A 116476-nucleotide genomic window follows, 5' to 3' on the forward strand; every position below is an offset into this window, starting at 1 on the left:
TTGCCCGCTGTCCTCTCAGGGTAGTGACAGGGGCTGGTTATTAGCTTCATCAATATTTTGCATTAATTAGTAGTATATTAGTGTTTATTATCATCTCCTGCAGTATTGGCATTAGCTATTAGTACAATTATCAATAAATTCTACTGTTAAATTCTATTGACAATATTATCTTGTAAGATCCAGTGGTGTAATCACCTATTACTACCTAAAACTAGGATTATTTATTAGAATAAATAGATTTATTAGCATTGGTAGTAATTAGTGTAGTATTAGCAGCCATAGGGGCTGCTGCTAATAATAATATTATTATTTTTATTATTAATAATGATTATTAATTATTATATATTTTTAATTTATATATAATATTATATCTATTATATAATTTAATTATATAATTAATACATAACAACAACAACAACAATAATAATAATAATAATAATAATAATAATAATAATAATAATAAATGTGTCCTGTTGGAACCTCCGTGGGATTATGGAATGCCCTTCCCACCCTTCTGCCTGTGGGAACAAACTCCAGCACTCAGCTTTGAATCCGTACTTTATTTTCACATATATAAAAAAAACCTTGCAAGTATCGGACAAAAAAAAAAATAAACCAAACCAAACAAAACTCCTGGAAATGTACACACAATCCAACAAAAATATATATAAACCAAAGCTTTTGCTTGGACACCACGTGTAGCAGGTGGGGACGGTTCCCCTCTGGTCAGGGCTGTGCTGGGGACAGCGCTGGGGCACCCAGAGGACAAAGGCTTGTGGCCAGCAGAGCTCAGAGGCCGTGGTTGAGAGGCTGGAGGGGCTGAGCCCTCTGGGGTGAGGCAGGGGAGGGCTGGGACAGAAGCTCAAGGCAGGTTCTTGCCCGTGGCCCCACCCCAGCGTGGGGCCAGAGGTGCCACCGAAGCACAGAGGGGAGTTGGACCTGGGGCTGGCAATGGCTGAGCACAAAAAAACCCCTGAGACGTCACTGACTGGCTCTGGCTACTGTTGATTTGAAATCTGTGGGAGCTCTGGGACCTGCTGGTGCAGCAGCTGTGCAGCGTCCCTAAAATAAACCCAGTTCAGAGGGGAGAGGGGAGCCCTGCCCCTCGGGTCAGCACAGCTCCGAACCAGACACCCTAAAGCCTTTCTGGAGACTGGCACCCCTTCCTTGCTCTGCCAGGTCCTCTCCTCCCACGGGATCACAGCCCCGCCGGGATACACGGGGCTAAACTGACTCAGAACAGTTCAAAGGCAAAGCAAAGCACCAAAAACCTCTCAGCAACTCACCAGCTCTCTAACAACCCCCCTCTTCCACTCCTCTCTCCTCCAACCTGCACTCCACTACAGCTAAGGTGCCTCGGACATCCCAAAAGCCAATTTCACCAGCCTCTCTGAGCAAGGTCGGGGTAAAAAAAAAACACATCAAAACCTTCCCACACCTGTACAGAACAGATTACCTGAAAGAGCCTCAAATCCTTCCACCAAGTAGGGATTAATGGGATACTTCTTCCTAATATTGCTGTGGCTTCTCTGGAGTAGTAAAGCGAGTCCAGCTTTGCTGCTAAGGCAACACCTGCAAGCCCAGGGCTGAGGTAATGGCCAGGTGAGTCAGGGAGGTGGCCCCTGCACGCCCAGCACGGTGACACACGGGTGGGCTCTGGCCGTGCTCCCCAGGGGCTGGAGCAGGGGTGGGAGAAGGCAATCCAAGAGCAGGAAAGGTTCGAAGGAAGAAAGCACTTAGTAGGTTTCCTCTCTAGTTTCTCAGATCGATGTATTTCTCGCTCTTCAGTTCCGCCAAAACAGAGAGAGGGGGAGGGAAAACACACGGTTAGGGATGAACACGAACCAAATCCTCTGCTGCAGGTGGGGCAGTGGCACACACGGTGGGGTGGAGGACAGCTGGGGCACCCCAGGGTGGCTGAGCCAGGCAGGGGCTCTCTCCCGGCCCAAGGCAAATATAACCTCAGTGGGCTCAGGGGCTGCATCCTGTGGCTGGCACGGACAGTGGTGACCCAGCAGTGACACTGTGAAAAGCTGCTCCATCCCAGGTGAGGGGAAAGCACATGGCCCAAAAGACTCATCCCAAGAACTCTGGCTGAGAGCACCCATTCCTGCAGCCGCTGCCCTGACTTCTGGCCAGAGATCTTTATATTTCACTTCCTACTCCCAAAGGCCCCTGGGGAGCCCGGCTTCTGCTCCACAGAAGGAGGCAGAGCCCAAGTAGGGCAGGCAGTGGGCACTGCCACGGGGCAGAGCTTTGTCCCCTCCCGGCTTTGTCCCCTCCCCTCCCTCCCACAGCTCCCCCGAGCGCTGCTGATGGATGATGGAGGCCCGTGCAGGGTGGGCAGTGCCGGAGGAGGGGAGCAAAGCATTACCTGGGTGCAGCCCCGGCCCTGAGCTGCGCTCCCGGCCCCGGCCCGGCGCTCTGTCCTACCTGGTCAGCTGCGGCTCTCTTCTCGCCGTTGGCGCCCTGCAGGAGCCCCGCCTCTTCGGATAGTTTATCTGACTTAACTTCAACTACAATCTTGTCTTTACGGGCCTCTGGCTTTGTGCTAGGGGAGGGAGGTGACAATTTTTGAGACACGTTTGCGATACCCGGGAGGGCACGTGGCCGGCCAAGCCCTGGGGCTCCATCTCAGGGGATGCTCTGCAGTGGGGCCAGGGCTCAGAGCGCTGGGGTCAAAGAGACTCCAGCTCACAGAAAGCTTTGGGCTGCGCAGCCGCTGCCCAGGGAGAGCCCCCCTGGCTGCTCTACCACTCTGCTGTCTCCTCCCTGCACGGCAGTGCCCTGTGGGAAGCTGGAAAAGCCGCCGAGCCCCTGGCGCGGTGCCCCCGAGGCCGCGCTCCCGCCTCGCTCTGCGCTGGGCAGGGAGCAGCTGGAGCGATGGGATGGGATGGGATGGGAAGCACGAGCGATGGCAAGCACCCCCAGCCCCACGGCAGTGCTTACATGTCCTGCTTCCCAGCGCGGCCACACGGGATCTTGCCTTTCTTGTGCAGGAAGTAGATGACAGCGCCCAGCACGGCCACCACGAGGATGGCCACGATGATGGCCACGATGATCACCCCTTGGCTCTCTGCTGTTGACTTTTGATCTAAACACAACAAGGAGAGGAAGAAATTAATGCCTGTCCCACCATGATCCTCTCCAGCTTCCCCTGTGTGTTAGGAAAGGGCCCCTTCTCCCAAAAAAGCTCCAGTGCTTCCCCAGCTGCCTGCAGGATGCAGATTTCAGCACAGAAATGCTCTGTTGGGGCAGTTTCTGTAGGAACACGGAAATTCTGCTCCAGGCTGCCATGCCCCCAGTGCCACAGCAGGGTGGATATCAGGAATTCCTGCAAGGCACCAGCCATCTCTCTGCTTCCTTGCCCAGCAGGTCTGGGCTGAAAGAAGCTGCCCTTGGTGGCCGCGCTGGGGACAAGCAGGCAGCTTTCCCCCCGCTGGAGCCAGAGCCTCCGCCTCCCTCCTGGCTTGGCATGGAGAGGAGCAGGGAGAGCAGCAGTGTAGAGCCAGCAGCCAAGCTCCCTCCCCAGGCTGGAGGTGAGCATAACTCGTGTCCTGACGGACACCATCAGCAGACTGACCTTTCCTGATGGAATCATCTGGAAGAGCAGGAAGGCAGGGAAAGAAAAGCACCGAGCTCAGCCGCCCCACGGCAGCACGGCACAGCCGGCACCGGGGCCACGGCCGGGACTGACACTGCTGGGGGGTCCTGGGACAGCGCCTGACACTCACCCACCAGCTGGATGTGCTTCTCACTGACGCCCAGCGTGTTGGACACCCGGCACTTGGCTCCCGCCTGCAGCAGGTCGTGGCTCACCCGCACCGTCAGGTTGCTGGCGATGTGCTGGTTGTCCATGTACTCGTGAGCCTGGGCAGGGCAGGCAGAGCAGGATTCAGTGCCTGGGCAGCCCCTGGGACATCCCAGCCTGGCCCCTTCCAGCTCTCACCGTGCCGTTGATGCTCCACTGGACGGTGGGACGGGGGAAGGCGATGGCCTTGCAAGTCAGGTTGACCACCTCGTCCTGCCGCACATACAGCGGGGAGCTGATGGCCACGATCCGCGGCTTCCCTGCGGGCAGGGGACATCAGCACCCACAGCTCCTGGGGCAATGGGTGCTGGGCAGGCAGGGGTCACTCTGCACCCACAGCTCCCAGGGAATGGGTGCTGGGCAGGCAGGGGTCACTCTGCACCCACAGCTCCCAGGGAATGGGTGCTGGGCAGGCAGGGGTCACTCTGCACCCACAGCTCCAGGGGGATGGGTGCTGGGCAGGCAGGGGTCACTCTGCACCCACAGCTCCAGGGGGATGGGTGCTGGGCAGGCAGGGGTCACTCTGCACCCACAGCTCCCAGGGAATGGGTGCTGGGCAGGCAGGGGTCACTCTGCACCCACAGCTCCCAGGGAATGGGTGCTGGGCAGGCAGGGGTCACTCTGCACCCACACCAGGTCTTACCCTCAACAGTCACGAACACCTGCTTGCTCTGCTCCAGCCCTGGCACGCTCAGGGCCATCACCTTGCAGCTGAAGGTTTTGGAGGTTTCAAAGGTGAGGTTCCTCAGGACGAGCTGGTTCCCTTCCCCCACCTTCTCGCCCTGTTGGGAAGGGATGTCCCCAGCAATGAGCCCTCTGTGCCCACATCCCAAAGGGGTTCAGATGCACAGGGAGGGAGGCTGCAAGCACAGGACTTCCCTGCAGTACTGGCCAGGAAGTGACAACATTGGGGTGGACAATGCAGGCCCATGGGAGAGGGAATCCTCCCCCTGGCCTCTCAGGGGAGATGGAGCAAGCTCCTGACTCTGCCCAATTTGCTGCAAAGCCCAGGCTGAGCCTGAACACGACAGAACTGGGATGCCTGCTCACCTTCCCATCACTCCACTGGTAATTCAGGGCCACGGGGCTGTGGGCATCACAGCTCAGCTTCACGTCATCCCCTTCGCGAAGGTTTGAGGATGGCTCCATCTTCACACGGACCCCTTCAATGTCTAGGAGAGGGATGGAGACCAGAGCAGGGTGAGCAGGAGGAACAAAGCACCCACCGTGAGATCCACAGGGTCCATTCCCCCCCGTCTTACAGTTCACAACAAGATCCACATCCTCCTCTTTCTGTGACAAATCATCCAGGTCCAGTGACTGGCACCTGTACGTGCCACTGCTGCTCTTGTTCACGTCGTGCAGGTTCAGGACCCCGCCGTCGGACTCTGGCGACGACAGATCCTGCCACTCATCCAGCTGCAGACAGTGGGCACAAAGCAGAGTCCTTAGCCCCACACAGGCCCCCTGCCACCCAGCCACTGCATCCCCCTCCTCAGAACCCTCCGGGCAGGGGACAAGGAGCAACCAGGAGATGTTTGCCAAGGGAAGGGTGCCCCGGCCCCCTCTGGCCTCACGTTTTTCTTAAAGAAGCTGAAGACAGGCGGTGGGTTCCCATCAGCCTCGCAGACCAGCGTCACATTGTCCCCTTCCTTCACCAGCGCCGAGGACGACACCACCTGCATCTTCAAGTGCTTGGTGGAGTCTGGGGGCAGGGATGGGCAGGGTCAGTGCCCAGCCCTGCTGCAGGGCACCAGCACGGCTCCCCCAGCCCCAGACTCACAGAAGATGTTGAGCTTGACCTCCTGTGACTCCAGGGCGTGCTGCTGTCCCCGCAGCCAGTAGTGCACGGTGCAGTGGTAGCGGGAGTGGCGGTCCTCGCGCGTGACGGGCGCGTACAGCACGCTGCTCACCGTGTACAGCCCGCTCGACTCGCGCGTCAGCGTCGACTGCATCATCACCTCTGCAGGGGACACCGCCACTGTTCCAGCCACCCTTGGGTTCTTTGGGTGCCAGCCCCTCTCTTGAGCCGGTTCTCCATCCCCATCCAACTCACCGTTCTCCTTTGGGTGCAGCTGCTCCCCGTTCTTGTGCCATGTGATGTTAGGAGGTGGGAAGCTGTTTCTGCTCAAGCACTTGGCAATCTGTGGTGGCAGAGACAGTTGTGAGCATGGGTTAGGGTCAGCAGGGAGCCTCCCTGTCACCTGTGTACAGCCTCTCCTCACCTCTGGGACCTCATTGCTCCTCACGGAGATGCCTCCTGAGCTGGGCTCAATCTCAGGGGTTTTGGGGACCTCTGGAAAGAGAAGCCACCCCACACGTGTTAGAAGGGACCGGATGGGATCCCTGCCAGCCCCACAGAGCAGCTGCCCAGCCATGCTGCCCTCCCGCCCTGTCACTCACTGTAGACTCTGAGCTCGGTGCTGCTCTCGCCCATGCCGTAGCTGCCAGCTCCCACCTGGCACATGAAGGTCCTGGCGTCCTGCACCGTCACTGAGCTGATAGACAGGGCCTTGCCCTCCTCCAGTGACAGCCGCCCCTTGTAGTCCGTGTCATCCTCCAGGACGCCGCTGGCCGTGACGTGGTACAGCCTCACCTGCCTGTTGCTGCGGTCCATCTGCAAGGTGAGGGGCGAGGCTGGGCTGGGCAGCCCGGCAGGAAGCCCTGGGCTGGTTGCCACCCCAGCCCACCAGCCAGAGCTGCTCTCCCAGGCCAGCACTCACGTAGAACCAGTCGATGTAGGTGTAGGAAGCATTTTCAGGGATGTAGAAGTTGCACTCGATCCTGGCTGTGCCCCCGATCTCCACTTCCACCACAGCTGGCATGGAGATCTCCAGCTTGCTGGCTGCAGCTGTGGGGCAGAATTTGCTGTTAGGGGCAGGATGAATGGGGAAGAATGGGCTGTCCGAGCACGGCCTGTCCCCATCTCCATCCCTCAAAAGCTGTGGGGCAGAGCTGTGCCAGCATCCCCTAGACACTGTGTCCCAGCCCAGCAGGAGTGACAGCCAGGACCCCACTGCCTTCAGCATCCACAGAGAGCCCATGGGCTCAGGCCAGCGATCCTGTTCCCAAAGAGGGGACAAGACAGGTCGTGCCCCCACCAGGGGGGTGTCCCCTGGAAGTTGTGTCCCCAGGACACCGTTGGGAGGCAGCACGTCCCCAGCCACCACGGCCCTGGCACAGCTCTGACCCTGCTGCCCCAGCAGGAGCCCGGCAGTCAAACATCCATCCCTGCAGCATTCCCAAGGTGTCCCCTCGCTGCTGCTCTGCTCCCTGCCCAGCTCTGCCCAGCCACAGCACCCCTGTGAGCAGAGCTTGCCCATCCCTGCACCCCACCTTCCTCCCAGCCCAGCCGCCCGCAGCAGTAATGGAGCTGCTGGCCCTGCTCCAGAGCGGATGGGAAAGGTAATGGCTATTGATCCAGGACAGGGAACGGAGCAGCTTCCCAAGGGATTGGGAGCAGAGCAGCCCCAGCCGGGCAGAGCAGAGATAAGGGCACCATCACAGCAAGGCTGGGAATGTCACTGCCACCATCCCTGCCAAAGCAAAGGGGGGTCTGCACGCCCTGGGCTGGCACACGGCCCTGCAGAGGGGACAATAGTCTGTCCCCAAGCAACAGAGCCAGCCCAGGTATGGGAGCTGGGGACAAGAGGCTTGGAGGAAGCAGCTGTGTCAACATCTCCCTTGATAGCGCCCGCTCTGTAACAGCCACCACCGAGGCGACTTCAAAGGGCAGCGCCGTGCCCACAGAACGCTCTTTGTTTGGAGTGGGTATGGGGTGGCACATTGCCAGAACGCAGCCAGGGGCCCTTCTGCCACAGCAAAGGCCCCAGCGTGCAGGACCAGCCACCTCAGAACTCCCCAAAACACAGGTTTTGGCCCTCGCCCATCCCATCAGTGCATTACAGTTGGCACTAGGCAAAGAGGGATGAGCAAAGCACGGCACGGCAAAGAAGGTGCTGGAAAAACAGGTGAAAGTCCCAGAGATAAGCACGCACTGGGGACAGGAAACTGGCTGAGAGTACAAAGCAGCTGCCCACCTGTACGGCCACGACTTGGCTGCCTGCTGCAGGAGGACACCTGCACAACTGGGCGAGCCTGGGGCTTGGGTGTGTCCCTGCTGCCCCTCCGCTGAGCCCTGGCACCCTGGACTGCAGGCAACCAGGCCAGACTTGGCCTCTCTATCATTTTCAGACCTTTAGCAAGGGCCTCAGGCAGACCCAGCCCCTGGGAGAGCAGCTGGTCCTCCCCCTGACCCGCTCGGCATGAGAGCCCTCAACCAGCCAGCGGAGCAACCGAAACCATGAGCTCAGAGCTGGAGAATGGCTGGCATCTGGTGCTGGCATGAGGAACACAACCCTCCCAGCCATCCACTGCCCTTGAGGAGGCCGACACGGTCGCTGCAGCCCCCACACTGCCTGGAACAAGGGCTCGCTGCTGCCCATCTCCTCCAGGACAGGCTGGAAGAGGGACACAAGGGGACACTCACAAGGTCCCCCACAACCCTGGGGACACAAGGCTCGCTTCTACAGCTCCCAGACCTTTTGCTATGTGCGTGGGCACGCTAAAGAGGCACTGGGCACAGCCGGCCTGGCACAGCAGACTCTGGGAACTTGGCGATCCTCCTTTGTGCCCAGCGCAGCTGCAGGTTTGGTGATGGAACCTGGGAGATCCATCGGCCACGCGTGGAGCAGCCCAGCTGCAGCACCGAGCTCCATCCACCCCAAGTGCCTGGCACAGCTCCAGCGGAGACCTCGAGATCTGGAGAGGGCGTCTGCAGGGAGCGAGCGGGGAAGGAAGGAGAGCCCCCGCGCCTTTTCCATCTGGCTGGCGGACAGCCGGCCGGCAGCCAGAGCTCCGCAAGAACAAAGATTTGCTTTTAGAGCTGGGGAAGGGGGTGGGGAGCAGCTCAGTCCCTCGCCAGCCTCCTGCAGAGCCGAGGTGTGCGGGGAGACGGCGAGAAGTGCGGCTGCGTTGGCGGCGCAGAGCCCCCGGCGCTGAGCCCCCGGCCCGGAGCACAGGAGTGGCACCACAGGGGTCTGGAGCCGCACGTGGGATGCCTGAGGTTTCCGTGGGTTTGTGTTCCCCTCTCAGGGAAACCAGCTGCGGCCAGATCCCGCCTGCTGCCGCACAGCCACACATGCTGCCCTCCTATTCCCCGGGAAAGCTGCACGGATCCCCGAGCCGGGGCGCCCCACCTCCCACGGAACAGCATCACCCGCACCCCGGCTTCTTCACAGAGAGAAGAAAGAGGGTGCAGAGCCCCAGCCCTGCACGAAGCAGCACGGCCAGCAGCGCCCAGCACCTCCACACACCAACCACCGCCGCCCAGCCCTCGTCGTGCCGGGGATGGGGACGGGGCCAGGGCTCTGCTGCAGCCAGACCAGCACACTGCACCCCAAAACAACCCCACCAGCCCGCCAGGACCCCGCCATGTGCACCTGGAGAGGCAAAGTTCTCAACCCCACCCCGCAGCTCGGTGACAACATCCAGACACCTCTCTAACAGCCAGACTGCGGTGCACAAAGGGCTGGGGTGGCTCAGGCAGCCCCGGGGTGGGCTCAGCCTCCCGTTCCAGCAGCGCTGGCTGGCCTGGGAATGTCTTGGCCGTGGCTCCTTGTGCTTCTGGGAAGCATCAAGCCTTTCACGTCGCTAGGCTTCCAAATACACCGACGCCGCCAACCATTGAGAGACTCCTGGCTCAGCACATGTGCTGTGGGAAGGGGATCCCGGCACGGGACGGGGGTGGGAGCAGCCTGCTCTAGACTCCGGTCTGAGCCTGACTTTGGCTCCAACACCTCGGCCTGGGCAGGTTCCCAGCGCCGAGGCCACCTCCGCAGCTCGGCGGGGCAGGGAGCAGCCAGCGCACCGGGACCGCTCCCGGGCCCCCGGCGAGGGGAGAGCGGGATGCGGGGAGCGGGGCAGGGCAGGAAGCGCAGCCACCCCCCGAGGGTGAAAATGGACTGGAAAGTGGATAAAAAAAGAAGGCACGAAAAAAGCCAAGAGAAACACAGCGCTCAGGGGAAAACTCCTTAGAAGGAAAGGGGTGGATGCTTCCTAACAACAACCAGTTCACCCCGGTGCGCGCTGAACGCACGTGGGTCACCCCTCAACCTGCCCTGCCCTGGGGGGCTGCAGAGGGGCCCCGAGAGCGGGACGGGGCACCCAGACCCGCCCCGCCGCGGATCGCCGGGCCGTCCGGGCGGGGACACACGCTGGGAAGGGCCGATCCCACCTGGGCTGCCCCGACCCCGCGATCCGAGCATTCCCGGCGCCGCGCCAGGCACCGCCCGAGGGGCGCAGCGCTCCCGGCTGCCGGCGCTGGCCCCGCCGCGGCTCTGCGGGGACACCCCTCCGGCTGCCACCCCGGGGAGCTGCACAGGGGCAAAACCCAGCCCCGCAACCCCCGCTGCAGCCCGATGTCCCCGGGGCGAAGGACATCCCTGCCAGGGCTCCGCGGGATCCCGCGCCGCGCCCCGGAGCGCTCCGCAGGTGCGCGCGTCCGTCCGCCCCGCACCGCCCGGCCCCGCACCGCCCGGCGCCGCCCTTCCCGCAGCCACTCACCGCAGCAGAGCAGGAGGCAGCAGCCCCAGCCCAGGGCGAGCCCCGCCGGCCACCGCCCCCCAGCCATGCCCGCCGCCGGCTGCCCGAGACTGAGCGGGGCCGTGGGCTGACGTCAGGCGGAGGAGGAGGAGGAGAGGAGGAGGTGGAGGAGGAGGAGGAGGAAGGCGCGGTGCCTGCCCACCGCCCGCAGCTGCTTATCACCCCCAGCAGCAGCCGGGCGGGTGCCGCCGTCGCCGCCCAGCCCCGCAGCGCCCTGTCCGGCCCCGCACGGCAGCGGGCAGCGCTCGGCCCGGCCCCCAGCCCAGCCCCCGCCGCGCTCGGGCCGTTCCCAGCTGCGCCGGAGGGGCTCGCAGACCTGCGAGCTCCTGCCTGTCCGGGCGTGCACGGGCTGAGCCGGGCAGACAGCCGGGCGCTGGAGGTGGGATCGCTCACAGACCCAGGGAAGGGGCCAGAGGCGTGGGATGTGTTTTTCAGAGTGTTTGGGGAACGCCGGCGACGGCGACAGTCCCTGAGAGTCCAATGTGCGGGTAGCGGTGGCGATAATCAGAAGTGACCTGTTGCCCTGCTCAGCCCCAGCCCCGCACTGCCCTAAAGCTCAGCCACAGCTGCTGGGTCACCTTTGAACCCTCGCCAAACAAGGACAGACACAAAATAAGGAGGCAGAACACTCTTTGTCATTGCCTGGGCTCCGAGAGACACCTGGGGGCAGTTTGGACTGCGGGGCGGAGCGGGGTTTTGTCCCAAGCAGATCATCAGGGTCTGCAGGGTCGGCACCCCAGCCTCGCTGAGCCTCGGTGTCCCCCAGCCCCGCCGGGAGCCCCGTCCTGTCCCCGAGGCGGGGCCCCAGGGCTGCACAGCGATCGGCGGCCCGAGCCCAGCGCAGCTGCTGCTGAATGGGGTGGCTGTGAGAAGCCGTCCCCCGCGGTGGCCGGGGCAGCAGCCTGGCCGGGGGCCGGCCCGGGGGCGGGGGGGCTGGCGGGGCTGCACAAGGCTCCCATTATCCAGGGGTAATCACCCAGCCCAACACTGCCCGGCCCCTCCGGCGGCCCGGGGCAGAGCTGCGAGGAGCACAACAAACCCCGCCAGGTGCTGCGAGTTGGCCACAGCCAGCCACGAAGGACAGCCGGCCCCAGTGTCCCTGCCCTGTCACAGCCTGGCTCCGTGCCTCAGTTTCCCCCAGGTCAGTCAGAGCCAGAGGGGCTGTGTTGGAGGACAAAGGTTTTCTCCCCCTTCAAAGCCGTTTTGCTTCCCCATTCCCAGGACTCCCCAAACTCACTGTTTCAGGTTCATCCCACATGAGGAAAGACCCAGGGCCTGCCCCAAACTCCCAGGAACTGTGACAGTGCTCTCCTCCCGCTCTCAGCCCAGAGGCTCTGAACTTTTGCACATCCTTTTCTCTCCTCCACTTGCCTTCCCTGCAGTGTGAGCCGTATTCCTGTCCCCTGGCAGCAGGGGTTGCATCCCTCCCACCCTCCCTGAGCCACTCAAGGGCTGGGCTGCAGGTTCCCCTGAGCCACAGCATTCCTCCTGGGAATCCCCAGGCACCTCTCCCACCGCCGGCCCCTGTGCTGGCCCCCGGCCCCAGCCCTGCTCCCCGGCTGGTGCCATGCAGCGGCCCTTCCCATGCCCTCCTCCTCCACCTCCTCCTCCTCCTCCTCTGCATGCCTGACCAGCACCCCCCCCCCCCCCCACCAAGGCTTTCCCAGCCAAACACACTCAGTGATTCATCGGAAATGATTAAGTTTTTCCCCAGGAGATCAGTTGCTTAAAATGGCAATGCTGGGCAGAGATAAGGCTCAGAGCCCTCGTGCTGCTGCTGGAGAGGGGAGGCCTCCTCCCTTTGCTGGGAAGAACAAGTGCAAGGGAGCTGTGCCATCATCCACGGGATGCTCAGGAGCTGCTCTCCAGCTTCACAGCCCCAGTTTTGGGATGCTCTCACACCTCATCGCAGGAGCTCCCTGTCTGTTGTGGGGAATCCACCTCCTGAGTGGGTGCCCTGGGCTCAGGGACTCCCCAACAATGTTCTTGCTCTTCCCCTCCCTCCAAAGGGCAGGATGCTGCACTGGAGCAGCCTCAGGCTCTGCACTCCCTGGAGCCTGGAGCAGGGAAAGGGATGTTCCACTTCGCACAAAACACCACAGTTTAAACCCCTCAAATGCCACCCCGAGAGGGAAGTGGGCCCACGGGAAAGCATCCACCAAAGTAAAACAAACAAAGCCGGAGAACTCAGCTGACACACCCCTGGTGCATTTTGTTCTGGGGCTAACTTTTATTCCGCATTAAAAATAAAGCAGAACGTTGCTAAGAAAACCTCTGCAGAAAATTCCCAGCAGTTGGAAAGGGCAATGCCACTCCCTGGGGAAAACAGGCTGGCCAGCCCCTGTGGCAGGGAGCGTGCCACCTTCAGACAGCCCCCTGCTCTCACTGCACGGCTCTGCCTCCAGTTGGTTGGGCTTCAGCCTGCTTAACTTTGAAGAAAATTCACTTTTTTTCCCCCCCCCCCAACAAACGAACGGTTCTGGGGAAGAGGGGAAGGATTTGAAAGCAAGGCATGAACAGATGGCATGAAATCGCCCCGCCGCGCTGTGTGTGGCACCCGGCGGGCTCGGGGACTCTGCGTGGGGAGTGTGGCGGGCTGGCCACCTTCATCTTCCCTCCCTGCTGCCTGATCTCACGCCTCCTTGTTTATCTGCTTGCTTAATGGATTTGGCTTCAGTCCCCACTCACAGCGATGCACACAAACTGTGGATGAGGCTCCGGTGTCGCAGTCCCACGCACACAGCTGGGGTGGGAAAGTCAGGGAGCAGAGGTCTGGCTCCACCTGAGGCACAGAGCAGCTCCCACAGCTCCCACTCCCTCGCAGTGGAGGGAATGCTGGTGCCTGGGCCCCCCCAGCACTCTCCTGCTCCATCGCTCCTGCCACCTCTCAGATGAGGCTGCGCCTGAGCAGGCAGTTCCGCCCCTGGCAGTGGTGGGGCTTTGCCAGTCCCTGGCACAGCTGCTGGAAACCTGGGATCCGCAGGACCCTGCCCAGGGCAGGGCTCATTTTCCAGCGTTATCTGAGCATCGCAGATTGCAGGAATGATCTGGAAGTGTGTAATTGCATTTGCCTCCCTCCTCTGGCTCCCGCTGGGCCTGGCTCTCCGCAGCCGGAGGGCAGCGATGGCCAGCACAGAGCCAGGCCTGGGGCTCTGCATCCCAGCACACACCACAGCCCCTTCCACCTTTTCCTGTGCTCCCAGCAAGATCCTGGCTGATACAGGGCCTTGGGATGCTGCCAGAGGGAGCTGGCCCAGCGCGGGCTGTGCCTGTGCCTGTCCTGACACATGGCTCGGCATGTCCCAGGTGGGGACGGGGGGCCCGGTGCTTCCCCAAGCCCTGCAGCCCGCAGCCGTGCCCGTGGGGCCCAGAGCAGCTGGGGTGGGTCTGGGGCGCTCTGTGCCGGCTGCCCCAGTGAACCCCTGCCAGTGCCGATGGGCGGGGGGCTGGCCTGGCTCCCTGCAGGTCTCCGGGGGTGGATGGAGGGCAGCCGTCCAGGGCGGAAGCCTCTGGCTGTGTCCACCCAGGCCTGCACCTCTTCACACAGCACCGTCAGGGCCGAGAGGGCCCCGCTCCCCGGGGAAGGGACGGGATGCAGGCCAGCGCCGAGCTTTCCCACACGGCCCGCAAGCGGCCGGCTGCTCCCCTGCCACTGCTCCCCTCACCCTCGGGGCACCTTCTGCCAGTCCCTGCTGCTGCATTTTGGGGGGGCTCTAGGGCTCACACGAGGCTTTGCACTCTGGGCTAAGTACAGGAACCCTCCTGGGCTGTCCAGCCTTTGGGTCTCTGCTCCCTGGGTGCCATGAGGTCACTTTGGGGTACCCACGCCCCATCTCTGTTCACCTCTGGGAGCCCTCTTCGAGGCCCGTGTCCTCCAGCTCAGGAAAACGCCTCCTTCCAACCCCCTTCCTCGGCTTGGCTCCCAGAGGCTCCTTTGTGTCTCCCCGAGGCTCCTTTGTGTCTCCCCTCTCCTTCCTCTCCTCTTGTGCAGGGCCTTTCTGTGGGGATTATTAACCATGGCTACGGGGCCTTTGTTCAGGAGGGGCCAGGAGCGGGGTGAGGAGCTGGGAGGGTGGAGGAAGGAAGGACAGGAGCGGAAGAGGGGAAGGAAGGTGGGGGGGGGAAAGGAAGGTGACATCTGGATTTCTGTCACGGGGGACTGCGATCCCTGGAGCAGCTGTGTGGGGATGGCTGGGGGATCAGCGGATGCAGAGCAGTGGAAAAGCCCCAAAAAGGAGCTGAGCTGGCAAGGGTCACCCAGCCCAATGCAGAGAGCTCAACATCCTGCCCTGGTGATGGTGGTGCTGACAGAGGACAGAACCAGCACTCCAGGGCTCCAGGACTGCTTTGTGGTGCACAGGGGTGGCAGGGAAGGCTGTGGAGCCGTGCAGCCCTTCCCTTGCTCCCTGCTTAGGAGCCCAACCCTGGTGGTGTGTGGGGCAGATGGACAAGGACAGCTGGAGCACGCCTGGAAGAACCTTACCCAGCTGAGAGCCACTGCCAAGGCACAGGGGGAAGGAGCCCTCTGCCCAGGGCTGGGCTGACACTCGACATCCTGGGGTACAGGAGCCCCGTGGCCCGAGCAGGTGCAGCCCTGGGACAGGGTGTGACAGCCACGTCCTGCCCTCCCTCGCACACGTCCCGCTGGGCTGCTCACGTCCGTGTCCCAGGCTCCTCTCCCAGCCTGGGAGCGCAGCGGGCATGGAGCAAGGGGCAGGATTTGGGGATAGGCGCTGATGGGGCAGCCAAGGGAAGCCAGGAACTATTTATAAACCGGCCTTTTCCTTGGGAGCACTTCCGAGTCCATCTCCCCCCAGCGCCGGCCGGAAAAAGACCGCATTGTGCTGGCGCCGGACGGGACAGGGCCGGGCACTCGCCCACACAATGGGGCAGATAATAGGTCTGGCTATGGGGTCTGGTGGGGGCTGCCCAGGGGATAGTGAGGGGTCCTGGCCATGCTCATCCAGCACAAGCCAATGCCACAGCTCCCCATAGGAGCGGGCAGGAGGAACGGCCCTGCCCTGTGCTCCCCGTCACCTGGCTTTTCCGGCTCCCTGCCAAGGAAGGGAGAAGCCAGGATGGGGACAAAGCATCACTTCACGCACTTGCCTGCAGGGATCTCTTCCTCCCAGCTCTGCCTGGCTTGGGGCTCCCCCAGGACAGCTCATTAGGATCATCTGTGAGAAAGCCTAATGAGAGATTAGCCCCAGGCAGGCCCAGCTTTGGGGGAGCCCCTTTTGCAGGGGATCCCTTTGGAGGCCTTTGGGGAAGGTTCCTCCTGGAGGGGGGTGAGGGCAGCTGAGGGCTGGCTGGGATGAGGCAGCAAGCAGAGCACAGTCCCTGTGTCACATCCCCACACCACTGGCCCCACAGCACTGGGGACACCATGGAGCACCAGGGCCCAGGGGAATGGTGGGGCTGGCCTGGCCAAAGAGGAATTTCTTCTTTCAGGACTTTCCCATGGAAGACTTGCCTTTCCCAGGGCTGTCTGGCCAGGCTCCAGGAGGAGACAGATATCCCAGCTCCCATCGTGGGGAGACACAGAGCCCTCCGGAAACACGGCGAGCAGCCCTTGTGCTCCTGCTCTTGCCCAGGGCTGCAGGGTGAGCAGAGGCAGGGAAGGTTCCGGCTGCTGGGGACACAGGGCTGGGCTCCCTGCAGCTCCCGGTCCCTCCCGAGGGCTCTCCCCAGCAGCCTCGCTGCGGGGTACGAGTCGTGGGGGGATTCCATCACCTGCCCCTGCAAGGCCAGAGGAAGAGTGAGCCACAGCATCCTGGAGCGGAGCCTGAGTGGGGCCGGGGGGTTTTCCGGAGCGGATGCAGCCAAATGAGCCATTGTTCCCGCCTGGGCTGCGAGCACTGGGCAGGGGCGTCCTGAGGGGACCCGAGGTAAGGCTGCTGGCAGTGCCCAGCAGGACTGTGCTGCCCGCCTTGCCCCGGCTGTCGGGGCTGCCCCACGGCCCTGGATCTGCAGGGGAGGGCACCCTGGGGATGGGCCCCGCTGCTCAGGCAGCTGGGAGCACACTGGGAGCGCTGGAGGGAGTGATGCCAGCAGGACCCACACTCCAGAAATTCCCTCAGGGTGTGCCCAAGGAGCAAGGGAGGCAGGGGAACGTGCTGGGGCTGGGGAAGCCCCCCTGGCACGCTGGGCTCCAGAGAACCCCTCAAGCACTGGGACACCCAGCCCGGGAGTTACTCCCTCTCTCCCGGTGCTTCCAGATAAATCCAGAAGGACTCAGCACCTGCGAGGCAGTGCTGGAGCTGGCGTCCTCTGGCTGCTGTTTTTCTGGGATGCGCGGTGAGCTCAGCAGCGGGAAGGCAGCTCGGAGCCGTGATGCAGCAGCCCCGTGGTCGGGCTCGGTGCCAGCAGCCGGTGCTGCACAGCCCTGGGTCTCCGTGCAGGGCAGAGCTGCAGGAGTCACACACCTCACGGGCTCTGTGCCCTCAGGGTGGGCTCTGGTGGTCCCAGGTAGCAGCAGAGCTTTGTGTGCCCTGTGCTCAGTGAGGCTGATGAGGGGAGGGGGCTCACAAGCGGGGTACCCCCTGTCCTGAGCTGCCACGGGCACAGCTGGGAGCGCAGTGGCATCATCCCAGACCTCCATCAAGTGCATGAACAGCTGGGGGGACTGTCCTTGAGAGGAGGGGTCCCACCCACAGCCCAGCTGCCAGGCACCTTGGCAGGGGCCTCCATGCCCCTGCAGAGCCCCGGGAAGGGTTTCCATCCAAAGCCCCACTCTACTCCAGCCAAATCACTGTCCCGACCTGAACTGCTACCAGGTGTTCCCAGCCCCCTGCACCCCTCCTCGCCCTGTGCTGGGGTGCCTGAGCCCTGTGCCTCTCTCCTGCAGGCCTGGACGCCCTGCAGCTGGACATCCTACCGGAATGGGAGCGGGCACAGCTCCCCTGCATCCCACGGAGCACAGAGAAACTCTGCTACGGAGCCACGACCTCTGAACGCTGCACCCCCAGCCCAGCACGGAGGAGCCCACCGGGGTGCCCCGGGCATGGCAGGGGCTTGGCAGGCACCGGGAGCGGGGAGGGTGAGGCAGGTGCACAGCTGGAGGCAGGGAACGAGTGGAGCACGCCCAGCCCTTGGCTCGGCTCTCTTTTCAATCTCCTGTTTGGTAAAGCAATGAGAAATCCAAACATTACCATAAATGCTGAAAGCATCCTGACTCCGTCACTGGCGTGCACTCCCTGGGGATCCAGGCGCCGGCTGCCACAGGGCTGGCGGGGGCCAGACAGCAGGACAGAGCCCAGGCAAGGACAGACAGACACGGTGCACGGATGTGCCACCCCGGCTCCTGCCCCGCTCAGGGTGTTACAGGGAGGCAGCTGCAGGAAGGTGACCCCAGCTCCCTTTGGAGCCTCGCTGCCCGGGGTGTGGTGCTTCCCTCCTTGGCCCCACACTGGCCGGAGCCTCCTGGGCTGCACACGGTTTTCCCATGGGTCATCACCCACTGCACTTGCCCTCTCCTTCCTTAAAAAGCCTCGGGCTTCAGGGCTGGATTTTCCTGAACTTGCCATCACCATCAAGGCGGCAGGGCTGGACCATCCCCTGGGGCACGGCGGAGCAAAGGCCAGAGGTTTTGACAGCCCCACGCCCTGGCTGGGAGCCAGCAGGGAGGGCAGGACCTGTTCCAGGGCTGTAACCTTGGTCTGAGCCACGGCCATGGCTTTATTTTTGAACCTCCTGCAGGAAACTGCTTGGCCGGGTGACCCTGGGCTGATCCTGAACCAAACAGGCCCTGGGGATCCTGCTGGCAAGTGCACACCTTCCCTGTGCCAGGGCTGAGGCTGGCACAAACTCATCTCATGCACGGACGCTGAAGGTGGTGGGTGCCTCCTGCACCGTTTGGAACCAGGATGAGGGGGCTGATATCAAACCCTGTCCATCCCGTGCACTGTGCCTGCCGTGTCCTGGCTCCTGAACCCAATCCCATCACTCCATCCCTTGTCCCAAGTCCCTCTCCAGCTCTCCTGGAGCCCCTTTAGGTACTGGAAGGGGCTCCAAAGTCTCCTCCTTCTTCTCTTTTCCAAGCTGGACACTCCCAGCTCTCCCAGCCTGTCTCCAGAGCAGAGCTGCTGCATCCCCCTGAGCATCCCTGTGCCCTCCTCTGGGAGCGATGGGACAAGGGGGAATGGCTTCCCACTAACAGGGGCAGGGTTAGATGGGACATTGGGAAGAAATTCTTCCCTGTGAGGGTGGTGAGACCCCGGCACAGGTTGCCCAGAGAAGCTGTGGCTGCCCCATCCCTGCAAGCGTCAGAGGCCAGGTTGGACAGGGCTTGGAGCAACGTGGGATAGTGGAAAGTGTCCCTGCACCCTGAGCTTTTCGTCTTACCGTAGTGGTCAGGCAGATCCACTTCCACAAAGAGACAGGGAATTACCTCGACATTCTTCGTTCCGCAATTAAAAAACTGCGAAAACCGACGTCGCGCGTGGGGAAGCGGAGCGCTCCGGACTAACGGGAGCTGCTGGCCCTTTAAATGAACGGCAGTGGGCGCGGCCAAGCTCGCGCCGCTGCTGGAAGCCACGCCCCCTCCGCGTCCTGCGAACCGACCAATGGGAAGCGAGTTCAGGCGGAGCCCCCGCCGCTGATTGGCCCCGCGCCGCACGGCGGCGGGTGCCAAGATGGCTGCGCCCAGCGCGGAGGGGCCCCGCGGCTGAGCCGCCGTACGGGCCCCGCGGGGACCATGGACGTGCTGTTCGCGCTGCTCCGCGGGCTGCGCCTGCTCGTCGACCTGCTGCTGCTGGTGCTCGACCTCAACTTCTTCCTGGTGTCCTCGCTGGTGTCCGCGCTGCTGTGGCTGCTGGCCGCGGCCTCCAGCTTGCCCGCGGCCGCGGCCGCCGCGGCGCTGGCGTGCTGGGATGCGCTGGTGCTGGTGCGGGGGTGCTGCGGGCCATGGAGGGCATGCGGGCGGCCGGGCACCTGGTGTCGCACCTGGCGCTGCGGGGCCGCGAGCTGGCGCAGCGCGGGCTGGGCGCCGTGCTGGGCTGCGGGCAGGCGCTGGGCCGGCAGCTGTGCGAGGCGCTGGCCATCGGCACCAGCCTGCTGATGTACCTGGTCAACAGCCTGGTCAACGTGTGTCTCATCGGCACCCAGAACCTCTTCACGCTGCTCGCCGCCCTCTGGGACTCGCTGGCCGGGCCCGTCCTTAGGGTCACGGACCTGCTGGCCGCGTTCCTGGCGCACGTGTCCAGCGGCGCCATCGCCGTGTCCATCCTGCTGTGGTCGCCGTGCCAGATGGCCTTCGAGCTGCTCTGCTCCGCCACCAACCTCTTCATCAGCGTCTTCTTTGTCAATGTCTACGGCCTGGGCTTGCTGCTGCTCATCGTGGTGGTCAGCGCCTTCGTGTTCAACCCCGGGCTGCTGTGGACGCTGACGGGATACCTGCTGGGCTACTTCCACACGCTGCCCTCCTTCCGCCGCCTGCAGCGGGACGTGTGGCGGCTCTACCAGGTGGCCGTGCTGACCCTGGGCGTGGCCATGACCTCCCAGCCCTGGCGCAGGCTGGTGGACTGGATCCTGCAGGTGACCGACTGGAGCCTGCAGGTGACCAACTGGAGCTGGGGAGGAGGCAGGATGGTGAACCAGGGGAGTGACCAGCGACGGGCTGTGGCTGCCCCCAGAGCCCCGGCCCCCGGCAGGGTGACCCCGGGCCAGCTGCCGGCCGAGCAGGAGGAGCAGCTGGGTGCAGAGCAGGGGCCGCAGCCACGGCCTGCTCTGAGCCGTGCTGGGGCAGGACAACGTCACCAGACATCCAGGGAGGAACCAGGCACATCCTGGTGGAAAGCTCCGAGGAAGCAGCAGCTGAACGCGACAGCCGGGAATGCTGAGGGAACCCCCGACAACGACCCCTGGGTGCTGCTGAAAGAACAAGAGGAGCGTAAGAAATGTGTCATCTGCCAGGACCAGACCAAGACAGTCCTGCTGCTGCCCTGCAGGCACCTGTGCCTGTGCCAGGAGTGCACAGAAGTGCTCCTGCAGCAGGACATCTACCAGCGCAACTGCCCCCTGTGCCGCCAGATGATCCTGCAGACCCTCAACGTGTACCTGTGAGCCCACGGGGGGCTTGGGCTGTTTTCCCAGGAGGTCAAGGGCACCCCTGTCTGCACTTCCCAGGGCTGCCAGGAGCAGTTTCCAAAGAACTGTGGATGGTGCTGGAAGGGCAGAACACTGTGGGGTGTCTGCTGGTCACATTTGCTGCGTAACTAATTGTAGCTCTTGCTAGCAAGCACAATACTGATCTCTGCAGCAGGCTGGAAGAGTTACCTGTTGTTTTCTTTGACAACTTTTGCTGTTTCAAGGCCTCTTGGTTGCGTTGAGCCTGCAGCAGCCTGAGATCCAAAGCAGAGCACAGAAAACTGCTCTGCTCCCTCCTAGCCAAAGCTGATGGAAAGGTTAAAGGCTGTGTCCTCCTGGGAGTCACAGGGGCTGGTGCAAGGCAAGGGAGGTTTTTCCCCCAAGATTTCACTATGAAACTGCCTGGCAGGCTGCATCCAGGCTTCTGTTTCCTCCTCCCACCATCAAAGGGGAGGAGCTCCCTGGGAAAAGGGAAGAGTGCCCTGTTTGCAAGGCCTGGGGAGAGCAAGGAGCACACTCGAGTTTTTTAGTCTTTGCTGAACCTGGCTCTCAGCTAGACAACAGGGTTGCTGGGGTACTTCATCACCCCAGTGGCTTTGCTTTTTGAGGGCTCTCCCTTGCCAGGCCAGCGTGGAGCTGTGATGAACTCGGGCTCCCTGCAGAGCTCAGCGTTGCTGCTGCTTCCACGCATCACCTATGCAAGCCTAGCGAGCACACGTCAGGTTACCTGCACGGGGAGGCTGGGGGGAGTCACTCCTTCTGCAGGGCTGGTGGTGCTGCTTGGGGATCCCCAGAAGTGGCCACCCAGCCAGTGCTCCCAGCCCTGGCAGCAGCAGCAGCCCAGGTCTGAGCCAAGGCTGGAGAATCCAAGCCCCACACATGGCTCAGAGTGCCATGGAACAGGGAGGGTCACTCCAGAGCTTGCTGGCTCCTTCCCAGGCTGGGCTGGCTAGAGGGAAGAACTCTTTGGGAGGAGAGGGAGCACCCCAAAGCTCCTGGGAGCTCGCAGACATTCCAGCTCCAGGCACAGTTTCTGCACATCCATGCTGTGGATCTGCAGTTGTGTGCGTGGAGCAGTACCAGGACCACGGATCTCTTGGATTAGGGCAGGGCTGGACTGTTGTTTTGTCTTCTTATCTGTCACCAATGTAGCTACTTACATTCACAGGTGTCCCCTGAAGTCTGACGAGGGCATCCCATCCTGGCTGGGGGAGGCCTGAAGTGGCTCATCCCAGCTTGGGGAACCAGCACCATTCCAAGAAATTGCTGGGCTACAGGAGGGTCTTGCACTAAAAAGCTTTTCCTTTTCCAGCTGCTTGCCTGAGGTCAGCCACACGCCACAGCCAATTTTGGCTGGAGCCAGACTGGAGAGAGTCTTGACTCTGGACTGCAAGCCAAGAGCTTGAGGGCAGCTGGCATGGTTTTCCTTCTATTTTCCTTCTTGATTAGCAATTTAAGCCAAAACAGAGGCAGCAGAGAGGCCAGGCCGTGCTGGAAGATGCCTCTGAGCTGTAAAGCTGAGCTGTGGCAAGGAACTATCTTCCTGTTGAGAGGCTTTGCTCGGAAAAGCACTGCCAGGGCTGGTTGTTCCCACATTTCCTGGGAGCTGGAAGGTTTCCCTGGGTCCAGCCAGGCTCCTGAGCACTAATGGGTGGTGGAAGGGCTGTCAGCTGCTTCCACTTCACTTCAAAGAGATGCAAAGCTCCCCATGGCTCAGCCTCTTGTCCCTGTGCCTCCCCACACACCTCCCTTGTTACTGTTGGCTCTCTCCAGCCACCAACACTTGGGAGTAGCCAAACCCTCGCCAGAGCAGTGAGTGTGACCCCAGGCTCTGGCTTGTCCCAGGCACTTGCAGAGGAGTCAGGGACCTGCACCTGGAGTCACTCAGGAGTGGGATTGTGGCCGTGCTTCTGGCCACAGGCAGCAGCATTCCCTCGGGACCAGCTCGTGGATCAGGGGGTGCAACGTTCCCTCCATGAGTTACAGGGTGGGGGGGGAAAGGAGACCTCCCCAAAACTGCAGTTTGTTCCCTCAACCCCTTTTTTTATTACTATTATTATTATTATTATTATAGCAGTCACGCTTGTTTGTTTAGGGCCTGTTTGCTGTTTATAAGAGAAGGCTTTGCCTTAAGTTTAACTCTTTGCACTATGGACTAGATACTGAGCAGATTAAAATCTCCTTTACCAAAAGCTGGGTGCTGCCTCGTTCTTGGGAAGGTTTTTAGGGGGGAAAATGTGTGTTTGTGTCTCCTCTATCCACCCCTGGACTCCAGGGGAAGCCCACAAAGGGTCAACACCACCTGCAAATCCCGGGGTGTTTGCTCCCAGAAAAGCAGTGCTGTGGGATACCCTGCAGCCAGGCTGCTGCACAGGGAAAATCCAGCACCCAGGAGATGAATTTACACCCAAACCCACTCTGGGTGGGCTTTTCAGAGCTGGCAGCCCCCAACTCCTGCTCTGCCAACCCATGGTGAGAGGAGATGGTTGTGGATATGCCACACCAGGGGACAGGGAGGAGGGGCTGGGGTTTCCCAGCATGTTCCAGGCTGGCAGGAACATGCTGGGACATGTTCATTCCTGTTCCTGCACGTATCTGATGCCTCAGTGTCCTGTGTCAGACTGTCCCCAGCACCGGGCTGGGTCCTGCCTTGCAGAAAGGCTGTGGCAGGCTCAGGGTTGCCGTGAGCAGATGCATTTGCTGCACAAGGAGCTGCTCCCTGGCTCGGATCTGAGCTCCTGGCAGGTTGCTTTGTGCTTTTAAGCACTCTCTGCTTCCCCAGCATCCTTGTAAATTGTTTGGAAAAATGTCTCAGGACCCTGATGGGCAGAGACTCCAGGAGTCCTGGCTTGCCCTGCCCTGGCAGGGCCGTGCCAGCAAAGTGGCTCATTTTAATCAGGATGGAGACCAAGAGAGGGGAGATGGGAGCTGCTGGGAGGCCAGAAAGGGGCCAGATCTGCTCAGGCACGGGGAGGAGGGCAGTGCTGGCAGCCCTGTGGGGACCTGGCTGCACATGGGTGACAACTGGGCAAACTGAGGCACTTCTCTTGTTCCCAGGGTGTGACCTGAGGCTGGCTGGGCACCTGGGGAGGCTGCCGAGGGGGCAGGAGGGTGGGATCAACAGGGGAACGTCTGCCATGCCCTGCACAGGCAGGATGCTCCCAGCCCAGCCCCTCCAGCAGGGGATGGGAAGGGTGTTTGGCCACCTCAGGCCACTGCGGCCGAGCTTTCCCAGAGAGGACAGGATGTGCAGGACACAGCCCTCCCCCGGGAGCCATCCTGCACACACTTGGCTCCATCTCTGCTCAAGCAGCCAGCAATTGCAGGAGGAAAATGCAACCACCCCCTGCTAATGGACAAGGTCCGTGAGCCCTGCCTGCCCTGGCAGCGGGTGCTTGGTGCAGGGCTGCGCTGCCTGGGCAGCAGCATCGCTCGCAGACCACTCCAGGGCACGGGATCTGCAGCCCTCGGGGTATCCCCTGCTCCAGAACGTGCTTGGGAGCCTCCCACACGAGCCAAGCGGGCTGCTCTCAGCTCAGCAAAGCGCCAAGACCCTTCCCCAAGGAGGGAGGAGCGCGATGCTGCCGGGTGACCCCAGTTTAGGAGCACTGCGGTGGTCGGCACTGGCAGCCCGCTGAAAGCAGGAGCCCTCAGGCGCTGGGAAAATCCCTTTGTCAGCCCAGCTGCAACTCCCCCGCCCTAATGAGCGGCTCGTCGCAGCCTGGGGACAAGAGGCACGGTCTGCCTGACAGCACGGAGCGGGCGGGACAGGCGGGAGCGCAGATGTGGCACAGCAGGAGCGGGGAATGATACCCGGCCGGGAGGGAGGGAGCAGGTGAGGATCAGCAGCGGAACCACGGGGGGCCTTTGGGCTGCTCCCGGCACCAGCTTGGCTCTCTCATTAGTGACCCAGCACTCATCAGCTGCCTGGATGCAGCAGCGATCCCGGTGCCTCGCAGCCTCAGGGACACGGAGGGGCTGAGGCTGGCGGGGACATCGAGGTCAGGCAGCCTAGAGCAGCTTGCCCAGTCCTGGGGACAGTGGGGCTCCCAATATCCCCGTGGAGGGAAACTCTGCTGCCCCTGGGAGCAGCCCGTGCCGGGCTTTGATCAGCACAGAGAAGCTGCCACCTCCCATCCCTGCTCCTTGGGATGGACTCGAGTTTGGAGGAACAGATCCTTCATCCTCTTGGACACCTCTCCAGCACATGGGATTCTCCCAAGGACATCGCTGAAGGAGCCAGTGTCTGCTCTCCTAAAATCCAGGCTTGTGGTCCTTTTCTTGCTCACTCCACCCCCACATGAGCAAGGACTTTCCCCTCTCCTGCCCATTCCCAGGTTAAAGGGCTCCTTACCAGGTCAGCAGTCCTGAAGATGTCTGGGAGTGTTCCCTGCACCTCGTCAGCGATGAGGCCTCTGAACCTGGGCCATAACCAAACTTTGGGCAGAGCAGGAGCCATCCTGCTGCTGCCAGGAGTCACCAGGACACCCTTCACCTCTGGGGGCATTTCCACGCTCTGGCACCATAAGCACTGTGCAGCTGTAGGGTCTCAGAGATGATCCAGCTGATCTCTTTAATGCCCTCTCTGGTGCCTGCTGACCTCAGATGCCAAGGACACGAGTGCTGCTCTGGAAAGAGGTGCTGACATTTATTTTTGTTTCTAAAAACTCACAAACCAACCACAAAAACCTCAAAAGAAACAACAAAACAACCCAAATGCTGCCTCTGTCAGCTGTATCACGGCACCTGTGGCCTCAGCCTGGCTCTTATATAGGCTTCTCACTTGCCCTGGCTGAGGGATGCTGGCCCCTCCCTAACCTGGCCTCAGCTGGAACAGGGCCTCCAAGCTCTCCTTGCTCAGGGGGAAGCTGGCAGAGCTCATCAAAAGCAGCTGGAGCCCACTGGAAACCTGTCAAAGTCTCCTGTGGCTCTCCTTCCCTTTCCCTTATCCTTTCCTTTCCCTCTTCCTCATCCTCCCTAGGCAGCAGCAGGCACCCCCACGTTCTCACAGAGCTCCCCCGATCCCAGACAAAGTGTCCACACGACCAAGAGCATCCCATAAGAAGCAGAGCCCAGAAAATGCTGTGCCAAGTGCTGCGGCTGCCTCTGCTGTCCGTGCTCCCCCACATCGTGACAGCGACCAGGGAATGCTCCCAGCCCCCACACACTTCATGCAGAAAATTCCCTTTCCTCCTCCCAGAACAGCCATCGATCTGCTCTGCGGCGTTGTTTGCCCCCTGGGCAGCTCTGCTTACAGAAAAAGCCATCTCCAACCCAAACAGAGGCTTCCGCTGCAACCCAACCCCGGGGCTGGCTGAGGGGCCTGCAGGGTGGCTCCAGCACAGCCCCTTGCACCCCAAAGGGGCCCGAGGTGTCACCCCTGCTCCCAGCACCTCCACAGGCCCCCACGAGTTGGGGGTGGCCCAGGCAGGTTGCGCTGATGTGCCCATGGTCCCCGGTCCCGGAGTGGGGGTTTCCCTTGGGGGTGCCGCTGGCCCTGTACAGGGGTGCCCAGGTGTGCCCACGGCTGCCGCAGCTCCCAGGTGAGCAGGGACACGGGGTTTGGGCACAGCCGTAGTCCTGGGGGTCCATCCGGCACGGATGGGGGGCAGGGGGGGATCCGGGGCAGAGGAGGGGTGGCTGCCCAGCTGTGTACGGGGGTCCTGGGCTGGGGAGCGCTGCGAGGTCCCGCTGGCACGGCCAGGAGAAGAGCCGGGCCCAGCTGGCACCCTACGGCCGGGCAGGGCTGCGTCCCAAGCCCTTTAAGGGGGTTCGGCCACTGGCCAAGAGCCCCCTCCCCGGCTGGTCTCCGCAGGGACCTATTTTGGGCAAGGAATGAGGAAGCTCTTCATTCCCCCGCTAAAAATAGAGACCTTTCCCAGCGGCGGGTCACGGCGTTCACACTGGGGCGGGGGGCGGGCACGGGGGGGCTCCGCAAGCCCCGTTCGGGGACGGACGGGCCACCCCCGGGACTCGTGGCTCTGCTCGCCCCGGGCAATCCGCTCCCCGCGGGGTGGCCCTGACAGCATCGGGACCCTCCCATCCAGCGAGAGTCGGTCCTCGGGGGAACCCCGAGGGTGCTCCCGCCGCGCTCCTCGCTCCCGAGCCTTGGGGAGGTGCCGGGGGCTGTCGCAGAGCTGCGCTCGTGGCCCAAGGACGCCAATGCCACCATCTAGCGGCTCCCGCTGGTCCTGCGGGCACATCCCGACGCGGTGGCCCCGGGCCGGTGTCCTCCCCGGCAGGGCTGCGCAGCCCCCGCAGCCCTCGGGGCTCCCGCACCGCCGAGGGTCCCACGGGGGCACAGGCAGGCGGCACACGCGTGGCTGAGCAGCCCTTTATTGAGGGGAGGGATGGGGCAGGACCCGCGGTTCGGGCTCCTGGCCCCGCAGCCCGGCTTGCCCTGCCCCGGGCAGCAGCGGGGAGCGCGCACCGTGGTGCGAAAGAACAGCGAGCTGCTCAGCAGCGCTGCTCCAGGGTTGCTCCCACGGCACGGGGGACGTTTCTCCGCCCTGAGCAGGGCGGGGGTCCCGGTGCCCCGGCTCCCACCACGCTGGTGGCTGGGAAGGGGCACATGCCCGGCCCCACCCGCAGCCGAGGGCGAGCTCAGGCGAACACGGCGGAGTTCTGCCAGTAGGAGTAGACGAGGAAGCCGGTGAAGGTGCTGTCCGTCTTGACGCTGGCGTAGAAGCCGATGTAGTCCCCCACGCCCACCTGCACCCACACCTCGTCCTCGGGCTCCAGGCGGACCAGGGTGCCCCCCGAGAGCGAGGTGGGCTTGGGCCAGTTGCCGTAGTACTGGAAGAAGGAGGCGATGGAGTGGCCGTTCTTCATGATGTCGAACTGCAGGCTGGTGCGGTACACGGTGGCGTGCACGGCGAAGTAGTACAGGCCGGGCACCTCGCAGGTGAACTTGCCCGTGGTGGGGTCGTAGTGGCCCTGCTCGTTGATGAGCACCACGTCGAAGAGGATAGGCTGGTCAGCCAGGGGAGGGCTGCGGGACTCGGAGCGCTTGGCGCTGAAGGCCGAGCGAGGGGCCACGGCACACTCACCCTGAGCCCCCTTCTCACCGTGCAGCCCGTCCACACCGGGGCTGCCCATCTCCCCGCGGGGACCGGGCACTCCTGGGGCAGGCAGGAGGGGACAGGGTTACCTCTAAGTCGCCGACACAGCTCCTCCACCCCTCCTGCCCAATCCCAGTCCCACCAGGGATTCCCTGCCAGGGCATTGCATGGGGAAGCAACACAAATGGGGAGGGCTGGGTGCACGAGGTAATTTAGCTCAGCATCAACAAATCGTTGGAGAAAACTTCAAAGGCTGGGAGAAAGCCCAGCTCAGGAGCCATCGCAGGGATGATGAAACCCTATTCCTGGTGATCTCTCCTAAAGCAGGGCTAGAAGAGAGGGGTGGCATCAGGGATGGGGGCAAATGCAACTCTGCCAGTGACAGGGAGCTGCTGCCCTTTACAGGAACACAGGGGCACCACAGGCAGGGCCAGAGGGGTGGTGGTGGCATGGGAGGGGCACTTCTGCAGGACCCACTCTCAGTTTGGCAATCTGTGCCAGCATGCAGGACTCCCCCCCCTGGCACGAGGGCGTTCCCCATGGGCAGGGAATGGCAGATCCCCCTCCCCAGCTGGGATCTCTCCTTGCTTACCAGGAGGGCCCATCTCGCCCTTCTCCCCTGGCATCCCCGTGGCCCCATCCCGGCCATCTCGTCCGTCTCTGCCTGGCAAACCCTGGCCCCCGTGCAAGCCTGGGGTCCCCGGGATGCCTGGCTGCCCTGAGCACAGCCCAGGGATCTTGTTGTCTTCAATCTGCAAGGACCTGGTGATGAGCCCGAGGAGGAAGAGGAGGAAGAGCTGCTTCATCTTGTCCTGGAGGGGCTGGAAGGGGGCAGAGAAGGATCACAGCTCTGGGGACCGCAGTGAAGAGGGTTGGGAGTGCTTGGCAGGGAGTGCCAGGGGGTCAGCAGGGGACATTCCCCTCTTCTCTTCCCTTTACAATTTGGGCTGCTCCCCTCAGCGAGGCCCCAGTGCTGTCTGCACCTGCCACAGCATCCCCGTGGCCCGGGTGCCATCGCACCACCCTGCAGCCCCCGGGACAGCTCCGGATGTGTGTGGGGTGAGGCTGTAGGGCCAGGGACTGTGCCAGTGGCTTTGTTTGTGGCTGGGGGCTCTTTGGGGTGGGCACTGCCCTATCGTGCCCAGCGATGGGGGAACGGGCAGGGGGATTTAGGGCTGTCAGCTGCTGAGCTGTGAGCGTGCCTGGGGTGGGGTTGTTGCCTCTGGGGGGTGCGTGGTGGGGCGGCAGCTCGGGGAACGCGGGGCTGTGCCGTGGCCCTGCCCTTGGCAGCATCCCGGCTGCCGGCGGCTCCGCTCCAGCCCCGGCCGGCTCCCCGGGGCACGGCTGCCCGCGGCTGCAGCATCCCCGGCCGTGCCGGACCACCCCTCCGCCGGGACCACCCCCCTGCCCGGGCTGCCCTCAGCCCTTCTCACAGCAGCGCAACGAGGGCTGAGCCCCAGGGCCAGCGCTGGCCCCCTCCCCGTGGCCTTGACCCAGAAAAGCTGCTCTCTTCCCTCTCCACGACGGCAACAAAGAGGAAAAGGAGGAGAAAAGCGTCTCTCCTCCGCCCAGGCGCCGGAGCCAGGAAGGCAGGGAGTCCCAGCTGCCCCCGGCTGGTTATCCCCACTCACTGTGATCCCGCGGTTCCTGTCCCGGGACCTCGCTGCTCGCCGCTGTGGAAGGGCTGAGGCTCTTCCTGGCCACTTTGCTCTGACGAAGGCCCTAAGAGAGGCAGCCTCTCCACCCCCCCTCCTCCCCACGTCTCTCCTCCCAAACTCCAAAGGAAATCAAGGGCCTTGGGAGCCAAAAGCTACAAGACAAGGGGAAAAAGAAAAATAATCCCATGATGTCGGAAGTGCTGTAAGCAGGGGGAAGGGAGAGCTCTGCAAACAGCCTGGCTGAGGGAGAGGAGGCACAGGCTGTGAACCACCTCAGCTGGGCACGGCTGGGCACGGCTGGGCACGGCTGGGCACGTGGGCAGCAGGATGGAGGGCAGGAAAACAGGGAAAACAGGCAGCAGAGGGAAAGGAAACAAGATAAAAGCTGAGGGAGGGAAATCCAGCAAGGCAGAGAGAGATGGAGTGGCAGAAAGAAGAGGGAGCTCTCAGGCTGTGCGGGTGCCCTGACTGGCAGCGGAGCTGAGGCAAAGGGGATGGCAGAGCACCGCCAGCCTGGCAGTGCCAGCCCTGGGAGCATCCAGGGGAAGCCGCAGGATCCATCTGGGCAGTCCCAGCACGTTGGGCTGAGCGTGCAGGGCAGGTGGAAGCGCAGGCAGAGCAGCGCTGTGCCCGTGCCAGGAGGCAGGGCTGGCCCCAGGGAGTGCGGAGCACGTGGTGAAGCTTTCGAGGCACTTCCAGCTCGCCTTTAACTTGTTCCAGCGCTGGGTGCGTCCAAGGGACACAGTGACACGCTGGCCAGCAGGGCGGGCCTGTGGCTGGGGATGTCCCCATGCCCGGCAGCAGCTGGGACGTGCAGGGAGCGAAGGAGCTGGGTGGGCTCAAAGCCCCAGAGCTGGGTGGGAGTGGCAGTGCTGTTCTGGGTACAGGGGCAGAGCCGTGCTGGCATCAGTGGGTCTTGCTCTCAGTGACCCCAGCCAGGCTGGGGACTTCCCCACACGCTCAGGGCAGCGGGAAGCACGGTGGCACTGCTGGCTCTCTCCTCCCTGTGCCTGCAGTGGAGCAGGTGACATTGCTGGCTGATCCTCTCTGACCTGGATGCCCGGGGCCAGGCTGGGTGCTGGCAGGGAACTGCCTGTCTCCTCTCTCCCAAGGTGTGAAGGGACTGTTGTTTTTGGCCAGCTGGACACTGGTTTGTGGCCACGGGTGTTGCCAGGCCTGTGGCCACCAGGGTGGCCTCCAGCCAGCACAGCCAGCAGGGCCACAGCTCTTGGTGGGGCAGGTGGGTCCCTTCCCCGCACCATGAGGTCACCAACTGGACCCCCTCTGAGACCCATCCATCTCCCTGGGACCCTGCAAGCCTCCAGCCCTGTGAGGGCACAGCCAGCTCTCCCCTGTGCCCCTCCATCCCTGCTCAGATCCCCCACCCCATCCCTGGCTTCCCTCCCTTGGCCCATGCCTCAGTTTCCCCTAGGATCTGGCAGCATCCACACACAGTTCCCTCCCCCCAGATGAGTCACCTGCTCCACTGGGTTTGTCAGCTGCTCACACTGTTTATTCTGCTGGCTCTGGGGCTGTGGGACACGGGCAGCCCTGGGCTCTTGTGCCTGCAAGCCTGGCTCACCTCTGCCCAGCCTTGCTCCATTTGGGGAGCATTCGCCCTTTCCCTGGTGCCCCCAGCACAGCCCCTCCGGCACGAGCCTTTCCCTGTGGGATATGTCACCTGCTCTCTCGGGATTTGGAGCTGTGGGCAAGCCCGTGGCATCCAGGCACCGAGCCAAGCACTGGGCAGTGGGGCTGACCCGGCGCAGGTGAGGGGCCACCCCAGCAGCTGGGTATTTACAACAGGAAGAGCACGGGAGGGACATTTGGGGTGGGGAGGGTGGCTTCAGCCCCTGCTCCTCTCCTCTTGCCGGCTCAGGGCTGGAAGCACTCTACGGGGTCGTTGGAGTCGGGCAGGATGTTGCAGTTGATGGGCCAGAGGATGCCGAGGAGGCCGAGGGACTGCTGGCAGCGCAGCTCGGCCGCCAGGCACACGGCCCGGCAGGGCTGCAGCACCCCGCCGTCCGGGGTGCACTTGGGCACGAAGAGGCTGCAGATGAGCAGGCGGAGGTGCTGGTAACACGCCAGCTCCATCAGCGTCTGCGGGACAGTGGGGACAGAGCGGCGTGAGCCCGGTGGGGTGTGGCGAGGGCAGCCCCGAGGGCAGCCCCGGGCAGCTCACCTGGTAGTCCTGCAGCACCTCGGCGGCTCCCTCCTGGTCTGGGATGGCCAGCCAGATGTTGGGGAAGGAGGTGGCGTTGTAACCCAGCCCCAGGCACATCTCCACTTCCACGGGCTCGCAGACAGACCCTGCCACAGGGAGAGGGGATTCACCTGTGCCAGCGACAGTGCTGCCCACCGGGACCGGCTCAGGGGGGGCCGGGTGCTGGGTGGGGCACCCAGGGGTGGCACTCACCGAAGGCCGGGTAGGACACCCCGGTGCAGTTGAGCTCGTCAGTGCCGTCGGGGCAGTCGTGCCAGCCGTCACACACGGACTCCAGCGCCTGGCACTCGCCATTCCCACAGGAAAACTCCGTGGGGCTGCAGGTCTCTGGGAGGTGAGAGGGCAGGGCATGGCTGGCAGTCAGCCTGCTGACCACCCCTGTCTGCTCTTCTTGGTCACTGGCTAGGGGATTTGGCAGGTCCAGCTTGGGGAGATCCCAAATTCCCTGGGTTATTTGGGGGCAGGCCTCAGGTCATGGATCACGCCTGTGTGCAGGTGAGCCCTTCCAGGTCACACCCCATGGCTATTGGGTTATAGGGTAAATCAGGTGAGAAGGGACCCCGGGGGCCCGTGGCCCAACCTCTTGCTCCAAGCAGCGTCAGCTGTGGAACAAGAGCTGTTTTTCCCAGGTTTTTATCCAGCCTTGCCTTGTAGCCCCCCAAGGACGGCGGTAGCACAGCCCCCCTGGGCAGCCTGTGCCCCCCCCTTGGCTACCTACTCTCTGTGGCATTGCGGGCATGGTAGGTGGCAAAGAACCCATCATCTGCTACTCCCTCGTCTGCCACGAAGAGGACGGTCATGACATGCCGTGAGGAGGTCAGGGTGGGTGGCAGCTGGTGGCCACAGAACCTGCCGAAGTCATGGGACGAGGGATGGGGTCAGGGGGCTGACCAGCACCTCCCCAAACCCTGCCTTCTGGCGGCTCCTCCCCACCAGCCAGCCCCGTGCCTCAGTTTCCCCAGCTGAGCCATGACATCGGTGTCCCCAGGGTGGCGCAGCAGGGCTGGGGGTGTCGGGGATGCCTGTACCTGCCCATGAGGCTGGCAGCCCCCGTGCCCGCGCTGTCGTGCACCTCCACGAAGTCGAAGCTGCAGTCCCCGTGCGACTCCAGGCTGAAGTTGTGGAAGTGCAGGTCGATGACGTGGCCCAGGGGCACCGAGATCTGCCAGAGGCACAGCTGCGGGGCGGGGGGGCAGCCGGCGACACCCGTGAAGCTGGGCAGGGGCACCCCCCAGCTCTCCCCGGGGGGAGGTTGCCTTCCTCCCTACCCCCCTCGCCCTCACCGTGCTCGCACAGCACCCCTTCTCTCACCTGCTGGTGCGGGTACGGCTGGGGGTGGTTTGGGGTGGACAAGTGTCCCTCCAAGGCGGTCAGCGGCCCCCCACACTCTGGAGGGACACACACACACACACACACAGAGCTTTACCCCTGCCCCTCTCTCCTCCCTCCACCTCCCCACTCCCCGCCCGGTGCCGCGGGGGCTGGGGGCTGGAGGTGGGGTCTGTCCCGCCCACCTCTGTGCTTCAGGCTGCAGTTGGCCTCGTCGCTCTTGTCCGTGCAGTCGTGGAAGCCGTCGCACACAAAGCCCGGCTGGAGGCACAGCCCCTGGTCACACAAGTGCTCGTCCCAGGCGCAGCTCTCTGCACGCAGCCAGACACCCAGTATGCTGGGGGGGTTCCACCGGGCACCCTCCCCTCCCCGCGGGCTCTCCCCACGGCCTGCCGGCACTGAGGGACCCCGGCAGTGCCCTGGGGCGGGGAACTCACTCTCGGCCGGGGTCACGGCGCGGTAGCGGGCGCTGAAGCCCTGGGCGCCCACGCTGCTGTCGGAGACGAAGGTGACCCGCAGGCGGTCGGAGTTGGAGTTGAAGGTCGGAGGGGGCACGTTGCCACAAAACCTGGGGGCACAGCGAGGGCTGGCACCGCTCGCTGCCCCGCCCCGCTGCACCTCCGCGCTCCCCAGGTGTGAGGGGCCCTACCTGGTCGGGGCCCCCCGAGCTGGGGCAGGGGCTGTGCCGCCAGAGCCCGGCTCTTCGTAGAGCTCCAGGCGGTCGAAGAGGCAGGAGGCGGTGCCCTCCACGCTGAACGTCTCCATCCGCAGCTGGATGGCGAGCCCAGCGCCCACCTCGATGCGCCAGACGCAGAGGGCGTTGGGGGGGTAGGGGCCGGGGTAGTTGGGGGAGCTGAAGGAGCCCTCCGGGCCCCGCAGGGTCCCTCCGCAGGCTGAACGAGGCAACGGGTATGGGCATGAGCTGGAGCGGGGCACCCCCATCCCAAAACACCGCCCCACGCGCGACTTACCCGGTACTGCTGCGCGGGCCGTGGGCAGCCAGCTCTCGGTTGGGCTGGCAGCTGTTCCGGGGGCCGGAGGGTCCCTTCGGGGGGGTGCTGTGGTGGTGGTGGCAGTGCCACGGGCGGGCAGGGCTGTGGCCGGGGCGCCGGGTGGGTGTGGGGACGTCAGTTCTGTGCCCAGGGAAGAGCAGGGACTGCTCAGCCCCAGCGGGGAGGGACGGCTGCGGTGCAGGGAAGGGGCTTAGGAAGCCCACCCAGCCCTGTGCTCCCACGCTACCCAGAGGTGTGCAGCTCTCCCAGGGGCAGTGATCCTGCCGCATCCCAGGAACGTGGAAATCCACCTTGCTCCTATGCGTGGGGTCATTTTCTCCCCACAGCGGGCAGACCCCGGGGTGTCCCCTGGGTGCCCCTCTCCCCCTCTGAGCCGGTTCTGTGTCCCCCACCCCGGTCACAGCCACCTCCCGGCTCGGCACTCACGGTGGATGACGATGCCGAGCAGGAGGGAGATGAGGAAGAGCAGGATGGTGCTCATCAGAGCCACGCAGAGCCAGGTGAACTTGCAGTCGGCGCGGTACCTCCAGCCCACCTGTCCCCAGAGCTGCTGGCCTGGAGGCGAGGACAGCGGGCAGAGCCGGGGTGCTACTGAGCCATCCCCCCACCTCCCTGCGCGGCTGGCTCAGCCCTGGCCGGATGCGTCCCCACCGCTCGTCCCCGCGGTGCTAACGCGTCCCCAGGCAGCCCCAGAGCCCAGCACCCCGTCCCCAGCCCCACGGCAGCCCCACGGCCAGGGGTGTGTGTACAAACCCCCGGGCTGGTACCGAGGCGGTCCCGGCGTGGTGCGGGGCCGGTCCCATCCTTGTCTGGAGGGTTCTCCGCGCTCGGTGCCGCCCGGGGCTCCTCGCCCTCAAAAACGGGATTGCAGAACTCGGTCTGTGGGACAGAGAGCGCGGGTGGCACCCTGGGGGCCCGTGGGTGGGGACCATCAGCAGCACCCACAGCCCCAGCCCTACCTTGCTTCGGTCCAGAGCCTCGGGGCAAAGCGTGATTTCGGTGAAGTCTTTCATGGCAGCGGGCGGTTCCCGGCGCAGCCTGGCTAAAATCCTGCCCAGTGCCCTGTGCCCCCCAGCCCCACCGCCCCCTCCTCCCCAGCTGCCCCCATGAGCCCCGGGGGGCTCCGGGGCGGGGGTGGTGGCAGTGCCAGCTCTACACGTGCCAGCCCAGCGCCGGAGCCCACCCGAGGGCCATGCCCGCCGTGCCGGGAGTGCGGGGGCCCCGGGACGCAGCAGCCCCAGTCCCCTCTGCAGGCCCCTTCCCCCTCGCCCCGTTAATCCAGCTCAGCTGAGGATGCCGAGGTCAGGCTCTGGCACGGAGAACCAGCGTCTTAAAGGGGAATGAGTGCTCGAGCCCATCCCGCTGCGAGCCCATCCCAAAGGGACCCTGCTGTGGTGGGGTCCCCACAAGGGACCTTGGTTTTCCAGCTGCCTCCAGGCTCCTCACCGCTCAGAGCAGCACTGAAGGGGCTGTGCTGGGGACCCCGGGCTGAGCGTGTCCCTCCTTCCCTCGCCTGGGCCCTGCCACCTGCATTCCCGCTGCCCCTTAATGCCCGTCTCCGTCCCTAAGCAGGGGAGAAAGGGGCCATTGTTCAGCGGTTTTGAGGGAAGAGTGTGGGCACCAGGGAACTCCGTGGGGCTGGAAAGGCTCCTTCTGGCACCTGCACCCACATCTCCCTCGCTCCAGGCCAGCCCTGGGTGCTCCTGGTCCGTGGATGCTCCTGGGTCTCCACCGGTGGCAGCTCCCCACCCTCTGCCAGACCACGCAGAGACAAAACACGCGCACCCAACGCCCTGTTCAAGCTCAAATTTATTCCTGCACGAGTCTCCCATGTATGAGACACTTCCCACCCGTCTTGCTTACACAGTAAACAAGCCACCTGCCAAGCAGCATCGCTGCCCCAGCCCAGCTCCCGGCGCGGGCAGCCCCCCTTTCCCATCCTGCTCCCCCCCGAACCCCGCTGCGATACCCCAGGCTGGGCAGGATGCTGGTGCCAGCGCTAAGCCCGTGCCCGCAGGGCAGCGACGGCAAAGCCGGCCGGGTGTGGGTTGGATGGAGCTGCCCCGAGGGCTGGGATGGTGCCCGTGTCTCCTCCCGCTGCACCTCAGGCAAGGCAGGACGGGGAGGAGAATAAATTAAAGGCTAAAAAGGCCACTGGCATTTGCTAGCTGGAGGACAGAGCAGCAGGGCGGGTCCCCGGGCACCCAGGGGGGCTCCTGATCACAGGGAGAAAAAAGCCCCGTTTGCAGATGGTCCCGGCAAGCCGCTGTCCTCCCCTCCCTCTTCCGCACAGGTTCCTGTGCACCCCCACGGCCCCCGCTCCCCTAAATGGTTTAAGGCACCGTCGTATGAGGAGGCAGGTAAAAACCACCCCGGAGCAGCTCCCGGCACAAGTCCCTGGAGAGGCAGGAAGTGGCGGGGGGCTCCAGGTGAAACGAAGTCCACTATAAATACATATAAATTCCACAAAAGGTTTTCCTCCCTCCGGTCCGTGAGTCTGGGCCTGGGCTCGGGCTGCTTTGAGGAGTGTGTGTGGGGCAGCTGCTGGGGATGTGCTGCCTGAGATGGGACGGAGGCCACTGGAGGGCTGCAGTCCTTTGCCAGGAAGTTTGGAAGTGCCGGGAGGAGATCGGGAGCAGTTCACGAATCCTCTGGGACGGCCAAGCAGATACAGGAGTGGCAAGAGGCCAGGAGGGATGTGTGAGGCTCTCCTGGGTGCTGTCTCAGGGGAGCAGAGGTCCTGGTTGAGTCAATGGGACAGGTGGCCCCATTCCTGTAGAGTCCCTTGCTCAGGATTTTTATTACACACCAAAAAAAAAAAAAAAAAAAAAAAAAGAGAAAGGAAAAAAAAGAAACTAAAACCCCGAGGTAAGAACCAAATGCCAGCAACCAGAAGGCGCCTGAGCTGCCTGAGCCCTGTCCTGACACGAGCTGCCCTCCTCAGTTTGGAGCTGGGATATCCTTGCCCGGGCTCTGCTCCTGGCTGTCCTCAGCCTCCCTCTGCAGCCACCTCGGGGGTGTCTCCTCTTCGCCTCCCTCTTGCTCTGGGGAGGCCGAATGCCCGAATCCTGGCGGAGCCAGCTCTGAGGGATGGCACAGGGGGTCCCCAGGGAAGCAGGGCTGGCTACATGCGGGAGGACGGGCTGGCCAGCTCGTAGAAGAGCAGGTAGGCATCGCTGCTGCGCACGTGGCTCGAGGACATCGGGGTGACGCTGCGGGGAGGGGAGGAGGAGAGCTGTGAGCAGTGGGGACGGGATGCCCAGAGCAGGGGGTCCCTGCTCGCCTGTCCCACCCCACGCTCACCGGGAGTCGTTGAAGCTGTGCCACTCGCTGGACACGGGGCTCTTGCAGTAGGCTGTGTAGTGTCCCCCCATGGTGGTGCCCGAGTGGTTGGAGACGGCGTAGAGGTTGTAAACAGCGTGGTCTGTGGGGAGCAGGGGTGCTGCTCAGCCCTGCTGCCCCCCAAAGTGCCAGCACAGAGCCCCTCACCACACCAGCAGCTCCAGCACCCTGGATTCCGTGCCTCCCACCCCTCACGCCTCTGCCCCCCACCACCCGGGGACACGAGGAGACCAGGAGTCATCAGGAGCTCAGGGCTGGGACTCACTGCAGCTCTGCGAGGCAAATTCCCGGAGGTCCAGGTCCTTCAGTGGGAAGTTGACGAAGGTGGTGAGTTTGCTGCTTCGTATCCTGGCCTCGGAGAAGCGCTTCAGGTCTGGAGGGTCCCGTCAAGGAGGCAAGGGACAAAGGGGAGCCTGCAATAACACATCTGCCTCCCCCCCCAGCACCCCCTGTCCTCATCCCTCTGCCCGAAGGATACGAAGCACCAGGATCTTGGGGAACTTCTGGATGCTGAATTTTTTTGTGCACCTCGTCCTGGCTTTGCAGCGACAACACGTCTGTGGGAGGCAAACAGCACAAGCAGGAGGGTGAGGGGCACTGAGCCCACAGTCCTGGCAACACAGGCGCGGAGGGCAAGGGGCCCAGCCTGCCCCAAGGAGCCCCCCTGCCCCGTACCGGTTTCTCGTCCCCATCCAGCACGTCCTCTTTGGTGAAGAGCCGGAGGCAATCCATGAGCGTCACCTCCCCGTAGCCTTTCTGTGGGAGTGCAGTGAGGGTCAGGGACAGGGAGCATGGGACAGGGGGACAGGGAGCGTGGGACAGGGGGACAGGGATCACTGGGGCTCCCTCACCTTGGGGATGGGCAGGGACAGGTCCCAGAAGGGGTCGAAGGCTGTGGAGCAGTAGCCGCACTCGCTGCAGGTCAGAGAACTCTTCAGCTGCCCCACGAAGAGGTCTGGTGGGGTGGGACAGAGCAGGGTGAGACCCCTGGTTCCCAGCCTTGCTCCCAGCCCAGGCCTGCCCTCCTTCCCCCGGCCCTGCTCACCGCTGATGCGGCTGTCCTCCCTCTCCTGGTACCTCCTCCACATCTGCCGGCTCTTCTCGTCGTCACTGCAAGGATGGAGACACAGCAGGGCACTGAGCATGGCCTCGGGGATGCCAGCACTGCCACCGAGCCCAGAGGGACCCATGTGGTCACCGTCCCTGGGCTGGCCTTGTGGGCAGTGAACTCTTGCAGGGCTTGTGCAGTGCCAGCACTTACGGGAGGTGATCCAGGGTGTCGGTGCTGGCTCGGGGCCGCACCAGCACACGGTTCACCTCGCTGTGCAGCCCGTCCAGGAGGAACCGCAGGAACTCCTGAGCATCCTGCTGGCTGCAAGACACGGAGCACGGCCAGTGAGGGGCTGCAGGGGGCTCAGCTCCCCCCACCACCCTACACCCCCCCCTTACTTGTATCCGACAAAGCGTGGGGCGTATCTCTGGATCTGCGTCTTGAAGTCCGAGGGGCTCACGCTCTCGTTGGGGGACGAGGTCCAGAGCAGCTGAATCAGCTTTGCAAACTCTGCAGGCAGGGAGGCAGCTCAGCAGGGGAGGCGGCCCAAGGGGACAGCTCAGGGCTGCGCTCTGGGGTCTCAGGGCCTGATCCTCCCCTGGCTGGGCAGCCCAGAGAGGAGCTCCGAGCTCTGGGTGGGGGTCCCGCAGGACGTGGGGTATCTCAGGGATATGTGGCAGGGATGTGCTGCGGGAGCTGCTGCAGGGAAGGCCCCGCAGCCGCCAGGCCCGGGGCCGGCCATTACCTGTCATGAGCGCCGTGCGCATGCGGCTGTTGTTGTTGAGGTCCCGCAGGTACTGGTTCTGCAGGCAGTAATCCCGCAGCTCCTTGGTGTTGCTCAGGCACTGCAGGATGGAGTTCATGAAGCACTGGGGGAGGCAGAAGAGAAAACCATGGCAACGGGAAGCAGAGGGAGGCAGGCCGTGGCAGGGGGACACCTGGGGCGGGCAGGCAGAGGATGGGGACGAAGCCGTGGGGAGCAGGGGAAGCTCCTCCTCAGGCAGCACCGTGGGGAGCGGGGTGCAGGGAGCTGCCAGGGTGAGGGTGTGGGTGTTGGGGGCCAGGTGAAGGGACAGGGCTCCCCCTGCCCCACAGATGTGCCCGCTGTGAGCCAGAGGCCTGGGGACACACTCACCGTGTTGCCGAGGTTCCGCAGGCCGGTCAGCCCCTGCACGGCCTTGGAGCTCTGCAGAGAGAGGGAACAGGGCTGGGACGGTGGGCTGGCCATGCCTGTGGGCAGCCCAGCGAGGCCATGGTGCCACAGACCTGCCGGTGGAGCAGACCCTCAGGGGCAAGCAGAGGCCCCATCCCGCTGTGACATCATGGGCAGAGCCAGCACCGAGCAGCTCTCTGGGCAAGGGCCTGGTGACAAACCACGGCCGGCCTGCCCCGTCCTGCTGGCCCAGGACAATGCACAGGGCTCAAAGTTCTCTCTGCCTGGCAGCACTTTTGCCCCATGCCCTGGATTGTAGGTGAGGCCGGCAGCCTGGGCTGCCTCCCCTGGGGGTGCTGGGGGGTGGCAGTGCCCTGTGCCTGCCCCACGCTGCAGGAGGAGCACAGTGCCCTGTCACTGCCCATCTGGTCCATGCCAGGTGTCCATCCCCTCCAGGACACCCTGCACAAGCGCAGCCCAGACTTTGGCACAGCTGTTTTGCAGGATAAAGTCCACCTGGGAAAGTGCAAGCCCAGCCCTGCGGCAGCGAGCGAACAGGGGAACAGGGCTGTGTGCCCGGTGGTGCCTTCCCAGCCGCTCGCTGCCCTGGCTGTGCTGCACCTGTGCCATGGGGTGGCAATTCCAGGTGATCCAGGTGCTCCCTGAGCTGGGAAAAGCAAAGATGGGCATGGGCAGCTGGGCGCTGGGGCCAGGAGGCATCACTACTCTTTGCTGGAGAGACCGAGAGCACAGAGGGGTTTAGGGGTGCCACCACCCCTCTCCCAGCATGCAGGACAGGGGGCAGATGGGGGACACTCCCTGCACAGGGGAGCAGCAGGATGAACCTCCCTGAAGCAGGGTTGGGTCTGACAGGGCTTGCAGGGTCAGCCTGCTGATTGTGCTCCCCCAGATGCCCAGGATTTAAGGATCCTTAGGCAAACACCCTAGCTGCCCACCCCAGGCTTGAGGAGGAGGAGAGGAGGCGAGAGGAGGGGAGGGGGCCCAGCAGCTCCGAAATAGCAGCAGCTGGTGTGTGTGTGGGAGGTGCTGAGCACCCAGCCCTGACAGCAGCCCAAAATAACCCAGATCCAGTTACACGTGCTCCTTAGCGACGGCACAGGCATCACCCACCGCCGCAGGGACCGGCACCAGTGGGGACCCGGCTGCCCTGCGTGGGCACGTGCGGCTCTGCCAGACTGACCGGGTGCCCTCTGTGCCATCGGGTGCCCCTGCAGTGCCCAGAGCACAGGGGCGTCCCCAGATGTGGCTGCCTGTGGCTGTCAGTGCCGGGGGGTGACTGTCCAAAAGTGCCAGGCAACTCCCTGGCTTCTTCCTGGGTGCAGACAGGCTTGGATGGGCACAGGGTGCCAGCAGGATGTGACAGGTCAGTGCCACACCACGGCTGGAGGAGCTGGCCTGGCTCTGGTCCCCGAGCAGATGGCAGCAGGAGAGGTGGGTCTGTGTCCCAACACCTTACATCCATCCCTTGGAGGATCTGAACCCCAAGGCCTTGCTCATATCCCCACACCTATCCCAGGGAAGGTCACAGTGCCAGGGGTGAGCAGCAACCCCTGGGAGTGCCCCAGTGTGCCCCAGCCATCCCCAGCAGGACACTGCTCATCCAGTTGCCCTGGTTGGGCAGCTCCCGCCGTGTGCAGGAGGGACCGGACAGTCCTGCCCATGTGGGTGCAAACCTCCCCACAGATCCTGCATTCCCCCACAGCCAGGTCCTAGGCTGCCCTCCCAGAGCCTGGAACAACCCCTGGGGAGGGCTGGAGCTGAGGACGGGGTGTCAGGTGCTCCCCTAGTGTGGCACAAGCCCTGTGTGCACCGAGGTGTTACTTCCCCCCCTGGATTTCCCTCCCCTGGGTGACTCAACTCCAGCTAATCCCCCTCTCCCGTACAGGGCTTTATCTAGGACACGACATGCTCAGAGGCGGTGAAGGAGAGCTGGCTCACGCGGCGCGGCTAGGGACTCCCCGAGGCTGCACTGCAGGATGGGGACAAGGGACAGGCGATGGGGACAAGGGACACGATCCGGACTGTCCTGCCCCATCCAGGTCCGCGTGGCAAGTGCCTGTTGGGGAGCAGGAGAGCTGGAGCAGCCAGACTTACATAAGTGACCAGACCCTGCCCTCTTTGCCCCTTGCTCTGCCATCCCTGCAGGAGAGATCTGCCCCAGCACTGTGGCTCTGGGGAGAGCCAAGTTCACTCCGGTGACGCTGCCAAGGGGCTCAGCGTGGCCAGCAGACCCTTCCTTGCGGTGGGACACGGGGACCTGGCCAAGGTCACCGCAAGGGCAGGGCTGGGAGAGGAACCCAGGTGTCCTGACACGTGCAGTTCACCTGCCCCCTGCCATCCTGTGGGACACCGGGACACGCTGTCCCCACGGGCAGCCGGGAGGACACCCACCCCAGGCATCACATCCTCGGGCACGGGGGATGGCACAGGGCATCCCACGCTCCCCAGGGTGGGCAGGGGGTGCCCCCTTCTCTGCCCCCAAGCCGGGGGCCGGCGGCTGCGGGCATCTCGTACCTTGGTCTTGTTGAGGACGAGCCCGACGAAGGTGGAGACCAGCAGGGACCCTGGCATGGAGGTGCGGGGCCGCAGGTCCTTGTGAAGGTCGGGGAGCGCGGGGGGCTCCTCGGGCAGCGTCACCGTGTAGGAGTCCCTCATGATGGCCCCGGCGGGCACCGCAGGACGGCGGGGAGCAGCCGCGGGCAGCGGGGCTCCAGGGGACACCGGCCGGGCTGCCCTCGCCCGGGGCCGGCTGCAGCCGGGGGCGCGGGGTCAGGTGCGGAGCCCCCCGTGCTGGGCGTGCGGGGCCGGAGCCGGTGCCGGCTGCGGGGCTGACGGCACCTGAGCGGCTCTGACATCAAATGGGTGGAGAGGCGGCAGCCGGGCTCGGTGACGGCTCGGTGACGGCTCGGTGACGGCCAGCCCCCGCGCACCGCGTGGTACAGCGCGCCGGGAGCCAGGGGGGCCCGCGAGGGGCGGCTCTGCCCCGGGGACACGCTCCGGAACGGGGCGGCCACACCGCCCCGGCTCCGAGGGGGCTGCGGGACCCGCGGTGCCCCCTCGGCATCTCTCTCAGCGGGGCTCCCCGCGCTCCCGTACCCCAACACCGGCACCGTGCGCGCACCGCGGGGGCAATGGGGAATTGGGGCGAGGAGGCAGCCGGAGGAGCGCCTGCCCCCCCAGTGCTCCCCCGTGCTCCCAGCTCGGCGTGCCCAGGGCTGGTGGCACCGGTTGTCCGGCCCCGGGCATTCTGTGCTCCGGGCAGGCACTGGGCAGGGAGCGGGGCTCCCCAGCTGGGGGTTACTCGCCAAAATTGCCTTGGGAAAAGTGGGACGGTCCCACAGCATGTGGGTGCAGAGGGTGTCTGTACCCAGAGAGGGGCTGTGGGCTGCCAGACAGGGTTGTGAGGCTCCCGGTCATGTGCCGTCCCTGCAGTGCCAATGCCAGGCACCCGGGCAGTGACATTTTGGGGGAACCCCCCTCTTTGGGGGATGCATTAGCACTGAGCTCAGAGGATATTTCAGTGCCTTGCTCTGGGGAAAAACTCCCCGCAATTCCTATGTGGAGCAAAGACCCCACCTGGTGCCTCCCCTCAGGAAACTGAGGCACGGCACGGGCAGGATTCCAGCTCCTCTCCTGCAGCAAGGGCAGATGCGGAGCCTGGCAGGGAGCCCGGGTGTCCTGCGTCCTAGTCCTGCGTCTCCCGCTGCTTCACCCCTCTGACCGCGGCAGGACGAGCGCCGGAGCCCTGCGCCTGCTGTGCGTGCCCAGGTGTCTCTCTGCCTGCTCAGGGAAATTTCCATGGGCAACCAGGGTAAGGGAGTGCGGCTGGGCTGCTCTGACAGAGCCACAGCCTCCAGCCTCATCGAGAGGGCTCCGACCAGAGCCTGCTTTCCTCCCCTGGAGCCCCCAAAGCACCCCCATCCAGCGGCGGGGGCTGCTGAATCCCAATGGCTGCTGATGCAGCCTCCCCTGTCCACGGCGGAGCTCGGCACAGCCAGCGGAGGGGCTGGCTGGGGACGGGGGGGAGGGAGGAAGGGAGGGAGACTATTTTTGGCACCAGCAAAAATATCTGAGGAGGCATCTTGCAGTGTTATTCATCTGCAGGGCCAGGGCTCTTTTGCATCACAACCGGAGGCCTGTCGTAACCGGGGCCTGCGTGTGCTCACACGTGTGTACATGTACACACCCCACGCTGTGTACGGTGTACACACACGGGGACACGCTGTGCACGCCGGGGCACACGCCCCACTGCCCTCCTGCAGCCTGTGTGGGTGCCCTGCTGTGCCCAGGCTGGGCTTCCGGGCTGTGGCACAGCTCCCTGAAATCCAGGGCTCCTGCCACCCTGCCCGGCAGCGCGGGTGGGTACGGCAGGGGCAGGATGGCCCCGGTGCACAGCCTGCCCCGAACGCTGTGCAGGGAGCTGGGGCAGCTCTCCCCGTGGGGATGAACCGTGCCGGCCGAGCCGGTTCTTCCATGGCAAGAGGGTGGTTCAGCCACATCCCGTGTTGAACCTCGTGCCCTGGTGGCATGGACCGCCCCAGGCCAAGGACCAAATTCCCCGCCAGCCAGAGAGCGGCACGCGGGCTCTGAGGCTGGAGTGGGAGAGAGAAGGGGAGACCCGGTGGGACGGCATCACCCAGAGCCAGATCCCTGCCCTCGGCTGGCCCCTCTGCAGCGGTGACCTTCTGCCGCGGGCAGAGGTTGCCACAGGCCCGGTTGGCACCGCGGTGGCAGGCAGGGCCAGCACTGGCTGCGGGCCAGGGACGTCAGCTGCTCAGGATGGGACTGTGGAGAGCTGCCGGCGGTTTTGTGGGTGGCCCTGGCCTTCTGACCCTATGTACACCCGGGGTGGTTAATGGGGCGGCACAGCTCCAGTCCTGCCCCCTACCAGACTGCCCTTCCCGGGAGCCAGCGCGGCCCTGTAGCTCCGCAGGCACAGCCCCTTGCTGAAACCGCACCTGCACACACCTCCCTTTGCCCACAGGGTGGTAAACTGAGGCTCGAAGTGACAGTGAGGGTAGGGTCATACGTAGACACCCCCACTCCTGGCTGCAAACCCCTCTGGGGGGCGGTTTCTGTGGCGCAGAGGCAGGAGGCGGCGGTGGAAAAAGGGATGGGAGGAGGCGCGGGGCCAGCCCCACCGTCCCCTGGCTGCGTCGGGAGCGGGTGCTGCTGACACTGCCCTCGGGGCTGGGCAACGGGGCAGAACCGATGGCAGCTCCGGGGCTGCAGCCTGCGCTTGTTTCCGGCACCTGGCACGGCCGCAGGCACCCAAGTCTGGTTTACGATCGGGACATTTGCTTCCCGGCTTGGGAAAGGGAGGGAAAAAACCACAGCAGTGGAAAATAGCAGGTGTGCCCATCAAAGCAAGGAAACCTAAGGCAGTGACACTGAGCCTGCCTGTCCTGGCATGGGTGTCTGTCCCAGCGCCCTGTGCCACCTTTGCCACCCACCAGCCCTGGCTGTGTTCATGTACAGAGCACAGGGCTGTGGTTTGGGACTTGCACAGCCCCTGCTGCCCTGTGGGCATCCCATGGGATCAGGCTGGCACCCCATCACAGCAGTGTGTGGGCACATGGGGTGGGCAGCCTGCCCTGGCAGTGGCAGTGTGGGCTTTTGTGAGAGCCAGTGGCTGTAGCAGCTGCTGGATCCCCCCTTGGTGCCCCCCCAGCAGGGCCTGGTGTGGGAGATGGAGGCAGGAATTCCCTTCCACAGCACCGATCCTGCACTCTCCTGACTCCCCAGCCCGCTCCCTCCCCCCAGGACTGGGGGCCAGGGATGAGGCAGGTGGGCACAGCAGGTCCCACACCACGGCAGGGCACTGCTGAAGGTGGTTCTGTGGGGGAAGGGGCACAGGGAGGGATGTGGGGGCACTGGCTGCAAAGGGAAAGATTGCTGGGGGATTCTTTCCTGCTTTCTTGCGAGCAGGACAGGACTTTTCCTCCCGGTTCGGCTGATGGTGGTGGGACAGAGACGCAGGCAAGCAAAGGGCAGGTCAGACCATGGGTGAATGGAGGGTCACTGGAAAGACAGCGGGAGACAATGCAGGCAGAGCCTGGCCAGATCTTGGAAGGAAACCTGAGTGGAAAATTACCAGGCTGCTCCCCTGCACGGGCTGCGTGTGCGGCGCCTGCTCCCGGCCCGGGCCGGGGCTCTGGGGATGCCGCAGCACTGACGGGGGCCTGGGGCACCGAGGACCTGCCAACAGTGCCCAGAGCAGCACTGCCACAGGGAACCCGCTGCTGCCATGCAGGCTGGGGCACAGGGCCCCAAACTGGCAGCAGTGGATGGTGCCAGGGAACTGGCATCGCTGGGCACCGAGTCACTGTGGCAGAGCCAGCACCAGACAAACCAGCTGTGCCAGCAGGATGAGTGCCCAGCCTGGTCATGTCACCTTCCCTATCTGGGATGAGGCGGCAGGAAATCCCCGTCAGCCCCACATGGGGCCAGAGCCATCACCTGCTGTCACATGCATGCAGAAAGTGCAGCGGGCACAATCCTGGGCACAGGCTGATCCTTCCTCCTTGGGGAGTGTCCCCTGCGAGCGCAGCCCCTCAGAGGACACCCGCCTGCCCGCACACGGCTGCCTCAGCAGCTCCAGCCAGGACTGCTGCGCCAGCAAGGGCATCTCGGAGGGTCACACACAGAAACTGAGGCTCGGAGCAGCACACCCACGTTCCCAGGCAGAGCACGGGTGCCTCGGGCTCCTCGGCTCACCACAAGCACGGCCCACATCCCCCCCAGCACAGCTCTGTCCCCCCGCCCCCAGCCAGCTCCGCGTACCATGGGGTCCTGGGCGGACACATCGCAGTGGTCATCGCTCCCCTCGCAGGGCTGGCTGGCACAGCGGGTGCCCGAAGGCGGCAGGGTGGCCTGAGAGGAGCTGAGGTGGTCGGTGGAGAGGCTGCTGTGGTGGCTTTTCCTCCCGTAGCTCTCCAGGTAGCCACGGACATAGTCGGAGTGCGTGGCAGCCTGGTACAGACCCTGCAGGTTGCCGAGCTCTGGCCGGGTGCGGGCGCTCAGCGCGCCGGCTGCGGGCAGGTAGGCGCTGTCTGAGGTGTGCAACCCCGAGAACTCCTGCGCCAGGTCCGAGTGGCTGATGGATTTGTGGCGGCTGAGGGGCGCTGTGGAGGGCAGGTAGCCCGTGGGGCTGCCGGGGGTCCCGCTGAAGGTGTAGCAGGCACCCCCGCTGAGCCCGGCGCCGGGCGGCCGTGGCTGCGTGCGGAGGTACAAGGGGCTCAGGCGGATGCTGGGGTCGGGGTACAGCCGGCTGCTGTCATAGCCGCTGGTGGGGGACAGCCCCCCAGCATGGTGGTAGCGGGGGGAGGGCAGGTAGCTGGCTTTGAAGCCGATTTTGTCACTGTCTGCGTAGGTCGTGGACAGCGTGGAGCCATAGGAGCTGTAGGAGCTGTAGCCGCTGGGCACTTTGCTGTAGGTGGTCTCGGCGTAGCGGGAGGAGTCCACGTACCGCTTCAGGGTGGAGGAGAGCTGGGACATGCTGGAGTCTGGGGTTCAGCAGGCTGTCCTGGAGGCATCGACTGCAAGGGAAGAGCCCAGGGATCAGCTTCCACAGGCCCTGGTCAGCACAGCAGGGCACCCAGCAGCTCCCACCCAGCAGCTCCTGCCTCCCCTGGAGACCCCCTGGGAGAGGCAGGAAGGTGACAGAGGGGATCCAGGGGCTGTTGGCCACAGTGTTGCCATGGCTCCTGCCACCTGCCAGCCTTCCTGGAGAGCCTGGGACAGCAGGACCCAGCTGGCACTGCCACCCCCGTGCCCCCAGGGACCTCATATCGCAGAAGGGCACAGCCAGAAGCACCCAACATCCCCATATACACCAAGGAACTGCAGCAGTCACCTCTGCCCCAGCCCTGACATCCCTGCCACACCATCCAGTGGCTGTCCCACTCCTGGGGCTGGAGAGATGTCCCCAGTGCCTCCTCCAGGTGGGAGGCAGTGGCCTGGTCACAGGGCTTAGGCCCAGCTCTGGCTGAGACAGGCAGGTGGGATGGACCGATCCAGCCAGCCCGGCACCTTCCCCTGGTTACTCACAGTGAGCGCTGGGGCTTGGTGGGGGCTGGCATTTCAGCGAGAGGGAAACTGAGGCGAGGTCAGGATCTGGGCAGCTTTCCTGTCTCCCTGCCGTGGCTGTGGCCCGTGAGCCCCCATCGGTAATTCAAGCCGAGAGTCCTCCTGGTGAGGTGGCAGCTGTGCCCCTGCCAGCCAGCCAGAGCCAGCACTCGGTCCCCACGGGGAGCTGGTGGCTTCTGCCCCGTGGCACCCGCACAGGGCAGGAGAGGAGCATACAGGGTACAGCGACAGAGGTCCCCAGAGCACACACAGAGCCAGCCCGGAGCAGGGACAGGGCAGTGCGGCAGCCAACAGCCCCCAACACGGGCTGTCTGGAGCTGGAGGAGAGTTTGCCCTCAGTACCCACGCTGCCAGGCTGATGGCTGGATCCCTACCTGTCCTGGGGCTGTGGGTGGCACTGGGGCAGGCAGGACCCCAGCCGAGCTCCTCTGCCCTGGCGTTGCTGGTGCTCAGCTCCCGGGGTGACTGGTGTCCCTTCCCTGGCAGGACAGTGGCTCATGTGGCTCCGAGAGTCTCCAGTCACCCGGGAGATGACCCTGATTCAAAGGCTTTTCCCAGCCCAGCCGGGGAGGGCTCTGGCCCGGCTCCAAGCCAGGAGGTGCCGGAGCCTGTGCCCGGCCCGTCCCTTGCACGGCCCCGGCAGCACCGAAGGGGCACCCGGGTTTGGGAACGGGCCAGGCACTGCACCCCGGCAAGAGGAGCCGCCGCGGCGGCACTCCCCGCCTGGCCCCGCGGGGACCCAGCCTCCTGCTCAGAGCCCCGGAGGCTCAGTGAGGAAATGCCCCGGGAATGCTTTTAGGAGAGGGTGGTGAGAGACAGCAGCCAGCCCCGTGGGCTCCTGGCTGGCAGCTGCCTTTGCAGCCAGCCGGCTGCATCGCGGCGCTGTTGCTATTGCCCAGGGAACAGCCGTCCCACAGCCGAGAGGGAACTATTTACAAGCAGCAGCGAGGTGGAGCGCACGGACCTGTTTGGGGACGGAGGCTGAAGGGTGAATAATCTGCTCCCAGGCAAGGGCTCCACGAAACACCCGGCTCTGCCCAGCCTGGCTGCGGCCGCCCTCATCAGGAGAGTGGCTCTGCCAGTCAGGATTTGACACGGACAGCGGGGAATTTCGCTCAGAGGGAGTGGGACCCCAGCCAAGGGACTGGCACTGGAGTGCCAGGATGAGAGTGACGGAGCCCCTGGGCTTCCAGAGAGCACATGCCTGGCTGTCTGCCCTGCTGGGGCACGGAGCAGCCTGGCACAGGGACTGCCCCTGCTTGCCATCCTCCTCGCCAGCAGAGATGATCTGGGCTTGGGACAGTGCCAGGACAGCCCCACGCCATCGTCCCCTGCCAGGTGCCCACGCTCTCCCACTGCAGCTCCTCTGGCACCAGCAGCACCAGGAGAGCAGCAGTTTGGGAACAGGAGGGCAGCAGGTGCTCCTGGCAGCAGGACAGGTCTCCACAGGGCAGCACCTGCCCTGGGGATGCGGAGGAGCCGATGAAGGGATGCAGGGTTGGGAGTGGGCACTGGCCCCAGACACATGAGCTACCCCATTTCTTGGGAAGAGAGGCCTTACCATGGAGGAGTGTCACATCTGCCAGGCTTGCCTGTGCTTCCAAGTCCCCATGTCACATCCAAGCGGACCCCAGGACGGCGGGAGAGCGGAGCGTGCCAGGAGCCAGAGGAGCTGAGGGGGTGTGAGAAAACCCCGGTTCCTCCCAGCGCTTCCTGGGCTGCCTGGCCCCTCCCTGCCCGTCATTGTGCTGAGCTTTCCTGCTGCCTGGCAAAGCCCTGGGGCCGGCACGGCTGAGTCAGGCCTTCTGCACCCTCATCATCCTCCCGGGGTGTCAGGGGAAGCTGAGGCACAGGAATGTCCGGTCCGCAGTCATGTGGCCAGGCAGGAGCAGCGCCAGGACATGGGAGTGGGACACCGTGGGGCTGCTCAGGGTGCTGGGGAGTCCTGCCCTGGCTTCCAGCTCCAGCAGCTTTCCCAATGGGAAGCTGAGCTCAAAGCAAGGAGACTTGCTGAGGCAGAGAAGCAGAGCCCCTGCTCTGTCCCCAGCTGCTGTCCTGCCCGTGCCCAATGGCAGGTGTCCCCTCTGTCCTGCCCGTGCCCGGTGGCAGCTGTCCCCCTCAGTGGCCACGGAGCCCCAGAGCAGGCTCAGCTCAGCTTACATAGCGCTGGCTCCATCCAAGGTGTCACAGCACAGCTGCTTCTCGCTTACGCAGGCTCGGAGCTGTGTCCCCTGTCCCCTGAGACACAATGTCCCAGCCTGGAGGTTACGTGGGAGCTCCCAGCACTCCGCAGTGGTGGATGCAGAGAGGGGACCCTGTGTGAGGCACTTCACACGCTCCAGAGTACAAATGGTTTGGGGCTGAGGGGCTCTGTGTCCAGCTGAGAGTGCCAGCAGGGTGGGACAGCCTCCTGCCAATTCCCCAAGGGGAACAAGGCACAGAATTCCTCCAGGTACCCATTTCCCTCTAGGAAGGGTGACCACGAGCAGCCCTGGGGGGAATGTGCCACGAAATGTTTGCTGCCTGTAAGGGACAGGAGTCATCCTTGTCGACAGATGGGGACCCCAGTGCCTCTGTCACAGCCCGGCTCCAGCGCTGCCCCCCACCACTCCCACCCCCCAAAGTGACAGGCCCTGCCCAAGGTGACTCATCCAGCCCGGACCAGCCTGGCCAGGGCCCTTCCCCTGCCAGCCCTGGGCCTGAGAACCCTCCAAGCTCACACCACATGGCCGGGAGTCATCGCCCTGGCCTCGCTCCGCGCTGCTGCCACATCCCCACCCTGCTGCAGAACCTGCTGCTCACTGCTCCGGGGCCACCCCCCAGGCAGCAAAACCCCAAACCCACGGGGGACCCTGACGTAAAACCCAGGGCATGAGTTACTGCTTTGAGGTCTGTGGGTGGCAAAAAAGAAGGGAACCCCCGGGCAGGCGGCTCTGCCCACGCCGGGGGACAAGGCAGGTGCCGGGGAGGGCAGCTCAAAGCCGGGATTTTGTGTGTGAACTCTGAACCCGCTCCTTGGAGAGAAACCTCTCCCCCTGGTTTTATCCAGCTGAAGGAAGAGGGGGGCAGTTTTCTCTGTCTCCGTGTCCCCCTCCCCGGGGCGGTGTCCCCACGGCACCCCCTGCACTCACCTGCATGTGCCGCGGGTGGCCGATGGCTGCTCAGAGCACGGCGAGGGGCGACCAGCCAGGCATTTGGTGATGCCCTCGGGGCTGATCCTGCCTCCTTGGGGAGCTTCCCCCTGGCACCGGCGATGGGCGATGTGGAGATGGGCAGCAGCCGAGCCCTTTGCAGGGGACAGGACACCCCGGTCTCAGCCCCTCCGCCCTGGGAGGCAGCGCAGTGGCCGGAGGCGGCCGAGCCCGAGGGCTGTGGGGCCACGTAAAAACACCACCGCAGAAATTCAGGGCTCAGGTTACCGCCAGATAAATATAGTGTCTTTATCTGACCTCACAGGGCGCTGAAATGCTCCTCTCGCATTCCAGCCTGGGGAGGCTTAAAGGGGACGTGAACCGGGGGGGCCAGTGGCCCGCGGCAAGGGGGTGCCGGGAGGGGAGGCTGCGGGGGCAGCGGGAATGGAGAGGGATGACTGAAGGTAAGCGTGAGGAACGGAGAGATTTAGGGAGGGAGATGGAGGTCCAGGAGGGAGAGGATAGAGGAAGGGTTAAGGGAGGGAGCAGGGGGGACACAACTTGGTGTGGGGGGCAGGGAGGCACAAAAAGGCCTGGAGTAGAGCACGAGGGTGAGGTGAGGAGTGGGACTGGGGTTTGCCCCCCTTGGGGCGAGCTGTAGGGAGAAAAGCCCCCTAAACCTTCAGCAGAGGTGGGCACGGGGCAGCTGGCGTGGCGTGGCCACCCCTCGTGGGGACACCGGGGCAGCGCTCCGGGACGCCTGACCCGCCCAGGGTACGGCACCTGCGCGGCCGTGACTCAGCGAGCACCTGCCGAGGATAATGGGGAGGGATGTAATTAGGGTGGCATCTCCCTCCCGCCTGGCTCCAGCCCTTAAACAGGGAGGGACGCGTCGGGGCGTCACTCTGGGAGGTGGCGCAGGGTCACCAATGGTGTTAGGGGGTGGTGGCAGGGTCCTGCCGCTGGTTCCTGGTGCCGGGGTGGCATCTTGACCCTGGGCAGGGCAGCGTGTGGCTGCTCCAGAGGACACCGGAGCCCTTGGCAGCCCTCCAGGCAGCGTGTGGGCACACGGGCTCCGGCGGGACTCTGGTGTGACGGGCACAGGAGCTTTGGGACACACGTGCACACCCAGCCCCACCCCCAAGGCCACTTCCACCCCTGGTAATTCCCCCCCCCAGAGGATGGATGGGCCAGGACCAGACTTGGGGTCCCCTGCTTTGCCTCCCTGCCACCGCCGTGGGCACTAGGTGGCCTCTGGGATGGAGCCAGGGGTTTAGGGACAGGGATAGGGGACAAAGGGTCTGGGCACGGGGGCCATGCTCCGGGTGAGCAGGAGGGGGTTGCCCTGCCCAGGAAACTCAAGTCTTTCCCCTCTGCCTGCTTCTCTCCCACAGGCATTGGGGTGCTGGAGGCACAGGGGGGCTGCCTGGGGGGCTGTACCGCTCAGCAGGGTCCTGGAGCCCAGCCCCACACAGCCCCTGCCCCCACTGCCGCACACATGGGCGCCTGTGGCTCCAACACACAACCTAGGTAGGGTTTTATTGTGCAGACAGAGGAACACTCCTGGATGATAAGGTGGTTTTTTTTGTTGTTGCTTTTCATAGGGTTCTTTTTTTTCCGTTTTTTTCCTTTTCCCTTAACAGAATTTCTTTGACGACAAGCTGTGGAAACAACTACAAATGTTCACAAAAAAATGAGACTTGAGCTGCGTCCGTGCTCTGCCGCTGGGCTCTGTGCCTGCCCCGGCGCTCACCAGCACGCCCAGGGAGCTGGGCACAGCCAGGCCTCAGCTGGGCACGACCTCAGCAGCACTAGACAGCAAGCAAGCAGGCAGGGATGGGCAGGGGATGGGCACGGGGGAAGGAAGCAGCTCTGGAGAAGAGCAAGGAGTGGGGAGCAGCTGCTGTGTATTGCTCTAAGCTGTGGTGGCACAGCCCAGGCTGCACGGGTAGCACAGCTGGGGCTCACCCCATGGACCTGGATGCTCCTGCCTGCCTCTTCCCTTCCCCGTTCCCTCCCCTCGGCGAGGCTCCTCGGGGTCCCGTGGGCATCGGGGCAGCCCTGGGCTGGCGGATCTGAGCTGTGCTGGCCATCCCTGTCCCTGCTCTCGCCAACCCCTGGCACCATCCTGGCCTTACTGAGGTTGTGGGCTGCCCTTAGGTCCTTTCCTGCTCTTAAAGGGAGACAGGGAAATGCTGAAAGGGAGGAGGGAGAAGGAAGGGGGCACACGGGCTCCTCCCAGGAGCACAGTGGGATTCCAGGAAGACTGCTCTGCCTCTTCATGAGGAAGGACTGGGGTCCCCAGATGTTCCCTTATGAGGACAAGATGCCGGTGCAGAGGAGTCCCTGCGGAGACCCTGGGGTCACACTCCCAGAGGGGAGCCCCCTCCCCACCAGCCAGCCTGGGTGCAGCTCAGGGGCCCCTGGGGAGGGCAGTGGGGCTGTGGCTAGCTCAGAGAGGCTCTGCTTGCCTCCACTGGTGCTGGCAGCAATTCTCTCGTCACAGCTAAGGGCTGCTCCCCGGGGAGAGCGAGGGGTGTCTCTGGCTCGGGCAGCCCAAAGGTACCAGATGGTGTCGAGGAGGCCTCACTTCCCGCTCAGCTGTAAGAAACAGATTAGGAAAAACTTGTTGCCAGAGCACGTTTGTACTGACCCCATTCCCAGGGCCCCAGAGGAGCCCTAAGGAGGCAGGGGGGGTTCAGTTCATGGTGGCTCCTGGACCTGCTCCCCTCTCTCCTCCCCTCCTGCCAGGCCCAGCAGCATCCCATGGCTCCGCTGTTCATTGAGACAGGAGTCATTTTGTGCCCTCTCCCAGCTGTGGCAGCTCAGGGTGAGGCATTGGTCACCTGGCTGGCAGGCAGGGCAGGTGGGGACACTAGGAACCCTGTCACCTCCAGGGGCTGTGGGCACAGCACCCACCACGGGCATCCTCTGCACGCTCTCCCGTCACCCCTCTCTCTTACCTGCCAATCCAGCTGTCTTTCCCCAGTTGAGAACAGGCAAACCCCAAGAGTTAAAGGGATGGGACAAGCGAGGCTGAGGCCTCCAGTGCTCCCAGCACAAGCAAACCAGCCAGCCTACGGAGCGGGGAGGCGCGATGGGAGAAGCAACGCTGCCTAGCAGAGCCACCATGCTTCGGAGCGGGGCGCGTGTGCGTGGGATGGTGGCCTCGGCACGGGACGGTGGTTAGCGTTAGATATACGGCTAAATAGAGATAACACAGAGAGGTTTCACGGCTTCCAGACGCTTCAGCTTCTCTTTCCAGGGGCTGCGAGGAAGGCGGGGTGGCTGGGGTGCTCGGTGTGTGCGTGCGTGTGCGAGCGCTGTGTGTGTGTGTTTCGCCTTTCACAGGGACACGAAGTCCACGGCTTGCAGGAGAGGCAGGGAAAGGAGCAGCAGCAGGAGCCATGAGGTGTTCTGGATCAAGAGGCTGAAGCCGGCGCATTTCTCCAGTTTGTCTGTGAGGAGAAGGAATGGGGAGGGAGAGAAGAGAGGCCATGAAATCCTTTGGGAACGGGGCTCAGGCTGGGTGTTCTAATGGTGCTGGAACCGAGCTTCTTGCCTTTGCTCTGTCACAGAAATGCAGCAAGTCCCATCCTGGCCCCTTGACTGTTTCCCTCCCACCATGTAGCAGCAAACTTTGGGGTCACAGGGACACTGAGAAGCATAACCCTGCCTGTGCCTGACTGAGGCGACAAGGGGATGGGCACCAGGTGAGACAAAGGGCTCTGCACCTGGAGGACTGCTCCTGTGCAATGTAGGTGTGGAGACTCCCCACTGTCCTCTCTATGGGAGGATATTGAGGCAATGTGCCTCAGGTGGGACCCAAGAGAGGCAGGAAAAGCAGTGTGAGATGGGGCAGAGTGAGCCCATCTGTGGGATGAAGCATGAAGGGCATGTCAGGGTGGGGACACATTTATGGAGCTCAGGGAAGATCTGGGGACACCACAGGGAGTTGTGGTGTTCTCTGCTGGCCCTGCCAAGCCAAGGAGCTGGCTGAGGCCAGGTGCCACTGCCTGTCTCACCTTTGATAACAGTGATGTTCCTGATCTGGTTGCCGGTGTAGTCGTTGGTGGCCTTCAGCTCGCACATGTAGATGCCCTCATCGCTGGTGGTGAAGCTCTGCAGGTGGAGGCACACCAGGTTCTTGTGCATGGTGACGTTGGCTCGGTTCCGGTAGATGTTCTCAGAGACGCTGATGGTGCTGTGGATGACGTGCTTCCTGTTGTCCTTGGTGATGCTGAACTCGTAGGTCAGGGGGTTGTCGGTTTTGTTCTCATAGCGACAGTCCACCCGCAGGTTCTGGCCCAGCAGGCAGGCACTCAGGTCCTTGATCATCTGGCAGTGGGCGGCCTGGAGCACTGGGAGAGGCAGGAAGGGTTGGACAGGGAACAGAGAGCTCTGGGGGTGCCCATGCAGCCTCCAGGCTGCTCTGGGCCAAGCAGGGAGCAGGGAGGGATGTACCTGTCAGGATGACAGCGATGCCCACGGTAGGGTTCATCTTGTCGCTGAGGTGCCCGGTGGGGGCTGTCTCTGAGAGGGGAACCTGGGCAGGGGGAGAGAGAGGCAGTTAGCCAGGCCATTGCCCCATGGATGTGGGCACTCGGTGGTGCAGGCTGCCCTTCTTGCACAAACTATGCTCTAGAGCCTGCTCCTCCTCACCATGGCATCTGATTCACTGCACAGAGCCCAGCTGGCACTGCAACCAGCTGGGGAATCAGGCACTGTGTGTCTGCCCAGCATCATCTTTCCACATCTCCAGGCAATGCCCCATCCACACTTTGTTTTCCTCGTCCAGATCCTCCCAGCAGACATTAAATGAGCATGGCCAGACCCGCAGCAAGGCCTGTGTGCGCTGCCTCCTCCCCCTTCTGCCCCATGGCCAGCCAAGGTGCAGAGGTGAAATCAGGCTGCACCCCAGTGCCTGCACACCTTGACCAGAGGTCTGTGGCTCACGGAGAGGGAGCTGCCAGGTGAGGGACTCTCTCTCGGGGCTGGCAGGCGCCTGTCCTGCCAGTCCTCCCGCAGCTCCAGCGGGTGAGCTCAGCAAGGATGAGTCACTGCGATGCAGTGAGGGAAAGGGGCCAAGAGCAGTGAGGAAGAGGGACACAGCAGCTGGACAGGGAGCCAAGACGACCAAAGGATGGCACGAAGCCTCTAAGAGCTGAGCTCAGCCTGCCTGGCCACAGGGTGGAAGGGGTTTGGGTGGCAGCATCCACTTTCTGGGTCCCTGCCTGGTGCCTGTCTCTCTCCAGGCTGTGTGTGGGCAAGGGACCCATGATGTGCCATCCAAACACCAGGGCTGCTGATTCCAGGCAGCCCAATGCAGCCACAAGGAATCAATTAAAGGTTTGCAGCCTGGCCAAGCAGCCGCATGGGGAATCCAGCCACAGACATGCGGAATGGAGGGACAGGGTGGGGGAGCAGCAGTGAGGCAGCCGCCAGGCTGAAGGACACACCGAGCACCCTGCAGTCAGCCCTCCAGGCTGGCCATGTGGGGCCAGGTCCAAGAGGGGGAGCTGATAAACCACCCCTTCGTAACTCTGGGTTGGCAGAGGGGACAACAGACCCTCAGTTTGCTCCCTCTGAGCTTGGCAAAGCATCCAGGGAAGAGCTAGGAATTGCCTGTACCACAGCCAGCTGCATTTTTCTATTTAGCAAATTTTGGGTCTTTCATATAACATTCTAGGAGGAAATACCAAACCCATTTGCTCACCCTGAAGCTCTGAAAAATCTCTTTATCCAGGAAGAAAAATTCCCTTCTGGGGAATCGTTGGCCAAGAAGAAAAATTCCCTTCTGTTTGATCTTGACAACCAAGAGGTTGCAAATGGGGCACATGCCTGAACCTCTGGATTCCTAGAAACTGTCCCCCGTGTCCCTTGCTTTGTCATTTCCCAGCACCAACCTGCTCCTCTTTGAGTGTCCTGGGACACTATCTAGGTCATAGCCTGGCTTTCCTCCAGAAAATCAGTGCAAAGAAGCTCCCAGAGAGGGGGTCTTCCTCCCATCTATGTGCCCAAGCACTCAGATTTTCTAGGCTCTGGGTTGATAGCCCTTGGACCCCTCTTCTCCTCCTGACAGCAGTGCTGGGAGCAGAGCAAGCCAGGTAACTCTCACTCCTGCATGATCCCAGGGGTTTGGCGTAGGGACAGGGCTCAGGAGGATGGCAGCATTCGAGGGGCTCCAGCTCTTACAGGGCAAAGTTCCCGGCGTGGTCCCCACTTGCTCGGGGTCACACCACGGCAGTACCTACCCCCTGTGCCTACCAGCGTGACAGGCTCAGGGTGACAGACGAGCTGCGGGGATGGGGACGGGGACGGGGACGTGCAGAGCCAGACTGGTGAGCTGAGAGAACCCCAGAGCCCCAGGGAGCCGGCTGTGCCAGGGGGTGGCTGCCAGCAAAGAGGATGCACGGGGACGCGGTGCGCAGGGAAGACGATCGGGCGACCCTCGAGAGGGGCAGCAGGGCTCGGGGTGGGCGAGCTCCCCCCCTGCAGCAGCGCGGAGCGGGAGCGCGGCTGCGGTGCGGGCGTGCGCGCGGGCGCGCCCACCGGGAATGCCGCAGTCCCGAGCCGGGGGTGGGGGGGTATCGGCAGCGGGGCGAGAAGCTGAGCCCGTCCCCTCCGCCAGCGCGCTCCGCCCGGCCGAGCATCCCCCGGGCGAGGGGCGAGATGCTCCCGGTGCCACGGCCTCGCCCGGCGGCCTGCGGACCCTCCCCGCGCCCGCAGCCCCGCGCTGTGCCCCGAGCCCAGCGGCTGCTCCCCGGCCCGGCAGGGCGCGGGGCGCTGCGGGCGGTCGGGTGCCTACCTGCGGGCGCTGTCCGGTGCTGCCCGCTGCCTGCGGGGCTGCCGGCGCTGTCCGGGGCTGCCCGGCGGGCTGTGGGCGCGGGCGCTCCCGCAGTCTGGGCAGGGCTGGGCGGGCGGACCCAGCGAATGGGGACCGGGAGGCGTCACTGAGGCTCGGCCCCCGGCCCTGCGGCGGGGGGGCGGTGCGGGGGGGGCCCTGCCTCTGCGGGACTCGGAACGCCCCCGCCCCGGACAAGGGGTGCGCAACTGGTGCGGGAAGGTCCCACTCGCCCCCCTTATGTTCCCCAGGAAGGGCGACACATCCCCATTGCCATGGGAACATCATTTTGCGGAAGAGCTGCCAACCCTCATCCTCCCCGGCAGCGTGGGAGGTGTTTTGCTGGGAAAGGAGGATGGGTTGGGAAGGGGAAAAGGAGCCTGGCGTGGGCTTTGCTGAGGAGGGGGCGGGTATCATCCTCTGCCACCAAATGAGTTCTGCTCAGGTGCCCAGAGAGGCCACCCTGCACCAAGTCACCACAGGCCTGTGTGACACAGCTCTCCTTCATGTGGGAAACCATTGTGGCAATGGCAGGACACACAGCTGAATTAAAGAATCACAGAATCATTTAAGCTGGGAAAAGCCTTTGAGACCAACGAGTCCAACTGCTAACCCAGCACTGCCAAATCCACCACTAAGCCATGGTCTAATGTGTCACATCTACAGGCTCTGTCTGTGATATCACTGGACACAGACCTTCAGTTTTAGGCCCAGGTCTGGTGAGAGTGAGGACACACCAAGGTTTTGCTCCCCACAGGCTCCCATCAGCATGTTTGGGAAGGGGATAAGCAGAGCTGCTTCTGCACAGGCAAAATGGCTTTGGATCCAGAAAGAAGCCTGGGACAAGACCTCCTCCCTGCCCTTTGGCAAGGTCATGACAGGAGAGGAGGGCAGCATCAGGGAGCTGTTTTCCCTGGGAGTTTGGGTCCAGAGGTATCCCAGGAAGGCACAGAGACACACAGGATGGCCTGCCCTGCCCTCACCTTCTCCCACAGCCCTGGCTGGGCTCTGCTAAAAGGGCTGACACTGGGAAAGTTGATATGAAAGTCATGTTCTGCTCCAGCAGAACCTGATCCCAGGTGACACTTGACTGCTGAGGTTTTGCAAGCTGGCTGTGCAGGGGGTTTTGCTAATTCTACAAAAGCTTGGCTCAGGCTGCTGCATGGGCTGCAGGTGTGCTGGCCCAAATGGGGACAGCCCCCTAAGGTGGCTGGGGGGTATTGAAGGCACTGTGGCAGCACAATGACACACCACACTGCTGGCCTAGGACAGCTCAGGCTAGCAGGGCTGGCTATGGATGGGATGAGAGGCATGGCAAAACAACAGGGAAAGATACCGAGACTGGGAGCAGATGGATGCAAGGCAAAGAGACAGACACGAGGCATGCTGCAATGTTGTCAGGGTGGAAAAATTGCAAGCACAAGGTCTATGTCCAAACACAGCTGTGATGTGGGGCAGTACATGTAACCACACACACACACACACACGTCCTTTTCACATTTAGCCTCACATCTCCACAAGCTGCATCTCCTTCACATTCCCAGCCTCACTCCCAGCTATCCCACAGGGAACCAGGGAATTCAAGCTCCAAGGACTGGCTTTTAGAGGGATGCAGTGACCCAAGACCCACTGCGAGAGATTTGGGCTTCGTATCAGTCTCTGGCTGCGGTGCTGAGGAGGCAGGTGTGAGTGTGCAGTTTCTGGGAAGTGCTGGCAGCCACTGTCCTGCCTAGGTATTTGCAGGAGGCTCCTTGCAGAGGTTTTCCCTCTGGATAGTCCTTTTGCTGCAGACTGTAGCCTGGCTGCTATCCACAAACCAGAGAAAAGCACCCAAGTCATACCTAATGCAGAGGCCTCCAGATAGCGGCCAGAGGAAAGGGGTGGGGAGGAGAAAACCTAATAATGACAGACCAGTGGAGAGGGGGGCAGGCAGTGTTTGCCGTGGCAGGTGTCAGTCAGGGAGACAGACAGCAAGAGGGACAAGGAGGCAGCCAAACAGGCACAGTGCAGCACAGCAGTGCAGACACCAGCAGGAGCCAGTGGATGCGGCAGGACAGACCGACCATCAGGCAAGAGGCAGGGCACAGACAGCTCCCCTGGGAGCTCAGATCAGCCAAGCTGCCCCTGGATGCCCTCTGGAGAGAAAACCAGGGCATGAGGGGAGCCCCCGGGGGGAGATTCACTGCTCCCAGTAGCTCAGTAGCTGCAGGAGGCAGGCTGGGAGCAGAAGCTCTGAGGGGCACCATGACTCGGGTGTCTGGTGATGCTGCAGCAATTAAAACCTGGCCTTGCCCAAGGACATCCTGCTGCAGGAGACACCCTTCTAGAAGAAAGGTGGATGCACATCCTTCCCAAGAGGAACATATCTGCCCTGCCCTCAGCCTATCCCAAACACAGGAATTGGAGAGTCTCTCCCTTTCCCTCCTGCTCATGAATCACAGCACAGCAGCACACCCTGGGTCCTACTCAAAACAATGCTGACACAGAAACCATTTGCTCCCACACTGCCAATTGCTGGGGAGAGGAGATGTGAGGACATGGACAACAGGACCTGGGGGCAGCAGTGCTGTGGAGAGACCCCTGACACCCTCTCCAAGGCCATTAGAGCGGGGGAGTTACAGCATGGAGGAGTAAGGGAGGGCATGTGGGAATCAGTGGTGGATCTGCAGAGATCACAGCCCTAGGAGTGACTTGCTTGCCTCACAGCTCAGCCCCTGCCCCAGACACAGGAGGGCTGCAAAGGGTTTACTCCTCACTGCACTAAGCCAAACCCAGGCCCTTCTCACCCCATCTTTGAGGGACAAGGAAGGGAGGCTGCAGAAGAGCTGTGCCCTTGATTGGAGGTACGGAATGGCCCTCGGGAGCCCAGCGAGGCCCCACAGATGCTAAATGTAGCATGGCCCAGATATGAAGCCCCTGGGCTTTGTGGTGGTGCTGCACAGAGCAGGGGTGGAGGAGACTGTGCTACCCTGCTTCCTGCAGGCAGCACAGAGCCAGGGAAAACGGGCAGGCAGGACTCCTGCTGCAGCACTGGCCTGGGGTCATGTCAGCCTTGCAAAGGAGATGGCTGGCACAGAGCCCCAGCCTTGATAGCCTGAGCTACCAAGTGCCTCTGCTTTGTGCCTGTGTCCTGCATAAAGAGAAGCCCCAGAGACTGAAGATCTCTGTCTAACAGTGATCATGGCTAGGGAGTGCCTGTGAGCAATCAGCTCCAACCCTGCAATGAGACACGGCTGCCAGCAGGAACATCCCTCCCTTCCCCCTGTTCCTCCCTGTTTGCTGCACACTGTTATCCTGTAGCTGCCTTGTAGCCCCCGGCTCTGTGCTCACATTCAGTCACGCGAGTGGCCCAAAGTGGGAATGCTGTCGAGGGGGCTTCTCTGGGAGGCTGCCAGCAGTGAGCATTCACTACAGCGTAGGATCCTCCACAGTAATCCCTGCTTCGCCTGCACTGCTGCCTTCCCAGCCTACTGGGATCCACCAGACAAGAGCCCAGCAGTGCAGCTCTCCTGCCCAAGCAGAGCGGAGCCATTCTCCTTGCAGCCCGATATCCATCTGGAGGAGTGGGTGACTATCTCTGTCTGCCTCCAGCCCAAGGCTACTAAAATCTCTTTGCAAGAGTCTTGGGAATCCTTGTGGGAGCCAGCCAGGACACGAGGAGCCAGCTCAGCCTGGAAGAGGAGGTTGACTGAGGTAGAGAACTCTTAGTTTGCTCCATCTGCTCTCCAGACTGAGTGGGAAGGGTGCTTGGCTGCCTGCTCCAGCCTCCTCCTCACTGCCTCCCATCACATCCTGTTACTTCTTGGCAGGGGCTGGGTTTTTTTGGGAGAGCTGCTTTCTGCATCATGCCCTGCAAACCTGATCTCTGCTGAGCTGAGAGGGAGACTTGTCCCTGGGGGCAGGAGAGGCATCTCTGCCAGCTAAGCCAGGCAGGTTTGGCAGGTAACTCCTGGTTCAGTTTGCAGACCTGTCTCTTACCTGCAGGGTCAGTGGCCACAGGGCCTGTATTCCAAGCTCTTTGCAAGGTGCCATATCCCACGGGCTCTTTCAATGGGAGTGAACATGAGCAGAGTTGGAATTGGGAAAAGCTGCCACTTCAGATGGTGAAACTCCTCCTCCACCTGCCGAACACCTGTGACACCACCACCCCCACTCCCTTTAAAATGGGGAGTACCTGTGGGGGCTGATACAGGTTGTGCAGCATTGGAAACCCTGAGAGGGAACTGATTCCCAGATAAACCTTAAGCCCCTTTGTTTTAGGGACATTTACTCATGTTGGAAAGGAGAAGCTGCTGGGGACCTCCCAGGAGGTGCTGGACAGAGAGAGGTGTGGAGCACAGCCCAGTTTCTGCTGCCCATCCCCAGCCAAGCTTTCCCCTCTGTCTCAGGAGAGATGACTAATGCAAGTTACAGAAAGTGGAAATAGCTTCCTTGGTTATTCTCTTCCTATCTGTTGGACCTTAAGTAATAGAAAGTGTTTAACAGCATTCCTTATTTATGAAGGAACCATTAGGCTGGGCTGGTTAACTCTCACCACACAGGTTCCTAGGGATAGCACCAGAGAGGAACCACAGGGAGCAGCTGCCTGCAGGGTCTCCCTATGCTCTGAGCCATCTGGGAAGCCCCAGACTCTGGAGAGAGGCAGGTTAAACACAGTCTACAGTTAAATACAGTCTACAATTTCCTCCTGAGGGGCAGCACCAATCTCTGCTGTTTGATGACCGGGGACAGGACCTGAAGGAATGGCTGGAGCTGTGCCAGGAGAGATTTAGGTTGGATATTAGGAAAAGAGTGTGGTGGGGCACTGACCAGGCTCCCCAGGGAATGGTCACGGCCCCAAGGCTGCCAGAGCTCCAGGAACGTTTGGACAACGCTCTCAGGCACAGGGCGGGATTGTTGGGGCTGTGCTGGTGGACTCAATGACCCCTCCCAACTCAGGATATTCCATGATTCCATGATAAACAAAGGCAGTTTTTCCCCTTTCTGGCACTGCACAGGGCTCAGTCCTACCCTGAGGCTGTCAGGAGCCCTGTCTGGGACCTGGGCAGTGCTGGCAGGGCAGGGGCTGTGGCTGCACACACAGAGCTTCCCTTGAGCAGCCACCAGCTGTTCCTGCCCTGGGGTTTGTGTCATCAGCTCCAGCGCTCCCTCCTCTCCCCATTGTTAGCAGGGACAATGGCACATGTGCAGGGCTGAGGGAGAAAGGGCTTCCCCTGCTCTGCGAGCAGCCCTCCTGCCCCAGCCACAGCCGAGTGCCTGGAAGAGGAGGAGGCAGCCCTGCCTGTCTGCCGGGCTGTGGCTCCTCCAGGCACTCGGCCAGCCCTGCTGCTTCCCTTCTCGGCATCACACCCCAAACACCGGCAGCCCTCCAGCCACATCAACCTCTTCTGCTGTACACGGTCACTCAGGGATTCCTCCCAGTCCATAAGGACAAACTGTTTGGAGCAGAGGGGGATTTTCAAGTGCTTCCCAGGCAGCTCAATACCTATTTGTTGTCTGCTCCTGCTTAGGCTGGAGAACCCTGGAGAACGCACAAGTGTCTGGGCTCTCACAGCAGAGCTGGAAGCCCAAGTCTCCCATCCCTTCTGCTGTCTCCTTCAGGGACAGCAAGTGGGTCTCTTCACATCACTGGGGAGCAGTCTTGCCACAGAAAAACACACCCTGAAGAAATTACTTTCTTTTTTTTTTTTTAGTCCAGGCCAATGCTCTGATTTGAAATATTAGTGTAGGAAAGACTGTGGATATAGACAGCACTGTCATAAAGAAGCACTGAGCTTTAGAAAGGAGAAGCCCAATGTTAGAAAACAATTAGAAATGAAAGGGGAAAAACATCAGGATTGTAGCAGTGAGAATTTACCCAGGCACACAAAGAACTGTGCTGGTGAGTGCTCATCTCTCTGAGCTATTACTTATTATCCATTATCATTAATTATTTATTATCTATTATTATTATCAATTACTTATCTCTTTATTATTTATTATCTACAGTACCTAAAACTCAGCAAGCAAAGGCCCTGCCGCTTGGAAAATGCTTTAAGTTTGGCCAAGAAGCACAACAGACATGAGCAAAACCAGGTTTTACTCTCTTGGTGCCGAGGAATTCACAGCTGGTGCCCTGTACCAACCCCAGGAATAAACAAATAAAGGCAACACATGCTTAATAAATCTCTCTTAAATGTTAAAGTCTTCGTTGCAAAGAGCAAACACCTCCTGTCTGTGTTTAATGGAAGAAATTTCTCCCTATGGATGAGGGAGCTTGAGCATGTTCCAAAGCAGAAGCTACACAGCACCCGGTGTAACATTTATGCCTAAGGGGTTTGGGATCCTGCCAGCCAACACCTGATTACAACTCACTCTCCTTTTCAAATAATTCATGGAGATCTGCCATAAGATGTCAGCTGTAGCAGGGCACTGGCACCTACCTGGACACCAGAACATGGTAACACAACTGCATTTAGGAGCACCAAGGATGGACAGACACCTCTGACATCACAATCTGCAGCTGCAGGGGAAAATGTTAAAGAAATACAAGACAGTTGTAAAAGCATGAGAGAAGAAAAATGGTGTATGAAAAATTGTAAAACAGAGACTGAAAAACCATTTTATTGATGGAAAAGAAGATGGAGGAACAGCTAAAATGGAAGTCACAGCTGCTGTTCCTGGGGAGAAAAAAAAGAAAGATTTTGTGGATGCTGAAATCCAGATGTTTTCTCCCCAGTAAAAATGCTGTAAAAAACAAAAACAGGTTGAGAGACAAGACCACCACACTTCTCTAAACAAGATGGGCAAAAAGCCTAAAGGAGCAGGGCAAAAAGACATGCTCACCCTATGCTAACATCCTTCCAAGATGTTCCTCCTGTACCTCACAATTTACCTCAGATTTCGCCCCATAATATTAATTCTGTACACGATAGATTATCTCAGATTTATGCCCAAAATATTCCCTAAAGAGTAATTCAGCTTTTCCCTCCAAGAGTTTCATTCTGTCCCTCAAAATTTACCTCAGATTATGCCCCCAAAATGCCCATTCTGTCCCCTATAGATTATCTCAGATTTTATCCCCAAAATGTCACCTACAGAGTAACTCAGCTCTCCCATACAGAATCTTTATTCTCTCCCTGACAGATTTTACCTCAAAAATCCCCTGGCTCTCACTTCAAAGTTCCCTCAGCTTTCCCCCGGCGAAGATGTTGCGTCCCGTCTGAACTACCTAAGCTTCTCCCTCGGCAACTCCACCGAAACACCCTGCTGCCTTCTGACGCTGCTGCTCAACATTCCCTCCATCTGCAAGAGCCCCCAGTCTGCCCCAGGACCACTGCAATACCTTTTTTCGAGCCGCTCGGAGCGTCTTTCGCCTGCGCCCGCCTCACGGACCGCGGCGCTGAGGGATCTGAGGGCGCTGAGGGGACAGGCGGCAGGCGCCCCCTTGCGGCGCGGAAAAAGCTACGCGGCAGCGGCACAGCCCCGCCCCTCCCCGTGTCCCTCAGGGCAGCCCCAAGGCCTCTGAGTGACCGCCTTCCCCCTCAGTGACCACCTTCCCCCTCAGTGACCCTCCCGGCACCCCAGCGACACTCCAGGCACCTGCCTCTCCCTTAATGACACTCGGGGCACCCACTTTACCCCTCAGTGACCCTCTCTCCACCCAAGTGACACTCCAGGCACCTGTGTCTCCCTCAGTGACACTCGGGGCACCCACTTTCCCCCTCAGTGACCCCCCCGGCACCCCAGCGACACTCCAGGCACCTGCCTGTGCCTTAATGACACTCGGGGCACCCACTTTCCCCCTCAGTGACCCCCCCGGCACCCCAGCGACACTCCAGGCACCTGCCTGTGCCTTAATGACACTCGGGGCACCCACTTTACCCCTCAGTGACCCTCCTGGCACCCCAGTTACACTCCAGGCACCTGCCTCTCCCTTAATAACACTCGGGGCACCCACTTTCCCCCTCAGTGACCCCCCGGCACCCCAGTTACACTCCAGGCACCTGCCTCTCCCTTAATAACACTCGGGGCACCCACTTTCCCCCTCAGTGACCCTCCTGGCACCCCAGTTACACTCCAGGCACCTGCCTCTCCCTTAATGACACTCGGGGCACCCACTTTCCCCCTCAGTGACCCTCCCGGCACCCACTTTCCCCCTCAGTGACACGCAGGGCACCCCAGTTACACTCCAGGCACCCACCTTCCCCCTCAGTGACACTCGGGGCACCCACTTTCCCCCTCAGTAACCCTAGAAGCCCCTCTGACAGTCAGGGCCCCAATTACCCCTCAATGACCCCCACTGACCCCTCAGCGGTGCACGGGGCATCTGCTTCCCATTCACTGACAATATTCTCCTACATTGCTAAAACGTAGCCCTCTTAGATATTTAAAGTCCTGAAACACGAGATGATTTAAAAATAAAATAAAAAAAGAAATTCCTATTTGAGTTCATATGCTGTCTTAAAACCCTTTGGAACAAGTATGTTTCTCAGCTTTTTGTTGCAAGGATTGACTTATTTACTGTGTTTATTTACACATAAACGTGAGCTATACTTATGTAGTTCTTTACTATCAGAAGAGTGGAAGGTGTTTGTGATGCATTGGTTATGACATTATTTGTCATTTTACTCTTTCCATGGGATAGAATTTTTTATCCTATGGTTTGGTTTTTTTTTAGTGTCATGAATCTGTTTTGAAGAGATTCAGATTTTAGTCAAAGAATGTTGGGCAAGATACTCCAAAAAGCAATGTTTTCTTAACTTGAAGGAAGTAATAGTAATAGTAGTAATTACTTATTTCTGAGACTGCACATTAGTAAATTCAAAAAACCCCTGAAAGCAAGTGTTTTGCAACCAAAGGAAAAACAGAAAATTCTGTTGGTTTAAATCAGAAGCAGGGATAAAAAGATGGGCAAAATAAGAAAGTCAGGGAAAACTAGATGAAAACCAGAGGAAAACATTGCTATTATAATCATGCTACACACAGGCATGGGGGAAGGCACTACTTGCAAACACACACTTAACGACGCGGGGATTTATGAAGCACCACAAACAACATAACCTGCTGTTTACTATAAGAAGAGTAAACAAACACTAGGAACCAACCCACAGCTTCTTTTCATGCAATTCCTCTCTGTGCTGGCAGGCCAGGACTGCATTTCTGAAAATATATTGGAAATAAATCACAAGAAGCTCCATTCAGATGAAGCAAAGCGTTGTAAATATGAAATAATCAACTGTGAAGGGCCAACAAAGATGGCCCATGTGTCCTCCTCACGCAAAGCAATGATTTGATAGAACCAGCCTCTTCCTCTGGATTGCTTTTGCTTGGAGAGACACGAGGGAATCAGAACCCCAGAACGGTTTGAGGAGGAAGGGACATTAAAGCTAATCTTGTTCCAGTCCCTGCCATGAGTAGGGACACCTTCCAGTAGTCCGGGTGACTCTTGTTCTCTGCTCTTCAGCAGGTTTTTAGATGTGACTGGGGCTACAGCGGGTATTTGCTGGTGTTGCTGGTCAGGTTGAGTGTGGAGTCTTGCAATCTTGGCCTATCTTTCTTCCTTAAGTGTGTGGTTCTTGGTGGATGTAGTCACTGATGGATTTGCAGCTTTTGGTAAGATCCGTAGATCTATGGATCTGCTAATTGAAGGCTCCAAATAAGGCTTTTCTCTCAGCTGGAATGGTCAGAGCAGCTCTACAGTGGGATTGCTGTTACTCGTAGGTGTTACCTTTTGTGTTCCACATGGTCCGGGTGCCACCAGAGTCGCTCTCCTCCCAAGCAGCTGTCAACAGTTGCACAGCTGGAACAGCTGGGGTTGCTCCACGCAGGGAATTGGCAGCGAAAGCAGCAAGAGGAGTGACGAGGAGGGCGAGCACAGGCAGGGTGTGATCCTGCCGGCGACCACGAGAGAGCAGCCTTGCCCTTCGCTGGGCCGCTGAGCACAGGTGCGGGGGACACAGGGCGGACACGAACTCCTTGCAGGTGAGCACAGATTACACAGTCCACGTGTCCCGTGCTTTCTTTACAGACTACAAGCCGTTGGTAGGGCGGCCTTTGATTTATTTTTTCATGTTTTAATGCTTCTTGCTTTTCAGAGCTTAGCCTTGTGTTCCCTGCTAGGGTAGATAGGAGGGATGAAAGGGAGCTTTATGAGCTGCACAGCTCTTTTTTTTGTGGTTTTGTATATACTCTCAGGCCTGACTTACTGAAGCAGGGCTTTAGTGGACAGCACAGATTTCAGTGGGGAGGAGCACTCCCAGCTGTATGGAAAGTAGAGGGGGAAAAAAAAAGTTAAAATCTGCTGATCTCCCAGTAGCTTAGAAGAAGAAATGATAAAAAGTAAGAGCAGCACAACTTCTGAATGCTGGCATGATGTGCATGGAGTGTGCAATGGGCTCCTCCAAGTTTTATGGTTGCATCAAGGGGCTAAGGCAGACTCTAGTGGGGAATTCTGGTAGGGAGATAGTTATAGAATGACTGGAAAGCCAGACTGGTAGAGTCATTAAATAACATATAAGTCTTCGTTCTCTGTCCCAGGCTTTTAAGTACCAGCAGTGTTGCTGGCACACTTATGTGTGGTGGTGACGGAGTGAGGGCCTTAGACTTGGGAGCTCTCCTGGACTGTTTTTCCAGGCCTAATATGTCCATCTTCTGCAGGTGTGGACGTCTGACCTGTCTGGATGGCTGTAGACCTCAGCGTTGTGCTGTGCTTCCTGCCTGGCTGCAGCTCAAGCTATCTTGATTGATAAAATACTTTCCAGCCCCATGCTAAACAAAACAAGGAACTGTTCATTGATCACTTAAATGTTTTTCAGTCCCCCATCTAGCCAAACTCTGTCTCTTTGGCACCACTTACCACTCAGAAAACCTCAGCCAGCAGAAAAAACAAATTGTATCTTTGTTTACAAAATAAAAAGAAAAGAATGATTCTCTGCTTCAGAGGCCTGGAGACCTTATTTACCCTGCAGCCAAGAGTGAGTTTTTATGGGCAGGTTTATAAACCCCTGCACAGCTCTGTAGTGCTGACAGACCTTTCAGTGTAACTGCTTTAACGCCTCTGCTCTGACAGCAGCACCACTGAGGATCTCAGGGACAGCAGCAGAACAGACAGATGTTTTTGCCTTTTGGCAGGCTCGTGTGTACTGCAGAAACCTTTATCTTGCTAAGGGAGTGGAGCCCTTTTAGTGTCTTGATGGGGAGGGGGCAGGAATTCAACATGAACAAGGCAAACCCATTGCAGTCCTGCCAAAGCCGATGTTTTGCCCTGAGTTTTTGAGCCAGAAACCTGGTACAGTGTGTAGGGGAAAAGTGCTGGGGTGAGCCTTGTTCTAGAGCTGTCACCAGCAGTGTCCAGTCACAGCACTGAGGACCTGCAAACCCCTCAATGTTCCCTGTGCCCCCTCTGGCATGTTTTCTTCTGCAGCCTTTGGTTCTTCTGTATCATAAATCCTGTAGGATTTAACTTCTAGCTACTGATCCTTTTGACAGTAATGGACCATTAACTAACTAGACATAAAACTGAAAGTGTAAATCCCTCTGCCCTGGGGAATTAGAAAGCAGGTTTAGGATGCAGGCCATGGAATGCAGGAGTTCATTGTGATTGCCAGCGAGCCCTGATTAACTCTGCCTGCCCCGGCACCCTGGTCTGTGCCAGCTGATGAACACAAGTCCAGGAGCTGAGGCTGGTGCTACAGGACATTTGCAAGTGCCAAGGGAAAGTCTTTGCTCTTGATGCTTGAGCTTGTTTATCCCATTGCCAGGGCCTTGCCTGCAAGAGAGTGAGGGAGTCTGACCTGCTGAGGAATTATCTCCAGACACTGATTCCGCTCTGATTGGAAATTTGGTGTGTTTGTTGAGACAAGGTGAGAAGGGAAGACCAGAAGTGAAGGTGCCTCTGCCCCCGGAGAATGGCATCAGGGAGAAGGATGAGGTGATGGAGCAGCTCTGCAGGTTGGTGTGTACCAAGTCCAGTTCCCAGCCCTTTCCTGGGGCCTCCAGTGGCATCACAGAGCTCTGCTCTGAGTCCGTGGGAGTGAGTTTGCTTCTCTCTCTCTGTTCACTAGACCTTGAGATCAGTGCCCACTGATTAAAAAAGTTAATTACCTTCCTCTTGCAGAAATGACTCTGCTTTCAAAGTCTCCCAGGCCCTTAATTGAGCATCTTTCTTTGACAGAACTTTTGATTGAATTGCAGTGAGTCACTATCAGAGCCAAGATGGCCAGGTCAGAGGGGGATGTCTTCAGGGAGCCAGCTGGGCTCTGCATGTGGTGAATGGAGTGGTCCCAAACTCCTCAGGAATAAGCGACTGCATCAGAGAGAAGAGAGGGAATCGGGTTCAAAAGCAGGGCTGGGTGGAGTCCGCGTTGCTGTGGCCTCCTGGGAAGTGAAGTGCCTGGTGGCCAGTGGTCCCTGCACACCTGAGCCTGCCCAACCACCTGTGTGTGCTCCTGAGCTGAGTGCCTGTGTCATTCATCATGCCAGCAGCACAAGAGCAACTGGAAAAAGTGTCTGGAATTTATCACCGATGGCAGGAGCTTTTGTCTGTAATAAAAAACATTTTCCCCCTCCTCTCTTCTAGTGCTTTTCTCCTTCCCTTCTCTCATTATTATTATTATTAAGAAGCTTAATGCCATATGTCTTGCTGTTTCATAAATAACCCCTGTAATCAAACAGCACTGGGTAAATGGGCAGTCCAGCTTGTGCAATTTGTTTGACAAAATGAATCCAGAACAATATGAGTCTGTGGAGGAAAGACAAATAGAGCAGCTTGGATGAATGTGTTAACCAAGAGAAAAACGGCTTGGCAGAGCAGTTGATGCTATTTTTATCCATGCAAAGGGAGTTCGGGGCTAATTTATTAAAAATACAGTACGGAACTTGCCAGAATGGTCAGTGTCTCCTGGGATGGAGAGCAAGAAAGGTTCTCTGCCTCCTGGGGGTACAGAAATGCAGCTAAGGAGGGAATGAGGTGCAGCCAGCCTGGAGTGTGCTTAAGCTGCCAGGAGGAGGGCTGGGCCTGGAGCATCACCCAGGTGGCAGGAAGGGAGGAGAAACCGCCCTGGGCTGGTGGTCCTGGCAGTCAGCCATCCATCCATCCATCCATCCATCCATCCTCAGATCACAGGGAGATGCCAGAGCTACCTGAGCCTCGGGAGAGCCAGCTCCCAGCTGGGTGTGACCCTGACAAAATCACAGATAGGGTTAGATCTGTGCCTTCCTGAACAGCTGGGCTGTTGCTCCCTGTACCCTGCTCAAGATGTACCTGAGCATCCAAGTGAACTTCCTTGGGCAGGAAAAGCTGAAGGAAGCCTTTATCACCTCCTGCACAGCTGTGTCTCTTCGCCAGTGCTCTCTGCAGTCTCTTCCATTGGAAATCCATCCCAGAAGACAGTGAGAGCCTGCCTTAGCCTGAGAGGTGCTGCAACCTAGAGGAGAAATCCCCTCATTCTGCAGCAGGGCCCTGCCTCCTCCTCGCCATCAGGCGGCAATACAGGCTCTGGTGCCTGGCCGGGCTGGGATGCGCAGATGAAGGGGAGCATTTTTCATTGATGAGAAATATCTCGGCTACTGCTCCCTGCATCTCACCTTTTATGGATCTGCCCCGTGGCCAAGGCAGCTGAAAAGATGAATTTTTAATCAAAACAATGAATGTGTTTCTAGGTAAGAGGGGATTGTGCAGAGAAGGATGTTTCCCTGCCTCCTCCCCTCCTTCCTTCCCTCAGAACACCTGAGGTATCTTTGCTCTGACTTTGCAAGCACAACATTGTCCCGTGGGCTTGAAGGGAAGCCTGTGGGATGACCTGCACCCCGAGATGCAGGGGGGGAGAGCAGAGGCTGGGCCTGAGCTGTGTGCTGGAGGTAGAGACAGGCAAAGCTGCAGTGCAGGTGACTCACGTGTCGGACTGCACATCCACAGCCAGAGATGCTGGCTCATTAGTCAAGGAAACACCTTTCTCCTGGCTGCTTCCCTCCCCCTCCTCCAAGTGAGAAAGCAGCCCCCATCCTTTTTCCCCATTCCTGGTGTGTATGAGAATTCTTTTTTAAGTGGCAAGCTGAATATTTTAAACAAACACTGCTTAAAATCTATAATTTATGGGCAAGTCTTCAGAAGAGGAGATCAGCCGTCTCTTGGTGCTGAGGGTGTCTCTCCATCTGCAGCAGCCCCCACTACTCTGTTCCCAGTCAACTGGTGCAGCATAAGGGATTAGGCTTGGGCATGGCAGCACTGAGCAACACTGAGCAAGAAACACTGAGCAGCACTGAGCAAGAAAATTCCCAGCTCTGAATGAAGGAAAACTGGACTGCCTTCTCTTGCAGGCAGGAACAGATCCAAGCCCTCCACCAGCAGGAGAGCCCTTCTGCTAGCCCACCTGGAAGCAGCTGGCTGGGCCCCACATTGGCTCAGAGCTGGGCTACTTGGCACAGCTCTTGGAATTGGGGGTTAGGAATCTGCAGCCCCTTTCAGCTCCCAGCTCGACCCTTACTTAAAACCTGAGGGAGCCAGGGCACAGGTGAGGAGTCCAAGCTGGCAGAGGATGAACTCCCAAAGCTGGCAGGTCAGACATGATGAGAAGCTGAATCAGGATCTGAACCTGAGCTTACAGGCACTGCTGGGCAGCGGGAGGTCCCAGGTCACTGGGAGAAGACCCTGCCTCTGCTGTCCTTCTCCTCTCTGTGCCCCTGCATGTTCCCCAAGCTGAGCTGCATGTGGGAGGATTCCAGGCTTGTTCCTTAATGGGAATGGAGAGACTTTTGCTTCGATTAATTAATTTGCTGCTCTTCCCCATTTTCAGGACCATCTTTTATTCATGGCCAAGTAGCTCAGACACCGCTGCTTGCTGCCTGTTCAGGATGCTGGCATTAATATTTCATCCCAGAGCCTGCTCGTGCTGAACACAGCTCATGTCCCATGTTTCTGCCTCTTCCTGCTGGTCTCCTGCCCTGGCCCAGCTCACATTCCCCCCTTCCAGCCCAAGGCTCGGTCTCCCCGTCTCTTCACCACTTGCACGGCCTCTCCCTGGATCATATTCCCTGGGAATTAAATGTGGCACGCTTGGAGCTGGGGCTTGGAGCTCCCTGCCTTTGTCTCCTGTGGCTCTGGGCAATCAGCCCTGCACAGAGGGTGTCGTGCTCACTGTGGGAACAATGGGTTCTGGGAGCAACTTGTGATATCAGGCGGCAGGGAAAGGGGAGTGACTCTCATCCTGCTGTCCCCTCCCAGGAAAGCGGGTTATGTATTTCAGTGGCCACAGAAGCAGTGTGGTGCTGTGGCTGCAACCTGGGAGAAAAGAAGGCTGCTGAAGGAGAAAACCCTGGCTGTTATCTTCCAGGGGAGCAGCAGAAATGAGGAACTCAGACTCTCCCGCTTCTTCAGCTCTCTCCTGGCTCCTGTGCATGCACTCCCCAGCATTCCAGGGCCAGGAGCAGCCTTTGCGTGCAGCTCTGCAGCCCCTGCAAGGCCCTGTGTCTGAACGAGGGCAGGCCACAGTGCAGCTGTTTGGAGTGGCACTTCATTTACTGAACGGCAGCTCCATAATCCTCTTCAAATAAAAAGACTGTGGAGTCTCTGTACTGGGGGCTGATGGAAGGCTTTGCTCTCAGGCAGGTGGCACAAAGGGAGTATCTCCTTGCTGCATGTAGGAGCTCCTGGGTTTTGCTTCGGCTTTGTTATTTGATTATTTGTTCTCTTATTTGTCACTGGGGCTAGTGGATGTGATTCATTCTCCCTGATTGAAGCACTTGTTTTGTCAGGGAAACATTTCCCAGGTCTCCTGGGATGGGAAGAGAGGCTTTGTAAGGCACAGTCTGTGCCCTTCCCTCTTCATCCCAGAGACGCCGGAGCCAATTCCTGGTACATCTTCCATTTCTTCAGGAACAAAACAGCACAGCAGCTCACAGACTGTCTGGCTACAACCCTCTGGCTCAGAGACTGCAGAGCCACCAAACCAAAGCATCACCTTAAAAGAGGTCTCCAGACTGGGGTGGGAAAATGTGGAGTTGGGAGTAAAGTGTGGAACTGTGCTGGAGAACATGTGCACGTGCCTGCGCATCCAGACGTGTAGTGGGGACACGTTCAGTTAAGGGAATGTGACTGCAGGTTGCAGGATGTGGAGGCTGCAAGTGGCAGAATCTCCACAGCCTCATTAAACTCTTATGTCCAAATTAAATGTCAGATTTGCATATTGGTTCTGTGTTTTCAGGCCCGTTATGCAGCAGCCAGGAGGAAGCTGATCATGGGCGGGGGTGCTGTGGGTATCCAGATTGCAACCTCCCTCCTGAGAGCCCTGCAAAGCCAAGCATGTGAAATTTTAGGGAGATCTAAGGATTAAACTTGGTTTTACAGGAGTCAGGCCTCTGTGTCTCAATTCCTGCAGGTGGAGCAGAGAGCTGCCTGTGGTGGGCAGTGTCATGTTGTCCAGGTTCCCAAAGCAGCTTCTGTGGGGTTTTCACTACCCCCTTTCTTTCAGGAGACAGAGGAAGGGCACAGCACTGCCTGGACTCTGGCTGTAGAGCTTCACCTCTGGGAAGCCCTTTACAATTTTCCCCAGGCTGGATTCCAGTCAGATCATGTCCTAATCCAGATTTAATTACGTGTGAAGACAGACAAGCCTCTTCCTTGCCCCTTGGGAAGCCCAGCCAGCAGGGTAGCATCGGGAATTGGGATGATGCCAAACTGCAGCCCAGGTTGGTGAGCCCCTGATGTGCACAGCAATTTTCATTGTGGCTGGAGACAGATAAATGTGTCCAGGGACTGAACTAGGCAGCACTGGGAATCAGTGATCCAGCACCTGAGAGAGACACATCCCTCCCTGCGGGCAGTGGGAGGTTTACCTGGCTTTGTAGTGGAATGCTGATTACCCATGGAGACTCCTGCCAGTGGTTTGGCTGCAGAGCCAAGGGTGGCAGTGGCAGGAAGGTGCTTCCCAACAGCATGGTGGAGGAGCTAAAGGTAGGAAGAGATTCCTGGTCACCTGGGTACACTGTTGTGTGCTGCCCCAGTGTCCCTGCTGGGAGCCGAAGGAGCCATGCAGCCCATCTGCTTCAGTCCCTGGAAAGAGATGGGAAGCAAGGAGGAAGAATGAGCTCTCTGTTGCTCTGGGAAGCCTGTGCCTGCTGCCCTGCACAGCTGTGGAGCATGTCACATCCCTGATGGGCCAGATGCTGAAAGATGCTGAACATCCTTAGAAGGTCAAAGTCAGAAGGCAGAAAACCCTCCTGGCTAATTCTGAGACACAGCAGTGACAGGGCCTGCACGACAGGAGACACCCGGGAGGCAGAGCAGTTCTGAGTCAGCCGTCTCCAGAGGAAGATTTGTCAATGGCTGGGCCAGTTTTCACCAGCTCCACAGCTGGTGGCAGTTTCTGCACTTCATTCGACAAGCATCTTGTGTGTCTGACATGCTGCTCCCTGGAGGGGAGCCAGGGGATGAGACCCCTCCTTTCTCACTGGGGGTCGGTGCCTGTGGACTTTATCCAAGCACTCTTTGCACTGCAGTACCATTTCCCCAGGAGGAAAAGGGGCCCAGCATCAGGGAAGAGTCTGCAGGCCTGGGCTGGGGAACTGCAGGGTCTGAAGCATCGTCTGTGGCCACCTTCCCAAGTGCTGCCTGCCTGTGAGTCCTGGCTCTGAGTGCAACCCAAAGCTCACCACCTTAGGGCAGGCTCTGGGCAGGTAAGGACAGAGTAATTCCAGGGGAGTTGCTCCAGATTTACATGATTGTAAAGAGAAAGGATGCAGCCTTGATTAAACTTCTTCTGAGTCCTAGGAGAGGCTGGAATAAAACTCTGAGATCTGCCACAGGCTGCCTGTATGTCAGTTGTATAATTCCTCCTGGTCCCAATTCTCCTATCCATAAAGGCTGCAGTACCTCCTGCCTTGGTTATGAGGGATGCAAACCTTTCAGGGCTGTGAATGCTCCTGCCAACCACCGCAGCATCCAGGAGAGTAGTGGAGCTCCATGTGCTGCTCTGCCGACTGCTTCAGCCCTGATCCTGGGCTGCCAGAACTGCCCATGGAGCAAAGCCCACATTTCCCTCCCAGGTCCCCAGCTGTGAGACAGCATCCAGCTCCCTCAGCCTGCAGTGGAGGCAATCCCAACAGCCTCTGTGCTCTCCAGGCATCCCTTGGTGCATTCTCTTCCAACAACAGAGGCCGATGTGCTCGCTGCGTGGTGCATGAGAGCATCCCTCATGGCACAATGGAAGGAGCGAGCCTGAGGCTCCTGCAGGCAGGAGAGAAAGCCATGAAGGACAGCTGAGGACATGGGGCTCCAAACAGGATCTGTGCCCAGTTTTAATGTGCCTGGCCTTTTGTGTTTGCCTCTATTCATGCTGGGAAGGAAACTGCTGTCTCAGGATCCATCTTTCTGTCAGAAAATCCTTAGGCTCGGAATAGATTTACTCTCCAATCTGTAGGCTGGTTAGCACCAGGCCTGTCCAGTGGGAGGAGGTGAATGACTCTGGAGGGCTTTATTGGCAGGACATTGGAGAGGAGGCTGGCTCGCTTGTTATTGATGGGATCCTTCACTGGCTGAGACAGCCTTGGGGATAAGGAGTTGAGCAGTGGTAGATAGTCCAAAGATCCCAAAGTTGGCTACAGGCTTGACCCTCCTTTCTGTACCCACGGGCAAATCCCTGGTATCCACTTTATTTCTGTAAGAGTTGCCTGTCTGTAGCACACAGTGGAGTGTCCCTCTTTCCATGGATGGCGATGCAGGAGTCTCCTCTTCCCTCGTGTTTCAGGCCCAGAGCTGTTTGGCTACCTATAAACAAGCAGCCAGGTAGGTTGTGAAAAGGACACCACCACGGAGTGCTTGCTCAGCCTGTGCTTTCTGTCAGCGCAATGATGGTGCAAACAATTCCTCAGCTCCCTGGCTGGATTCCCCGGGGGCTCTTGTTAATGCTGCTTTCCCAGCTCTTCCACTGAGCTGTCTCTGCCTGCTGCACTCATATAATCAGGAGCTGTAAAACCACTGACAAGTCCACAGACCAGAATGGAGATTACATGCAACATTAAAATTAAAAATGGGCCAGACTCACCAAGTTGTCTTCATTAGGCGGCTGTGTTTTATTTGTGGCTTTTACTGCCAAATAAATAATCTTTCAGGTGAGTTAGTTAAGCTGCCCTCAGGAGCAAGACAAGATGGGTGAGGAGAGGCAGTTCAGCACAGCCTCTGGGATTCCTGCCACAAATCAGCCAGTCTGGAAATGGCAGAACTGGTGTCAAACCAGGATGAAAACCTTAAAATCCCACCAACACTCAATGCAAAACGACACAGAACAGTCCCCTCCCCTGAGCCAATGCAGAGCTGGCTTCAGCGCTGAGAGTGAATTCAGCCATTCGAGGCTCTGCCTCCCTCGCAGCCTCTCTCTATCATCTGCATTCATTTGGTTCCTCAGGTTTTTTTCTCTCCCTTTCTGCCAGACTTCTGGCTTTAGGAGTGCTTCTAGGGAAAGCTTTAAGGGGAGACAGCACTATGGTTACTTAAGGGCAGTTGTAGACAGCAGAGCATTTTTTCCCCAGAATATTCCAGGACTTTCTATGGAGAAAATGCACTGGTCATACACTCACCAGGTGTCAGTGCTGGTGGATTGGGTTCCATGTGGCCACGAGTGCTGATAGAAGCTGCAATGCATGAATGGCTTGGTTTGACTGCATCAGAACCAGATGAAGTCTTGTCTTTGCCTTGTCTCCTCTTTGCACTTCTGGACCCTTTCAAACCACAGACTTGAAGGGCATGACAGTTGTTCCCCCAGGGATCAAAAAGTCTCATGCAAACCACTGCAAAATCACTGCAGACAGAGGAGAGGCAGAGGAAAGGTGTTAAAATTCTCTCTTGCTTCCTTCCTCATCTAGGTCGGGGTCCTGTCTCCCTGATTACTCCTGACTCCTGGTCCGGAATCATGGCAAACACAGGAATCCAGCCCTCCCACTTCTGCCACTGTGTCAGAAAATTCCTCAGTACTAACGAGGGAAGATGAGACACACTAGGTAAGGTCAGGTACTCTCTGATTATCTGCTTCCTCATCACAAAACTGCTTTAATGAAACTGAAGTTCTTTGCAGGAAACTCTTCCATAAATAAGTCAATTTCTGCAAGAAACATGACAATGAGTATATCTGTAGGAAAGAATGAAAGATACTGGTGAATCATATCATTTCAACACTTCTAAAATGAAAAAAACCTGCCACTCTACATTTTGTTCAGAAAAAAAAGTTAATTGATATTGCAAAAAAACCCCAGCCAAAACACAAAGGCTGACCTTGTGTGGATGCAGATGGTGAAGGAGCCCTTGTCCTCCTGCTTAAGGAGTCCAGACTGAGCTCAGCTGAATGAACTTCATCCTTTTAATACAAAACAGATCTTTTCCCAACCACTCTTTGACTTTTAAATACCCTCTACTGCAAAGCCAGAGCTGTGAGCAGGCACCTTGCACAGTTTGAAATTACACCTGCTAGTAGGGTGAAAAATAAACAGTGTAGGAAGTTGTGAGACACTTGGTAATCTGTCCCCAGCAGTTTGGGGACTTCTCCTTTGGTGTGTGACATGGCTCTGCTCACCTGATTGCCTTGGGGTAAGGGAGACTGTCAGGGGCCTGTCATGGACCATCAGGAAGAATTCGGGAAGCAGTCAGGAAGAATTTCTTCATGGAAATGGTGGTCAGGCACTGGAAGGGGCTGCCCAGGGAGGTTTGGAGTCCCCATCCCTGGAGGTAACCAAGGAACAAGTGGATGTGGCACTCAGTGATCTGCCACAGGTTGGACTCGATGATCTTGGAGGCCTTTTCCAAACTTAATGATTCCATGATTCTGTGATCAGATTTGGGTGCTGGTTGGCACTGGTGCAGATGTGCTTCCTGGCCCCAGTTTTGTCATTTAGATCTCTCTGTGCTTCTCATCTCTCTGTCTGGAAAAAAAAACAGGACAAAAGAGAAAAGCAGGTCACAACTCCATTCCCTAAGGATGTGTGAAGCTGGCGAGGAGGTCCTGCACAATAGCAAGAGATGTTATTCAAGCCTTGGAGATGGGTATGGTTTCACTGGCACAGATGTTAGACCATAATAAATTCTCCCTGCCGGGCTCCTGCACATCATGTGTGACAGAGGGCAGGACAGAGCCCACGGCCACGCTGGCAGTGCCTGAGTGTCCCCTCCCTGCTGCAAACAGGGAACTCCCCATCCCTCAGCGGGAGCAGTGGCTGAGAGCCCCGCTGCTCCCCGGGGAGGCAGCAGGAGAGCGTTCCTGCTGCGTGGCTCTGTGTGTCTGTGTGTCTGTGTGTGTTTTTTCCCTGGCAAAATCAAATCAAATCTTTCTTGGCTCATCTGCCGGGGCGTGAGGGAGCTCCCTCCCGCCTGTGCCATGAAAGACTTGTCACCCCCTGACTCCGGAGGGGCACAGCACGAATGGCTGTGCTTGTCCCCAGCTGTGCTTTGAAGGGGATGGTTCTCATTTGTGTAACGTCCTATTGTGAGGGGATTTAATTAGCTGTGGTTTGTTCTCTCCACAGACACAAATGAGGTTTTAATTTTTTGTGTACAGGCGTGAGGTGGTTTTTGTTCATCACACTGGGAGCTCTCGCAGGCCTCCCATGTCAGAAGCTGCCTGCAAGAGGATGGAGAGGGCCAGACAAAATGGGGGTGGTATTCCAGAAGTGGCAGGATAGGCTGCAGCTTCAACATGAGCTGAGTATTTTTTTTGTCACAAGCCCATGGCACTACAGTGTGCCCTTCCTCTGTACCTGCAGTGTTCCTGTCTCCAGCAGAAAGCCCCAAATCCCAGCAAAAGGAGAGTGTGTAGATGCTGAGAAGGCTGGGGAGCAAACCTAAGCCTCTCTAAATCTTTCTAGAGCCTCATTTCCTTCTGCTCCTCATCATCTCTCTCCTCTCTTCCAGCACCCAGAAGCACAATGGCATTTACTTTCTTACTTAATGTCAATATTTGCTTTGCTTTGGAACTGTCTGTTTAATAATAACAATTCCTGAGCACAGAGGAGAGGTGAGGCCTCTGTGGGTTCAGACTGGGAAGAGTGGTCCCAACACTCACATTCTCTCCTTCTCCTGGGGTTGGAGCAGCAAAGGGAAGATTCCCAGACTTCAGGGTCCTCACCCGCAGACAGCTGATTTCGGTGGAATGCCAATGCATCAGGTTCTTACTCCTGTATGTTTTCCTTCCTTTTGTGATGAATGCTGTCTCTGAGACAGGCAGCTGCAGAGGGAGATGCAATTTTTCTTAGCTTGCCAGCCATCAATCTCCTGAACAATACCCTGCTAATGAAATGGCAATGTTATCACACGCCTGTCACCAGCAGTGATGGGGCGGCCGTTCCAAACTCAGACCAGACAGAGGAAAAGCAAGGAGAGCTCCAGAGTTTCTCTTCAGGGTATGATTCCTCCTGAAGGCTTTTGACAAGCTCTGGGCATCCTTCAGTGCAGAACCGAGAGCCCCCAAGTGAGGTTTGCTGGCCACCTCCTCCCATTTTGCAAGGACAGAAGTGTCCACACATAAGCAGCCACTGTCCTGTAGGCCCACGCTGAGTTTTCATCTGAATTCACCGTGTGGTCATCCAAGGAGCCACTTCCTGCTGTCTCCTTTGGGAACTGACATCACCAAGTGGGCAAGAAAGTCCTTGATGCTTCTTGCTTTGAAATCCAAGTGGTTTTTAAGTGGATAGACTGTTCCCTGACCTGTTGCTACTCCACCTCCTGCTTCTCCCCATTTGGAGCTCTTCAGATTAGACAGCAAAGAGCTCGTTGAGTGGCATTTTGTCCCTGAGGCCCTTCTGTTCATGATTTCAGTGAATCCCAAGGCACGAAGCACAATGACAAGGCTTTCTGCTTTGCATGGCTTGTTTTTGTGCTGAGAGAGTCCCTGCAGCCTGGTGAGGTGTTTCATTGTGAGGAGCTGGAGCTGGTGATGGGGACACAGCTGGAACTTGCAGGAGGCGTTGATCAAAGCAGAGGTGTTGCCTGGGCCATGTGTCATGGGGCAGACTCTCCTTGAATGGTGAAGGACTTCCACTTCAAATAAAACCTCTGGATGTGTGAACAGATGGTAGCAGCTACTTGGAGGGAATGAGAGATGAGGGGAAGTTACCAAAGGGACAATCTTTCTAAAACTCAGGGCTGCCTCCAGACAGGAAAGGTGAGCTACCCTGTAGGTCTCACCCTGCTTTGGATTATGCTGAGAAAATGCCTGTGGTTTCTGTGCAGGACCAGCAGGAGAAACTCCAGCTCATTCCCCAAGTTTCCCACAACCAGATGAGGCACTGAGAGGCTGAGCAACCCCTGAGCCCTCCTTTTTCTGAGGCTGATGCCTGCCCAGCATCCTGCAGCAACATCCTCCTGCTGCCTGGATGAACGCTGAGGAAGTGGATGACACCTCCAAACTGTGAGAAGTGCCAGAAATAAGGTGTTTGGAGTGCTTCCTTCTGTGTCTGGCAGGTACAAGTTAAGCTGAGGGTGCATGGAGGGGCAGAAGTTAAAAAACGTGTGCAAATCTCCTCAGTGCATCCGAGGTCACCGAGGTTCCCAGGATTCTCTAACAGGTGGATGCAGCCTGATTGCTTCATCCTTTAGAAATCACGGTTTACGTGACTGCTCCCACTTTAGGTCCTGGCTGGAAAAATTGTTCTTTTTTAGTAATAATTGTCACTGAACGCTGAAAAACAACCATGAGAAATGACCAGAATATAACCTCTTGAGAGTGCTGTAAAAATTTTTGTTGTTTATTTACTTTGGAAAAAAAAGAAAAATCAAAGAGAAGAGTAAGAAATCTAAGGCACTGCGATGAGAGAAAAATGCAATTTACTTTTTAAAGCTCTTTCTGATTTTAAAGTGATATACAGAAAAATATAAATGGTTCTAGAAAGCTTCACCAAATAATAGAGAGGAGAGAAAATAACTACAGTGAAGGGCAGTATATTGAGGGTCATATCTGCCTCCATCTCCCGTAAAACAATATTTGCTGCAACAAAAGCACGGGTATTTTAGTTATTTATTGTCGTGCCAGCTACAAAATATTAAGGAAGTAAAAAATTTTAATTTATCCTGGATGAAGTCTGGTGGCCAAGAGGCGGCCCAGGAGCATCAGACTTGAATGCACAAGCAAGGAGGGATGAGGAGAGCAGGAAAAGCCTCTGAATAAGGAAGTGGGACTGCTCCCTTTCCTTGAGTTGAAGCTGGTCCAGGGAGTGCAAGGAAAAAAGGTGGAATGTCAGACAGCACCTGCTGGGAGAGGACTGGTCTCCCTCAGACCCCATCACACCACAGGTAGACCATAATAAGCAAGATTTAAGTGCCAGAAATCCATCACCTTTTTGAAATGGAGTGGTGTCAGCTCTTCCTCACCCCAGTTTGTGCACAGAGGGTTCAGAGTCTTTTTCAATCCAGCCCACGAATCATCTTGTCCCTTTTAAGTCTCCTCTTCACACAGCTGCTACTTGTCATTAGCACATTTTATTAGTCTTTGTTCCCCACCCCCAGTAAAAAAAAAAAAAAAGTCTTAATAGAATGCCAGAACGCATACTGAGCAGAAGAGCAAATTGTTAATGCAGTCATTAAACAAATACACCTTTCCTCTGGTCTTTGGATGGGAATTAATTACCCTCCTGCAACCGAAACCTGGATGTGTGCTTTGACTGACAGCTGGGCTTTTGTCTGGAGCCTTTTTTCAGAGGATGAAATCAGAACTGGGCCCTTTCTCAGTCATGAGGAAGGTGATGGCAGGACTGTGAAGGACTCTGGGGAGGGATGAGACAACAGATCATGAGAGTTGGGTTCAATGTCACAGGGCAGGAGCAAGAGCTTGCTAAGCCCCACAAGCAACTTGTGGGATTTCTCATTGGCTGGAGGCAAAATCCTGGGCTAGCTGAGTCTTCTGCCATAATTAACATCAGTTTCCTCTTCCTGCCTGCCACTGCCAGAGCCGTGGGAAGGCAGGATTCCACTTTATCCTGGAAATTAAACCCCCTGAGACCCAACCAGGTGCATCACCCCATGAGAAAACAGAGCCCCACAGGGCCAGATGTGCCTGCTGCCACCAGCAAGGCTTGGGGACACTTGCAGGACATGTAATTGCTCTGCCCCATGATCTGGGTGCATTACTAGTCCAGGAGCATGAGATAATGAACCTTTTAGCTCAGAGTAAAGAGGGAGAAAGAAAGAGAATGAATGAGCTGGGCAAGAGAGAATGACTGTGGATTCAGTTAGTTAATAAAGGGATTGTAGAAAGCAAGGTGAAGAGACAGTGGTAATTTTATGCACTGCCAGTCAGGCCCATTTGTCCTGGGAGCAGCTCCAATTTCTCTCTGAGCTGTTCTTTTTTCTTTAGAAATGGAGCTGTGAAAGGGGAAGAAAAAAAACCCCTCCCTGATTAAAATCAGCACCCAAAGTGACAAGGAAAAAAGCCATTTTAATCTCCGCATCCATAGATGGATCTTCTCCCAAATAAGCGAAACAAAAGGGAATTTAGAATATTGGCCAGTCTTACACAGCACAGGCTGAAATCATCCAGAGTCTGATGGCAGACTTGTCATATCCCAGCCCTAACCACAAAACAAAGCCAAATTTCATCTTTACAACTATTAATTCCCACTCATACACGAATCTCTCTGCTCCGCCCTCATCCACTCCCTGTTCATTCATGACCATTTAAGAGTAAACCTCCCTTAAACCCCTAATTAGCGCTGCAATTTTGATGTTTTAGCTCTACAACTGCTTCAAATCTGCCTCTTGTTATTAAATATTCCTAATCCTGCATCATAACTCCTACCCCCTGAGCTGAGGCCAGAGAGAGACAGAACTGGGTGTCTATTGCCTTTAAACTCAGCTTTTATCAGATACTTGAGCACCAAGGGGCAGTGAGAAGTACTTGTCCCATTGAACTTTAATTTCTGATTGAGGAGAAAAGAAGGGAAGATTGGGGAAGACATCAGGGAAGGGCAATCCTGTGTTTAAAAGTAGGCATGGATTATCCCTTGCAGTCAATGGGAACTGTGAAAAGGCTGCTTTTACTTTAAGACCATAGGATGGGGACATAAAGAGGGAAATGTGAGTGTTAAATTCTGCCTGAGTTGTGCTTGGATGGGACAGTTTTGCATCAGGTCTCTGGGCAGGTGGATTTGTTCGCCTATAGATTCCACTTCCCTACCAACCATTCCCTGCAAGCTGCCCCAGTGCCAGGGCTCCTGAGCAGTTTGTGCACGTCCAGATCATGCTTTTGATCTCAACAGAAATGTCCTGACCAGCCATGGTGGTGGTTGGTGCAAGGATGAGCGGGATTGAGCATGTGGATCACAATTTGTGTCTGCATGCAGGAGCAAGCTGCTAATACAGGAGTATTTCTGCTGCAGGAGTCCATTGCCTTGTTATATCCTGCCCTGTCCATCCCCAGCTTGGCCACTGGTCAGTGTGGATGGCAGCTGAGGCAGGAAATGAGAACACTCCGGGCTCTGAGAGAAGCTTTCGGGGCTTGTCTCCAAGGGAACAAACAGAAAGGTCCGGGGGCAAAGCCAGAGCAGTTCTTAAAGAGGATTTAATCTGATGTGGGCTGCCCTAAGCACAGGGTCTTGCACAAAAGGCTGAGAGTGTTCATAAGTCTGTTTAACCTCTTTTAACTCCCCTGCCTTTCCCCCTTAAGCTGGGTGAGCACAACTGCCTTGTTCTGGTCCTGATGACTTGAGCCCAAAAGGGGAGGTGGGATTTTTCCTCAAGGAAGGCACCAGCAGTGTGTGCCCTTTCCTCAGGTGCACAGAGGATATAAACCACTCATCAGCAAGCCAAAAGCTTTTATTTTTGTATCAATATCCTTGGGGATGAGATGTGTGGAGCCTGGGAAACGCAGGCAAGCAGGTTTTGTCAGCCAGGAGGATGCTGTGGATGTTAATGTGAGGAGCAGCAAAATCAGGGGGGTTGTGTGATGTGGTTCAAGCTCCAGGGCACTTTGAGTCCCTTCTTTTATTAGCAGTGGTGTCCTTGAGTGCAGGCCGTAGCTCAGCACAGTTCAGTCCTGGCACTGAGGCCCTGTGATCGCATTACAGGGAATTATCAGGTGGCTGCACCTGGTTTAGAGAGCTCCAGGAAGGCACAGGGGTGCAAAAGGGAAAGCAAAGCACCGGTGGTTTATGAAATTAAAAAGTTCATGAGTGCCAAATCCACATGCTAGAGAGGAACTGAGAAATGGAAGAGGTCTCAGCACCATCTTATCAGGAGGTAGGACAAGGAAATTGGAGTTGAAAGCACTGTAGTGCCTGATTTGCTATCTCTCCTCTGCACCTTGGCTGCAGGTTCTGCCTTTAGGGGTTTGTTAGGCAACTTGGGGAGGAATATTTTGTGTGTATTCAGTGGGTTCTGCTTGCAGAGGCCTTAGTATGCATGAGGCGGAAAACCTGTCTGGAGAGATGGGATCGAGTGTCCCTTGTACCCTACAACAAACACAAACACAGGCGGGAAAAGGATGGAAAATGGTAACATGGGCTTCACGCAGCTTTTTTGGAGATGGAGGATAAATTCTCCCCTGCACATCCCCCTAAGCCTGTGTGCCTGCAAACACAACCGGCATCTGCATTGTAAATGTTACTGAGGGGAGCAATTCCTGTTTGAAGGGGCCTTGGCAGCACCTGGCTGCTGCCTCCGAGGGAGAGAGGTTGTGCAGGGGGACAGGGCGGGGTTTTCTTGTGTGAAGTGTGTGGAGAAGGGGAGACCAGTATCCCTCTGCAATACAAGCCCCTGCTTTTCCTGAGAGAAGGGCAGACAGTGCCTGGCCAGAACTGGGAAGGAAGCTGACAGAATCCAGCAGATCCAAGTGCCTGTGGTATGTACCAGCTGATGAGGAGACCTGCTGGGCCAGAGCTCAGATGCCATTAATGCAGGAAAATCTGAGGAGGTCAAAATCCTTAAATGATGCTGCCAGAGAAACTAAGATTTCACTTTCTGTACTATAAACGGGGCTCAGATTCCTGCTTTTACCTCGAGACTGTGCTTCCAGCTGGGTCAGCGAAGCGGATCAGGTTCTCCTTTGCTTTCCTCTATCTATCTCCACTCTTTCCTCAAAGGAAAAACCTGGAAAACCTGGATACTGATGCATTGTCAGATGCTGGTTTCAAGCACAGTGTGGGTCTGGTCCTGTAGCTGCTGTTGCAGCTTGGAGATGCTCAGTAATAATATCACGACTTGCTGGCAATGGCACAACAGGAAATTGGAGTAGTAAAATATTTCCCTCCTCGATGCATCCCATTTACATGTTTATAATGGAGGTTTTTAAGGCCCTAATGACAAGGAATGCTCATTGCTGGGAGAGGATGATTAAAGCGGAGACCGGGTGATTGCAGGCGGTGACGAAGGGATGTTAATTACATCAAAGGAAGCAGGAGGGCACCGCAGCTGGAGCGGCTGCTGTTTGCCACCCTGGGATGGGGGCTGCCCTTGCCCCCTGATCCTGGCACAGATGTGCTCACCCACCCTCTCCCGACCTCAGTGAGAAGCAGCTATGGGTAGGGAAGGAAAAAGCAAAGGAAAAAAACCCAAACAAACAAAATTCTCCTTCCAGCCTGCAACAGGAGTGAGCTGAATTTGTGCGTGGAAAGCTGCAGGGCGAGTGAGCAGTGCTCAGAGCAAGAACAAAGATGCTCAGGAGAGGCAAAAAGAGGGAAAGAGCCCTGGGTACAGGCTGAGGGCTCAGCCTGTTCAGCGAGGTGGGCCTAGGAGTGAACTGATGCGGTGCAGATTAAGGAGCTTCTGTTGGGTGCATATGAATCAGAGGAGCCTTTGAAGCCGTGCAGAGGATGCTGTGGTTGTTTCATCTCTGGCAGCCAAGTTCTCTCCAAATTCTGCTTTCTGCCACCTTGCTGGTGGAGCAATGCCCTGGGGAGGTTTCTCCTTGGATGGAAATCTCCATCTGCATTCCTGGGAGATTATAGGGCAGGGTACTGCTCTAGAAGAGGTGTTTGAGGAGCTGTGCACTTGGTGACAGAAGAGAGGGAGAGAAAGATAAAGGAGAGCCCATGCATTTAATTCAGCATATCAGAAAATAGCAGAGAAAGGAGTTAGTGGAAGGATGCATAAAAGAACAAATGAGAAAAGAAGTCCCTAGCAATTGCATAGGGCCTAATTTAAGCAGAGTATTCCCGATATTTCCTCTTTAAATAAATAAAACAGCAGAGCCCAAAGTGTTTGAGATTTTCCCAGTCAAAGCCTTGGTATCAAACTTTCATCTATTCTTGACAGAGCAATTAAAGGGAGGGATACAGGCTCTGAAACGTAGCCAAAAGGAGTAGACTGAATATTTAATACAGTTTCAGGCTTTGAAAATCCCAACAAACCAGTGGAATGGGGAAGCTGGTGACAGTTTTATCTTAATAAGGAAAGGGAGGGGAAAAACCTTTATTCCTGCCAGCAAGGATGGAAGGGAAACACAAACTGGATGGGAAACAGGCAGCACCTTTCCAGATTGTCTTCTTGGATGTCACAATAGCATTTCTCAAATGGTATTTGATGGAGAGGGAAGTGGATCTTCCCACCTATCCTATTCCAGCTCTTGATGCTGGAGAGATTAAGTTTGGGGCTCTCTGAGGTTGTTTTCCATAGTGCTAAAGAATTCAAAATATTAAATAAAAAATGCTTTAGGGGTGAGGACAATCTCCTGGTCTGCAGCTTCTGCTCAGCAGCAGGGAGAGGGTGAAGGGAGAGCTGGGAGGGGAAGAAAGGAGAGCTGGGGAGTTGAACATGCAGGTTAACTCGGCTGCCAGGGCTAAACCAACTCATTAAAGGGATTAGCCAGCAGCCCTGACTGGATTTAGGAGGGTGGCTGTTGCTATCAATAAGTAATCCTGTCTCCAATCCTCTCTGGTGGCTTGGGGAAGACAGGGAGCAGAGGAAGGGTGGGAGGGAAGGAGGGACAGTAAGGAATGAGAAGAATAATTTAAGGGAAATGCTGGAGGCATGGAAAAACTCATCCCTGAGAGGGCATGGCTTGCTGAGGAGTGAAATATTCCTTCTCCCTGTGCTCTGGTGAGGATCATGGGAGCTCTGGAATGGGGCTGCACTTCCTCTCTCTGTACAACCCTCCAAGGCAGAGTTGCTGGAGCAGGATTGTGCTGTTTGGTGACGGGGAGATTGAATTTTGATTAGCTCTGACACAGTCTCTTATAACCTTTTCATTAGAAAATTACCTTTAATAGAAATTGTTCTGACACCTCAGCAGCGCTTCCCCCTAATTCATTACAGACTCTCGTGGTGGGAAGGGAGGGGAGGGGAATGGAAAGGCACCTCTGCTTCTTCTACTTGCATATTTATTAATCCATTTACAGTATAATCCATCCCCTGTTTACCTACTGACCTATTTGCTGACTTCTCTGTCTGTTCCTCTGCCTGCAGTACCCATCCAAGCAGGGGATGTCTGCTTCTTCACTCTGAATTAAAATCCAGTGCTCCTTTTTCCTGTGAAATGCAATTTTTTGGGAAGAAACATTGTTTGGGGGCGACTGCAATATTTCTTTCCAGTTTTGCCTTGAGAAGATAATAGTATAAAAGTCATGTTCTGACTTAAAATGAAAAATGAAGGTGTTCCTTTCTAACAGTGTTTCAAAACTCTGTTGCTGCTTTGTCCAAAGGCATCTCTGCCTAATTTTAAATCAAAATTTCCACCCAGTTGATGGATGGGTGGGTGTTGGAGGCAAAAGAAGCAGAGCAGGGATGGAAAATGTCTCCATGTTCTCATCTAGTATCAAAACCCAGCTGATACCATGTACAACACAGAGCAAATCCTGTCATCTCAGCCTCTTCCCAGACCTGTGTGATGGAAAGGAATACCAGGTGTGGGAACATAAGGAATAATAGTTATTTGCAGAGCTCTTTGAGATCCTTAAAGGGAAAACCCTGGAGAGATGTAAAGTATTATTAAAAGGGCTGTAAGTTCTTTTCAGGCAGTTAAAGGGATCATAAATTCATTGCCCAGGAGATGTGGTAGTCAAAGTTCTGTGCAGAACGTGGTAAAAGGGAAGACTTTGGGAGACTTTTGGGTACTGAGCAGGAGGACAGTAAAGCCAGGCTTATCAAGTTAAGGCTGATCTTGGTTCTGGGTTAAAGTCAATTTTGTTGTTTAAGCAGCCCTTTCATAAAGCACTGAAAGTGTCTGGAGCTAGAGAATTTGAGCAGATTGTAGTGTTTAATCACATTGCAGTGAGTCAGGTCTTTGGGCCTAATTTCTCATTTGAATTTCTCTGGCTTCATCTTGCAGTCATTGGGCTGTCTCTCTTTTTTTTCCGCCCAGATTAACGAGGCCTTTAGTACCTGCTATTGTCTCCCCACAAAGGCTTTTATCTGCTCTAGTCAAGTCACTTCTCAATCTCCGATAAACTGAAAGGATTGAGCTCTCTGTGCCGCTCTCCAGGGAGGACGGATCAGTGCTCTCCGCGTGCTCTGCATTTGCCTTTGGTCTTTTCCAGGGAAAGCCCTGTCCATACACCAGCCCTGCTCCAGCGAATTCCTGCCCTCGCCCGGAGCAATTTCCCCCCTTTTTTTTTGCCATACTCCTCTCCTTAGATCTTCGGGCTTCCTGCAAATTTCATTAGGATTAATTTAATTCTTCATATCAAGATTATTGAGGGGAATTGAGTCCAAGGCTGGAAATGTGTTAAAGCTCCACTTGTGCCTCTCTCTCTCCCGTGTTCTCTCCTCCATGGACAGCCTCTTCCATCAGAAATAGGATTCTTAATCCATTTACCACATGCTTCACTGATATCATATAACACTAATTTTTTAATCAGAAGGTTGTGAGATACAAAGTCAAACATCTTACAACAGCTAAATATATTATATCTCTGCAGTTACCCTTATCATCCAAACTTGTAATCTCATCAAAGAATGAAATCAGATTTGACTGACAAGACCTATTTTCCATAAGACCATGTTGACTGATGTTAATTATATTTCTACCCTTTAATTCCTTATCAATTGAATCATATATCAGCTTTTCTGATTGCTTTGCCAGGGACAGCTGTTGGCTGGCCTAGATTCCCTGGTTCAGCCTTGTGGCAGCTATGGAATACAGGCACCAGGTTTGCTTTTCCTGCTGTAATCGATCCCTTCCTTTTCCAGGAGCTGGGTAGGTGTGAGGTCTCACTGTGCGCATCCTGATCACCATTCCCATCCTATTTTCACTCTGCAAAGTGCACAAGTTATTGGCCAGAGGGCTGGGATTTCTGAAGTGGGAATTTGTGCGAAGTTGTGAGTCCCTTTCCCTGGAATGCCCTGATCCGGTGACAGCCCCGCTGCAGCCTCTCCTGTGAGTTTGCAGACATCAGAAGCAATCAGCTCTCTCCTGCTGCCTGACAGTGTCGGATTTTCTTACATCTCCCGATAAGAACTAACCTAGCATTTTACAACTGTATATCTGAAATTAGTAGCAGCTTAATCTCCCTCTGCTGGATCACTCAGAGGCGTAATTGTGCAGAAAAAAGGGTATTAAAATGCAAAACGCCCTCCTATACTTCTTCATGTTAAATCCCTTCTTCTATTCTTTTTTTTTTCATTTTACAAGAGGGCTTTTACTTTTTGCCTTCCCCCCATGTGTGTGTCTGTGTGTCTTCATAAAGAGAATGAGCTGGGCACACAGAGAGAATAATTTCTATCTCTACATAAATCTCAGAAATGAATACTTAAATTCAAGCAAAAAATACATTCTTACACCTTTAATTTCCTCTCTATGAAGTATAATGAAAAAGCCTGATTATTTTTAATTCTTCCCTTTAATAATTCAGCAGCAGAGTGATTTAAAGCTGGGGACGATAATTACCTTTTCACTTTCCTGGTAAATGGAGTTTTAATAGAAATGGAAGCTGAAATGCTGGAATTAATTCAAACAGGTCAGCATCAGGTCATCCATAGCATCTTCTGTATAAATCATTTATCTGAAAAATGGCCTGCTTCTCAATTTTCCAGGAATCCCTACCCAGAAGCTACGTTTAAACAGAAGACTCAATGTTTATATCTTGTAAAGCATGGAGGGAGGGAAAAAAAAAGTGCAATCCACATCATCTTGGAAGGATTTTTTATTTTTTAAATGCAAATGAAACCGCTGTTTGAAGGACAGGGAAGCAGGGGCTTGTCTAGATTAGGGAAATTCAGCTGTAGCTACAATGATGGTTGGCTGTGGAAGCTTTCACAGATCCCATTATCTGAGCAGTTTGTGCTGCTCAGTCTATTTATCTTCATGCTACACCTGCTACATCTGTTTTAGAGGTGAGGGATGGAGCTGAGCAGTGTCATCTCTAGCAGCGAGCAGACCCCCGAAATAAGGAGTAGGCTCTAACTGCTGCCCTGTGAGCAAAGGTCTGTCAGGGAGAGAGGAAAATAAAGAAAAATATCTTTTCAGCCCCATCCGTGGAGGTGTGTTTTCTAAAAACAAGGGGAATAAAAACCAAGGCAGGTTTAGCCAAAGCTGCTCCTGCCCTGGGGAGGATGGTGACACCACAGAGCTGATGTACCAAGAATTTTCCTGGCACAGGGAGAAAAGGAAAGGCTCTGGTGGCTTCACTGAGATTCCCACACATCGTACCAAGGTCCTGTTCTGATGGATTCAACACTAAACCATCCCTGGAGGGTCTGAGGCTCTGCTGAAACACCTCCCCTGAGCACTCCCGGGGCTGCTTCCAGCTGGGATTGACGTCCCTGATGTCCCCGCTGAAGTGGAAGGGGCTGGACCAGCAGCAGGGTTTGGCTGGGAGCAGGCAAAGCATCCGGGGGGTTAAATTTTTCATGAGAGTTAAACATAAACTGCCTCGTCTCTAATTAAGCACTGGGACATGGAACTTTAAAGCACTCCAGCTCTGATTTGCCACAAGTGTGTGGTAATGATTTCTTTTCAAATGTCAAGCAGTTTTGTTTCTATTTCCTTTCATAAATAATTGGTGCTGAGCCGGTGGCAACACCAGCATCCAGCTGGCAGCAGGAGCCTCGTGATCCACTCCTCACATCCAGCCAGGCACGGGGGCAGTTCCAGCAGATCCCAGGTGGGGACAGAGATTTTCCTGCTCCCAGTGCAGGGAAGATGTTGCAATTTCCTTGGAGTTTGTGAATTCATTGGATCAGGTGTTCTGTTTTCACTAAGATTAACCCAGCGTACAGAGCGTGCTCGTGGCAGGGAAAGGTGGCTGCAAGGGTGGAGAAGGAATTCTGCAGGAATAAGGGGGAAATGTAATGCCTGAGGGCCAAGAGAATCCTGGCTGGGGAGCCCACACCTAAAAAAGTGCCTGGCCAGCTGTGCTGTTCGAGCAAAGGCATCCAGGTGAGCCCTCCCCTTCCTGCTCAGGAACAGCACATCCCGGAACCATCCCTGTGTATTTTCTCTGCCACTTACTCTCCACACTAATATTTCTCTATCCATTACTGTTTACAGCCACGTATTATCCACCACTGCCTGGGGAACTCAAGCAAATGATTGCATTGCTGGGATCCCAGCCCTGTCGGTAAATACAAACACAGCTTCCAGACACTGCCAATGACCCATCACTCATCCATTCCAGGGGATCAGACTGATGGCTTTTTTTTTGGGGTGTGCTTAAAATGCTGCAGGAGTGCTGTATGTCATGAAAATGTTCATGGCAGGTCCACATTTACTGTCAGATGCCCTAATGAGATGTTAAATAATGTCCTTTTTGCTTTCCCTCCTTTCTGCTGTCTTGGCAGTGCCATAGGTGGGTGCATTCCATTTAAAAAAAAAAGTGTTTTAGAAATGTATAAACTTTGGGAATCAGATCTCCTTGAAGAAAAGTGACCTGCTAAGGGACATCACAGCAGTGATGGAATTGATCTCCTGTCTGTCTTTCAAAGGAGCTTTTCAGATTTCCCAGACCCATCCAGCCAAGGAAGGCAGATGTTTAAACCCTGATTTTGCTTGCCTCTTGCTGCATTCCATATTTAGACCCCAGAAATATCTGAAGTGGTCATGCTGCCTATCTCAAGAGGGAAGGAAGAAAATAAATCAGACAAAATAGAAGCTGGGTTGTTTGCTGCAGGCATGTTAAAGAAGTGTGTGTGTGGCCTTCTGCCTCAGCTGCAGGGCAGTGCCATGGCTGATCTCTGCTCCTGCCTCCCATGTGTCACATGGCCCTTGGGGACAGCCAGCTCGCACCGTCTGGGGTCCCTGAAGACATGGACCTGTATCACAGGCATTTCACTCACAGATGCACTGTACATAGATTTAAATAAAAACAAAAACAGAAATATACTTATGTGTAGAAGTCTCTGCATGCCCTGGTTTGTAGCTCTATCTCTCCCCAAGCACATGTGCCTGTCCCATCCCATCCAGCCCTTCCTGATGGGAGCAAGCTGGAGTAACACAGGGGATGTTCCTCTTTCCCAGAGCCTTTCCCTGTGCTCTGGGTTTCCTCCTGCCTGGCTCACAGCCAGTGGCTTTGCTCTGGCCCCCTGCACAAACAGCCCTTTCCCCTCTGCCTTGCAGTAATGATGTTTATTGAGCCTCACACACAGCCACGCTCCTGCATTTTTCATGGAGCAGCTCTCCGGAGGCGGCGCAGGCTGATAATCAAACAGCACCCGAGCAGAGAGCAGAGATTGCTGCAGCTCCCACCACAGCTGGTAATTACCCTCCTGTCCCTGCAACAGGCCCTGACAGCTGCCACCCCCTTGGTCACCAGCCACAGATTTAATTGACCCGTGGTCTGTTTGTGGGATCACACAGGCTCTGAGTGCCGGGAGGAGGCAGAATGTCCCTGCCTGTCTCTGAGCAAAGGTGAGACCCAGCTGTGTGCAAGCACCCAGGGATCTGCCTTTGCTGTGATGAACCAGTGCTGCAGAGACCTCACTCCTTGTGTTCCATCCTCCTCTTTCTCAGGTCACCCCAGAGCCTGGATTTTTTCTTTCTGATCTCAGATAGAAATGGACCAATCAGAAATACAAACCAAAAAGTGGTGCCTTACAGTGCAGAGCTGGCATTTATTTCTTGGTGTGTTGCCCTAGATGAAGGCAAAGTTGGGTCCAAGGACTTCTCACTTTCCCACTCCCTCCAAAACCAGTGCCTGCTCTGTTCCAAGCACACACTGACACAGAGCATCCTGTGGTCTCTGTGCCAGGAGAGCTGCTCCTGGTTACAGGGTAGGAAAAACAGCTCCTTGAACTCCTTCATTCCATGGCATAACTCTGGAATGCTGTGGGAGATCCCTGGGGCTGTGGGGCTCCATGGTGTGAAGGAAGAAAGGAACAGGGTGTGAAGGATATGCAGAGCTCTGAGAGAAACAAGAGCATCTGTTATTCCCACCCCTTGCTAGAGAGTCGCCCTTCACTTTTTTACTTTATTTTTGTGATGAATTGAATCCTCTGGATGAGAAGAAAGGAGTTCCACGCTATGGAAAAGTGGTGAAATCTGAAAAGTTGTATTGTTGTTTCTCTCCCTGCCTGAACAAGACAAGGACCTGCACACTGTCAGGGCTCCTGGTCATATCCCATGTCCTCATCTCTCCCCTGAAATAAAACAGGCCCTCCAGAAAAAGCAGTGACAAAGAGATGTAATTTATGAGCTCTGAATAATTCAAGGGACTTCCATGCCCTGCTCCTTTTTTTTGTTGTTGGCCCCTGGGAGAATCCACCCCCTGCCACACACACGGGGCCTGGGTGAGGGGGAGCCTCTCCTGGGAGACACAAACATTACACATTTTCCTTTCATCCTTCCTTCCCTCTGGCTGTCTCTCCCTCTGTACAAACATCTGCCTTCCCAGCCAGCTCTTTCCATACTTTGTTTTGCCTGCCTTGCACACACACCTCAGCCTTCCTGTGCTATCCTCCAGCCTCCCTCAAGAGCACTCCATTTCAATAGAAGATGGGACCTGGGAATTTGGCTTTAATATTTCATAAGCTTCCTTCTAAAATGTAAAGCATATTTATGTTATTTGCATCAACTACCAGGAAAAATACTGCCTTCAATTCTGCAGGCAGATCCTAACCTGCTGCCCACTTTTCCAGGGCAGAGCATAAAAAAACCAATTTATTCAAAGGAACCCTTTCTCCTATTTACATTTATATTGAATAATTTAAAACAACTTTCTCCACTTCCATAAATTTTTCCTTATTGGATGGGAGAACCTGTCCATGTTTAAGGAACATGTTCCTAAGGAAACCTAACAGCACAGCACGCAGAGACGTCTGCAAACCTGATGGCATCTAAGGGATCATCATGCTGGGCCAAAAATCACCTGTCCCTTTCCAAATTCTGTCCCTCTTTTGCTGTGTCTGAAGACGGGGTAGAAAGAGATCAGCACAGGCTGATGTGTGAGTGTAGCACAACAAACCCAGTTTCCACAATTTTAACTCTGGAAAAAGCTGGCAGGACTCAGCCTGAGGAGTGTCAGAGCTGAGCTGCTCCCAGCAGCATCCAGGGACGCAGCTCATCAGCTGGTGCCAATCTGTGATAATAAGGGAGTTGATTTAAACCCACTGAACACCACTTTCCAGCTTTCATTTCCTCTCTCCCTGGGCATGTTTAGGCTCTTTGTCTCTTATCTCTTTCTAATCCTTTATATTTTCATCACTTTCCTTTCCTCAGGGTTTCTTTGGCAGCGTTTTCTGAAGTTTGGTCTGTTTACTGGATCCAGAGTTAGTGTCATTATCCTACACTGGTGTCCAGGCACAACGTCCATGATTTAGGCACAACAGCAGGGAACTGAACCAAAAATGAATCAAGCTCTCACACCCCAGGGGATGGGTGAACATCCCTTGGAAACCAAAGCAGGAGCTACCAGAGAGGAACATCTACAGTGAATCCAGATTAATTAGCAGTACAGAGAGTGGAAGTTTAAATAATGTCTAATTTCCTAATTTCAAAACTGTATCACTCTCAAGGCTCCAGGTTCTTTCCCAGCACAAAGAATGATTCAAACTGTACCATGTGCTGGGGACAGCTGATTTTTTTTCCCCCCTACCCTACTTAAACAGATTTGTATTCTTCTTTCTTTAATCTATGGCAATTCCAGCCTCTCTGTGCAGTAGACACAGGCTGTGGAGCAGTAGCTGGATCTTCTGTGGCTGCAAAAACCTCCTGATGCTGAGTGGTGATTGTTAATTTGGCCAGGGGAAGCCAAAGAAGTGGAGGAGGGCGCTTGAAGCAGACAAAAGGGGTGGTAACTGAGCCATGCACGATCCGCAGCTCCTCTGTGGCAGGAACCTGCGAGTTTCAGGCATATATTACACGTTATACACATTCCATAACCCAAACACACTGTGGGGAATGCCGTCCTCAAATTGCTGTGAATTAGGAGCCATTCAAACGCAGCCCAAAGCACTCGTGAACTATTTGGGTAAATACTCTTTTAATCTGGTGCTGACTCCATTAGAAACACAAGAACCTAATTTCTGCTTGCAGTAAAACCAGAGGAAGATGTTGGCAAATCAAAGCTGATGGAGTAACAGAAGTGTTCGTGTTTTAATTGAACGTGGAATAAATCCACCTGCATATAATACCTCCCCCAGAACATTCCTCCTCAAAGAGAGCTTCCTTTTTTTTTTTTTTCAGTCATTACTAGAATTTCAAGGTTAGAGATTAATTATAATGGTAATATTGCCATTTATTTTACTGCCAGCTGTAGTGGGACAATAAATCTAGCTAGAAAATAAATTGTGAGCACTGTGTCCACACTTAAAAGCTTGTAATACTGCCTCTGTGTTAATGAAATATTATTGACTGATTCTATTGAATTTGGCAAAACCCCCTCCCTTGCTGCTCCTACTGCACCGAGGCACAAATCTTGGAAAAACAAGATCTTGTTTAAACAGGAGTTCAGCTCCTGACATCTATCAAAGTGGAGCATCAGGAAAGAAAATGAACACCCTTCCCTTCCTTTATCTTAATCCAAAATGTTTCCATTCCCCTTCTTTTGCCTTCTTTATTTCTCTAAAATCCAACAGATGCTGCAGGTACCTCCTGGTTGTGTTTTATGTTTAAGGGCACAGATACCCATTTAATTAACTCCATAATTGTGTGGTTGCTGCTGGCTTTGGGATTGCACAGTAAGCAGCAGAGATAGATTAAGGCAGTAATTTCGTGGCTATTTCTGTCTTCCCCCACTGCTGGTCTCTCAGGGACAGATTTAGATGTCCTTTAGGAAGCTTAAAATTAGGGAAAGCCTTTTTTTTGCATCAAGGAGAGATCCATCACCAGTTCTCCTGACGGAGGCGCAGAGGCTGGAAGGTGCCTGGTGCTCCCACAGGGAGCAGGGATGGAGGGATGTGATCAGAAAAAGTTGGGAGAAAACCTAGGCCAAGGGAGAGAAAAAATAACCTCTTTAGTCCCTGTCTTAGCACCTCCCTTGCTTCTTGCGGGATCCCTGCTTGTCTGATTGCCTGCTCACAATAGCCTGGCTGGAATTATCTTTCTCTGAAGCCATTCTCAGAACTAGAAAGAAACATTTCCCATGAGCTGCTGGCATTGGAAACTGGGATCTACAGGCAAGCTCAGCCTTTCTGCACTGAACAAATCCCACACAGAAAGGCTGCAGAGCGTGAAACTCTTGGCTTTATTCACTCAAAGTGCTGATATGTGATGCCCACAGAACAAATTGCCCATTAAGTGGGTAAATTGAGATGGGAAATGACAACTTCTCCTCTCCCAGCTCTCCTGGTCCACCTCAACTGGTGCATCAGGACCTTACTTGAAGTTTGAGTGGTGCTAGAACTTTAAAAGGATTAAAACATAAGATAACAGGTAGGAGCAAAATGAAAAACTGGGATCACTTGGCAAACACTGCTCTTTGGATGAACCTGGAACAAACCCAGGATGAGATTCAAAGCTGAGACCCACTGGTGGTTTCCACTGGCTCTTCACACTCTCTTCACTTGAGAGAACATCTGGGGACCATATGGCACCAACGGCACTTGTCACAGTGCTGGATGTGCTGGAAATTCTGTTTCAGGGACCAACATAAAATCTTCTTTCTGGATACTCTTCCCAAAGACCCAAACTGTGATATCCTTCAAGCACCAAAGAGGGGCCCATTAGAGCGCTTGTGTTTGAGCATTTGAAGCAATTACTCATGTTCACCCAGCTCCAAACAGCTACCAAACACCATGTGTTTTTCCTCAGTGTTAATAAAATCCTAAATGATTCTTCATTAAGAAGCCCATTAAGATGACTGCAGTTTCCTCGAAGCTCATTAGAGGATATTCTCACCACTAAATTATCACACTGGAGTTTTATAGGAGGCTGAGCAAAGATGCCCTATTGTGATTAATTCATGATAGATTTTCCTTTCCTCTGCTTGCAGTCTGCTCCCAAGGCTCAGCTTTGCTGATTTCCCAACTTTGGGAGGATAAAACTGATCCTTCACCTTGGCTTTGTGGGAGAAACATTCCAGAGCTGAGCCTGCCATCCCTATTTGTGGAACTTTCCTTCATCTTTTGGCCTGTCCTCTGCCCAGAGAGTTCCTGGCAGTCTGAACTAGGATTAGAATCAAGGGCAGCCCTTGCAAGGCAAAAATCTGAGGACAAAGTGGTAAAAACAACAGCAGAAAACAGAATCATTAAGCCCATGCTGGATCAGTGTTCTCCTCACTCCAGGTTCTCCTGAACCCAGTGGGAAGCTCCAAGAGCTGGGGATCACTCAAGTGTGGGAACAGAGGCCGCTGTGACAAAACAGAGCTGCTCGGATCTCCCACTGAGTATTAAAATCTCATTTTATGGTACATTATACACTTGGCCTTTTGAACAATCAGTGGCCATAAATGGTGTTTGCATCCCGGAGCCAAATCTGGGGAAAGAACAAGAGATAATCCATCTGGCTGGAGAGGAAGGGGTGGGAAGGGCCAGCACTGCACAATTATTTATGTCCACTCAGAGACACAGGGAAATGAAATGCTTTAAGAGGGCTGCCAGGCCCTCCTCAGAATGGGGCTTTAAATGATATTGATGTGGTGCTAATGGGTGCACAGTTTGTCTCCTCTGTATTACAGCTCAGAGCTTGGAGCTGGCACTTGGAGAGCCAGCTTAGGCATAGTGGGTCTCTTTAGGAGGATTTCTTCACGGGGATTTGGAGTCTCAAAGAGCTGCAGAACCCATTTGACCCAACAAGACGATCAGGGAGATGTCAGGGGCACCTAGGCACAGTGCCACCGCTTTCACTCACACCTCATTCACCAGCCAAGGGTCAGGAATCCTTAAATCGGGATTTTTTTCCCTGAATAAGAAGTGAAGAATGAGTCTGAATAATATCCCTGTAAGGATGACCCTTGGCAAGGGGCTTTGAGGTTGGCAGGATGTCACACACTGCCCCAGCAAGGCTCAAAATCCCCAGGGTTTTGAGCCAGACCTCTTTTAATAAGCCACATTTTTCAGGTGACAGAGGAAACTTTGTCCACTCCTCCAGCCTGTGTGGCTGCCTTGGAACTCTCTCCCACCTACGGATAAAAACTCCTCTTATGTGGCCTATTCCTTTCAGCTTTAATCTCCTCCGGAATCAGCTATTAAATCAAGAGTGTGTGTGATTATCTTTGGAGGAAAAGGGGCAGGGTTTGAAGGCAAGAGCTGTTTATTCATTCAGTTCCTTGTGCAGCTCCAACAGGAACGCTGATCCTGACACGGAATTAAGGGAGGAAGGGCAGAGCTGCGATTTGTTGGCTTGATCTGACAGCCAATTTTCAGATCTGGATCAGAAAGTTATAAAGGAAGTTTTAAAAGTGCCTGCATTTGGGTTTAGCTCTGTGGAGGAGAGTGTTATTTTTCACTCTGCCTTCAGAGAAAAGTTTTTCATGTGTCAGGGCGGTTTTTAAGGATTCAGTTCATTGTGGCACCAGCTGAAGCCAGCTGAGAGCAGAGACAAGTGCTGTGCACTGCACATGCCCGAAGCAAACACAGTCCCTCCCCAGAGGGCTCAGAGACTCTGATTATTAAGAATAACTGAGGAAATCATAGAATCCCAGGAGGGTTTGGGTTAGAAACCTGGCCTTGGACACTTCCAGGGATGGGACAACCACAGCTTCTCTGGGCAACCTGTGCCAGGGCCTCACCACCCTCACAGGCAAGAATTTCCTCCTAACATCTGAAGTAAATCTTTCCTCTTTTGGTTTAAAACTGCTCCCCCTTGTCCCATCACTGTCTGCCTGTGTGAAAAGTCACTCTCCATCTCTTTGATATTAACCAGTGAGTAATGAATCACAGCAATGAGTGTGTGCAATGTTCTTATTTTCTAATTCACTTCCTTCTGGTGCAAACCCACCCCTGGGATCAGCTGAGTGAAGCTGCTGAGGTGTCAGAGGAGTTGTTGAGCCCTGTCAGTGCAGTGGGTAAAGGAATGCACTCAACTTGTGCCTGGGGGAGTTTCCAGCCTCTGTTTCTTCAGAGAAAACCTTCTCCAGGTGTCCTGGGAAAAACACAGCCAAGACTATTTGGTGGCAGCTCAGAAACGCAGCAGGAGCCAGCCAGGCCATCTGGGCAGTGCTGAGTGTGGGGCATTTTCCTCCAGTCTCTCTCTCTCCACGAGCAGAGATAATTATTTCTGTGGCTCAAAAGTGAACATCCCTGATACCAGCTCTGCCTCTTATCATGAGGCAGCTGCAAAATCACTTTCAAATGGTTCTACAGTTGGACTTTGCTCATGAACTCCTTGGTTGAGTAAGACATGGGAAAAACATTTGGGAAGGAGGCAGCAGAGAGGAGGCCAAGAGGTTGGGATTGGGGAGAGTGAAGAGGGGAAAGGGGGGTGAAATATCCTATTTTCAGCAGAAGCTCAGGGGCCACAGCAGAGGGGATGGGTCCTTTGGCCTTCCAGAGTGAGAAGCAGAGCCTGGCACATGGATGTGAAGCTCTACCGGAAGGCAAAAACCTTTCACATTTATGGTTAAAATAAGGCTTTTTTTTGGGGGGGGGGCACACCCAGGCTGGTGCCTTTTCTCCAGCAGTGAGAGCAAAAGGGGAATCACAGCCACTGTGCAAGTGTGGAACGGAGTAAGAAATGAAACCCTGCAGGTGAAATTGTGTCCTCTGAGAAGTGAAAAGTAATTTTTCCACTGACTGCATCTGACCACAGCTCTACTCTCCCCCATCAGGCGCCAGGCCTTGGTTAACTCTGCCGCCAAGGTATCCCCTTGCAGTGCAATAAAAATAAAATACTCTCTGTTTTCCTGATATCAGTGACTTTGTTTAAGCAGCTTTATAATGAACCCTAGCTCTCCTCCCAATAGATGCTTTTGCTATAATATCCTAGAGTAACAATGGACTAAAATAATCACAAAGAAGGGAATGTAAACCAATTTCTGATCTCGTTGAGGTGCACTGAGATTTCAGTGTCATGAAGCTTGAGTGGGTTTTGAAATTGCTCTTGAGCCTGAGAATTCATCTCTCCTTTCTCTCCTCTGCCAGCAGAGATGTTGCTCTTAACCCCTGGAAGGCTGGCCTTGTATTCACCATTTTTTGGTGTCTCTGCCTGTCTACAATTCATTTGTGTATTTGTCTTGAGATATGGAGAATTCAAGGTGCAGAATGCTCAGAGCCCTTCACTGACTAGAAAGTTACCAGTTCTTGGGAGAAAGGGGCATCTGGGACACAGACACTGTCACTTGTGTGAAACACCTCACCCACCATGGGTGTGAGCCACTCGAGACACCCAGGGCTGGGGACACAGCTGGCAGCTAGAGCAACACTGCTGGTGGCACTAGGGTTTGGGGGAAAACCATTGGAAAATTGGAATTATTGCAAAAATCGTAATTATTGTGAAAATTGGTGGTGCTGCCAGGAAAATCCTGCAGGTTCTCAAGCCCTGCTGGGAAAAAGAGACCCATCCTCACCATCCTGCCTTTGTCAAATGCCCATGCACTGTGTAATTAAGCCAGTTAGCAGAGACACTGATGCATGCTAACTCCATGAAACCAGCTTATTATCTGCTCTGCTAATTAGCCATGGGAAAACAGGTACGGGGTTTATGAATATCCGTTTAAGAAGGGGGAGGAGAAAAGGAAAACCTGTTGAAACAGATTTTTAACCCTGTTATTCCTTTGCTTTTTAAAGAGGGATGAAATCAGGAACAGATTAAAGTGCCCACGTGGAGGAGGGGTTGGTTTGACAGGCTGGGGCAGGGAGCAGGATGGAGGGGGGGCGTGGCTTTGGGAGATCAGGGTGAAAAGCTGTGGGGAAATGGGTTTTACCATCAATTCCTGTACATGTTTGGGTTGGGGCGACCTCTCTGCCTGCCTGGCCATGTTGATGAATTACGAGATCTATTGGGATTGTAGCCTCACCTGGCTGGAGTGGGGCTGGAAACAGCTCTGAGCAAGGATTGGGGGGAAGAGCAGCAGCACTGCAGCATCAGGAATGTGCATCCAGTGCTGGCTCACCAAGCAGAGCTGTCACTCTCACAGTGAACAGGAAGCTGTTCTGGAGCTTGCTGCTGCATTTGGTATTCGGAGAAGAGCCCAATTCGCTGATTGTGCTGATGGGATATGAAAGGCAGGATGGAGTTTTATTGCAGAGCAGTTGACCTTGCTCCAGAGATATTACTGATACACAGCTGCTATTCAGCATGGCAAAACACTGTAGTCATTATGTGAATCTGGCTGCTAAGTGAAGCAGTTAGACCTCAGAGCTTTAGGATTTGCTTAAAAAAAAATAAAATCCAGGCACACTCAGGTGGGAGGATGGGGCAGCCCCCTCTCTGTGTCAGGTGGTGGGATTACTCTGGAGGAACACAGGGGGGCTTTGTGCTGTCATCGAGGGTCCAAGCAATGACCCTTCCCCATTTTAAAATCAGTTGAAGGCAGGTGAGACTGTGGTTCTGTAGCTGTTCAATGAGATTTCAGCATAAGTGAGGCTTTTCTCAAAGGCTGTGAGATATCACAGAACCACTGAGGTTGAAAAAGACCTCCAGGATCATCGAGTCCAAGCTGTGATTGATCCCCACTGACTGCCACATGCAGTCATTCCTTGAACACCTCCAAGGATGGGGACTCCAAACCCCTCTGGGCAGCCTGACCACCCTTTCCATGAAGAAATTCCTGCTGATGTCCAAGCTGGTGCAGCCTGAGGCCGTTCCCTCTCACTGAGGACCCAGGATATATAAAATATAGGATAGCTCAGGCGAGGGAGGGAGGCAGGGAAGGTTCCTGTGCTTGCTGGTGAGCCGTAATTATGCTCAGAGCCTGTGTCAGCGACTACACTTGTTCCACTTGTACAGCACAGGGCTGGTGCCTTGTTTAACAATGCACAGCTCATTGTTCTCGCTGCAGCCCTCAACGCCACCAAATTGATACTGCTTTTCCACAGGCAGGCAGATAAGGCACGTGCTCAGCACACTGGCAGAGCCACGATAGCATCACCGCACACAGGGAAATTAAAAACCGCCACATGGCGACAAAACCCCTCTTCCTGCCTCGGCAGCAGAGGAATTCCCAGCTGGAATTACAAAGACGAGCGCAAGTGAGAGGGATGTGCCACCCTGAGGGGAGGAAATCCTACTGTAAGGGATGGGAGCAGAGGAAAACCACTGGAACCAAAACTGCATCGCTCACTGGGGAAGCCAAGTCACACCTGAGGTTGTCCCTGTAAATTTAGGCTGGGCTTTAAAACAACTGATGGTTTTAATGCCCTTCCCATGCCAAAACACTCTGCCCTCAGCTGGGACACAGGGAAGTGTTGTTTCTATGGCAGAGGGTGGGAATCTGTCCCAAATCTGTCCCGTGCTGCATTCGGGAAAGAGAGGAGATTAAGAAGCAGGAGAGAACTGGAAGGAGAATGGTGAGCATGAGATTGCTTCTGACAGGCAGACGCAGTGGCAATTTTTTCCCTGAGATGCATTTTTGTCCTTCACTGAAAAGTGCTCATTTGTTGTAGCAGAACTATTCAAGATTTGGAAGCATTCACGAGGAATTTTCTGGGTTGGAAAAACATGGTTTGAAATTATCAAGGCACCCCAGTCTCATGCAATCAGGACACAAACTCTGGGAAAGTCTTGAGTCGAAATTTACCCTTTCACTTGAAGTTTAAACTTGAATGCTTTAAAATACCCTAAAACTTAAAATCAAAATGGAACAATCTAAAGTTATTGGAGGAAAGGAATGACCCAATCTAAACTGTATTTCTACTGGTCATCTGGGGAAAATTGGCAACACATCGACTTTTTGCTTCAATTTGGGATAGATTTCTGTCAGTCAAAAAAAAAAAAATTGTTTTCTGCCCCACACTTTTCCTCCTTCTGTTTGGTGCAACATGAGCACGCTGAGGGATGTCTGCAGTATCTGGGTGTGTGGGACCCTGCGATCTCTGTGCCCAGAACCTCTCAGAGGAGTCTCTCCCTGTGCCAGGCTGGGCAGCAACTCTGGTGCTGGGCACCATTCACCCCAAAGGGAAGAAATTATCATTTTCTCTTGTCTCATCCCTGGAGAATAGAAATTTTCTCCTCTTTTGAATTAAATTTACCCAGTTTTTTTGCACCTCTAGCTTTCCCCCAGCCTGGAGGAGCTCTGAGAGGGCAGTGGGAAGGGGAAGCTCCAGCATGGGGATGTGGGATGCTGTCCTGGCTGGATACAGGGGCCCTGTCAGGGCCTTCTCTTCCTCAAGCCAAGCCACTTGGAGAAGACAAGCAGTTTTCCAGAGCTTCTGCCTTCTGCCAGTAACGACCCTCTGGAGTATTCCCATTTCCATAGATTTACTGGCTTAATGCTTTGTTAGAATGATAAAAGCCAGTTAATTATCCCTTAGGAGATTCTGCCTCCCCACCTGCCTTCCTCGGCCCCCCCAGCCCGGCCTCCCCACGGCTGTGTATTTATCTTTTGTTCATCCATTTGATTTGGAGGCGAATAAATTGGGAAAGCTGGAGTGATTCATGTACTGTGGATTGCATATTGATCTGGCACGCTCTCCTCCTTAAAGCCCCCATTAGTCACGCCGATCAATGGCTCCTGGATGGGAACCCGTGCTCGTGAAGCCAGGACGGGAGGTGCAAGCTGGGGAAAGGTCTCTGCACTTCACAGCCTCTGCCCAGCCCCTTTTATTGATTTTGTTTTGGTTTTGTTTGTTTTGGTTTTTGGGGGTTTTTTTGGTGTGTTTTTTTTTTGTGCTGCTTTGTTTGTTTGTTTGTTTGTTTTGGGTTTTGTTGTTGTTGTTGTTGTTGTTCTTGCCAGAAATTTGGATGCTTAAAATTTTGCAGAGGCGGGATGGCTCTGCTGCACTCCCAGCCCCTGAGACCTTTCCTGGTGCAGTTTCTAAACACTTCCAGGAGCTGCTGGTGATTTTATCTCTGCCAGTGAACTTTTTCTGATGGGTATTAAAAGCCACGAGGTGAAGGAACATGTTGTTTTGCAAGCTGCTGGAGAAATACTTCCTCCTACGTGGAAAAAACACAGGGTTTTCCATCAAGACAGGCTGCTATCAAAACAGTATCACTGTACACGAGCCTGGCATTAGCCAATCTTCCAGCAGAGCTCATAAAACGCTTTACCGAGACACAGCAGCATCATATTCCTCGGAATAAAGACACAACCAACACCTCCACCGCTAAATGGGGCTATTTAGTGAGCCATCAGAGAAGCCATCAGCACCACCAAATCCACGCCTCAGCCCCCTAACTCCCTGCTTGTTTCCTTTTCTTATTCACTTCCACAGGGGGCTGGGAAATTCCATGCAGGAATGTGGATCCATGGCGCATTTTCCCACCCCCTGGTGCGGGTGAAGCAGTTTTAAGGTCGGCGCTGAGGTGACGCACACCCCAAAATGCCGCAGGTCAGTGGTTTTCAACCTGCACTTCGAAGAATTTTGGGGGTCGGCAGATGAGGGACCTGCAAGAAGGAGCTCAGAAAAGCCAAGTTGTTGTCAGCAGGCTTAACTGAGGTCTTCAGGGGTCAGGGAAACCATTCCTCCACGAGAAACTTAAAGGGATCAGAAATAAAAAAAGGGACTGAAAGCTCGGTATGTGACTGGGGCTAAGCACTGGAACACGAGGAGAACAGGAGGGCCTTTTGGGCTGTTTAATTTTAAGGGTTTTTATATTTCTCCCAGGCTCGGTTCTCCTCAAGAGGTTTTGTGTCCTGTGTCAGAAATCCTTCTGGGCCAGGCAACACAGCTCTGAGCTGCTCCCGGAAACAGCAGGAAGAGCATTCTTCTTGTCCCGAGTGTGGTTTATAACACGAGTGTGCCCTGAGAGAGGGACTAGATGTCCCTCAGGCTCCTGCACTTGTCCCATGGCTATTCCAGAAGCAGGAGCAGCTCACCCCAGGCTCAAAGCCACAGTTCTGCCCACACTAACAAAGCAAAATCAATTAATTTGCTTTGGGAATCCTTCCTCTGCTGGTTTAGTCGAGCCATAAATCATTCTCTCTGTTCAGGGTTGGTCCCAGCCTGTCCCTGCTGGGAACAGCATCCCTGGGAGCAGCGAGGAGCATTTGCTGTGCTTCACTAGCTGGGTCTGGCCAGAAGACCTCTCTGCATCTCCATTTTCCCAAACTCAATCCTGCCCTGAGGCTGCCGGGGCCTGGTTGTGTCCTTTCCACAGGGTTCCCTTCTCCATGGTGCTGGATCTGCAGCAGAGCAGAAGAGCAGGGTGAGCCTGGTGCTGTCAGGCTGATAAAAGCCTCCAGCACCCTGAGATGTTGCTAACACGTTCTGCCTTGCCAAGCTCGGGCTGATGGGCGCTCCTGACAGGCAGCAGCTTCCCTGGGTGTTAAACATTAATGGCTTTCCAGCTCTGCCTCTGGATTTTCGGTTGCTGAGGTGTCAGCCCAAGACAGGACAATTACCGCCCGAGTTCCACACACACACCCCCCAGGGAATGGATTGCCCGGCAGTGATTAAAGGGACTCAGTCGAGGGTGTGTCACAAGGCAGGGGCACAGGACACTGCTGGCCTGTGTCACCCATCCCCACCGAGGGAGAGGAGTGCAGATGTTCTACCCAGTATCCAATTACTCCTGTTAAAACCCAGAGCCACGCTCCAAATCCATCACCATTTTCCTCTGCTTCCCTCATTTTGGATGAGTCTCCCAGTCCCCATCTGCATCCTCACCTGATGCATCTCTGCAGACGTTTGGCTCTCTGCTCTCCCCAGCAATAGCTGCTTTTCAGGGCAGCTGATCAATGGCAATGTTGTATAAAGTCTCAGCTGCTTTTTTTACCCTTCCTTCCTTTGTATATGATTCACAATTTTGTCTTTCAGGAAAGCTCATGTCAGTGAAATATGTCTCCTCTGTGAAATTTCGCCAAGCTGAGGGTTTTCCCTGCTGAAAATATCTGAAACTGCAAGTGTTAGAGGTTTTGGTACAAATCTGCCTTCATGAGACTCACCACTTGGAACGGATTCAAAATTTCCTTCATGGCCACATGATCTTTCACATAGGCTAGATTTGAAAACAAACTCGTTTGCTCTGCCAAAAAGGGAGGAATCCTCTCATGAAAACAGGATGAGTTCCAATTCAGCAATGATCCATGTAAACACAAAAATATAGGGTGCCATCTTTCTTTCATAAATCCTAGGCATTAAAAGATCAGCTAACAGAAAGTGGCATGACTGCTTTGAAACCCACATCATTTGCACTGCTGGATGGAAAAACATGGACACGGGAAATAAAAACAGGAGGACAAAAATGTTAATTACTGGAGAAACAGTCCTTTCCTAAACTGCGTGTGAGCCTCATGTGTCTCTCTGCCTCTTACTCTCTTCTGGCTGGAGGACTCCAGCTCAAGGTTTGGCCCAGCCCCACAGGGATTGGGAAGAGGAGACACAACCCAAGCTACAGTTCCAGATCTTTCTGTAGTCCCATCCTGCTTGTGCTGCACCAGGTTACGTGCTGGCTCTGGGGTGCTGAGGATCCCCCTCCCTGCTGACTGCTGGGACCATGTGAGGAGAACATCTCCCCGTGACCCAGGAGCTCGGTGTGAAATGAAACCCTGCAAGTTTCTCCAACCTCAGCAGCTTTTTTGCGGCAGAGGTTCGGAGTAAGCCAGACATGCTCCTCAGGGGAAGCAGCCTGTGACGTGATGCTGTGCACTGCGCTCACCCCAAGCCCCTGCAGGCTGGAGACCCTTCCCTCTGTTATAAACGACCCAGATCCGAAATGGATATGAGTTATTAAAACTCATCGAGAACGCAAAAACATTGGCAAAGCACAAAGCCAGCGTGCTGGGAGCGCAGCTGGTTGCCACAGGCTCGGCCACAAAATGGCGGCCTGGCCTTTTACACCCCGGCGGCTGAGGCGGCGCAACCCCGGCGTTGCCATGGCCACGCCCCCCTGTCAATCTCCCCCGAGCCCGCGCTTTTCCGGCTCTGAGGCGATCGGGCTCTCGGCGGCCGCGCCCCCGCTGCTCTCATGGCGCTGCTCCCGCAGCCCGGCCGGCGGCCGCTCGCTGCCCACGGGACGGGCACTGTCACACGAAACCCACCCAGCCGCCACCAAACCAAACCTGTACGATCAAAGCCACCCCAGCACGTGAAACCTTTAACATGTATCTTATACCCTTGATATTCCCACTGGGTAATATCATCATGCCCAACATTATAATCTCTAACATAACTTAGAATATAATTCATAATTAATACAACATATGGCGAAAGCCAACCTTCAAAAATCATTCATAACACCTCAGCAAGGAGAACGTCCCTGCTCTCCCCTCCTTTTCTGCTCAGGGCAGAGCACTGACCCTTCCCTGTCCCCACCTCCCCCAGCCCCATCCGGAGCCTCCATCGCCCAGGTTCACTCCAGAACCCGGCCCATACACACTCTTACAGCTGCAGCCAGGCTCTGAGGGATTCTGTGGCCTAATGGCTCCACCCATTTGCTTTTCTAAGAGTCACATCAGTAATACTGTGAGTGCTCGGAGTCACGGATAAATCTGCTGCTAGAAACCCCCTTCTGCGTAGAAAGCCCCTTCTGCATTTCACCCCACGGAGCCCTTTTCACTCAGGTCGCTCCTGTGGCACAAAGCTCCCGCCTGGCTCAGGGATCGCCATCCTCCAGGGCAATTCCTCAGGGACAAGGCCTGTTGCTTTTATCTGTAGATGAAGCTTTTCCCCCACTGTTTTCCCCACACACGCCTTATTACAGTGCAAATGGAAGTGTCTGTTCGTTCCCCACTCGGTTGTTTGCATGGTGGAATTGTTGCAAGGGGAGAGAACAGAAAAATTCTGTCTGAAAAGGGAGGGGAGGGAAGGAATGGAGGGAAGGGAGGAAGGAAGGAAGGAAGGAAGGAAGGAAGGAAGGAAGGAAGGAAGGGAGGAAGGAAGGAAGGCAGGCAAGCTTTGATCCCACTTGTGTGGATACTGGCTCTGCATGAGCACCTTCCCTTTTTCCATGGTCTCATTTACCAACTTACTTAACCTTCCCTGGTGAAAATAGCTTGGAAGAGATGAGAGCAGAGGGACAAAGAAATAAGGTTACACACTTACCAGTCTGTTAATATTTATGAGGGCTATGAACCAGATTAATCTCCATGCACCGTTTCACCTGCAATGCTTCCCTTCCATATTTATGTGAGGGGAAAATAAATAAACAAACAAAATGAAATCCAAATATCTACCTGCTTTTAAGCAGTGCATGAGCCACCTGTCAATCAAACAGGTGAAAGAGTTTTCCTCTGCATCTTTTTTGGGCAGGGGGATTGTTTTCCAAGCTCCAGGCCAAGGGATGGGGTCACTGCTCTGTAGGAATTCAGGATTTGCCTGGGGTTTAGGATCCGGGGAGTGGTGATGTGCAGGTGTGTGGGATAATCAGAAATGGGTGGGAAACTCAGAAATGAGTGGGAAAGGGGCACAGCAATGCCAAAACCAGGGCTGGTGCTGGACCCAGGACACAGACAGACCCTGCACTGCACTATTCATTCAGCTGCACCTCTTCAATCCCAGGTGGCTCCAGGTCTGTTATTCACAAACCCAACTGCTGCTGTTTGGGTTCTCCCAATCCCCCAGGGAAACATCTCTGCATTGTCTCCAGAAGAAAAGCAGTCAATCTGTTTATGAAACTAGTTATGAGGATGAATTAACATTTAAAACCCTGCACAGTTTACATTTCCATTTATAAATTCTCCTGTTAGGATTATTTGATAATGCAAATTCTCATCTACTGTCTTAATAGACCCTTCAGTCTTGGGGTGGGTTTGGATTTCAATTGCTTTTTTTTTCTTCCTCTAGTAATAGGATCTGCCTCACATATGACAGATTTGTCAGCGAAATTTTAACAAATAATATTAAATGAACTTTAAATGCTGTTTGTATCATCAGTTTTTAATTTCAAAAGTGTCATCCCGTTGCATTTGGGGAATATGTAAATGAACAGTTCACCTACTAAATTTTATGGCAGCCCAACGTGTCTGGAATACTTTGTGCTGATATTTCTGTTTATTTAATCCTTGCAATATAAGGGAAAGATTAGCTCTGTGTATTTTGTACATTTGTTTTATAATGACTTGGGGTTTTTTTTTTTTTTTTCATTAATGAAATGATTTAGAGTGATGCAAAACAAGGTACAAATTATATTGGAAGTTGACTATGAAATAAACAATTCTGGGGGGGAGAAAACACCTGGATTAAGGAAAAAGAAGCACAGTCCTGTGCCACTACATGTGATGAAAATGTCTAAATCCCTGTGTTCACCTGGATTTACAATGAGATACGATAGAAAAGAGAAATGTTACACCTGAAGTGGAAGAAGGAGCTAATTTGGACACCCAGACTCTGCTCCATTGCAGAGCTTTAAATCCTGGCCAGCCACTGCTCCTCCTTGAGAAAGAGAAATTCTCACGTGGTCAATGCTTAACTCACTTTTTGTAAGTGTTTAAGGACCTTAAAAAGACCTTGCAGAGATTAAAACAACTCCTATAAGCTCAGGTACTCCAGTGGCTGAAGATTGGTGAAAAGAGCCACACCATGGCTGCTGCAAAAATACCCATTTTTGGCTCAGTGGTTATTTTCTGTTGTTGTTTATCTCGAAAGAACCGGAGGGTTTATTTGAGCAGAAACACACGGGTGGAGTGAATTACACTTGTCTGTGGTGTTTTCCCGCCCCAGCACTGGTTTCTAACGGGGGTGGCATTCCCAGGAGGATGATTTGACTCCTGTAGGCAGCTTTTGATGTGCTGTGCTGGAAGGAGGAGGAGGAGGAGGAGGATGGAGCCCAAGCAGCCGCCTGTGACTGTGGGGAGCTCAGGCTCTGCTCTGCACTGCTGAGCTCATTCATTCCAAGCGAACACGGGGCTCTGGGAGTGACACTGATATTAAGTAAGCAAAGTGCTCTGCTTAATCACAGCCCTTGTGTGCTCCTGAGAGAGATGGAGCCAGCAGAATTCCCACTTACACTCAGTATGGAACATCCAGAGCAAGATAACTCGGTCAGGATCCTTGTCACAGCTTGTCTGGAGAGGACAAGGAGAGGTCTTGCTCTGTGAACTGGCCTAAAATATAGGTAAATTTTGAAGAGAACACCTCTTGTTAACACAAAACAGCCTCTTGCAGCCCCTTGTCCCTAAGTGCCTCAGCTGAGCCCTCTGTCACCTCTCTGAGCCACCTGCTGTCACCTCTCGCGAGGAATTGCCACTGCAAGAGCACTCCAAGAGAAAATAATACAGATTATTTCTCCAGAGAGATGCCCCACTCTTGCATATCGGGCAGAAGGGTGCTCAGAAGAGTTCTCTGGGTTTCAGACAGAAGCTCAGGACAAAATACTGCCTGTGCTACAGTGTCAAGTGTCAGAATTGCTGGGGAAGTGGCAGGGCCAGCTCAGCAAGGCTGCACTTCAGTGCTCTCCTCAGCTCTCAGCTCTCCAAAACTGGTGGCATCCCAGAGAGATGTAGGAGAGAGACAATTCCCTCCCTCCCTTGGTCCTCCTCTCCCTGCTCATTTCCACCTGCGTTTCTTTGTCTCTCCTTCCCTCCGAACCTCCCTCATGCTTTGTCTTTAAGCGGCCGTGGCAGCAGTTGGGTTGTGGGAGCCTTCAATTTCCTATTCAGTTCACCAAGGAGCAGTAATTTTCTGCACTTCCATAATTATGGGAATTTTAAGCAAACTACCCTGTGGATGATTACAAGCCGGATTCAATTTCGGTTGCTTTGATCACCAAGAGGATGAAGACACTGCTTGAATATTTGGTGGTGTTCTCTGCCTGAAGAACCTCATGCCAGCTGCTCCCTTCCTGCCTTTCCCTCCCCACCCCGCTCCTCTCAGCCCCCACCACTGCTCCCTGCCAATCCAGGGATTGTCTTTCTGCTGCTTCTTCAGCTTGAGTGGAAGAAATAAATGCCCCTTCCTGGAAGATGAAGCTGTGTTAAAATCAGTTCTCCCACTGAAGAGGCAGCGTGTCCTGATTGTTGGAGCAGCGCCTAAGGAAGGCAGAGTCAGGGAATTAAATTTCCGGGCCTGTGCCTTGGTTTCCTCATACAAAACAATGGAATAAGGGACAGGGCATTAATTTGCTGGTTTACTTTGTAAAAGCTCCTGTGAGCAGCAATCTGAGGGCAAAATGCCCAATTCCTTGGGTCTGCAAGATGGTTTAGGAAGATCTGTGATAGAATCACGAGATGGTTTGGGTGGGAAGGAGCTTTAAAGCTCATCCAGTTCCACGCCCTGCCATGGGCAGGAACACCTTCCACTGTCCCAGGTTGCTCCAAGCCCCGTCCAACCTGGCCTTGGACAGTTCCAGGGATGGGGCAGCCTTGGATATCATGGTGCCTTTGAAGTGATAATTGGTTTTTCCAGCTTTTATCAGCTCTAACACCCAGCACTGAACACAAGACCTTTTGCCATCACCTTTTTGCTTCAGCTGTGCCTTCACTATCTCCCTGATTATCTCCTTTCCGCTCCAGGGCTGGGAATCCATCCAGGAGGGAACGGCCCATTGCAGCGTTTAATCGCTTCTGCTTCCAGAAACAGGACAATGACAGAGCAGGCCTGGAGTGGCTGAGGACACCCTGAGCCTTCAGGAATGTCTGGTAAAGGCTGAGGGGGCTGGGAGATGAATTTCAAGACTGAGGAAGAGGACAGAATAAAGGTTTGGGTGATCAGCAGAAGAGCTGGACCGCAGCAACTTTATTCCAATTTACACCCAGAGACTGTGGCAGGAGCTGTCCTAGTCCTTCCCAGCACAGGATTCACCTGCCACAGGAATCTCTGCTCAATGGGAGGTCAGGGGAGGAGGTTCCTGTTCCCAAATGTGAGCATGATGGGCTGTCAGCCCCGGTGTATTAATAGACTATTAATGCTTCCAAGTTTCCTGAGCCACGTGCATGGGTTTTCGATAGGTTAATTAGGCCATATTTCAGGATAATTACAGCTGTATATTTCTACACTAATTAAGTGGCTTTAAAACATACCCACAATGTGGCTCAGTGAATCATAATTAAACTTCCTCTGCCTCCTGCTATACACTATGGAACTAATACCCATAAAAGACCCGAGCGCTGCTCCTTGCCAGCAGCAAATTGGAGCCTGCAAAAAAAAAAAAAAATCTTATGGAATGTCTGCCTTTTTTTTTTTTTTAAATAGAATCATGTACAAATTAATTCAAAATGAATATTACATGAGTCATCAAAATGCTGCAGCTTCCCTCTCTTTATTTATATTTATCCTCCCACGTGAGCTGTCACCTGGAGGAGCCGGCACACTCCAGGGTGAGGGGAGAGTGACTCATTCTTGCAACGTCTCTGACAGAGAAGGGCTTTGCTTTTCCCTCCCTTCCAGCTGGGGAGGGCTTAAAATCCATGGAGAATGATGCTGGAATCTCCCACTTCTGGAAATCTCTGGCTGGTGGGGGAGAGGAGACAATTCCTGGCTGCTGCCTGCTTGTCACTGCCCCCTCCTTGGTCCTGTTTGAAATTTCTTTTTCCTCTGCTTTTTCCTCCTCCTTTTTCCTCTGCTCTTTTGGCATCTGATGCCCTTTCAGCCTCCACTTGACAAAAATACCAGCGCCTTGTCTTGTAGTTTTGTCATTCCCTGAATGGTCCCAGTAATCCCTTCCCTGCACTGGTTCCTTGCATCCTTCTCAAGATGATCTATCCCTTTTTCCTGTGCCTTGTCCCCAGGTATTATCACACCTCCTGCCTCCTGATTTGAGCTCTTCCACTCTTTTCCCTGGCTGCTTCCAGGCTCAGTGTCCCAACATTTGTATGGGGGCTCACTAACTCCCCTACAGTAAAAATAATCACTGAGTTCTTTCCATCAGATTTTGCCATTTCTAGGGGAATTTTGTCTCAGCAAACTTAAATCTCCATTTATTTTCATCCCCCTGTCCCTCATCCCTTCCTGGATGTGTGAAGGTTGTTCAGAAGTTTAAAAGTGGGATTAAGTGTAGGGAAATTCAGCCTGTATCTGGGGTTTTTTTTCATTCCTGAACTGATTTACTCCAATTGTATCTCCAAGCCTTTGATGGGAGCTTGCAGCAAGCATTCCACTGGAAGAATTAATAATTAGATGGAGCAGTGATGGGTGCTGTGGAAATAAAATGATACAGATGGACACAGAGATAGATCAGTCTGACTGAGAGAAGCGAATTTTAAGCAATGTTTTAGCACATTAATGGAAATCCAATGTGATATTCACCCAGGAAACTCATTCCAGGGGTTGAGTTCAGCTGCTCAGAAGACAGCCAGAGCCGTGTGAGCAGCATAGCCAACACCAAACAGCTTCCATTTCCCTGCTGGAATCTTCCCAGCTAATTCCTGATGCAAAGCAAAGCAGATTCAAAACTTCCACTCGGAGCAGGGCTTCACACCCGGGGTCCCTCTGCCATTTTTATGAGTTACCTCACCTAATGAACAGATTCTGGGAGAGGCAGAGAGCTCCCAGACAGGCAGGGGAGCCAAATTTGGAGGATTATTGATGAATTATTCAGCCCTCTCTGCCCATCACACTGACATGTGAGCAGGAGCCTAATGCCCTAAGGCACCATTTCATTGTGGGAGGATAGATCCTGGTTTATAATCAACATATTGCATAAATGCCCTTTATTTACATGTGCAAAGCAATTTTTTCTGGGTCTCAGGCCTTAATCTCAAGTGTCTCCTGTTTGGGAGCAAGAAATTAAGTTGTGTGTGAGGTTCATTTCCTATGGACCATGTCAAAAGCTCTTATGGAGCAAGGAAGCAGGAAAACTGCTTGGTTCATCACTTATTTATTTCTAATGAATGGGAGAGGAAAAATGCAGCAAGACAATCCAGGTGAAGTCGAAGGGAAAGGTTTTTAATGAGAGGAGTGAGGAAGGAGTTATCGAGCAGAGTCATTGAATCCCCTTGCAGGAGGTGTTGGATATCTGTGATTCTGCTCCAGTGAAAGGCAGAGGGATGCAACTGCACAGGTCTAAGACAGAAAGGAAGAAAATTAAATTGCAGGTCAGCTGAGACAGTTGTGATGAAGATGTTCCAGAAGCATCGCTGAGCGTGGGAGCCGTCAGCCTTGGCAATGTGCAGATTCCCCAACATGGATAAAACCTGCTTTAATTCCAGCCACAGGCACCTTGTCCTGCCCAGCCATCAGTGCTGAAGGTGACTTTCTGTTGAAAAGCAGAATGGGAGAGAAGAAGAGGGAGTTCAGCAGATCCTGGGAGGCTTCCCCCTCTCTCCTGTCCTTGGAGTTCAAGTTGCAGGTCCAGCAATCGCTTCAGGGGCTGCTTCTCCCCTCAGCCAAATTAAATATGCCCCAAAGCCTCCAGGAAGTACAATAGCAATGCCTTAAAAAAACCCAAACCGAATCTAAACCAAAGTGCTGAATTTGTGTCACTTTTAGACCTGCAAGTGAGGAATTTAAAGCTGTTTGAAGTGCCCTGTTCCATCTCAGAAGGAAGGGAGTCAACCTTCCCCTCTTCCTGCCCTCCCAGATCCTGGACAAAGCTTCCCACATGCCACTAATCCAGCTTATGTTGCCCAGGGGACTCTTTTCCTGTCTCTGGAGGGACCCAGGGCTGTATTTTGATGCAGCCCCCTAAGTGCCCTGCAACACTTGGACTGGAAGGCTCTGTGTAAACTGTTAACCACTGTCATTAATCGCTCTGTTGTGCCGCTGCTGACTTTTATGGGGCAGGCACTGCAGCCTGGAAAAACATCCCTGTACAGGGAAAATATCCCTGTGCAGGGAAAATATCCCTGCTGGGGCTGAGCTGGAAGGCCGAGCAGGAGAGGGGGAATCAGGATCTGCAGCTGAGAGGGATGAAGGGAGGGAGGATGCTTTGGCAGAGGTAAGGGGAGAGGCCAGGCTGGATGCATCCGTGGGGCTGGGGCTGCACCAGGCAGCGCTTCCAGGAGCTGGAGTTTGCTGCAATAGCTCCATCCCTGAGTGCAAACACAGCAGGGTTGGCCCTGAATACCGATGGGCTTCGTGGCTGTGTGGGCAGGCTGAGAAAAACCAGCCCCACCTTCACCTGCAAAAGTCGCCTCAGTCCCCAGCAGACACCACGGGCACTTGTGGTGACTTCCAGCTAAATTTTGGGCAAGAAGGTAAAACCAGGGGTGGGATACTTGGGTTTGAGGGATGAAGAAATGGTGCCACAGGGCAGGAGAGGGCAGGGTGCCCCATTCTAGGGGAGATACGGGACAGTGGGGCTGGGGGTGAAAAAATGAAGTGCAAGGGCCCTTTGGGGTGCAGAAGGCAGAGGGTCCCTGCCAGGCAGGCTGAAACAGAGAGTTTCAGGGAGTCACTACACGCTACCAAAGAGCTCTTCAGGATGCAGGTGAGCTGAACAAATGGAAATTGCATGTGTCCAAGGCCGAGGAGAGTGTGACAGCTACAACTGCTTTTGGAGACAGCCCTTCCTGGCAGGCAGCTCCTCTGAGCTGCACAGCACGGAACAGTGGCTTGGCTGCATCCCTGTGCTCCCACCTCCTGTTGAAAAGGGGGTATGATCCCCCCAAAAAACCACAGCCACTTTTGTTTGTCTTGCCAACAGAGCTGGTAACAGATTAAAGGATTTATTCGAGGAGAAACGCTCTCACCCCTGGCAGTTTTAATAAACCAATAATCAAATAAAGAAGCAACTACAATAAATTAACATCTTTTACCAGAATCCAGGCAAGACTATCCTTTTAAAGCCATTGTCAGAGTTGTAACCGGTGAGATGAGGGAGGGAGGGGAGAAGAAGGAGCAGCAGAGGGGAAAAGCAGGGAAAAAAGGGAAAAAAAAGCGTTTAACCCTGG

General features: G+C 56.2%; 6 protein-coding genes and 1 long non-coding RNA gene across 10 annotated transcripts; 1 reads left to right on the forward strand and 6 right to left on the reverse strand.

The window, feature by feature from the left end:
- Positions 1-540: 540 nt before the first annotated feature.
- MCAM (melanoma cell adhesion molecule) lies at positions 541-10623 on the reverse strand. 2 transcript variants are annotated; one of them, XM_039564963.1, is made up of 15 exons: positions 10376-10622; positions 6535-6662; positions 6215-6428; positions 6037-6107; positions 5868-5955; positions 5595-5774; positions 5389-5516; positions 5074-5230; positions 4862-4983; positions 4455-4593; positions 3950-4071; positions 3735-3870; positions 2950-3094; positions 2434-2551; positions 541-1782 (listed from the first exon to the last, which is right to left on the reverse strand). In XM_039564963.1, the coding sequence occupies exons 1-15, from the start codon at positions 10440-10442 to the stop codon at positions 1753-1755; spliced, it is 1845 nt and encodes a 614-aa protein (XP_039420897.1). In that variant the 5' UTR covers positions 10443-10622; the 3' UTR covers positions 541-1752. The 2 variants fall into 2 exon arrangements, with proteins under 2 accessions (XP_039420897.1, XP_039420898.1); XM_039564964.1 differs by lacking the exon at positions 2434-2551 and having other exon boundaries at positions 10376-10623.
- Positions 10624-19027: 8404 nt separating this feature from the next.
- RNF26 (ring finger protein 26) lies at positions 19028-22692 on the forward strand. Its single transcript, XM_019288496.3, is given in 2 exon segments — positions 19028-19299; positions 19302-22692. Coding segments are annotated over 2 exon segments (1365 nt in total). The 5' UTR covers positions 19028-19109; the 3' UTR covers positions 20477-22692.
- Positions 22693-26820: 4128 nt separating this feature from the next.
- Positions 26821-29321, reverse strand: C1QTNF5 (C1q and TNF related 5). 2 transcript variants are annotated; one of them, XM_039565040.1, is made up of 3 exons: positions 29193-29321; positions 28154-28382; positions 26821-27621 (listed from the first exon to the last, which is right to left on the reverse strand). In XM_039565040.1, exons 2-3 carry the CDS (start codon positions 28365-28367, stop codon positions 27104-27106), a joined length of 732 nt encoding a protein of 243 aa, XP_039420974.1. In that variant the 5' UTR covers positions 28368-28382; positions 29193-29321; the 3' UTR covers positions 26821-27103. The 2 variants fall into 2 exon arrangements, with proteins under 2 accessions (XP_039420974.1, XP_039420973.1); XM_039565039.1 differs by lacking the exon at positions 29193-29321 and adding an exon at positions 28995-29144.
- A 1389-nt stretch (positions 29322-30710) lies between these two features.
- On the reverse strand, positions 30711-35019 carry LOC120411251 (membrane frizzled-related protein). Its single transcript, XM_039565038.1, has 13 exons — positions 34745-35019; positions 34553-34664; positions 34212-34340; positions 33744-33905; positions 33422-33665; positions 33210-33340; positions 32958-33083; positions 32755-32831; positions 32472-32620; positions 32162-32292; positions 31636-31770; positions 31402-31529; positions 30711-31319 (listed from the first exon to the last, which is right to left on the reverse strand). Exons 1-13 carry the CDS (start codon positions 34796-34798, stop codon positions 31095-31097), a joined length of 1803 nt encoding a protein of 600 aa, XP_039420972.1. The 5' UTR covers positions 34799-35019; the 3' UTR covers positions 30711-31094.
- Positions 35020-36811: 1792 nt separating this feature from the next.
- Positions 36812-49465, reverse strand: USP2 (ubiquitin specific peptidase 2). 2 transcript variants are annotated; one of them, XM_039564874.1, is made up of 13 exons: positions 49002-49465; positions 46136-46890; positions 39314-39364; positions 38924-39047; positions 38577-38688; positions 38389-38499; positions 38173-38237; positions 37979-38082; positions 37803-37883; positions 37606-37684; positions 37393-37500; positions 37089-37209; positions 36812-36997 (listed from the first exon to the last, which is right to left on the reverse strand). In XM_039564874.1, exons 2-13 carry the CDS (start codon positions 46847-46849, stop codon positions 36910-36912), a joined length of 1758 nt encoding a protein of 585 aa, XP_039420808.1. In that variant the 5' UTR covers positions 46850-46890; positions 49002-49465; the 3' UTR covers positions 36812-36909. The 2 variants fall into 2 exon arrangements, with proteins under 2 accessions (XP_039420808.1, XP_039420809.1); XM_039564875.1 differs by lacking the exons at positions 46136-46890; positions 49002-49465 and adding an exon at positions 41867-46073.
- Positions 49466-52084: 2619 nt separating this feature from the next.
- On the reverse strand, positions 52085-57487 carry THY1 (Thy-1 cell surface antigen). The gene is made up of 4 exons (XM_039564876.1): positions 57380-57487; positions 55036-55117; positions 54597-54932; positions 52085-54029 (listed from the first exon to the last, which is right to left on the reverse strand). Exons 2-4 carry the CDS (start codon positions 55070-55072, stop codon positions 53917-53919), a joined length of 486 nt encoding a protein of 161 aa, XP_039420810.1. The 5' UTR covers positions 55073-55117; positions 57380-57487; the 3' UTR covers positions 52085-53916.
- A 6510-nt stretch (positions 57488-63997) lies between these two features.
- LOC109145230 lies at positions 63998-64993 on the reverse strand. The gene is made up of 2 exons (XR_002046517.2): positions 64740-64993; positions 63998-64141 (listed from the first exon to the last, which is right to left on the reverse strand). It is a non-coding gene; the product is annotated as an uncharacterized LOC109145230 (long non-coding RNA).
- Between the last annotated feature and the right edge of the window lie 51483 nt (positions 64994-116476).

The sequence above is a fragment of the Corvus cornix genome, chromosome 24, assembly GCF_000738735.6.
Source record: "Corvus cornix cornix isolate S_Up_H32 chromosome 24, ASM73873v5, whole genome shotgun sequence".
NCBI classification, from domain to species: Eukaryota; Metazoa; Chordata; class Aves; order Passeriformes; family Corvidae; genus Corvus; species Corvus cornix.

What these genes read in the sequence shown, in the direction of transcription:
- C1QTNF5 (XM_039565040.1), bottom strand. Translation starts at nt 28,367, where the DNA reads ATGAAGCAGCTCTTCCTCCTCTTCCTCCTCGGGCTCATCACCAGGTCC. An exon ending in GGGCGAGATGGGCCCTCCTG is followed by an intron (nt 27,622 to 28,153) that starts GTAAGCAAGGAG and finishes TGCCTGCCCCAG; the next exon opens with GAGTGCCCGGTCCCCGCGGG.
- MCAM (XM_039564963.1), bottom strand. Translation starts at nt 10,442, where the DNA reads ATGGCTGGGGGGCGGTGGCCGGCGGGGCTCGCCCTGGGCTGGGGCTGC. An exon ending in CCTACATCGACTGGTTCTAC is followed by an intron (nt 6,429 to 6,534) that starts GTGAGTGCTGGC and finishes CTCACCTTGCAG; the next exon opens with ATGGACCGCAGCAACAGGCA. An exon ending in GAAGCACATCCAGCTGGTGG is followed by an intron (nt 3,095 to 3,734) that starts GTGAGTGTCAGG and finishes TGTTGTGTTTAG; the next exon opens with ATCAAAAGTCAACAGCAGAG.
- LOC120411251 (XM_039565038.1), bottom strand. Translation starts at nt 34,798, where the DNA reads ATGAAAGACTTCACCGAAATCACGCTTTGCCCCGAGGCTCTGGACCGA. An exon ending in GCTCGGGGGGCCCCGACCAG is followed by an intron (nt 33,341 to 33,421) that starts GTAGGGCCCCTC and finishes CTGTGCCCCCAG; the next exon opens with GTTTTGTGGCAACGTGCCCC. An exon ending in GGTGTCCTACCCGGCCTTCG is followed by an intron (nt 31,530 to 31,635) that starts GTGAGTGCCACC and finishes TCCCTGTGGCAG; the next exon opens with GGTCTGTCTGCGAGCCCGTG.
- THY1 (XM_039564876.1), bottom strand. Translation starts at nt 55,072, where the DNA reads ATGAACCCTACCGTGGGCATCGCTGTCATCCTGACAG. An exon ending in CATCGCTGTCATCCTGACAG is followed by an intron (nt 54,933 to 55,035) that starts GTACATCCCTCC and finishes TGCCTCTCCCAG; the next exon opens with TGCTCCAGGCCGCCCACTGC. An exon ending in GAACATCACTGTTATCAAAG is followed by an intron (nt 54,030 to 54,596) that starts GTGAGACAGGCA and finishes TTCTCCTCACAG; the next exon opens with ACAAACTGGAGAAATGCGCC.
- USP2 (XM_039564874.1), bottom strand. Translation starts at nt 46,849, where the DNA reads ATGTCCCAGCTCTCCTCCACCCTGAAGCGGTACGTGGACTCCTCCCGC. An exon ending in ATTTGCCTCGCAGAGCTGCA is followed by an intron (nt 37,210 to 37,392) that starts GTGAGTCCCAGC and finishes TGCTCCCCACAG; the next exon opens with ACCACGCTGTTTACAACCTC. An exon ending in CACAGCTTCAACGACTCCCG is followed by an intron (nt 36,998 to 37,088) that starts GTGAGCGTGGGG and finishes CCCTCCCCGCAG; the next exon opens with CGTCACCCCGATGTCCTCGA.